Genomic DNA, 141,325 nt, shown 5'->3' on the forward strand with positions numbered 1-141,325 from the left:
GGGAGGGAGGCGACCTAAGATGTACTTATACGTGATAGGTCGTGAAGGGATAAGTAGAACAATATTTTATTTTTCAAAACTTATGTCTAAGTTCAGAAAAAAAAACGAATATAGGAGGTCAAAATGCAAAATATAAGGACAACAGAGCCCAATAGATTGGTGGAAGGGAGTGCTAAAAATTATTGGGTAAAGAGGTGCAAAATACTTGCCCCTGGAAATTGCAGCCCACAATACACCAGTAATTCTTGGCAGGTTCATTACAGAAAAATTAGTAATTAAAAAGTGCCACTAAAATCACTGGGCTGTGTAATACATGAAGGTGCTGAGCCCTCCAGAATGAAAGGTTTTTTTCTTAATTTTCTCTCTGCCATTATATTTCAATGTCCCGGTCAAGACAGACTCAATAATTCCAATTTATACAGTAAAGTCGAAAGCCGACACGTGAGCTACAGAAAATAGAAAGTCTCATCCTGTTACGTCTGCTTTAATGGCCAAAGTGAAATCTGCAATAGTTAAAGGGAATCTGTCAGTAGGATCAACCATCCTAAGCCATCTATATAGGTTATAGGAAGCTGAGTAAAATGATATGTTTTTCTTAATATGTAAATGAGCTGTTAAGATCTATGGGGCGGATATAGATCTCCCTGAGAATCTGCCCGTAAATAAAAGGGGGCATTTCCAGGGGAAACATGTAATGACTGACAGTCTGCTCTCCTGATCTACATGTCTCAGAGTTGGAACACCCTCTTTCATTTAAATAAGCTCTGGAAGAGGATTTTCAGGGAGGTCTGTATGGGGCCCATAGAAATTAACAGCTAATTTACATATTTAAAAACATTGTGGATTTCTCTAGAATAAGACATTGGAACACAGATATCCAAAGACATACCAAAAGGGAATTTAGATTGTGAGCCCCATCGGGGACAGTGATGATAATGTATGTAAAGCGCTGTGGAATATGGCTATACAGTTGTGGCCAAAAGTATTGACACCCCTGCAATTCTGTCAGATAATACTCAGTTTCTTCCTGAAAATGATTGCAAACACATTCTTTGGTATTATTATCTTCATTTAATTTGTCTTAAATAAAAAAAACACAAAAGAGAATGAAGCAAAAAGCAAAACATTGATCATTTCACACAAAACTCCAAAAAAGGGCCAGACAAAAGTATTGGCACCCTCAGCCTAATACTTGGTTGCACAACCTTTAGCCAAAATAACTGCGACCAACCGCTTCCGGTGACCATCAATGAGTTTATTACAATGCTCTGCTGGAATTTTAGACCATTCTTCCTTGGCAAACTGCTCCAGGTCCCTGATATTTGAAGGGTGCCTTCTCCAAACTGCCATTTTTAGATCTCTCCACAGGTGTTCTATGGGATTCAGGTCTGGACTCATTGCTGGTCACCTTTAGAAGTCTCCAGTGCTTTCTCAAACCATTTTCTAGTGCTTTTGGAAGTGTGTTTTGGGTCATTGTCCTGCTGGAAGACCCATGACCTCTGAGGGAGACCCAGCTTTCTCACACTGGGCCCTACATTATGCTGCAAAATTTGTTGGTAGTCTTCTGACTTCATAATGCCATGCACACGATCAAGCAGTCCAGTGCCAGAGGCAGCAAAGCAACCCCAAAACATCAGGGAACCTCCGCCATGTTTGACTGTAGGGACCGTGTTCTTTTCTTTGAATGCCTTTTTTTCTCCTGTAAACTCTATGTTGATGCCTTTGCCCAAAAAGCTCTACTTTTGTCTCTTCTGACCAGAGAACATTCTTCCAAAACGCTTTAGGCTTTTTCAGTTAAGTTTTGGCAAACTCCAGCCTGGCTTTTTTATGTCTCGGGGTAAGAAGTGGGGTCTTCCTGGGTCTCCTACCATACAGTCCCTTTTCATTCAGATGCCGACGGATAGTACGGGTTGACACTGTTGTACCCTCGGACTGCAGGGCAGCTTGAACTTGTTTGGATGTTAGTCGAGGCTCTTTATCCAACATCCGCACAATCTTGCGTTGAAATCTCTTGTCAATTTTTCTTTTCCGTCCACATCTAGGGAGGTTAGCCACAGTGCCATGGGCTTTAAACTTCTTGATGACACTGCGCGCGGTAGACACAGGAACATTCAGGGATTTGGAGATGGACTTGTAGCCTTGAGATTGCTCATGCTTCCTCTCAATTTGGTTTCTCAAGTCCTCAGACAGTTCTTTGGTCTTCTTTCTTTTCTCCATGCTCAATGTGGTACACACAAGGACACAGGACAGAGGTTGAGTCACCTTTAATCCATGTCAACTGGCTGCAAGTGTGATTTAGTTATTGTGACGGCCGTCTGCGAATCTGGGCTGTAGTAGGAACAGCACCCGGAGTAACCCTGAGACCCTTAACCCCTATACAGGGATCTGGAATTGTAGCAAGGCCCAGGGGGTAGCTGTCTAGAGGAGCAGTGGACCAGAGCAGGACGGCCGCCAAGGGGTCAAAACTAAAACCCGTAATCAAGGTCAGGAGGCAGGAGTCGGAGGCCGGAGGGCAGCAGAGGCACGAAATCAGCAGACAGAAGGAGAGTCAAAAGTCCAGGCCAAGGTCAGTAAAAAAAACAGGAGGGCAGCAAAGGTACAAAATCAGCAGGCAGAAGGAGAGTCAGGAATCCAAGCGAAGGTCAGCGTCAAAAAATCAGAAGAGAGGCGGATGTACAAAAATGTCAGGCAATAGAATGGTCAGAAATCCAGGCTGAGGTCAGAGTTTTCACTATAGCAAATTACAAAGTAGCACGCAGGGGAACCAAGAATATATCCGGCGGCTTGCAAGACCAGTCCCAAGGTATTTGAGGGATCAGGTCATCCCTCACAGGCTCCTGGACTGATGATGTAATTAGGGCCGCCCCCAGGACCAGGCCAGATGGAGATGCAGTAAGCCCTACATGACTGACAGAGGGGCAGAGCCTGCGCCCACCAGATGCCTGCGCAGGAGCCTCTTCTCTGTCACCACCCTCACCCTGGAGTGAACCACGGCGCCTCCCAGTGGCTGAGGCAGGAACAGCCGTCCCTGAGTCCGACGGCGACGTGACGGTCCGGCGCCTCCTAGTGGCCGAGACCGGAACCGCAGGCCCTGAGTCTGGCGGTGACGTGTCAGTCCGGCGCCTCCTAGTGGCCAAAGCCGGAACAGCAGGCCCTGAGTCTGGCGACGAGGTATCAGTCCAGCGCCTCCTAGTGGCCGAAGCCGGAACAGCAGGCCCTGAGTCTGGCGGCGACGTGACAGTTATTGTCAACACCTGTTAGGTGGCACAGGTAAGTTACAGGTGCTGTTAATTACACAAATTAGAGAAGCATCACATGATTTTTCGAACAGTGCCAATACTTTTGTCCACCCTCTTTTTTATGTTTGGTGTGGAATTATATCCAATTTGGCTTTAGGACAATTCTTTTTGTGTTTTTTTTATTTAAGACAAATTAAATGAAGATAATAATACCAAAGAATTTGTGTTTGCAATCATTTTCAGGAAGAAACTGAGTATTATCTGACAGAATTGCAGGGGTGTCAATACTTTTGGCCATAACTGTATAGGCAAAAGCATAATAATAGTAATAATAGGTATTTTTTTCAGCTACCTATGACCTACATGTCCATACAGATGGCTTAAAAGAGGTTATCCTACTGACAGATTCCCTTTAAAAACAATACATTTGGGTCATCATTTAAAAAAAAACACTGATTTAGAGAAAATATTTTCTAATAATTACTTAAGAGAAAAGAATTCTCAACATAATCTTTGCCAACTTAAAATCCTTTTTCTGTATGTTAAGCTCTGTGTCCCAAGGCTGAATATTTCAGCTGAGTAAAGGAAAAAGACTGGGCCTTCATTGTAGCTCAATATGTCTGGAAGGGGGAACTATGCGGTCAGTTTCTACAGTAATACCAAAATATTTAAAAAATGCTACAAATATTATAATAGACTTCCTTCATGGAGAAATTACATTACCGAGTTGAAATGCTTCACATAATGAAATAGAAGAGATGAGAATTGCCGTGGATGGAACACAGGGAATGGTACAAGTGGACGGAACACAGAGAATGGAACATGTGGATAGAACATAGAGAAAGGAACAAGTGGACGGAACACAGAGAATGGAACACGTGGACAGAACACAGAGAATGGAACACGTGGCTGGAACAGAGAGAATGGAACATGTGGACGGAACACAGAGAATGGAACATGTGGATAGAACATAGAGAAAGGAACACGTGGACGAAACAAAAAGAATGGAACACGTGGATGGAACACCGAGAATGTAACACGTGGACAAAACACAGAGAATGGTCCACATGGACGGAACACAGAGAATGGACCATGTGGACGGAACAAAGAGAATGGAAAACGTAGATGGAACACCAGAGAATGGAACACGTGGACGGAACACAGAGAATGGAACACATGGACGGAACAAAGAGAATGGAACATGTGGACGGAACACAGAGAAAGGAACATGTGGACAGAACATAGAGAATGGAACACGTGGACGGAACTAAGAGAATGGAACACGTAGATGGAACACCAGAGAATGGAACAAGTGGACGGAACAAAAAGAATGGAACACGTGGACAGAACACAGAGAATGGAACACGTGGATGGAACAAAGAGAATGGAACATGTGAAAGGAACACAGAGAATGGACCACGTGGACAGAACATAGAGAATGGAACACATGGATGGAACAAAAAGAATGGAACACGTGGACTGAACACAGAGAATGGAACACGTGGATGGAACACAGAGAATGGACCACGTGGACAGAACACAGAGAATGGACCATGTGGACGGAACAAAGAGAATGGAACATGTGGATGGAACACAGAGAATGGACCACGTGGACAGAACATAGAGAATGGAACACGTGGACGAAACAAAAAGAATGGAACATGTGGATGGAACACAGAGAATGGAACACGTGGACAGAACACAGAGAATGGACCATGTAGACGGAACACAGAGAATGGACCACATGGACAGAACATAGAGAATGGAAAACGTAGACGGAACACCAGAGAATGGAACACGTGGATGGAACACAGAGAATGGAACATGTGGACGAAACAAAGAGAATGGAACATGTGGACGGAACACAGAGAATGGAACATATGGACAGAACATAGAGAATGGAATACGTGGACGGAACAAAAAGAATGGAACACGTGGATGGAACAAAGAGAATGGAGCACGTGGACGGAACAAAGAGAATGGAACCCGTGGACATAACAAAGAGAATGGAACACGTGGACGGAACACAGAATGGAACACGTGGATGGAACAAAAAGAATGGAACACATAGACGGAACACCAGAGAATGGAACACGTGGACAAACACAGAGAATGGAACACGTGGATGGAACTAAGAGAATGAAACACGTGGACAAAACACAGAGATTGGATCACGTGGCTGGAACACATAGAATGAAACACGTGGACGTAAGACAGAGAATGGAACACGTGGACGGAACACAGAGAATGGAACACGTGGACAGAACACAGAGAATGGAACACGTGGACGGAACAAAGAGAATGGAACATGTGGCTGGAACACAGAGAATACACCACGTGGACAGAACATAGAGAATGGAACACGTGGACGAAACAAAAAGAATGGAACACGTGGACAGAACACAGAGAATGGAACACGTGGACGGAACACAGAGAATGGACCACGTGGACAGAACACAGAGAATGGACCATGTGGACAGAACAAAGAGAATGGAAACGTAGACGGAACACCAGAGAATGGAACACGTGGACGGAACACAGAGAATGGAACACGTGAACAGAACACAGAGAATGGAACACGTGGACGGAACAAAGTGAATGGAACGTGTGGATGGAACACAGATGATGGAACATGTGGACAGAACATAGAGAATGGAACACGTGGACGGAACAAAAAGAATGGAACACATGGATGAACACAAAGAATGGAACACGTGGATGGAACTAAGAGAATGAAACACATGGACAAAACACAGAGATTGGATCACGTGGACGGAACACAGAAAATGGAACACGTGGACGGAACACAGAGAATGGAACACGTGGATGGAACACAGAGAATGGAACACGTGGATGGAACACAGAGAACCGCCTGGAAGTTTTACTGATTTTCTGGTTTACTCTTGAGACTCAATGGGGGATATTCATTAAAAGTAAATTCACCATATTTACAAGCAGAGTTTATTATCCCCTAATTGGGTAGTAAAATGCATGGGAAATTCATTGTGCATGATGAAGGAGACTTCTCTGAAGCTGTGCATTAATCCTCCGCTTTAATGACAACAACAAAAAAAGCTTTTCTTCCAGTATGTATATCAAATAATTTACTCATCAATTAGAAACTGCAGGTTTTAGGCCGGGGTCACACTGGCGAGGAATACGGACGAGTGAGAGGCGCTAAAAGCACGCATTAGACACGGACCAATGATTCTCTATGGGGTCCCTCGCACCAGCCGTATATTTCTCATCCGTATTCTACGCTCCGTGCCAATCGCAGCATGCTGCGATTGTCAGCGTACTACGGCCGTAGTACGCCAATGCAAGTCTATGGGTGCGCAAAAAATACGAATTACACACGGACCACACATGTGACCTGCGAGAAATATGCACCAGGTGTCTTTTAGCAAAGCCGGCAATTCAGTGCGCTATACAGTAAACTCACCCTGACAGGTTTAATAAAGAAACGAAAGAATAGATATAGACACATAGAATACATATATATATATATATATACACGCATTCTATGTGTCTATATCTATTCTTTCATTTCTTTATTAAAACTGTCATAGGGCTCCATTATATGTCCATTTTGCAAGCCTGCAAGAAAATCTCTCCATACGGATTACATACAGATGCTTACATGCGCAAAATACGCAACCACACCTTGATTACGGATGACATACGGAGCACTATTTAGGGGTCTGTCATCCGTATTACGCATGTAAAATACTGACCGTATTTTGCGTCGGTTAGTGTGACCCCGGCCTTATTGTTTTTTTTCCTATGGAAGCTACATAATAAAGTCAAGCAAAAGAAAAAAAGGGCCAGCCATTGTGATCTATTTTTTTCCCCTCAAATAAAATAACAGTAAGTGCCCCATAAAATGGTGCATAGGAGAAGCTCAGTTGATTGCTCCATTTCTGTTAAATTGGCTACAAATATAAATAGCCTTTGAGTAAAATCACAAATCTTAAGTCACAAAGATGTTTTTTTTTTAATCTGTTTGTACATCCTGAGCCTACTGGATCATGTACACAACGTCAGACATAAAATAGACTAACACACATGTATTGCAATGGATCAGGGTAAATTTATATTCCACTCATGGGTAAAATTATGAATTTCATTGTGTAGTGTATTATCAGATTTATTTATCCTGAGCTTAAAGAATTGAGCTTTTACCTCTGGACAAGAAGTGAGGGGTCAGCCGAGCAGAGCTGACTGTGGTACAAGAGGAGGAAAGCAAATAGAAGGGTTTGCAATATAACACAGCTACACATCGATCTTATCCGAAAGGTGTGTCTTCTGTGAGCTATACCCAGCACTGTCTAATCATGCAGGAGGTTAGACCAGGAGATCAGCTCTGTATCCTTACATCTCACACACTGAGAAACCTAGGCTATGGTGAGGCGCAGTCTTTTTCTGCTGTGCTGCTCCCTGGTAATGATTGAGCAACTCATACAGGAAGAAGAAGTACACGCCCCCAGTGAAAAGTAATTGATAACACCCACTTGGACTTACCGTTTTCTTTTTGATTTAATATGTGCCAATACTTTGCTAATATCGCCGTAACTGAGAGGCAAAATTGCATAATGTGTCCAGTTAAAGAAGTTGTCTTCTACTTGGGCAACTTCTCCTCATACCCCATGCTTAGCCCCGATAAAATAAAAAAGCTTATACTCACCTCCCATGCCAGCACCGTTCTCTAGGGTTCCTGTGCTGTTTTGAAACGTGACTCCAGCGCCCAATCAGTGCTGACATCACTGTCTCTGCCTCCTGTTGAATTGAACATGAAGAGCAAGTGAGAAAGCAGCTGGAGTCCCAACTTCCTCTTCATGTTTGATTTGTCCTAAGGCGGGCACAGCGATGCCGGATCAGATTGGGTGCTGGAGGCACGTGTCACAACAACCACAGAAGAACTCCAGGACCGCAAGTGCTGACACCACGGGAAGAGCGCCACCGAGGGAGGTGAGTAAAGTTTTTTTTATTTAATCGGGGCCAAACATCAAGAAGGGGTTGCCCAAGTAGTGGACAGCCCTCTAACCATGACAAATTTTGGGTGCTGGAGGTACGTGTCACAACAATCACAGAAGAACTCCAGGACCGCGAGTGCTGACACAGTGGGAACGGCGCCACTGAGGAAGGCGAGTAAAGTTTTTTTTAATGAATCGGGGGCAAACATCAAGAAAGGGGTTGTCCAAGTAGTGGACAGCCTCCTAACCATGATAAATTTGGTTAAAAGGTCCACTTTAATCCAATAAAAATGTTTTGAAAATATCCAGTCAACCCCTTTTTCCATCTTCAGGGGGACGAGGCAGGGCTGTCCTCTGTCACCTTTGTTGTTCAATATTGCCCTTGATCCCTTACTAAGATATCTGGAGATGATCCCTTCCTTTGGGGGCATAGGGGTCGGTCACAATACACTTAAAACGTTGGCATTTGCTGATGATATCTTACTCATGATATCCAATCCTGAGGAATCCATTTCCTCTATAATGGACGCCTTTAATGAATTTGGAGCAGTTTCGGGATTTCGTATAAACTTTAATAAATCTCATGCTTTAGCTATTTTTAAAATTGCTCAGAAACGGTGGCCGTTCCCTTTTTCTTTTCAGTGGAGGAGAAATTCTTTACCTTATCTTGGCGTTGACCTACCATCAAATCCTCATGATATCTATAAATTAAATGTTCAGCCTCTTATTTCTGTAGTTATACAAGAAATTCAATCCTGGAAATCCCTTAAATTATCCTTTGCAGGTAAAGCCCATCTACTTTATATGATCTCTTTCCCTAAAATACTCTTTCCTTTACAGACGCTCCCGGTTCTACTTTCTAAAGCTGATGATAGGCTACTGACACGAGCCTTCTGCCTATTTATTTGGGGCTCGGAAGGGGGCTCTAGAATTAGTGTTTTTAAGCTACAGCAAACCAAATCTTTGGGTGGACTTAATCTCCCAAATTTACACCTCTACAGTATAGAGGCTGCTTTTCGCCATTCCCTTGATTGGATATACGCCTTTAATCGCTTCACTAATACCCCAATAGATGAGGCCATGTGTAGACCCTTCAGCCTCCCAGCATTAAAGCCTTCTATACATTGGTCAGACTCTTCACCAGGCCCTGGAAAATGGGTTGCTCAATTAACGAACTGTTGGGTAAATGACCTTTTGAAAGCCACTCTGCGTATTAACTCTAAATTACCATATGACAGTTACATAACCATGTCTCTTATGATATTTCATAGAGCATACATCTCCCCGGAGGTCCAGTCTAAAATGTCCCCCTCAGGGGACTATCCCTGCCCTAAATGCTTACACTCTCCAGCTGATATTTTCCATTGCCTTTGGGACTGCCCAAAAATAAGGGAGGTGTGGGATACCCTTCTGCAACATCTCATCTACACTTTTGACATATCTATCTCTCTCTCCCAGGAGTGGGCCATATTTAATATTCTCGCACAGGACCAGTTGGTGAGGCTTTCTGTCCAGCAGCGCCCCATCTTGTTCATATAGGCGGCAGCCACACGTAAAAGCATTCTCCTTTTGTGAGCACAGGATGCAACACCTTCTTTAAGCTTAATTGCTACAAAAGTAACATATCTCTTCAAAATGGATTGGATAGAGGCCTTACTTAATAAAGAGGGACGCTTTTTTTTTTCACATGGTCCTCTTTTATCAATACTCAGACATCTTCCACAAGCCAGGCGATACATAGTTGTTTACAGCTCACCAACTGGTATATGAGAGAGCTGCTTGCCAGTAATATCCCTGTTAGACTGGATTGAAATTGTGTTACGAAGTTATGGAGTTTGCCTGGGTGAGGGGTGGGGGTTTTTATAGTTGAAAAAATGCCGTCTAATGTTAATAATATTGCATAAATGTTCTTCTGTTATGTTACTGGACATTATATGTATATTTTGCATTACACTCAATAAAGATGGTTTAAAAAAAAAAATGTTTGCAAACAGATGGTCGGCCATTATGACATCACTGATGGTCGGCCATTATGACATCACTGATGGTCGGCCATTATGATATCACAGATGGTTGACCATTATGACATCACTGATGGTCGTCCATTATGACATCACAGATGGTCGGCCATTATGATATCACAGATGGTCGACCATTATGACATCACCGCTCGCAGTTACTTATGCTGTGTACACAGGATACCTGCTGCCATTTTGGCTCCCTAGTGACTGAGTGCATTTGCAATTTTTCGCTATGGCTGAATTTCTTCTAGACAAGCTTCAGGTAGAAGGATTATTGGAGATTATTTACACCCATTGCTCTGACATTAAGCTTCTACCACCCGATGGCGTCCTCGGCTTCACTCACCGGCTGGTGGTGGAGCTAGTGCAGGACTGCCTGACCAAATACCACCAAGACCATCTTACCTCAGAGTGTCTGATGGATTTAACCCGGAACATCAGGACATTACTACAGCAGGCTGAAGAAAGATCTCAAGATGGAGATTTGGCTTTTGTTAAAGAACTGGCCGAAAAAGTCCTGTATGTGCTGGAAGGTCCGGCCCGCTCCCCGGAATGCCTGGAGACACCACAAGGCGAGTACAAAGACGGGGAAAATGTCCCCCCAGACCCTAACACGAGTCAGGCGGGGCTGAGCAGCGATCTGACCACAGAAACCCCTGAGCTGCCATATCCTGAGAGTGTGATCTGTGAGATCCTGGAGATCCACGAGCCTGCCACTGAGACACCAGAAGGCGACGGCAAAGACGGGGAAAATGTTCCCCCGGAATCCCCGGACCCTAATACGAGTCATCCGGGGCCAAGCAGCGATCTGACAACAGAAACCCCTGAGCTGCCAGATCCTGAGAGTGTGATCTGTGAGATGCCAGAGATCCACGAGCCTGCCACTAACTTGATGAAATCATTGATCCCGGCGAGAAAGCCGCATATGAGCGACTTCGAGACATCCAAACTGATCAGCGGCGGATGTTTTGGGGCTGTCTACTTAGTGCAGCACAAATACTCACAGCAGATCTTCGCTATGAAGAAAATGGCGAAGAAGAACCTGGAAACTGAAAAACACGTGGAAGCGGCCTTTCTGGAGAGGGACATCATGGCCTTCGCTGATTGTCCCTTTGTGGTCTCCATGCTCTGCTCCTTCCCTACTAGATCTCACCTGTGTATGGTCATGGAGTATGTTGGAGGTGGAGACTGTGGGTCCCTTCTAAGCACCAGGGGCCGTTTATCTATCCCCTTGGCCCGTCTGTACTTTGCAGAAACAGTTCTTGCTGTGGAATACCTGCACAGCTATGGTGTGGTGCACCGAGACCTAAAACCGTACAACCTACTGATTACAACTGCTGGGCACATTAAAGTCGCTGATTTTGGGCTTTCAAAAATTGGTGTCATGATACCAAAAACCAACAACTATAAGCAATCAGTGAAGGACATCTCCAGAGAGTTCAAGGACCTTGAGAATTGTGGTACCCTGAATTACATGGCCCCAGAGGTCATCCTAATGAAAGACTACGGAAGACCTGTTGACTGGTGGTCAATGGGGATCATCCTCTATGAATTTCTGGTGGGATCTTTACCATTTGATACGGATTTCATACCTGAGCTTAAAAGAATGATTGTCATGGGAAAAATACCTTGGAATTACAAACGCTGTCCACCCCGTGAGGCTAAGAACCTCATCACTGACCTGCTCAAAAAAAATCCTGAGCAAAGACTTGGGACAGGTGGAGCATTTGAGATTAAGGATCATCCGTTTATGAAAAAAATAGATTTTGACAATCTTCTAAATCAGAAGCCGATGTATATTCCTCATCTTGTGTCAGATGTGGACACCAGCCTCTTTATCAATCACGCTCATAGAGACATGCTTATGGTCTCAGAGAATGAAGAGGACACAAGTGAGGACAAGGACCTTGACTTCCAAAATTTTACGTCATCCTCTGAAAGGCTTTCTAAACTCTGCACCATCGCTACCATCACGATGAACAATGAGAATTCAAAGTCCCATCCAGAGTGTACCCAAGCATCAGACATCGAGAAAAGAAAATCTGCAATAAATCCAAATGCAGAGCAAGAAAGCCCAGAGAATGTAAAAAAGGAGAAAAAGAGAAGAGGTTCCACCTTCCGCCGGATCTTATCATCCTGCCGGCGTGGATTATCCAGGGCTGCCCGCGTGTTTACATGTTGTTGCCGCTCCACTACAGACATCTAAAAGACGGTAAACCTCCACATCCAGCGCCCTGAGGTCCAGCAGATCCACCATCACTGCTGGAGAAGTATAGAAGTGCAATTCCACAACAGTTTTTTTTATTTTTTTACCATGTTCACCAAATGCTAAATCTGACCTGCCATTATGATTCGCCAGGTCATTATCAGATGACAGATACCAAACTTGTATAGATTGTTTTTTATTTACGTGGTGAAAAAAAATCCAAAGTTTAATAAAAAAAAAAATTGCACCATTTTCTGAGATCCGTATCGTCTCCATTTTTTGGGATCTGGGGCTGGGTCAGGGCTTATATTTTGCGCGCTGAGCTGACGTTTTTAGTGATAGCATTTTAGGGTAGATACGATTTTATCACCCATTGCTATGAACAAAAAAAACCGTAATTTTGCGGTTTGGATTTTTTACTCGTTATGTAGTTTACCAATCAGATTGCCTTTGTATTTGGATAAATTGGGAGTTTCTTAATGCAGCAATATGAAATATATGATCGTTTTTTTGTATTGTTTTATTTTGACTAGGGAAATATGAACTTTAAACTTTTTTTTATATTTTTTAAAACTTTTTTTTTCCACTTTTGACTTGCTTCAATACAGTAGTCTCCATAGAAGACTTGAAGCTGCAATCATCTGATCACTTGTGCTACGTATAGCCTTGCTATGTGTAGCAGAAATCATCATCTCCAGGGGCGTCCGTGGGTGTGGTTTGTGACACGCTTCCGGCACGCATGTATTAAATGCCGCTGTCAGAGATTGACAGTGGCATTTAACATGTTAGCAGCCGCAGGTGGATCGCAATTTCAGCTGTTAGGGGCACATGACAGTTTATCAAACCAGCTATCATGTGTCAGAAAAGATGCGGGCTCAGCGTCGGACTCGGAGCCCGTATCAAAGGGAGGGAGGCGACTTATACGTGATAGGTTGTGAAGGAATAAGTAGAACAATATTTTATTTTTCAAAACTTATGTCTAAGTTCAGAAAAAAAAAGAATATAGGAGGTCAAAATGCAAAATATAAGGACAACAGAGCCCAACAGATTGGTGGATGGGAGTGCTAAAAATTATTGGGTAAGGAGGTGCAAAATACTTGCCCCTGGAAATTGCAGCCCACAATACACCAGTAATTCTTGGCAGGTTCATTACAGAAAAATTATTAATTAAAAAGTGCCACTAAAATCACTGGGCTGTGTAATACATGAAGGTGCCGAGCCCTCCAGAATGAAAGGTTTTTTCTTAATTTTCTCTCTGCCATTATATTTCAATGTCCCAGTCAAGACAGACTCAATTATTCCAATTTATACCGTAAAGCCGAAAGTCGACACGTGAGCTACAGAAAATAGAAAGTCTCATCCTGTTACATCTGCTTTAATGACCAAAGTGAAAATTGCAATAGTTAAAGGGAATTTGTCAGTAGGATCAACCATCCTAAGCCGTCTATATAGGTTATAGGAAGCTGAGTAAAATGATATGTCTTTCTTAATATGTAAATGAGCTGTTAAGATCTATGGGCCGGATATAGATCTCCCTGAGCATCTGCATCCAAGGCTTACTGTAAATAAAAGGGGGCATTTCCAGTGGAGACATGTAATGACAGACAGTCTGCTCTCCTGATCTACATGTCTCAGAGTGGCAACACCCTCTTTCATTTAAATAAGCTCTGGAAGAGGATTTTCAGGGAGGTCTGTATGGGGTCCATAGAAATTAACAGCTAATTTACATATTGAAAAAAATTGTGGATTTCTCTAGAATATGACATCGGAACACAGATATCCAAAGACATACCAAAAGGCAATTTAGATTGTGGGCCCCATCGGGGGCATTGATGATAATGTATGTAAAGCGCTGTGGAATATGGCTATATAGGTAAAAGCATAATAATAATAATAATAATAATAATAGTAATAGGTATTTTTTTCTGCTACCTATGACCTACATGTCCATACAGATGGCTTAAAAGAGGTTATCCTACTGACAGATTCCCTTTAAAAACAATACATTTGTGTCATCATATTTTTAAAAAACACTGATTTAGAGAAAATATTTTCTACTAATTACTTAAGAGAAAAGAATTCTCAACATAATCTTTGCCAACTTAAAATCCTTTTTCTGTATGTTAAGCTCTGTGTCCCAAGGCTGAATATTTCAGCTGAGTAAAGGAAAAAGACTTGGCCTTCATTGTAGCTCAATATGTCTGGAAGGGGGAACTATGCGGTCGGCTTCTACAGTAATACCAAAATATTTAAAAAATGCCACAAATATTATCATTTGCTTCCTTCATGGAGAAATTCCATTAGCGAGTTGAAACTATTCACATAATGAAATATAAGATATGAGAATTGCCGTGGATGGAACACAGAGCATGGAACATGTGGACAGAACATAGAGAATGGAACATGTGGACGGAACAAAAAGAATGGAACACGTGGACGGAACACAGAGAATGGAACACGTGGACGGAACACAGAGAATGGAACACGTGGACGGAACAAAAAGAATGGACCACCTGGACGGAATAAAGAGAATGGAACACGTGGACGGAACAAAAAGAATGGAACACGTGGACGGAACACAGAGAATGGATCACGTGGACGGAACAAAGAGAATGGAACACGTGGACGGAACAAAAAGAATGGAACACGTGGCGGAACAAAGAGAATGGAACACGTGGACGGAACACAGAGAATGGAACACGTGGACGGAACAAAGAGAATGGAACACGTAGACGGAACACCAGATAATGGAACACGTGAACGGAACAAAAAGAATGGAACACATGGACGAACACAAAGAATGGAACACGTGGATGGAACTAAGAGAATTAAACACGTGGACAAAACACAGAGATTGGAACACGTGGACGGAACACAGAGAATGGAACACGTGGACAGAACACAGAGAATGGAACACGTGGACGGAACACAGAGAATGGAACACGTGGATGGAACACAGAGAACCGCCTGGAAGTTTTACTGATTTTCTGGTTTACTTCTCAGACTCTATGGGGGATATTTATTAAAAGTAAATTCACCATATTTACAAGCAGTTTATTATCCCCTAATTGGGTAGTAAAATGCATGGGAAATTCATTGTGCATGATGAAGGAGACTTCTCTGAAGCTGTGCATTAATCCTCCGCTTTAAAGGGGTTGTCCGGGCTTTTCACATATTCTCAGTGCATATCTGGGCTGCAGAATTGTGACAATAAGTAATTTACTTTCTGTCACCAGTTTGCACGGTTTTCTAGATATTCTGAAGAGAACGTCCAAGGGGGGGGTGTTATGGCATTGAAATGAGAACTAGTCATTTCCTCCTACTCTACTAAAAACATGCCGTCTATAGCAACAACCCCACCCTCCATAGCAACAGGCTCTCCCAGTCCACATAAAGAAGCCTAGCCCTCCTCACACAGTAACAAACCCTCCCCCCAACTCAATTCCCCCCCTCCGTGCCGCTCCATTCCCCCCCTCCCTGCTGCTCCATTCCCCCCCCCCGCCGCTCCATCCCCCCTCCTCCACGCCGCTCCGGCCTCACCCGGTCTTCACATTGCCGGTGAAAACTGCAGCCGGGAATGAGAGGGTCATGTGACAGGCGGGCTGAAGTGACGTGCGCAGAGCCTGTCACATGACCCGCTCCTTCCCTGCTGCAGGTTTCATCTGCAATGTGAAGACCGGGTGAGACGGACCAGCGTGGTGGGGGGGAATGGAGTGGCAGGGGGGGGGATGACGCTGGGGGGAAGGGGGGGAATGGAGCGGCAGCGAGGGGGGGTATGGCGCCGGGGGGAAGGGGGGGAATGAAGCGGCGGGGAGGATTTGTTACTGTGTGATGAGGGCTTCTTTATGTGGACGGGGAGGGCCTGTTGCTATGGAGGGTGGGGTTGTTGCTATAGACGGCATGTTTTTAGTAGAGTAGGAGGAAATGACCAGTTCTCATTTTAATGCCATAACACCCCGCCCCCTTGGACGTTCTGTTCAGAATATCTAGAAAACCGAGTAAACTAGTGACAGAAAGTAAATTACTTATTGTCATAATTCTGCAGCCCAGATATGTACTGAGATTATGTGAAAAGCCCGGACAACCCCTTTAACAAAGCCACAGAGTATCACACATTTCAAGGAGAGTGGGACAACTTATTTTTCACCTCTCTCTTGTAGTGATGAGCGAGTATACTCGTTGCTCGGGTGATTGAGTATTTTGCAGTGCTCGGAGATTTGGTTTTCGTCGTCTCAGCTGCATGATTTGCGACTTGTAGACAGGCTGAATACATTTGGGAATTCCCTAACAAACAGGCATTCCACACATGTATTCAGGCTGTCTAGCATTCGCAAATCATGCAGCTGAGACGACGAAAATCAAATCTACGAGCACGCCAAAATACTCGGAGGACACCCGAGCATGCTGGGGAAAACCCGAGCAACGAGTATACTCGCTCATCACTCATTTGTCATCAGTATTAAATTTGTTTTTTTTACTCAGCAGCTATTAATCATTTACAGGATCATTTACAATTGGCTCTCTTACAGAATGGCAATGTATCCTTAAAAATCGGATGCTATCCTGTGGCTCTGTATGAAATCAAATTTTTGTTCTCGCGCTCGCCCGATTTTGGAGTCAAGTTGCAGCATGCTGCAAATGTTATCCTCACTCTGAATACTGCAGAGAAAAAAAAGTAGATCAGCATTGCCTTATTGAATAACATTGGTCAAAGTGCAATACTATTTTTTTTTTCTGAGTGCACTTGTCTGATTTATATGCTCGTGTCAGCGAGACTTTATTCTGTATATTTACATACAACATTGTAGTAACATTTAGGCTATGTGCCCACGTAGCATTTTTCAAGCGTTTTTTTCCTGAGCAGAAATGCATGCCGTTGCCAGGGAAACCGCATGCGCTTTTTGACATGCATTTTTGACGCGATTGTCAAGCGTTTTGACATGCGTTTTCCTATGCGTTTCTGCAATTACAGTGTATGTATGTGGAATCGCACGCGATTCGGCACAATTAATGAACATGCTGCGTTTTTTTCCGCTAAGCGTTTCCGCAGCGGAAAAAAACGCACCATTAGCACAACATGTGCGGATTCCATTCTATTACATTAGATGCTTTTCTTAAGCGTTTCCGCAGAAGAAATGCTTGTCTAAAAGCGCTGTGGAAACGCTTAAAAAACGCAACGTGGGCACACAGCCTAAATCAGAGCAATAAAGTGATCTTCCTACACATCACTCCCCTCTTCTGGGTCTATCTTGAAATGTTGCTCACTTTTTACTGCACATAAAGGATATGTGAAATCAATGAATATCATAGCAATCCCCCGACACCATGAAATGGGAATGTGATAGAAATGTTCAACTGAAATACAGGATATTAATAAGATTTTGTTGTAATTTTACATGCAAAAAATTCTGTATTCCATAAACTGTGTTCAGATTCAGAAGAGGTTACAAAATAATAAAGCACCTTTCTGAGGCCTACCCCTCATCGGTCTTACCGCCGCAGCTCCGCACCCTGTCTACCAGTCTTCAATTCTTTTGGCCTCTATATCTTCATCCAGCCTCCGTTTTTCCGGTCTTCCTGCTCTGACTGAGCCTCACCCATTCATATGGGGTCTGACACACAAGTGACCACATGAGGCCTATACAGCACAGGAAGACTCAAGGAGAAGGCTGGAGACTAGAAGAATATCCACATCAAAAATGAGAGAAGATGGTGGGGAGCTGCGATGGCAGGACAGGTGAGGAGTAGACCTAGGACAATTCAGTATATTATCTCAGTGTAGGAGGAGGAGTCCCCTCTGTATACCCATGCCGGAACCAAGGGGGCCATCACCAAGGTTCCTAGGGAGACTGTTTCTGGGGGACACAATTGGGGGATGGACCGCAGAGACTTCTAGAAAGGTTGGGGGAGGAGCTACTATAAAAGGGGCTGAGGACGCCAGTAGGGGTCAGTCGATGTAGCAGGAGAGAAGAGAGGAAGCTAGAGGGCGCCAGAGAGCCAGAGCGAGAGCCAGAACCAGAGCAAGGAGAGCAGAGCAGTGACAGAAGAGACTGAAGGGAGACTCACCGCTAGCAGAAGAGAGACGGCACCGAGCCGTCCAACGGAGAGACACCGTCCGGCTCTGCCCCCTGGGTGTGGCCTGTCATCTGCCACCCGCAGCTGCCTCCGCCCGACTCCACCCCACGGGTGCGGCCCGACCGCTCCCGCTCGCGACAGCCGACGCCCGACTCCACCCAGTGGGTGCGGCCCGACTGCTCCCGCCCGCGGCAGCCGACGCCCAACTCCACCCCGCGGGTGCAACCCGACCGCTTCCGCCCGTGCCAGCCGATGCCCGTATCCACCCCATGGATGCGACCCATCCTCTCCCGCCCGTGGCAGCCACCGCTCGACTCCAGCCCGCGGGTGCGGCCCGACCGCTTCTGCCCTCGGCAGCCGACGCCTGACTCCACCCCGTGGATGCAGCCCATCTGCTGCCACCCGTGGTCGCCACCGATCCACTCCAGTCCACAGTTGCGGCCTGTCTGCTGCCGCCTGCGGCCCCCGCAGCTGTGGCCTACGCTGTCTGGACCCTGGGCAGAGGAACTCTTCAGGGGCCTGCTGTGCCCCCACTTCTCCGGGGCGTAGGAACGCCCGAAGTCTCCACCAAATCCTCATCGGCTGGGCCCAGCGGCTGATACGCCGAAGCATCATCGACCATCGCTCTGCCGGACGTCAGAGAGGATAAGTGACACGTTGTAGTTAACATTTTTTGCCGGGTTAGTCGTGTTTGTGTTACCAGTGTATTCTTGTGTTGATCCCTGCAAGGATAACTGCTGTTAACTTGTTTGGTTGCTCAAGATAGCCCCTATAGGCATATATATATATATAAGTTGCATCTTAAAGTTCCTCCCGTCTCTCGCCTCGTCACTGCATCCCGTGTACCTGCGATTACTACATCTATATATAAAAATCAGTGTGTGTGTGTGTGTGTGTGTGTGTGTATCACCAACCAATCACGATGCATCTTTCATTTCACCAGAGCTGTTCAAAAGAAGCTCAGCTGTGATTGGTTGCTATGACCAACAGTTTTAATTGCAACCAATCACTAAGCATCTCTCATTTCACCAGAGCTGGTTAAAAGTAGCTGAGCTGTGATTGGTTGCTATGCGCAAGTTTTCCCACTTGACAACACCTCAGCAGACACTGACATGGTGGGAGAAATCTAGCATCCCCAGGAACATAAGCTCCAGCCATCGTCTGTCCCCCAGAAAGGAGCAGTGAGTACATGACAGAAATGAATCCCCCCTCCTGTGTGGTATCATTAAGTGACACACATGAATGTAGGAAAGTGCACATATTAAATGTCATGTGGATTTAATATTTTCTCACACTTTTATGCATTATTGATGTGCTACTGTGCTCTGATGCTGTGAGTTTTTTTTAAAATGCTTCTTTCCCCATAGTTCACCTGAATATACCCATATAACACGCAATGCTTTTCCCATAACAACCCATTAAATATGATACTATACTGCATTCAGATGCTGTACACCCATGAGCAACTCAGCCGGACAAATTACAAGTTGACGGTGCATGAAAATGTGTGTGAAGGTTTCTCAGCTGTACTAATGTATAAGGTTTGTGCCTGTTCATTGGTGAAAAGCATGACTGTGATATTTATGGTGGCAGAAAAGTGAGAATATCAGCCTGATCAGTAGAAAACCTGGGATCTTAGTGAACCATGTTTCTGTGCAATTTCACTATTCTATTTTTACTGGCTCTGATGGGATGATGTGAGATATTAGGGGTAGTAATCCGGTGGCTCTGGCTGACGGGATGATGTGGGATATTAGGGGTAGTAGTCCAGTAGCTCTGGCTGACGAGATGATGTGGGATATTATAGTGAATGTGGCTATGCGAAGTGGGCGGGGCTCTACACTCAGCTTTATATATATATATATATACACACTCACTGGCCACTTTATTAGGTACACCATGCTAGTAACGGGTTGGACCCCCTTTTGCCTTCAGAACTGCCTCAATTCTTCGTGGCAGAGATTCAACAAGGTGCTGGAAGCATTCCTCAGAGATTTTGGACCATATTGACATGATGGCATCACACAGTTGGCGCAGATTTGTCGGCTGCACATCCCTGATGCGAATCTCCCGTTCCACCACATCCCAAAGATGCTCTATTGGATTGAGATCTGGTGACTGAGGAGGCCATTTGAGTACAGTGAACTCATTGTCATGTTCAAGAAACCAATCTGAGATGATTCGAGCTTTATGACATGGCGCATTATCCTGCTGAAAGTAGCCATCAGATGCCTGTTCTTAGCTGAGAGGAGTGGTACCCAGTGTGGTCTTCTGCTGCTGTAGCCCATCTGCCTCAAAGTTCGACGCACTGTGCGTTCAGAGATGCTCTTCTGCCTACCTTGGTTGTAACGGGTGGCAATTTGAGTCACTGTTGCCTTTCTATCAGCTCGAACCAGTATGCCCATTCTCCTCTGACCTCTGGCATCAACAAGGCATTTCCGGCCACAGAACTGCCGCTCACTGGATTTTTTTTCTTTTTCGGACCATTCTCTGTAAACCCTAGAGATGGTTGTGCGTGAAAATCCCAGTAGATCAGCAGTTTCTGAAATACTCAGACCAGCCCTTCTGGCACCAACAATCATGCCACGTTCAAAGGCACTCAAATCACCTTTCTTCCCCATACTGATGCTCGGTTTGAACTGCAGGAGATTGTCTTGACCATGTCTACATGCCTAAATGCACTGAGTTGCCGCCATGTGTTTGGCTGATTAGAAATTAAGTCTTAACACACAGTTGGACAGGTGTACCTAATAAAGTGGCCAGTGAGTGTATATATATATATATATATATATATATATAATATATCATTATAATTTGTTATTACTAACCGTAGTTATGGTAGTTACTATGCCCGGGCAGCGCCGGGCTCTTCAGCTAGTTTTATATAAATGTCTCTTCAGGACACTTTCGATTCAGGATGAATCAATTTGGTCAGAATTTAATTTTCCAGCCAAACTGAATGAATAAACCAAATCAAATTTTCAAAAATGTCTTCATCTCTATTTCTAACACATGTAATTCAGTTAGGTGCAGAAATATTTGTACAGGGACTTAATCTCCATGATTTGGCCTCTAAATGCTGCAATTTTGTAATTGAAAGGAAACAACTGAGATTCAATTGAAATGTAGACTTGCAGGTTTAATTAAAGGGTTAAACAAAAATATGCTGTGAAATATTTAGGAATTGCAACCATTTATTACAAAGCCGCCTCATTTCAGGGATTCAAAAGTAATTAAAGTAAAAGTAAAAATAGATCTTTGAACAAATTATTAAATAGAATGTATGTAAGTACTTGGATAAGAATATAGTAATTAACCAAAGCCAGCATGGGTTTGTAGCAAACAAGTCATGTCAGACAAATCTTATTTCCTTCTATGATGGAATCACTGACTGTGTGGATCAGGGAAAATTACCAATAATAGGATTGACAAGATTAGTTGGATTCATAACTGGCTCAGTGATTGCACTCAAAGAGTGGTAATAAATGGTTGCATGTCCAATTAGAAGAGTGTTTCAACTGGAGTACCACAAGGCTTTGTCTTGACACCAATGTTGTTCAACATTTTTATAAATGATCTAGATAAAGGAACTGAAAGTAAACTAATCAAAGTTGCAGACGATGCAAAGCTAGGAGGGATAGCTATTACTAGAGAAGAAAAGCAGTCTAGATCATGTGAAATAATTATCCCCCTCTACTCATCCTTGGTCAGACCTCATCTGGAATACTGTGTCCAGTTCTGGGCACTACATTTTAAAAAAGACAAAAAAATGAAGCAAGTGCAGAGAAGAGCTACCAGTATAGTGAGCGGACTGCAAAGTATGTCCTATGAGGAACAACTACAGAATCTGGGAATGCTTAGCCTGCAAAAAAGATAAGAGAAGACGTAATAGCTGTCTACAAATATCAGAAGGGATGTCACAGTGTAGCAGGATCATCCTTATTCTCATTTGCACATGGGAAGCAATAGAATTAAACTGAAAGGGATAAGATACAGATCAGATATTATAAAAAAAACTTTGACAGTGAGGGTGATTAATTAGTGGAACAGGCTACCATGAGAGATGGTGAGTTCTCCATCAATGGAAGTCTTCAAACAAAGGCTGGACAGACATCTGCTTGAGATAGTTTAGTGAATCCTGCATTGAGAAGGGGTTTGGACATGATGACCCTGGAGGTCCCTTCCAACTCTAGCATTCCATGATTCTATGATAATTAGATAAATTAACTTTACCATAAATAAAATGTTATTTTTATCTCTGTGTAGAGAATCCTTTGCAGGCAATGACTGCTTGAAGTCTGGAAGCCATGGATGTTAACAAACGCCGGGTTTCCTCCTTTTTGACTTAAGTTATGTCTTAAGCATGTGAAATTCTGATCAATGGGGTTGAGATCTGGTGATTGACTCAGCCATTGCAGAACATTCCACTTCTTTGCCTTAAAAACCTCTTGTGCTGCTTTCAAAGTATGTTTTGAGTCATTGTCCATCAGTACTGTGAAGTGCCATCCAATCACCCTTGCTGCATTTGGTTTAATCTGAGCAGAGTATAGCCCTGTACACTTCAGAATTCATACAGCTGCTTCTGTCTTCAGTCAAATCATCAATAAACACTAGTGACCCAGTGCCATCGGAAGCCATTCATGCCCACGCCATCACACTGCCTCCACCATGTTTTACAGAGGATGTGTTGTGCTTTTGGTCATGAGCTATTATCAAGCTTTCTCCATACTTTCTTCTGCCCATCATTCTGGTACAGGTTGATTTTAGTTTCCTCTGTCCTGTGAATGCTTTTCAAGAACTGGGCTGACTTCTTTAGATTTTTTTGGGCAAAGTTTAATCTGGCCTTTCTATTTTTAAGGCTGATTAACTTCACGACATGCGCCATTCTAGTACTGCGTATGTTGTATCCCTCCCTTTAGTATGGGCTCCAGCACTGAGTCCACATCTTTCCTGGCACATGTCAGCTGTTTTGAACAGCTGACATGTGCCCCTAACAACCGCGGGTGGCATCACGATCCACCTGCAGCTGTTAACTTGTTAAATGCTGCTGTCAATCTGACAGCAGCATTTAATGTGATCGCGCCGGAAGCGCGTCACAAATCCCACCCATCAATGGGCTGGCATGACAACCCGGGGTCTGAAGGAGACACCTCTGGTTGTAATTGCTGGATTGCTATGAGCGCCCCCCAGTGATCGGCGCTCATAGCAAGTGAGCATTTCTGCTACACACAGGCGATCTGATCATCGCCTGTATGTAGCAGAGGCGATCAGACAACTGCAGCTTCTGGTCTCCCATGAAAACTATTGAAGCAGGCAGAAAGTAAAGAAAAAAAAAAAGTTTTTAGAAATATAAAAAAAAAATAAAAATATGAAAGTTCAAATCACCCCCATTCGCCCCATTCAAAATAAAACAATTAAAAAAAATTAAAAATACACATATTTGGTACCGCTGCGTTCAGAATCGCCCCATCTATGAAGCTATAAAAAAATTAATCTGATTGGTAAATGCTTGGTGGAGAAAAAAAGTCAAAACGCCAGAATTATGTTTTTTGGGTTGCCACAACATTGCAATAAAATGCAATAACGGGTGAAAAAAAGATCGTATCCACACCAAAATGGTACCATTAAAAACGTTAGCTCAGCATGCAAAAAATATGCCACCATCCAGTCAGAGATCACGAAAAATGGTGACACGACGGGTCTCGGAAAATGACACAATTATTTTTTAACAAACTTTTTTCACAATTCAAGTAAAAAACAACCTAGACATGTTTGGTGTCTACGAACTCATAATGACCTGGAGAATCATAATGGCAGGTCAATTTTAGCATTTGGTGAACATGGTTAAAAAAAAATCCAAAAAAGTTGTGGAATTGCACTTATTTTGCAATTTCACCGCACTTGGAATTTTTTTCCCTTTTTCAAGTACACGACATGGTAAAACCAATGGTGTCGTTCAAAAGTACAACTCGTCCCCCCAAAAAACAAGCCATCACATGGCCATATTGATGGAAAAATAAAAAAAATTATGGCTTTTGGAAGAATGGGGAGCGAAAAATGAAAATGCAAAACGAAAAAGAGCTGCGGCGTGAAGGGGTTAATGGTTTGCACCTTGTGGTCAACCCTCTATATTTTTTTTCATTAAGTGCTCTCTTTGTGGTAGACTGAAACACCTACTTACTAGAAAAGTGATCTTCACTTAGGTGGATGTTGTGAAGAGGTTTTTCTTCACCATGGAAAAGATTCTGTGATCATCCACCACTATTGTCTTTGATGAACGTCCAGGCCTTTTTGAATTCCCAAGCATTTTTTTTTACATAATGTGCCAAACTGTTGATTTGGTCACTCCTAACATTTCTGCTATAACTCTGATGGATTTCTTTTTTTTTTCAGCTCAATTGTGGTCTGTTTCTCTTCCGTTGAGAGCCCATCTAATTTATATGATCTCTTTCCCTAAAATACTCTTTCCTTTACAGACGCTCCCGGTTCTACTTTCTAAAGCTGATGATAGGCTACTGACACGAGCCTTCTGCCAATTTATTTGGGGCTCAGAAGGGGGCTCTAGAATTAGTGTTTTTAAGCTACAGCAAATCAAATCTTTGGGTGGACTTAATCTCCCAAATTTACGCCTCTACAGTATAGAGGCTGCTTTTCGCCATTCCCTTGATTGGATATACGCCTTTAATCACTTCACTAATACCCCAATAGATGAGGCCATGTGTAGACCCTTCAGCTTCCCAGCATTGCTTCACCTACGAAATGCTGAAATTCCAGTGGAGGTTAGAGATAATCCTCTATTATGGTCGGTAATCTTGGGATGGCGTCAAGCTAGACGAGTTAGCGGTCTTGAGCCCCACATCTCGATGTTTCTTCCCATTCAAGGTAACCCCTCTTTTCTACAAGGCAAGTCACCTCCCATTTACAAGGTGCTTGGAAACAGTGGGTGTAGACTGGTCCGAGATACGTTAACAAATAATCAATGCCTTCTTACCTTAGAGGACATGGCTTTCAAATACCCAATCCTTACAGAAGACAATTTTACTATCTCTCAAATTAGACATTACGTAAGCTCAATATTGCGAGACATAACGGATGATGCTAGAACACACCCTCTAAATTTAATATCCATTAAAGTCCAAATGGGAACTTATTCTATGAGTCTTTTATATAAATCATTAAAGCCTTCTATACATTGGTCAGACTCTTCACCAGGCCCTGGAAAATGGGTTGCTCAATTAACGAACTGTCGGGTAAATGACCTTTTGAAAGCCACTCTGCGTATGAACTCTATATTACCATATGATAGTTACATAACCATGTCTCTTATGATATTTCATAGAGCATACATCTCCCCGGAGGTCAAGTCTAAAATGTCCCCCTCAGGGGACTATCCCTGCCCTAAATGCTTACACTCTCCAGCTGATATTTTCCATTGCCTTTGGGACTGCCCAATAAAAAGCGAGGTGTGGGATACTGGCATATCTATCTCTCTCTCCCCAGAGTGGGCCATATTTAATATTCTCGCACAGGACCAGTTGGTGGGGCTTTCTGTCCAGCAGCGCCGCATCTTGTTCATATGGGCGGCAGCCACACGTAAAAGCATTCTCCGTTTGTTGGCACAGGATGCAACACCTTCTTTAAGCTTAATTACTACAAAAGTAACATATCTCTTCAAAATGGATTGGATAGAGACCTTACTTAATAAAGAAAAAGACACTGACCGCTTTTTTTCACATGGTCCTCTTTTATCAATACTCAGACATCTTCCACAAGCCAGGCGATACATAGTTGTTTCCAGCTCACCAACTGGTATATGAGAGAGCAGCTTGCCTCCTCCTATATTTACCCCCTCACTCTCTATACTGTCTGCTCACACATACCCCGACTGCCCATACTGTGTCTGCACACATCCCATCGCCCTCACTCCCCATACATTAACCTGTTCGCTCCCCATACTGTCTGCACCCATCCCCCATACTGTTTCCTCATACATACTCTTCATTTTGTGTCCTCAAAACTCCCCACACATTAAATCCCCCATCCCTCACACACATTAAATAACCTCCCATCCCCACTCCAAATCCCTCACACATTAAATAACCCCCCATCCCCACTCCAAACCCCTCACACACATAAAATAACCCCCCATCCTCACTCCAAATCCCCCCACACATTAAATAACCCCCCATTCCACTCCAAATCCCCCCACACATTAAATATCCCCCATCCCTACTCTTTAACCCCCACACACATTAACCCCCATCCCCACTCATTAACCCCCCACACAACCCCCATCCCCACTCATTAACCCCTCACACATTAACCCCCATCCCCACTCATTAACCCCCCACACATTAACCCCCATCCCCACACATTAACCCCCATCCCCACACATTAACCCCCACACACATTAACCTCCTCACACACATTAACCCCCCCACACATTAACCCCCATCCTCACAAATTAACCCCCTTCCCCACATTAACACCCCCCATCTTCGGTGTCTTCAGCTCCACAGTGGAGCACTTCGCTCTGGGCGCCGGGGAGTGACGTCAGCAGCGTGATCACATGACCTGATCACGCTGCTGACGTCGCTCTGGCCCGGCGGTCAGAGCTTCAAGTGTACTGGTGTCTGTATAGACCTTCTCTGCTCCAGCTGTCAGCAGAACGCAGCCGCCAGAGAGGACACTGCGGACCGCTGCATTAGGCGGCCCGACTGCGCCCCCTGCCGGCTACGCCCGGGGCAAGTGCCCCGGCTGCTCCCCCTAGATACGCCCCTGCTATTGTAATTATACATCCAGTTATGGGGGCGCACAGTAGATGTTCAGGAGCCGCCTGTGTTTTACAGCCGATGCTCCACTATAATGGGGATAACGAATGACAGATATTTGCATATAACCGTAGGGTGGGCCCCAGACACCCCAGTCCGACCCTGCCTCTGTTTGAAGACTTCTATTGAAGGAGAACTCACTACCTCTCTTGGCAGCCTATTCCACTCATTGATCACTCTGTCAAAAAGTTTTTTCTAATATCTAATCTGTGTCTCCTCCCATTCAGTTTCATCCCATTGCTTCTAGTCTTTCCTTGTGCAAATGAGAATAAAGATGATCCTTCCACAATGTGACAGCCCTTGGGATATTTGTAGACCATTATTGAGTCTCCTCTGTCTTCTCTTTTGCAAGCTAAACATTCCCTTTTCCAAACAATTTTATTAACATTTTACATACATAAATGCAATATCATGAGGCATTCATGACACATGAAAGAAAAAATAAATAAACACAACCAGACTATAAATAATAATAAGAACTCATGGAAACATTTCCAGCCAGCGAGACCATTTCTTTATAAAGGAAGGAAGACAGCCATTCAGCAACGCCAATTTTTGCTCATATGACTTATGTAAAGTCAGCTTTGCAATAATATCGAATGAAGAGGGCACTCGAGTGGATTTCCAATAAAACGCAATTTCATTTTTAGAAACCAAAAGTAAATGAATAACCAATTTCCTAACAGAAGGATTCAAACGACTTGCATCCAATGAGTGCAGGGCGAACTGAGAAGTCAGTGAAAAATCTGATTGATTTAAAATATGAGAAATAAGAGAGGAGATGTCGTCCTAAAAATGCCGAAGACGTGGACAAAACCAAAATAAATAGGAAAGGCTACCATGATGCCCGCAATCCCTCCCACAGAGAGGGGAGGTGGAAGGGTTGATAAAAGCTAGACGAGATGGCGACTAGTACCATCTCGATATGATTTTAAAGTAGGACTCATGGAGAGCCATAGACATGGTAGCAGAATAGGTTAGAGACATGGTCAGTTCCCAAACAGTAACAGAAACATTCAAAACCGATTCCCATTTTTTCGTATATGGGGATTTTAAAAATGCAGAATCGTAGTTGAACCACTGGTAGATATAACGAGTGGACCAAAAAATATTATGGCCTGAGTTGCATAAAATATTGATCGCTGGCTCCGATAGGGGAGGGCAGCGAGTCACCAGTGGAGACAAAAATTCTTTCAACATAGTAAAGTGTAGAAAAGCAGAGGAGGAAACCCCAAACCTATTCTTAAGATGAGAAAAAGATACAAATTTATGACCATCAAAGATGTCATTTAATTTATAAATACCCCAGTCAGCCCAAGTAGAATGTTAATCGAATGAATAAACAGAGGCCAGAAAAGAGAGAGGAAGCCTCAACAGGAGTTGATTCCTAGAAAAACCACTCTTAGGGTACCGTTACACTTAGCGATGCACCAGCGATGCCGACATCGATATGGATCGCTGGTGCATCGCTAAGTGGTTGCTAGTGAGCTGCCACACAGGCAGATCTCACCAGCGACATCGCTGGGGTCGGGGGACGCTACTTACCTGTCAGACGCGGCGATCCTGACGTCCTCCCACTCACGTCCACGCGTCGCTCGTCGGCGCCGCAGGAAGCGCCCGACGAGAAATGGTCCAGGACGTTCTCGCGCGATCAGCGATAACCAGCGGGGGAGCCGGTCGCAGGTAAGTATCAGACATAGCGATATCGCTATTAATATCGCTGCTACGTCACAAAATCGGTGACTTTACAGCGATATTGCTAGCGATATCGCTATGTGTAACGGGGGCTTTACATTTAAAAAACTTCCTCCAAGCCACAATAGCAGCCATAAAAATTGGATGATTAGGCAGAGATAAATGCTTAGATGTCAATAGATTCAAAATAAGAGAACAAGGAGGGGAATTTTTGTTAAAATAAAAGTCCAAGTCCGCCCATGAAGGTATATGGCCAGTTGACCACCAACACAGACTTTGCTTAATAAGATTAGAGTAATAATAAGCTGAGATGTTAGGCAGTCCCATACCTCCACGTAACTAATGTTTGTATAACTGATTCGAAGCAATACGGGCCTTTTTATTTCCCCAAATAAATAAATTAAGGCATGTCTGCAGACTAGTTAAATAAGAAGTGGAAATAAGCAGGGGAAGGGATCTGAAAACATAGAGGATTTTGGGAAGGAATATTGATTTGGCTACTAGACATTTTCCCCACCAGGATAATTCTTTGTCCACGTAAAAATTAAGGCCTTTAGAAATGGAGGTGATTAGGGAATCTAGGTTAGTGGAAATCAGAGATCCAAGGTTTCTAGAAAACCACAGACCTAAATAAACAATTTCCCTCTCCGCCCAACCCCAAGAAGAGACAGCCTTTATACTCCTGATTTGAGAATTGGTGAGATTAAATTGGAAAATTTTGGATTTGGACTCATTAATCTTAAAATAGGAAAGGGAGGAAAATTTTTGAAGAAGGGATTGTAAATGTGAAATAGAGGAGCAGGGATTAGTGAGAGACAGGAGGAAATCATCAGCATATAGACTGATCTTAAACTCCTGACGATCTGTTCGAACACCCTCTATGGAGGAATGATCTCTGATTAATTGGGCTAGCGGTTCTATTGCAAGGGCAAAAAGCAAGAGTGAGGGGACAATCCTGCCGGGTACCATTAGAAATTGGAAATGGGGAGGAAAAGTGATTATTAATGTAAATTTTTGCTTGAGGGTCAGAATATAAGGCCATAATTTTGGTGATAAAGTCTAAATTAAATCCAAATTTTAGTAAGGAGCATCGGAGAAAGGTCCAATTCTAGCGATCAAACGCTTTTTCTGCATCTAATGAAATTAGAGCAGAAGGAAGTTTTTGGGAATTGATTAACTTTATAATATTTATCAGCCGTCTGGTCCCTTCAATGGATTGTCGATGCTTGATAAAGCCAATTTGGTCCGTGGAAATTAATTTAGGCAATATAATATTAAGACGATTAGCTAAAACTTTAGAATAAATTTTGAGGTCAGTATTTATTAATGAAATGGGACGATAATTAAGAATTTGATCAGGATTAGTATCGGGTTTGGGAATTAGTACAATTGTAGCATCTAAATTTTCTCTAGGGAAGGAACCAACAGACGCAGCGGCATTAAAAAGTTTAGTTAAATAGGGACAAGAATGTCGCGGAAAGACTTATAATTGTTACTATAACCATCGGGACCAGGGGCTTTATATGACTTTAATTGACTAATGGTGTCACCAATCTCTTCAGCAGTAAAAGGAGCAGATAAAAAATCTGCGTCCACAGAGTTGACATTTGGACGGTTAACCGAAGATAAAAAAATTATTAATAGGGTCCGCATCTGGAGCGGGAAGAGAGATCAGACCTCAAATTATACAGTTGATTGAAATATTTCGCAAATTCATTTGCAATGTCTTGTGGTTGGGTGAGGGATAATCCTTAGGATAAATAATTTTGTCAATGCGGTTGCGTACTCTAAGCTTCTTTATTCGATTAAACATAAAACGGGTGGGTTTATTAAGGGACATGTAATGATGAAATTTTGATTGCTTTACTGCTGAATCATAGAACGAAAAAATTGTGGCCCTTAATTCATTTAGAAGACGGGATAAATCAGCTAGAGATGTGGCGCTAGAGGGAGGATTCTTAGATAAGGACAATTCCAACTCTTTCTCCTTAATCAAAGCCTGCAAATTTTTAATTTTTTGACGGCTAAAATTTTTTATACGGGAGGAAATACGAATAAGAGTGCCTCGTATAACCGCCTTCTGAGCATTCCACTGGAGGAATGGTTTGGAAGGATCAAATATATTTTCTGAAAAATAAAAATTGAGAGATTTAGATATTTCCTCATGGTAAGTAGGATTTTTAAAAATAGAAGCATTACACTTCCACAACTGCTGATTATTAACAGAGTGCCCCTCAACCAACTTGGCAATAACAGGAGCATGATCTGAAATAGATTTATTTCCAATTGAAACTGAGGAAAATCTAGGGAGAGAAAATACGTCTGACAAAATGAGGTCAATACGAGAGGCAGATAAATGAGTCAGAAAAAAATGTATATTCCTTTGAGGTGGAATTGAGACAATGAAAAACGTCAAAAAATTCATTAGTGAAAAGCCAATTATTTAAAGAAGGGAAATTAAGTCTACTGGAAGAAGAGGCATCAAGCGTATTATCGGGTACCAAGTTAAAATCACCTAAGAGTAAAAGAATGCCTCTCTTTAGCGGTTGAAGTTTTTTTAGTAATTTGTTCAAAAACCTAATTTGACCTTTAGTAGGAGCGTAGATATTGACAATGGTATAAATTTGGGAGTCTATAGAACAGACAAGGACATGAAAATGACCGTTCACATCAACCAATTCCTACAGCAGTTCGAACGACAAGAAGTCCCTGACTAGGGTCATGACACCTGCCTTTTTAGAGGGACCCGAGGCCTCAAAAACATGAGGGTAATTTTTTTTAGGGAAACCGTGGGATGATTATTAATTTTATATTTAGTCTCCTAGAGGCACACGATATCTGCTGCAGATTTATTAATTTCTCTCTGAAAGGAAAAACGCCTATTTGGACTATTAAACCCCTTAACGTTATAAGTAACATAAAAAAAGAGAAAAATTGGCGTTAAAAAACAATCACCAGCTGGAAAGTGTCCAAAAAATAAAAACACTACAAAACTAAATAACCAAAGAATAAGTACAAACTTAAAATTGTACAGTGTTAGAACCCTAAGAGGGAACCACAGAAAATGGTTCTCCTACTTGCGCCGGAGGAAAAGTCCGTGCAGCGCAAGGCTAAGGAAACCCTCATTAACATCTATATCAAATAGACAAATATACAAGCTAAGCACAATATTAAATCATATAATATCAGATAACCCATAGACACACATCACAATAGGCTCAGGTGACATATCCTGGACCAGCAGAAGAAACTGTAGGAACAGAGGACAAGACACCCTGAGATTTCAGAAATTGGAACCCCTCTTCAGGTGAAAGAAAAGTTGCATTCTTCCCTTTGTAATTAAAAAGGAGGCATAGAGGAAAGCCCCACTTATAAGGAAGGCCTCGCTCCCGCAACACGGAGGTCAGTGATTGAAAGGGTTTCCAACCTTCTATAGTTGCTTTAGATAGATCAGAAAACAACTTTAGATGGTGATATGGTTCCGGGAAGCCTCCCTTAATTCTGACCAAATTCTGAATTTTCTCTTTTATGTGGTAGAAATGAATTTTCAAGCTAAACATTCCCAAATCCTGCAACCTTTCCTCATAAGACAGGGTTTGCAGACCGGTCACCGTTCTGGTCACTTTTCTGAACTTGCTCCAGTTTGTTGTCTTTTTCAAAATGTGGCGCCCAAAACTGGACACAGTATTCCAGATGAGGTTTGACCAAAGAGGAGTAGAGGGCAATAATGACTTCACGTGATCTAGACTGTATGCTTCTGTTAATACATCCTAGAATTGCATTTTCCTTTTTTGCTGCTGCATCACTCTGTTGACTCATATTCAGTCTGTGATCTATTAGTATACCCAAGTCTTTTTCACATGTGCTGTTGCTTAGCCCTATTCCTCCCATTCTGTATATGCTTTTTTCATTTTTATTGCCCAAATGTAGTACTTTTCATTTTTCCCTGTTAAAAACCATTCTGTTAGTTGCTGCCCACTGCTCCAGTTTATTTATATCTTTTTGAATCTTCTCTCTCTTCTCTAATATTAGCTATCCCTCCTAGCTTTGTGTCATCAGCAAATTTAATCAGTTTACCCTCAATTCCTTCATCTAAATCATTGATAAAGATGTTGAACAATACAGGGCCCAGGACAGAGCCCTGTGGTACCCCACTTGAGACATTCTTCCAACTGGATGTGCAGCCATTTACAACCACTCTTTGGGTCCGATCACTAATCCAGTTATGAATCCACCTAACAGTTGCCTTGTCCATTCCATACTTAGTAATTTTTTCAATAAGGATTGTGTGAGATACTTTGTCAAATGCTTTGCTGAAGTCAAGATATACTATATCTACAGCACTTCCCTGATACACCCAATCAGTGATTCTGTCATAGAAGGAAATTAAGTTAGTCTGCCATGACTTATTAGTTACAAACCCATGCTGACTCTGTTTAATCACTTCATTCTTATCCAGGTACTTACGTATTGTTTAATAATTTGTTAAAAAATCTTTCCTGGTATAGAAGTCAGACTCAAGGGCCTATAGCTGCCTGGGTCCACCTTCTTCCCCTTTTTGAAGATAGGAACAACATTTGCTCCTCTCCAGTCTTCTGAGACTTCTCCTGTTCTCCACGAATTTTCCAAGATTATGGAGAGCGGTTCAAAAATTTCTTCTGGGGTATAATTCATCTGGACCTGGAGACTTGAATTCATTTAGGTTAGCTAAGTGTTTCCTCACTATATTTCTGTTTATAGATATCCTGGATTCTTCTATTCCCTTAATAGGACAGTGAAGAATAGTTGATGTTACATTTCCTTTCTGAGAGAAAACAGATGCAAGATAAAAATTTAAAAGTTCGGCCTTCTCAACATTCTGTCTTACCATTTCATCATTTTCATCCTGTAAAAATCCTATAGCATCTTTGACTTTTCTTTTACTTTTGACATATCCCCAAAATCCTTTATTATTGCTTTTGACATCTCTTGCAAGCCTCAATTCATTATCAACTTTAGATAATCTGATTCGTGCCCTGCAGGTTCTGCAGACATTCTTCTTTAGATATGCCTCCCTCTTTCCATTTTATAAACATTTCTTTCTTCCTTTTTAGCATGTGCTTAAGTTCTGTGTTCATCCATCCTGGTTTCCTTAAACGCTTCCTATTCTTCCCTCTTTTCGGAATTGTTAACAATTGTGCTTTAAGAATTTCATTTTTCAAGATTTCCCATCCTTCCTGGACATTTTTGTCCTTAAAGATATCCAGCCATTGGATTCCTCTAATTCTCTTTCTGAATCCCTTAAAATCTGCCTTTCTGAAATCTAAGGCTGGTTTCACATTAGCGTTGAAACACTGCGCACTGCGTCGGTAAGCCCCGCCCCGATCCAGCTCCCTGCCCGCCCCATCCGGGATCACCGCCTACTATCGCATTTGCACGCATGCGATCGGCGCACCCTATCTTTAGCGTAGGGTGCGCAGATCATGCGCTGCCAGTGTGAAAGTAGCGTGCTGGGCACTTTTGACGGTGTGCCGTGCGCGCCGAAATGCAACATGTAGTAGGCGGTGATCCCGGATGGGGCGGGCAGGGAGCTGGGGCGGGGCTTACCGACGCAGTGCGCAGCGTTGTTTCAACGCTAATGTGAAACCAGCCTAACCTTGACATCTGAGTCTTCACAGGTCTTCCTCCTCTAGTTATCCAAAAAATAGCATGGTCGCTACCTCCTAGGGTCCCAGCCACTTTTACCTCCTCAACCATTTCCACCCTGTTTATAGGAAATGGTTGAGGAGGTAATGACAGAAGTCAGCACATGGGGAAAGAGAGTGGATAGGTGGGTGAGCACATAGGGGGGATTCTTAACGCTGCAAAGCCTGCCCCCACCGTATCAGGCCTCCATCTAGTCTATTTACATAATTGCCTTGTAATATTTTCATTTCCTGTTCTGTCCAGATGTCACTGTATCCCAGAATTCCAAGCGAAGGAAGTTCACCGACCGCCATATTGGGACACTCAAGTGATGGGTGCCTCAATATGGAAACTGCTGCTGGTACCAACCTATTGCGCGGTATCACCACCAGATCACTGTCGCACCACACACACACACTCTATACACTGTACACACCACACACACGCAGCCTCTTGCACCACCAGCAGAACACCATCGTGAAAACGAGAGAACAGCACAGGAAGGAGAGACAGCAGACAAGTGGGATAGCACATGGGGTAGACAGGTCAAAGAGAGCACAGACGGGAGAAGTCAGCACATGGGGAAAGAGAGAGGATAGGTGGGTGAGCACATGGGGGGGGGGGGGGGAGATTCTCAAAGCTGCAAAGCCTGCCCCCATCGTGACATTACCGCCCTCCCAATGCAATAGCATCGGGCCTCCATCTAGTCTAATATATAATTACCTTGTAATGTCTTCACATCCTGTCCCGTCCAGTTGTGTCCGGATCACAGAATTCCAAGCGGCAGAAGTTCACCGACCGCCGTATTGGGACACCCATGTGCAGGGTGTCTCAATATAGAAACTGCTGGTGGTACCAGCCTCTTGTACAGTACCACCGTCGCACCACACACACACACTGTATATGCCGTACGCACCACACACACTGTATACACCATACGCAGCCTCAACAAACTGGAGCAAGTTCAGAAAAGAGCAACCAGAATGGTGACCGGTCTGCAAACCCTGTCTTATGAGGAAAGGTTGCAGGATTTGGGATTGTTTAGTTTGCAAAAGAGAAGACTGAGAGGAGACTTAATAGCTGTCTACAAATATCTAAAGGGCTGTCACATTGTAGAAGGATCATCTTTATTCTCATTTGCACAAGGAAAGACTAGAAGCAATGGGATGAAACTGAATGGGAGGAGACACAGATTAGATATTAGAAAAAACTTTTTGACAGTTAGAGTGATCAATGAGTGGAACAAGCTGCCACGAGAAGTGGTGAGTTCTCCTTCAATTGATGTCTTCAAACAGAGGCTGGACAGACATCTGACTGGGATGATTTAGCGAATCCTGCTTTGAGCAGGGGGTTGGACCAGATGGCCCAGGAGGTCCCTTCCAACTCTACGATTCTATGATTCTATGATTCTTGTGCAGTACCAGCGGAACACCGTCGCGAACACGCCGCCGCTGGGATCAGCCGAATGATTCATTGATCGCCACCATCTTTGCACAGGAGGAGCGCATGCGCAGTTTTAATGTGACTGCCACTATCTGACTGCACAAAGATGGCGGCGGTCTGATTTACTGCACCTGCGCAAATTCCAGGCAGTGAATCATTCGGCTGATCCCAGAGGCAGATGCGTGATGTATCTACAGGAAGAGGAAGCCGATCACATTAAAGGGGTTTTCCCACGAACGAAAGTTCATTTTAAAAATTGCCTGTGTCTGACTATGTACGGAGCATACCAACATCTCCTGGGCAGGGGAGGAAGTAAAAGACGATATTGACATTACAGCAAGGGATCACAAAGGATTCATTTTGTGAGGTAAAATATTTCACTGTTTTTAAACACTATTTTGCCTCACAAAATGTATCCTCTGCGATCTGCCGTAATGTCAGTATTGTCTTTTGCTTCCTCCCCAACGAGAGAACACATGAGGGAAGAAGACTGCACAGTGGTGGAGAGAGAGCAGACAAGGGGGAGAGCACATGGGGTACACAGGTCAAAGAAGAGATGACATGAGAGAAGACAGCAGATGGGTGAGAGAGCTGAAACGGGACAGCACATGAGGGGAGAACACAGGAAGGAGAGAGCCAGCAGCCAAAGTGGATAGCACAGTGGGTAGACAGGTGAAAGAGAGCACAGACGGGAGAAGTCAGCACATGGGGAGAGTGGATAGGTGGGTGAGCAGATGGGGGAGAGATTCGACGCTGCAAAGCCTGACCCCATCGTGACATTACCGCCTCTATTGGGCCTCCATCTAGTAATTAATAACTAGCAAAGGCTAGGCAAACAGCTGGGTTTTGATATTAAGAGCCTAGGAAGGGGCCATGGCTATTGGCCCCATCCCAAACTAAAAACATCAGCTCTTGGCTGCTCCAGAAATAGTGCATCTATAAGTGGCAAGTGGGGTGATAGTTTTGGGGTTAATGTCACCTTTTCCATAATATTACAGAAAAGTGGCAGCACTCACCGTCCCTTTAAAAGCAATCCTCTATTTTGGTATCACGTACACAGCAGAGGCAGGAGGGAACGATGTGGACATAGTGTCAGGACGACGGCAGTTTCGCACAGGTGTGCGCTTCTACGGGTCCCTACTGACATCATTATATCCATCTATTCTATTGGGTCACGCTGTGATTTTACTGTACATGGCAGATGAAATGTCAGGTTTTCAAGGACATTGGTGCGTAAAAATCAGACTGCACTCACATGGTCTGAGTGCCATGTGATTTTTTTTCTCGTACTCCTTGACGTGCATTGGCGAGTCTTGTCCAAGATACGAGGACAATCATAGCATGATGTGTTTTTTTTCTCTGTCCGATTTCAGCAGAGAACAAAAAAAATAATCATATGAGCAGATCGTAGATTAACATTTCACTGACCTGTTTTCCTTGCAGATGAGTATGAGCCCCAAGATTGATAAGTGGTTCGCACCTTTTAGGGTAAGTTCTCACTGGGCGTTTTTGCAGCTTTTTATATCTGCAGCAAAACCTGATTTCTTTGCAGGAAAGAAGCTGCAGCAAAAACGCAGGTTTAGGCTATGTGCACACGCTGCAGATTTACCAGCGGATTTTTCCGTGCGGATCCGCAGGTAAATTGACCTGCGGTTTTACCTGCGGATTGGCCAGCGGTTTGACACCTTGATAATGGAATATATGGCAAACCGCAGCGGAATCCGCAGAAAGAATTGGCATGTCAATTATTTCTGCGGATTTAAAACCGCAGCATGTGCACTGCGGATTGTAAATCCCACAGACTTACATGGTACTGTACGGTCTGCGGAACTGCTGCGGATCCGCAGCATGTGCACATATCCTTAGGTGCGTTTTGTGTCTCTTTGTCCATGCCTTTTCTGCAGAAAAACCGCTGCAAACCATGATACCTGCATTTTTTTCACAGCGTTTTTTCAACACCCATTCAAGCCAATGGGTGAAAAATGCTACAAAAACGCTGAAAGAAGTGACATGCTCTATGTCCAAAAAAAGCAGCAAAGTGCAAAATCCTGATGACACAAAAAAACAATGTGTGTGCATGAGATTCGTGAAATCTCATAGGCTTTGCTGATACTGTAAAAAGCATCTGAAAAGAGGCATAAAAAAAATGCAGCAAAAACACCCAGTGTGAACATACCCTTATAGTAGGCTTAGATACTGAAACACCTACTTCCTGGCGTGTTCTTGACTAGGGTGGATGTTGTGAAGGGATTTTTCCCTCACCAAGGAAAGGATTCTGGGTCATCCACCATTGTTGTCTTCCTTTGACATCCAGGACTTTTTGAGTTCCCAAGCTCACCAGTACGCTTTTTTTTGCAGATTGTACCAAACTGTTCACTTGACCTTTTCTACCATTTGTGCTCTCTCCCTGATGGATTTCTTTTGTCCCAGATTAATGATGGTCTGAGTCTCTTCCATTCAAAGCTCCTTTGACTGCATGTTGTTGGTTCGCAGTTACAGCTAGCAAATATAAATGCCACACCTGGAATCTGCTCCAGACTTTTTACCTGCTAACTGATGATGGATTAATGAGAGGGTAGGTCCATTAAAGAGCGTTTGGGATAACGGTCCAATTACCTTTGGATCATTGTAATTGGTAAGCCCTTACTCCAATAAGGCTGTGAATAACCTCAACTTAAAGCTGAATCTGCACTTTATGCCCATATTGATTCACTGGGGAACGCAATTTTTTAGGAGTTAGGTCAGACAACTGTTCTTAATTTTTGGATGCTGAATCCAGAAATGATCTCAGTTTTTCTCTATCACGTCAAGTTTTTGAACTATAGGATTTTTGTCTTCTCAAAAATATGTAAACTACTGTACCTAAAAAGTTTTTTTTTTTTTTTTAAATAGTACAAATATGAACAAAAAATGAAATATATAAGAAATAGGCATGACAAATATGTTTAACACTATCATGTTTTTTTTTACAAAGGATATATATATGCAAGTATTTAAGGTAAAAATGTACATTTATAGCTTTTTCTGGAGTGTTTAACTTGAGGACAATCACGTTTGATGCTCCAGCTATAGTCAGCCATCATATGTACATCCCATCTACCCTGGTAACGGTCTTCCATAACCTTCAAATCTTGGTGAAATCGTTCACCTTGCTCATCGCTAACAGCACCAAGATTTTCCGGAAAGTTGGCAAGATGGCAATGCAGAAAATGTAGTTTAATACTCATGTTGCAACCAAGCGCTTTGTAGCTCTCCAATAGTTTCTGAACAATTTCTTTGTAATTACTTGTACGTGTATTTCCAAGAAAGTTCTTGACGTCTTTGAATGATAACCAAGCATTCTTCTCAAGATCTGACATAGTCCCGGTGAAATGTTCATCTTTGATGAGCTGTCGAATTTGTGGACTATCAAACACACCAGCCTTGATTTTTTCAATGGACAGTCCAGGAAGTGCCAACATGATGTACTTAAAACAGTCGCCGTCAGTTGGCAATGCTTTTACAAATTGCTTCATGAGACCTAGTTTTATGTGCAGAGGTGGGAATAGTATATTCTTCCTGTCAACAAGTGGCTGATGTAGAATGTTAGGATCTCCAGGTTTAAGACCAGATCTTGGAGGCCAATTCGACTCAACCCAATGCTTTTCTCGAGCTCTGCTATCCCACATACAGAGAAAGCAGGGATACTTTGTGTACCCACGTTGCTGACCAAGAAGGAAGCAAACCATTTTAAGGTCAACACTGATGATCCAATTGTGTGTGTCATATTTCAATAACTCTCTTTAAATCTCCATGTTCTTCATGAAGAGAGACAGAATGCCCAATAGGGACTGCACCAAATAAATTGCCATTGTGTAGAAGGACACACTTAAGACTCCGCTTTGAGCTATCAATAAACAGTCGCCATTCGTTTGGATTGTACATTGAAAGCCCTAATTCTTGTAGTAAACCAGGAATATTATGGCAAAACACAAAACCGCTGTCACACCGAAAGTACTGCAAAAACGTACTTTCTCTAGTACGAAAGTATGATACCTTCGCTCCTTGTTCAAGTAACTTTCTCATTCAGCCTTGATGCTAGTAATTCTGAAGCTTTTTTTGATAAGCCCAATTCACGTGCTAAATCATTTAACTCGTGCTGATCAAATCCCTTACGAACTGAATCCTTGTGAATTTCAAATTCTGCATCATTGCTGTCACTGTGTTCGTCAACATCACTCAGAACTTCTAGAGATGGTAGCTGTTCGAAAACTGGCACTGGAATTTCAGCTGAATGAGGCATTGGTCTGATAGCTGACGGTAGATTTGGATATTCGATTATACTTTTATTTTTCCTGTTAAATCCTGATGTTTTCACTAAACAGAAGTAACAGTCTGTGGAATGACTTTTTTGCTCTCTCCACACCATGGGGATACCAAATGCCAACTTTTCACGTGTTCCTTTGGTTCACATCCGTAAACTCTCAACACACTGCTTGCACACTATGTGAGGGGCCCATGGCTTATCTTGATCACCGAGTTTTACTTTAAAATATGCAAAATATGCTTGTTTGACAAATGCACTGATGTTTGCCCTTTGAACTGGAATGGTGAAAACACCACAAATATAGCAGAAGGAGTCAGGGTTGTTTAGGCATTTACGATGAGAGGAAGAAGGAGCAGACATGATCTGAAACAAAGGAAATATGTACATAAGTAAATAAAACACAGATGGAAAGTTACAAGCTTTGAAAACTAACAAAGAAAAAAATCATAAAAGATATATAAATTACAACTAAGCGCCCAATGTAAAGAGAAAAGCTATCACAAATCCTATTTATTCCTACTATGATACATTTTTTGTGTAAAGATATTGATAATTATGACGTATTGGGAGCTGTACACACCTCTCACCACACTGTCTCAGTTGTGACTACTCTTACAAGTTGCCACGTAGCTCTATATGAGTCGAATTGTAATAACAAGTCTTATTACAGAAATCAGTGCAATTGTGCTTCTATGGCAGGTAAGTTGAGGAGGAAAAACTTGACGTGATAGAAAAAAACTGACTACATTTTTGGAATCAGCATGCCAATTTTAGTATAAATCAGCTCAAAAACCTAACTCAACAGAAAATTTTTTTCAAATTGTTCCCCAGTGTTATATAACTATCTTGAATGTTTGGATAAACGACAAATTGCAAAAAATTGATGATCAGATCGCCTGTGTGTAGCAGAAATGCTCACTTGCTATGAGCGCCATCCGCTGGGCGGCACTCTTATCAATCTCCTGCAGTCCCTGGGTTGTCATGCGAAACAATTGGCGACCTGCAGTCATGTGACACGGGCGCCGATGAGCGGGATTAGTGATGTGCTTCCGGCATGATCACATTGACAGCCGCATTTAACGGGTTAACAGCCACGGGTGGATCGCGATTCCACCCGAGGCTGTTAGGGGCACTTGTCAGCTGTTCAAAACTGAAACATGACTTGCATTGAAGACTATAAGGGGCAAGATCACCTGCAATCCATAAATAAAATTCAACGATGTTTGACTATTTTTTTTAAATGGAGGTCACAACCAGACCCACTGACCACCATTAGTTGCATCACCACTCTTCTTCATGTTGACATCTGGCGGTCTTCACCACCTACATTGTTCGCCAATTAGGTAGGAGCCATGTTTTATCTATTGACCATTGTGTAACTAGTTTTCAAATCTACCGCATAAAAACAAGAAACTAAGATGTTAATCAAATTGAAAAGTAGATTGTAAATCTTTGTCATGACACCATAAACAATTGCCATGAAAAGTATTTTTATCGGTACGTGTAGAAATTCTTACTAGCATAGTGCAGATTTCTATTTACTTCGTTATTTTCCAATCCTTCTTCTAGGACATCCCAGATTGTGAAGCTGCAGGCTGTGCACTTAGTGGGTGTTCCCCGTCATATCTTTTCAAGGTAGAGGAAAGGGAAAACCTTTATATACTGCATTATGTGAAGTCTAGCATCAAAAATGGCAGTGCTAGACTCTTGCTTTTGAGAGATATATATATTTAATATTATAGTTATATGTAGTTATTTCAGTATTTTCCCCCTCTACATGTGATGGATGCACATGTTAAGTGTGAGTGAAACATGCATCTCTTCATAAACCTGTGGCAGTCTGCATGTATAATATAGCGGATTGTGTCCGGCCCTGGATCAATCATATTAATATCCATATTTATTTCACACACAACACATCCCCTTAATCATGAGGTAGGCTGTATAGTTTTCTGCTGTATAAAGAACAGAAGAGTACACGTGTTAATTTATGAAAGAATACAAGTAGACAATATGCTTCTTAAGCAATCTTTAAGAAAAAAAAAATGCAAGTGATTATGTATAAAAACACATACAAGACCACCACAAAATACAATTGGCAAAAAGTATAAAAATATACTGTAATTTATAAATAGTAGCCAAACGCAACACTAAGTTTTCATATTGAGAAAGCCGCAGGTGGCGGTAATTCTCTGTTACAGAGAGAAGACAGTGTTGAAAAGACCACCAAATCTTAAAAAAAAAAAAATATATATATATATATATATATATATATATATATATATATATATATATATATATATATATATATATATATATATACACACTCACATACACATATATATATATATACACACATACATACATACATATACACATACATACATATATATACACATACATATATATATATATATATATATATATATATATATATACACATACATACATATATATATATATATACACATACATACATACATATACATACATATATATATACATACATACATACACACAGATTTCCAATGTACGGTATACTTTGGTAAACCGCTTCATGTACAGAGTTTTCTAATATAAATTAGTAGCTACACATTTACTGAAAACCATGGTCAGAAATATCTATTGCTTATTACAAGTAGTCTACGGATCGGTCATTGATTTGGCACAGGTTTGCAAATATACAAAGTATGGTATACACCAATCTACTGGAGCTGGGGTGGTCATTTAACATCAGTTATATTCCATTGTGTCCTCCAACTAAAAAAAAAAAAATAAAAAAAAATAATAGGCTGCCATCAACATCATAGTTGTGATATACGGTCTCCTCCCATCGGGGGCAGATGGACGAGATCGAAAAGCAAAATGTGATTCAGACAAGAATGTTGCTGCAGCCTTACCTGTCACTCCATTATTAGGATCTTGTTTATCTTATATTTCAGATTTAGTAATCATTTAAGAGATCAATCATCAGTGTACAAAAAAAAAATAAAAATAAATGCCATTGACATCGTTCTACAGCCAGACTTTGTATATTGACCCAATTTTGATGGCGGTCACTGTTTTAGTCAGAACTGTCACTCAGTCTTTCGTACACGAGCACAGGATTTTTCTTGCGGCCAATCCATTTCTTGCGGATGCTGTGACCTTGAACCAACCTCCTCTTGATTATCGCTGAAAGAAGAAATAGCAAAAAAATTTATAAAAGATAAAAACCAGACTCATTGTGAGGTGTTTAAAGGGAATCCATCAGCAGGACTTCACCCCCAAAAACTATTTATATGCTCATGGAGTTCTTTCAAAGACAAGTCCATCCATACCTTTATATTGACAGTCCGCTCCTCTGGTACCGAGAAATAAGCTTTTGAGTTGATATGCAAATGAGGCTGAAGACATTTGTTGATCTGAAGCCTCTGTCACTCCAGCTCTATTTACCACTGCTTGTCTGACACACTATGGTGTGAAACGTCCCAAAAAGAAGCTGTCATTAAAACAGGAGGTGGCAGCAGTGGCTGGGGCAGAGGCCTATAATAGATCTTCAGCCTCATTTGCATGTAAATTCAAACTGCTATTTCTCAGTAACCGAGGAACAGACCGCCATGTAACAGTATTGTTGGACTTTTTTCAATATCTACATTCACTAATCCCTCTGACATAATACTGACGTCAGGTGGGGTGGCGAGGTGCAGTTTCATCACACAGTGCAATACCAAATTAAATCTTTTAAAGAAAAAAAAAACGTTAAGGCCTCCATACATAGTAGACTGAAGTCAGCCAAAACTGCTAAAATCAGCAGGACCAGCCAACAGTTTAGTGTCCCAGCTCTGATCGATGATGCTGGAAGAGAAGAAATGGCTTTCCAATTACCAATTCTTTTGTTCTCTGAGACATAAGCCACCTCCAGAAGAGTCTAGTAGTGCCTCTCTCAAGACTACACAGAAGCATTCAGCTGACCATGCAATCTTGTGTATAGAGGAGTCGGGGGATATTGTCAGCCAAACAATTTTTTATCCAACACCTATCTATAATGTCTATGGAGGTACTGGAGAAACATATTAGTTTAGAAGTCTCAATCATGAAGCCCGCTGAGCAGCTACTTTCTTTAATGTATTCTTAGGACCTTGGACAAAGGTCTATGAAAAAAAAAAAAAAAAATCACTTTTGAATCTGGTGACAATTGATGCAGCTACAATACAGCACATTTATGGGTACAACTATGGGTGCCACCTCCTCTGAAGGCTGCCAACGTGGATGTAGACTTCCAATTTTTTTTTTCTTTTTTTGTAATGTACAGTGCCTCATGGAGCACCAAAAAGGAGACAACTAAGAAATTATTTGTTGAGAAATTAAGTGAAGTGTGAATATATTTTGGAACACCAAACCCTGGTTTAGAAATCACATTTGCTAACCATGCTCCCAGCACCATTCAGGTTGTGTCGTCTTGTGAGTATATCATAGAATGAAGCATTAAAACTGTAGGACGGGTAATTTTCTTAAAGGGATTGAATATATACACTTATGTAAAGAAAAAAAGCTCTGAATGCTTAAAAACATACATTACAAATCACATTAAGAATCGTGCAGCACTACTTCTACAGCACAGTCTGTGTTCCCCGCCGGTCTCTGTGCATCCTGTTCTGGCCTTATGGACATGTGACCGCTGCAGGCAATCATTGACCATCAGTGCTGATGTGTTTGATACTGCTGTGACCAGTGATAGGCTGCGGAAGCCTGTCTCCCCAGAAGAGAAAGAACAGAGATCTGCAGGTGACCAGGGTAGTATAAAAAGGAGGAGCGGCAAAAGAACAGTCAGAGAAGTCTACTGTAGTCAGGAGTAGACAAACCTTTGGACGACAGACCTATTATATGCGATATTTTTCATTATTGCTTTGTAACACATACAGAAACATCACAACTTACACGCCACTGACTCCTTCTCTTCCGAGTGGCTTCCTGGGGTCCAATACAAACTCTGACCTTTGCGGAATTTCTTATAAATTTGTGTGTACAAGACTGAAAAAATGAGCAAAGCAAAGAGAAAGATGAGAGATGCCGCTGCCCACTTTGCTTCTTCAGTGCGAGGAGTGGAAACAAACACTCCAGCGCTCTTCTTCTGTCCGGCACCCAACCTCCTCTGGGCCTTGGCTGGTAACTGTAAAGTGGTATCTTGTAGACACTTGCAATGTGGTTTCTGCCCTTCGCTATCAGTTGACAACTTCTCAGGGGATACTGCCTGCTTGTCAGTAGATGTACTTTGGTGTTGAGGAGTGGGTGTGGGAAGGAGAATAGGACTTACAGACCCCTCACTTTGATTTGACTTAGGAGAGTCCACATGTTGCATTTCTTCAGAATTTATTAGTTGCTCCTTTTCATAATGGTGGATGACCTCCTGGGTGGTACTCTCTCTAATAGAATGGCTCAGAGTTACTCCAGATAAGCCAAGTGTAATATTTAAAAAAGGGGGAAGACTATGGTTTGCGAGAAGTTCCAACATTTCAGCTTGGTGATTCCCATCCAATTCTCTGCTGTGGATGTCGGCCTTTAAACTTTCAGGGTCTGCATCTTGAGGCACATACACAGGAGGCCTTGGTGTTACAGGATCAGGTGAAGAATGGATGTTGGTAGTCGCAGATACACTTGAGCTTGACGTCCGATTGTTGGCAAATTCTCCAGTTTGTGGATCAGCTAGTGTGGTGTAGACACCGTGAGATACATTATCAACTGGTTCATGGGCATCTGGGGTGACTGGTAACACTAATCTCCTCCACCTCTGCTTCACAGTGCGTTTCTTCAAGCGGGAATGTAGCACCTGAAAGAATTAAGCAATAATTTATATTGTGATATCAAAGTAGTTTTTATTTTTACCAAAAACAGCACCACGCCTGTCCATGGGCAATGTCTGGGATTCCAGCTCTTCTCCATTGTAATTTGGAGTAAAGTGTAAATACCAGACATAGTGCGTTCTGTGATAATAAAAAAAAAAAAAAAAAAATCTAATGTAATAATAAAAAAAAATAATTAATGGTCCAAAGTTTGCTGTTGCCAAAATTCAATTAATATAAAAGTAAAAGAGCAGGTGAGAACTCGGTGGTCTAACAATGGACATGATTCCTTCCCCAGTCTTGGCTCAGTCAAAACCAATTTGGTCTTCAAATTAAAAACTGTACAGGTCACTGGCAACACTGATAAAGCTGCACTGGCATTGTACTGACCACCGGAGGAGAGGCAGCCACCTCATGCCATTCATCTGTGGCGGTGCCAATTTCTGCAGTGATGACGTCCAACAATGAAACATTAAACTGACTGCAGCGGCACATAACTGGCCTCATTAGTCACATTCTATCAATGCAAAGTTACCCAGAGTAATTGGCTGTAGTGGCCCCGTGAATGATGGACAGAGCATCATCGAAGCAGAACCAGTGAAGACCATAGAAGCAGCGGATGCACTGGAAAAGCAGCGATGTAACCAGTTAAGTAATGTTTATTACTTATTGTTAAAATGGTCCCAACTCTTGGACAACTTTTCTAAAATCCCTTTAATCAAATTTTCTAATACTGAATTGTCCCATTTGCAGAAGTCAAAGACCCATCTGTAGACAGTCAAACAGAGCCAGCATCTAACTAAGTGGCATGGCTCTTTCCTATATAATTTTTTTTTTTTTTTTAATTCCATGATCAGTACAATCAACAGTTTTATATCTTAAAAGTTTTCTACTTTTTTTTTCCCCCCGTTTGTTCTAAACTATGGTCTTGAGATTAAAAAAAAATTATAAATGGAAACCAATACAAAAAGAGACAGATGTATCTATGCTATACCTGCAAGTAGATACTGGATTCATCAGTTGCAGTCACAGAGGGTCGGATGAGCAAATGGTGGTAGGAACCTTCTTCATACTGTTGTTCAAAGTGCACATTGTCCAATAACCAACCGATGATTTCTGTCCTATTTATGTGAGACATCTCAAGAGTCGAGCACCAAGCTGCCAGCGCAAGTGGCTAAGAAAAGAAGAAATTAAAATTATTAAACACACAGGTAATTACAATAAAATGCACACCGGACCAGTTTCAAAATTATTGTCTACAAAGTCACAGTGTGTTGGGAATATTGTACAAAATGGTTTGCATTTACTATAAAGCCCTTTGGCCTGGAAAATTCTATGATCATAGACTTCACTCAAGTCTATCTCCACTGTAAGGGGAACCGGTCACCAGGTTTGTCCCATGTGAGGTAAGGCACCGACCCTTCAGCCCTGATAGACAGTATACTAATATGATGTATATATGCCCCCCGACACAGCCTACAAGACAAAAAAAAACATCTTTTATAGTAACCACTTATGGGCCGGTCAGGTCTGCTGGGCGTCGCTGCCTTGGTCCGGTGCCTCCCTCCCCTTGCTTCGTATGTATGACACGTCCTACATTATCCACACAGTGTCCCCGACATTGCGCTCCTGTGTAGGCTTACTTCTCTGCCCCGACTAGAGCAGAGTAAAGTACTGCAGTACGAATGATCATGATCTTTGACCTTTTTCTGCACGAGCACTGCAGTACTTTGCTCTGCCCTCGACAGGGCAGCAAAGTACGCCTGCGCAAGAACACGGTGCAGAGGACACTCTGTGGATGACATAGGATGCGTCATCCATATGAAGCAAGAAGGAGAACGGCATCGCAAAAGAAGGGAGGCGCCGGACTAAGACCAGCAACGCCCATTGGACCTGACAGCCTCTTAGGCGAGTATAAAAAAAAAAAAAAAATTCTTGTCTTGCAGTCCAAATAGGAGGCATATACAGTATATACACAGTATATTAGAATGCTGTATATCAAGGCTGAACGTTACTGGTTTTCTCATAAGGAAAAACCCTGGTGACAGGTTCCATTTAGGCACTTAACCTAGAGCAATCGCCAGTGTGGGATCTCCCATCAAAGATACAGAAGTATTTTTTGTGCTAGTCATATTTAGAGAACACAGTAGTAAAGAGCCTTTTTACAAGTTCATTCCTGATCTTTGCCTAATGTAAAACTGCCTACTGATGGAATGGAAAAAAATATATATATGTATTCTTGTTTAAGGTCAATTGAATCATTTATGCAGGCAGAAGAACATCATTGGTTTACATGAGAGGAAGTGCTGCTGATCAATATTTTTGAGGGTGAGCAAACAAATGTATAAAATGTTATAGAATCATTGGGACATGTAAATGTATGGGAACTTTATCAGCCATCATCAGCTACCATCTTCATTATCAGCTAACAACCCAGCCACCCACAAGCCATGGTCCTGAATGATCACATTTCCACACCATCATCAATGTTACTATACCACTTATATCCTTGCAGGAAAAACAATTCAGGCCTTGATGGATGAGGTGGTGGCACAGGAGGAAGAGGAGCAGAAGAGCCAATTGACACAGTTATCAGGCCTGTTGTCCACACATGGCTAGGAGGGTGGGTTACTGTCCCAACATTGGCCAGGTACCCAACTGTACAGTCAGGGGACAGTTTTGGAGGCTGATGAGAAGGAGGAACAACCGTGTGCACAGCAGGGTGGCACTCAGATCAGATCATCACTGGAGCGTGGCTGTGGTAATACAGAGTTCCCAGATGATATATCTGCCACCGAGGACAGCTTTAGACAGCCTGGCACACGAGCTAATATATGCTGCAGTGTCTGCAGAATGTCCATCGAGTTGCCTGTATTATTACCAGTGCAGATTACTGTGGGGGGGGGGGCACCCTGAAGGATCCCAGCTACAATGACAATGTACCATCACAAAATACGTGAATACAAGCACATGGTTGAAAAATACTACTAGTTTTACCACCTGACAGTGGGAGCTCGGTGGAACAAGGCAGAAGCGGAGGAAGACGTCAACCCAGCTGGGGCAACAACAGCACCTCAGAAGGCAGGGTTAGCAAGGCCAAAATCAGGCAAAACTTTGAGCATGCCACAACAACAAGCACTACCATCTGATACTTCCGTATTATCAAGAGGCAAGGATACAACAAGATGCTGGAAGAGTATTTGTCCGCACGTCTCCACGTACTAACAGATATCTGCCCAATTTAAATTTCTGGGTCTCCAAATTGGACACATGGCCTTGAGCGTGCCCTTTATGCCTTGGAGGTGTTGGCCTGCCCTGCAGAAATTGTACTGTCGGAATGTGTGTTTAGCACGCTAGGGGGTGCCATCACAGACAGGCACATCCACTTTCCCTCAGCCACCGTGGGGAAGCTAACATTCCTTAAAAATGAACCAGGCGTGGGTCCCAGAGAACTTGTACATACATTTGGATGACTAGACAACTATAACAGCCGCATCCAGCCAGTTTTCAGCTCTATTTTCCGTTTCATTTGGGGGCCTCCTCCCCAGATTAAAAACAAAACTGTGTTGGCAACCTCCGCTTCTTCCACCTATATTGTAACGTCCACCTCATCCCCTTGGACCTGTTCTCCTCCTTGTTCAAGATTTTTTTTTTTCTTTTATTTCAATTCTGATTAGCGTATGGAAAGGACACAGTTGTAGTGAAGGGACAGAGTTAGGTTTTACGTGTGCGCAGTTTTACAAAGACATTCGTTTGTACTCTGCACCCGTGTCTGTGATAGTACCAAGAGTACCATGAGTAACCAAAAAAATTTTATAATCTTCAACTGAGTCGGTGGGAGTGTAAACATATTTTTCTACTCTTAGGCAACCATGTCTGATAGCACTGTGCCAAAAGTCACTGTGTGTATTCTTTTACTCATATCTGTGTGAGTAATGTGCCTTTAAGCCACTGTGTGTACTCTGCAACCTTGTCTGTGGAGGTACTGTGGGTCACTGTCCGGGTGTGAAATTTGTCATCAGCTTCTGTGGGATAAATGTGGAAACATGTTCTGTGGGTGAAATTTATTATTAGGTTTTGTGTGCCCAAAAGCTTCTGTGTACTTTTACTCTACTTTTGTGGCCGGGCCTAAAACTAATTGAAGGATTTAACGACTCCTTCCATTTACAGAACTTCTAAATTGTACTGGATGGATATCCTGTCTCGCAATGTCATCTGCTGACTCCATTGAGAAGTGGTTAATTTGCTTGACTGCTACCTTCCTTGGACATCGTACACATTTATCAGGTTGTCTCTCTGGAATAGAAACCGAATTGTCCATTACATGTGTACGCTGCAATCCCACCTGTGGGCGGTGTGATATTGGATGGCTGAGAGTGCTTCCAGTTCCTTCACTTTGTTCGATCTGGGGCCATGATTAAGAGGGAACCCGGTGGAACACAAACAAAAAACTAGAAACTGATTACAATTCCGTTATTCCTAGCTGAAGTATTCAGGCGTGGTTGCCTGCTTTGAACTATCATTTTTTCAAAAGAAAAAGTTTGGGCCCCTGGGTTCCTTAGGCTAGTTTCACACTAGCGTTCTCGGGCGCAGCGCAGGGCCGCCGCTTAGCTCCTCCTAGGATCGCATGACGCTGCATGCGATCAGCGTACCGTATATTTGGCGTTGGGTACGCTGACCGTGTGCTGACCGTGCTCTTGTATGATTTTGCTGGCGCTGCGCCCGCAAAATCATACCAGCGCACGACCAGCACACGGTCAGCGTACCCAACGCCAAATATGCGGTACGCTGATCGCATTCAACATCATGCGATCCTAGGAGGAGCTGACCGGAAGGGGCACGGCCGGGGTCAGAGCCAAGCGGCGGCCCTGCGCCCGAGAACGCTAGTGTGAAACTAGCCTAAGGCAACAGCATTGGAGAGGCGTCCCATGGCAAAGCGGCTAAGACTGAAGGTAGCAGGCCTCACGGTGGACCACCAGCTGTATACAGAATTAAACTACAAGCTTTTTATCTGTGGCTGCTCTATTGTACGCTACTGAAGATAAAGGTTTGGCTCTGTGGGTGAAATTTATAAAGCTGCTTCTGAGGTGGTTTCCCTATTCACATTTGTTTGCAGGGCAATTGTCCTGCTCTTACCCCCCATTTAGCTTCCTTTTGCAGCCCCCTAACCCTGACTATGATCATTTCACAACCATTTTAAAGCACCAAAGTTCGGGTCTCCATTGACTTTTATTGAGTTCGGGTCCAAGTTTGATCCCAAACGTTTTACTGTATGTTTGGCGAACCTGAACATCCACAGGTTCGTTCATCAGTAGCCAAAAAGCAAAGCGGAAAATGGACAGAAAAGTCTTCTACACAAAACAGGAATTGTGAGACTTGTATGAGGCTTAGTGGCCAGTGTGAAAATATACGGTATATATTTTTTTTTTAAATATCGATTATGATATGGAACATTGAACAAACAAAATAATGTAAAAAATACATTTAACAGAAAAACAGGAGGTCATTTTCTGATGACGCAGAATACCAGTTGGTCCAGTGGTGTTAATTTCACACTTCATCTAAACAAATAAATGCAAATCCTACAAAGATTCTTACCCTGTCTCTGGAGAGAGTATGGAGGGGTGTAATTATGTGTTTTGCTATGGAACTTCTAGCCAATGAGGCTATAGCGTCCTTCAGTTTTGGGTGCACACATGGATGGTACAGGAAGGCCACACCGTGGTGCTGGAACACACAGGGAAGAGGCACACATCACTTTCACTGGTGGCACAATACATGAATACGTTTGGTTCGGATTCTGGTAGTAACAATACACATGACAGATGAATTGTAATGTTTTTGGTTTATTATATTTGGTGTGATTGGTGTGGAGCTATCTGGGGGACGAAGCCATCATGTTTTGTAAACCTGAACAACCCCAAAGAATTCGACCTCCGGCCCTACAACCATAAAACAGTCGGCTGTCTCCTCAGTGACCTTTAGTAATCTCATAATTCCCAGATAGGGTAAAATATTCTCTTATCAGGGATTAGAAATGTAAATAAAGACACGCTGAAGACAAAGAGGGGAGGGAACAATAAATAAAGCCGGCATGTCCATTCGGTGAAAACTTTTTTCAATATTTAGGAGTCCCACAAGGTGGTTTGAATATTGCATAGATGTGCATTATCATAGCTTGCATATATTACATTGGTAGGTGGCCTACTACACTTCCCTTCCACAGAAACTAATACTCCTCAGACTATAGCAATCACAATGTAAGGGGAAGTGGGGAAGGGTGTCAATGACAGGGGAGAGTTCTTCTGTCAAACTACTCAAATGACTTTGTTGAGAGTGACAGCAGCATTTGAAGAATTAAATTACTGGGATTTGAGCTAGAGACAATTGCTTGGACAAGGCATCTTCGGATAAATACATATAAAAGAGAACGCGCGTACAGATCTGGTTTAGTAATAACGCATGATTAATAAAAATTTCTCAATCTTTATGCTTTATGACATAACTACTCACCTGGAGATTATGAACCCATTGCTGAGGTGGGCAGTAGATATATTCTCCATACTTGGCCCATGTAGGTCTATGTGCCCCACTGCAAATACAAGAGAAGATAGAAATTATATATTATGGCAAGTCAATAATGTAACTTGGATTTCGTATGGCATACTTAATATTCATATACACATAGTAAGGAGCCTTCCAACTCATTACATCTTCACTGGTAATAAGGCAATTTACTGTATTCAAGAAGTTATCTCAACTTCTTAAATGAGAAGAAATTGCAAAAGGATTGTAAAAAATAAATTATAACTATGCAATTTACTTACAATGAGTGCAAGCAGATTGCTATAAACCTTGTTAGTGCTGCTCGGAAGCTGGACAGACCCTTTAATGCAGCAGAATCAAAGCTTCTCTACCTGCAGCTTGACACCAGCCTGAACTGTTAATCATCAGGGGACCAAGAAGCCTGGCGATGGAGGAGCGGGGTGCATTTAAAGGGATTGTCTCACTTTCAGTCATACTAAATCTTTATGGAAAAAACCTAAGCAGTGGAAGCAGTGGTGTATTTTGTGCTCTGTTGTTGATTCCTGGAGGAATTTTGAGTGGTTATTGTTTCAGAGATACTAATGGCCTAGGTTATCAATATAAGCCAAGTGCGTTAAAAAACACCCCAACAGAACAGCCAGTACAAGCGTCAGCAGCAGTCAGATGTGAGCAGCAGTGTATATAGAGAACAAGACAGCTCTGTCCACTGTGTAGAGGCTGCAAGTGGAACAGCTCCTAGTCTCAAGATTCTTCCATGGTTTCTCTATGTCAAACCCTTTTTTCACAACACAAACTTTCCAACATTCTATACTAGGTAAAGACACATTTCAAATACAAGAGACTGTCACAGAGAAAAGACCCAAATCCCCGGGCTGCCGGTACGCAGCCAGATGTCAACCGGCACCTCATTGTTTGATAACAGCACACACTACTTACCTGTTGGGTATTGTTGCTGTGAAGGCTATGGCAGTGTCCGTGCACACCTGAGGGGAGATCTACAAGAGAACATATAACACAATGACTCAGATGCCCATTCCTAAAGTCACATTACCTCATATATCCTGAGCACAGAGCTGGATTTTATCACAGGTTCCTGAGCTCATGTGAAACCGTGGACACCATATGTTATACCTGCAAAAGCTGGCTAATACTAAACAGTAATTTATTTTGAGAACCTTTGCTTAGAGAAGAGGAAGGTTGTATTAAAATCCGCCTCACAGGGACAATGTGGAGTCACAGTTTGCCATTCTGTAGCCTCATGCTGCACTATACTGGCTGACAAAACCTCGCAGACCCTGTTGAACACCATTGGGGGACGGTTTGTGTCCCAGGTGTGATTTATCTGGCACCAAGTCATGGCTTCCATTTATAGCAAAATCCACCCCACAGATGTAAATAACACAGCCTAAACCTCTATATACCCAGGACCACAATTGTCACCATTGGTGAGCTCCCCCCACCCACACACACCTTCATATCCTTTCTCTGGGGGCCTAATCAATCACTACAACAGGGTCCTGATCCTTTTGTCTTTGCGGTTCAGTTTGGATTGACCGGTACACGATCACACATTACTACTACCCCTGCATTCAATGTATAAAAGAATAAAAGGTCGCAAATGTCAGCCAGGCCACGAGTGGTCGTGATGTCACTGCATGTTGTCCCCCCCCCCCCTTCTTTTTCCAGCCAGCTTTCCCATGTAAAGTTTATAATATTGTGGAGAACCCCTTTAAGGATACATCAAAAATATAGGGATTTTTGTGTACTCACCGTAAAATCCTTTTCTCCGAGCCATTCATTGGGGGACACAGAGACAGTGTGTGTTATGCTGCTGCCACTAGGAGGACACTAAGCAAATCAGAAAAAAAGTTAACGCCTCCCCTGCAGTATACACCCCGCAGCTGGATGAGATATCTCCAGTTCAGTGAAAAAAAAACAGTAGGAGCTTAAACAGTCATGAACTATGTCAAAACCTAAGAATGCTACAAATGAGCCAGTAGGCTAAACAGGGTGGGTGCTGTGTCCCCCAATGAATGGCTCGGAGAAAAGGATTTTGCGGTGAGTACACAAAAATTCCTATTTCTCCTACGCCTCATTGGGGGACACAGATAGGGGGACGTCCTAAAGCAGTCCCTGGGTGGGGAGCATACATCTGCTAATACCCCATGTACCTCTGAGTTACGACTGAGGTACTGCCGATTGCAGAATGCTGCATCTGCAGAGGCCTGAGAATGAATTTGGTAATGTTTTGAAAAGGTATGCAGACTGGACCAAGTCGCAGCCTTGCAGACCTGTTCTGCCGTGGCCTGGTGCCGAATGGCCCAAGAGGCGCCCACTGACCGGGTAGAGTGCGTTTTAATCCCCACTGGGGCAGGCGCGTTCCTGACACGGTAGGATTCCTGAATCGCAGAGCAAATCCACCTGGCTAGCGTTGCTTTGGACGCGGCTAGGCCCTTCCTATGCCCCTCAGGAAGTATGAACAGGGCATCTGACTTGCGGAAGGGAGCCGTCCGAGAGATGTACTGTCTCAGTGTCCTAACCATATCTAGGGTGTGGAGGGCCTTCTCAATGTGATGGACTGGCGCCGGACAAAAGGAAGGCAAAACAATTTCCTCGTTGAGATAGAAAGAGGAAATGACCTTGGCCAGGAAAGACGGGGACGTCCTGAGAACCACCTTGTCCTGATGAAAATTCAGGAATGGAGAACGGCAGGACAGAGCTGCCAATTCCGAAACTCGTCTGACAGATGTAATTGCTACTAGAAAGACCACTTTCCAAGAGAGGATGGTCTATGACACATCCTGCAACGGTTCAAAAGGATCCTCTTGTAAGGCCCCGAGAACCAGGTTAAGGTCCCATGGTTCTAATGGATTCCTATATGGAGGCGCCACATGGGAGACTCCTTGAATAAACGTCTTGACCTGAGGTTTGGTGGCAATTTTTTGTTGGAAAAACACTGAAAGGGCCGAAATTTGGCCCTTGAGTGAGCTAAGCGCGAGGCCGGATTTTAGTCCGGATTGGAGAAACTTCAATATGCTCGGAATGGAGAATACCAGAGGGGAACGACCATGATCCTTGCACCATCCGGCAACACTACTACTCCCCGCGAGTGGAGAATGGCCATGACAGCCGCCATGACCTTGGTAAAAACCCTGGGGGCAGTGGCGAGTCCGAAGGGCAAGGCCACAAACTGGAAGTGTTCATCGTGAATTGCAAAGCGTAGGAATTGCTGGGGAGATGGGCAGATCGGGATGTGAAGGTAAGTGTCCTTGATGTCGATGGATGCTAGGAACTCTCCTTTTTCCATGGAAGCGACCACTGACTGGAGGGATTCCATTCGGAATTGCCGAACCGTGACAAACTGATTTAACAGTTTGAGATCTAGAATGGGACGCATGGAGCCGTCCTTCTTTGGAACCACAAAAAGTTTTGAATAAAATCCTCTGAACCTCTCGTGATGAGGGACCGGAATGATGACGCCATCCCTTAAGAGAGCCTGAACAGCCCGAAGGAAGGCTCTTGTCTTTCCCTTGGGCGGAGAGGAAAGGAAAAAACGAGTTGGAGGGGGAGCGGAGAACTATCTTGTATCCGGAGGACACCAGCTCCCTGACCCACTTGTCATGGACGACCGCGAGCCAGGTGTGGCTGAAGGAAAGTAGGCGGCCGCCGGATACCGCAACAAGTCATTGGGTAGGTATACGAGACCTGGCTCCTTTGGAGCCAGAAGCCCTAGGCCTGGGTTTCCAAGGACGGTTAGGTCTGTACGAGACCTGGGAGACTATCTCCGCGCGGAGATGGACCTGATCCGGAAGATAAGGTAGAGGAGGACCAACCGGAGTTGTTGCGAAAGGAACGAAAGCGCGCCGGTTGTTGGTTGCGAAACGGCCGAGCAGCTTTTTGTTGAGGGAGGAATTTACACTTTTCCCCCCGGTAGCATCAGAAATGAGTTGATCTAGTTTCTCTCCAAAAAGACGACCCGTTTGAAACGGGAGAGAAGTTAAGAATCTTTTAGATGCGGCATCTGCTCGCCAGTCGGAGCCATAGGGCTCTTCTAATGGAGATCGCATTAGCGGCAGTTTGAGCAGCGCAATTGGCGGCGCCAAAAGAGGCATCCACTACGAAGTCCGCTTGCGTGAATTATCTGCCTGGCGACCGCGGTTGCTTCCGGAGGAAGATTGGAGTCCTGGAAGGAGGTAATCAAGACCTCTGCCCAAGCGGCCATCGCTTTTGTGACCCAAATTGCCGCGAAGGATGGAAAAAGCGCTGCTCCTGAAGCTTCAAACACTGAACGGGCAAGGTAGTCAATCTGACGATCGGAGGGGTTTCTGATCGAGGACCCCTCGGATACGGACAAAAGCGTTTTTGAAGCCAGGAGCGATACAGGCGGGTCCACTGGAGGGGACTATTACCAATCTTTCATTAGGTCTGGGTCAAAGGGGTATTTAGCCTGAGTAGACTTGTGCCCTGAGAACCGTTTATGTGGACGATCTCGGTGTTGCTGAACCACTTCCTTAAAATCAGGATGGCTGGTAAATAACCTGCGCGCACACTTGGTTTTCTTAAGAGAAATGGGATGTGTTGGAGCAGGAACATTATCCTCATCCAACTTCAGGATCTTGTTAACTGATTCTATGAGAGAATCAAGTGACTCTTGATCAGATGGGGGATTCTGAGGGGCAGACATGTCAGAATCAAACTCAGTCATGCTTGCTGAGAACTCCAGCGAGAAATAGGAGTCGCAGATGCAGAAGCGCGAACAGGGCTAGAGGAAGCGTCATGAGTCCGCTTTCTAGAGCCCCGAGCATCCCTTGAACGAGTACGGCCCCTGCTAGCGGATGGTTCCCTTTCAACGCCAGAGCATTCCTCGGGAGGCAAGGACGCCTTCTGGCTTGAAGAGCCCTCCCGGAGAGAGAATATAGCCTGAGTCAGACTCCACTGACCGTGACAGGGACGCGGCCCACTCAGGAGTACTAAACGCAGGAGACCTGTCAGCAGCGCGGCAGGGGGCGATTGAGCACAGGCCTGGGCGCAGGCCAGGTCGCAGTCAGTGCAGAACAGATTAGTCTGTGCACTAGGTAGGGCCGCTTCGCAAGAGGTACACACGGTAAAAAATGCGCTCCTGCAAGGGTTAACGGCAGAGTCTGCTGCAGCTGCAGGGAACGTGCCGGGAAGGGGTTAAGCTTTGATCTGGGGCAGATGCAGCTTACCCGGTCCTATTCTGTGTCCCCCGGGAGGAATGGCGTGACCCTGCGGTGTCACCCGGTATCCGGCTGTTCGCCTCACAGCTTGTCTCCAGCTGAGGTAAAAAGGATATGGCCCCCGAGATTAGGATTGCGCGTCTCGTGCAGGCTGAGAGGCACCAAAGCGAGGGGGGCAGAGCCAATAGCGCGGGCGGCGCTATTTAAATTGCGGCCTAGCAGGCCTGAGAAGCCGGGGCCTGGATTTTGAGCCTACCCGAGGTAGGCGTTGGTGGGCGGGCCGGGGCCAGTGGGCGGCGCCATTTAAATTGCAATCTAGCAGGCCTGAAAGCCGGGGACTAAACCTTTCGCGCTACCCGCGGTAGCGCTGCGAGGGGGGGGGCCGCGATGGGGGGGGACTGGTGCACCGCCGCTGATTCTACATCAGCGCTACTCCCGGGGGACAGGACCCGACCCCATACCTCCACTCCAGTGCTCAGCGCTGTCCGGCTCTCTGTGCAGGCTCTTATCCTCCATGTTGGTGAAGTAACAGAGCTGGAGGAGTTATTAAAGGGGCCACGCTCAATCGATCCTCCCTGTGATAGGGGGATGGAGAGCTATGGGGCTGATTCAGGGCCTACGTAAGCGCTGTCCCAAATCTCCGTTACGTGCGCCTGCCCTGGACGGGAACTTCCATTAGGCATCATCGCCAAAGTAGAGGAATCAGCCCCAAAACGTCGCAGGAAAGGTACGTGAAGGGTTACTCCACGTGCTTGCCTGTTGTTGGTTCGGGGGAGAGCGGGCCCTAGAAAGGAACCGTTGCCCCCTTCACTCCGCTAATTGAAAAATAAAAATTTACAGAAAAATTCAAAAATAAAATAAAAACGGTGGGGTCTGAAACCAGACCCAAGTGCCTCCTACAGACACTAAGCATGAACTGGAGATATCTCATCCAGCTGCGGGGTGTATACTGCAGGGGAGGAGTAAACTTTTTTCTGATTTGCTTAGTGTCCTCCTAGTGGCAGCAGCATAACACCCACGGTCTCTGTGTCCCCCAATGAGGCATAGGAGAAAATGAGTTGATCAGGTCAGACTCTTACCTCCTGTTGGTACACAGAAGCAATGCTGGGAAGTACCTGTGTCACAGAAAGAAACAACGTATAAAAGTAAAAAGTGAAAAAAACATTATGGTAGTATAAGTAATAAAAATTTGGATTGTGAGTGCAGAAGAGCGTGAACTGGTAAACTACCCAGCAATACACTGAAATGATAGATAGTGCTGCATAAATAAAAAAATGATGTGACCTTAATGTTACCACAGGGAAAATAAGGTCATAGACGACCATTTAGCCTCACAAACAGCTTCCCTAAGGAAACAATAGTTTGTGTTGTGAGATCAAATATCACTAAGTAGCCCTGGCTTTAAAATTCCTCCAGGTAATTTGGTTTCATCCGACAATTCAAAAACATACTAAGCTATTAATAGTTATTAACCTCTATTGGTGCGATGCTTTGTTAGCGTTTGTTTTTTTAAATCCCTTGTGGTATGTTGCTTTCTTCGACATTCTTCAAAACAGCAGCATGGTGGCTCAGTGGTTAGCACTGCAGCCTTGCAGCGCTGGAGTCCTGGGTACAGATCCCACCAAGAACAACATCTGCAAGGAGTTTGTATGTTCTCCCCGTGTTTGCGTGGGTTTCCTCTGGGTTCTCTGGTTTCCTCCCACATTCCAAAGACATACTGATAGGGAATTTAGATTGTGAGCCCCATTGGGGACAGTGCCAATAATGTGTGTAAAGCGCTGTGGAATTAATGGCGCTATATAAACAAACAGCAAACATTGTTCATGAAGTCTGCCACAAAACAGACATTTTATCATTAAACCGTTCTATGATTTTTACAGTGGATTGCGAAAGTCCCCCCCCCCCCTTGGCTTTTTTACCTATTTTGTTACATTACAACCTGTGTTTATTTTTGTAATCCGATTTGTGTCTGATGCTTCAACACTAAACAGTTCAAGTTAGTGAAGTGAGAAAAATATAGGCAGAAATTAAATTTATGGGATCAAACAACTAAAAATTGGCATGTGCATATGTTATTCACCCCTTTAGCTATGAAGCCCACACGAACTTCTGGTGCAAGCAATTCCCTTCATAAGTCACATGCTTAGCGAAAGGAAGTCCACCTGAGTGCAATCTAAGTGTCACATGGGCTGTCAGTATATACACGTTTTCTGAAAGGCCACAGAGGCTGCAACACCATTAAGAGGTTCCACTAACCAAACACCATGAAGACCAAGGAGATCTCCAAACAAGTCAGGGACAAAGTTGTTGAGAAGTATAAGTCAGGGTTATAAAAAAAAAAAAAAAAAAAAACACCAACATAGAATTAGTCTTACAAGTAATTCGGTTTCTAGGAACCTTCCAAGACAGCCATATCGGAGGATGTCTCCCCGCCCTAATGGGGGACAGGAAATGCACAAGAGGTTAAATAACCCTGCTATATCCAGTGTTTTTTCTGGACACACTAGCATGTATAGTTACCACCAAGGTGTAGTAATCATCCAATAAGAGTATCAGATAGGGAGGGAAATTAGTGCTGTCGTGGAAGGTTCCTAGAAACCGAATTACCAGTAAGACTAATTCTATTTTCTCTAGTCACCTTCCATGACAGCCATATCGGAGAAATACCAACAACTAATTTCTTAGGGAGGGACAACAGCCTGCAGAACATATCTGCCAAACGTTAAATCCCTGTTGAAATTTAGTGTATAGTGTCTGGTGAATGTATGTACAGACGACCAGGTGGCAGCTCTGCATATCTGCTCAGAAGATGCGTTCCCTCTTCCTGCCCATGATGTTGATACTGACGCTAGCAGAGTGGGCTTTCAGAGATGTAGGAGGAGGAACTTTCTGTGACGAGTAGGCGAGGCTGATAGCTTGCCTGATCCAATTCGTGATTGTAATTTTTTGCCGCCTTTTTGCCTTTATTCCGACCGGAAATTTGAATCAATAAAATCTGGTCAATCCTCCAACTCTCCGTCTGCTGGAGGTAGAAGAGAACTACTCTACAGACGTCGAGGGTGTGAAAGGCTTCTTTTGAGTTGGAGGGGTTTGTACAGAGGGACCCTGGAAAACCGCAAACCTGAGGAATTCCCTGTGGTCTGGATGAGTCAGTACATGATAATAAGCATCCCTCAGGTCTATTGTGGCCAACACCCAATTTGTCCTATGAGGGGGATTGCCGACTTAACCGACTCCATCCTGAATCATTTGTACTTTACCACTTGGTTCAAGGGTTTTAAGTTTATTATAACCCTGCTTTCCTGAGGGTTTTACAATTACGCAGAGGCGAGAGTAGTGGCCTCTGCCTACCTCCTGTCGATTTGCCCGCTGGTCTCCCATTCTGGTCCCGGACCTGCTCCAAGCCGCCTAGTGACACCCGACGGGAACAGTCACATACAGCGTGGAACTGGGGAAATCGCCTTGCAGAAGTGTCTATGTCTGACATCAAGGATTTTTGGGAGGTACGCCTGCAAGGACGTCACTCTTAGGCCTTGAGGGGGAGGACTCTCGAACCTCAATCTCAGTCCATCGTGAAAGTTGCAAACAACCCATTGGTTTGAGGTTATGGATTGCAACAATCTATGAAATTCAAGGGTCGGCCCCCGACCAGAGAACCATGAATTCTGGGAGGACTGGTCACGGGAAGGGAGACGAAAAAAATCGTTTCCTAGGTTCCGGAAGAGACTTCTATATAATAATTTCCCTGAAAGGGAAACGTATAGACGTTTGACAAAGTCTCCTCCCCCAGCTTTCAGCCACAGAGTTCCCCTGGCTGGGTTGGAGAGGTAAATGCATGACCCGTGACCTGCGATTGCAGGCTGGTCTCCCATTCGGGTCCCGGCCCAGGCTCAAGCTGCTTAGCAGCCGCCACCTGCCGTACCTAGAAGGGCCGGTTGACACCTCAGATTTTGCTGCTACCCGGACGGACTTAGCGGAAGCATCCGCTAGGAACCCTGTCGCTTTTGTAATAGGGAAAGAAAGTCAAGGGTTTCTTCCCTGGAGGTCCCCTGAGTAAGGCGATTCTCCGGCATACGCCACCAGCAGACAGGGACCCGGCTACACACGTAGAGGCTATATTGGCCTTAAGCAGGGTTGTGGAGGCATCCCAGGATTTCCTGAGCAAGCTTGCCATTGAGAGTTGCCCTTAAATGGAAGAGCCGCTCTCCTGCACGTCCAATTTAGGGACTTCCCATAAGGAGCCATCTCTGTCCAAGGGAAAAAACGATTCCACAATTCTGAGGTGACACCAAGTCTCTCTCGGGAGGGGCCCATTACCAGCCGTGAAGGCTTCAGCCCCTCCAAACATCTCATATAGAGATTTCCACTTCCTCCTCCCGTACTAACTAATCTGATCTCTCATTCCCGTCCCAGCCTCAAGCTGCTTTGCGGCTGTGACGAATGTAGTCATGGTCAGCCTAGAATGGCCGGAGGCACCTTCGGAAGAGAGATAGTATTCCCAGATCTGAGGGTGGAAGTGAAACCCTTGTTTTCCCAAGCATCCTCTGAGTTAGAGGTATCAAATTCACCGAGTCAATCAGATTACACAGGTGCCGATTTCCCCCTAGCAGGAGGGGGCTGTTGCTGGGAAAATGTCGTCATAGAAGATTGGACTTCTTGTCCAATGAGAGTTTTTATACTGTCCAGTAGGGAGGGCTGCTCTGTACGTAATACATCGTCCATGCAGGGCTGGCAAAGCTACCCCTATATGAAGAGGGAGGCCTGGAACCACACCTGGTTTATTATTTTTAGGGTCAGAGGCCTTGTCTCCCTACAAGAGAGAGAAGGCATACTAAGCCACCTCAGACTACTCTGGACAGAAAAGGTGGGACCCACCCCGCTACTTACAGTAGGAGGGTGACGCTGTGCCCGCAGTAGCAGGCAGTAAGGGTTTGTCGCAGTCTATGGTCAGTCTGCCACAGTCACTGTACAGATAATGGCCTTATCTGGACGCACCCGGACCAGGATTAGAATAACCGAGGTCCATTCAGCGTGTTGTGTGCGCCTCCCCTCGGTCCACGGGTGAGGGTCATTTCAATCACCTCTCCCCACAGCTGTATTCCCCAGCTGCTCAGCGGCTGCCCCTGCACACTCGGTGGTGCTCCATCTTCTGACAAGAGCAGCCATGCTCAGCCCAGAAGGGCCGGTGGCTGGGGCCCTGGACTGCGCCCGCAGTCACGCGTGCGTTCCCGCCTGGTACGCAGGTGGAAGGCAAACCGGAAGTTCGGCGCCAGTCCCGACGCCATCTCCGGTGTGCACGTGCGCGCCCGGATCGCATGTCGCATGGGGAGGAGGACGCCGGGGAGCTCCAGGAGGCCGCCGGCCGCACAGCACCGCCCCGCTGAGGGGGCGCAGGAGGGGCGGGCAAGGGTCCCGAGTACCACCAAAGTAGAGACGGGAGCAACCTTCCTTTCTGAGGAGAGCAGAGCCCCCGACCGTTGACTGCCCGTCGTTACAGGTATCTGATGTTGTAGTGCCTCCGGTCGCCGGCCACCGCAGCACTATCAGGACCTCTTCATGCCCCATAGGGGACAGGAAAAACTCTGGATATAGCTGGAAGGGGAGGGTTATTTAACCTATTGTACATTTCCTGTCCCTCATTAGGGCGGGAGACATCCTCCGATATGGCTGTCGTGGAAGGTGACTAGAGAAATAAAAAATAACCCAATCTCTAATGGTGCCCCTGAGCACCATCAAATCCATCATCAAATGGAAAGAACATGGTACCACAACAAACCTGCCAAGAGTGCCAAACACCAAAATTCTCAGCCTGGGCAAAGAGAGCATTAATCAGAGGCAGCACAGAGAACAAAAAGTAGCCCTGAAGAAGCTGCAGTGTTCCCAAACAGAGACCATATGACCACAATAAGCCATACACTCCATTGAGGTGGCCTTTATGGAAGAGTGGGCAGAAAAAAATCCTTTACTTACAAACAACTTGTAAGGCTCGTTTCGAGTTTGCCGAAAGACATATGGGAGACTCCCCAAATGTATGGAGGAAGGTGCTCAGGTCAGGGGAGACCAAAATGTAACTTTTTGGCTACCAAGGTAAATGCTATGTCTGGCACCAAACCAACACAGCTCATCATCCCAAGAACACCATCCCCACAGTAAAATATGGTGGTGGCATGATGCTGCGGGGGGTGTTTTTCGGCAGCAGGGACAGGGAAAATGGTGAGAGTCGAGGGAAAGATGGATCATACGAAATACAGAGATATTCTTGAGCAAAACCTGTTTCAGTCTGTCAGTGATTTGAGACCGGGACGGAGGTTCCTCTACCAGCAACACAACGACCCAATGCAACACTCGAGTGGTTTAAGGGGAAATGTGTAAATGTTTTAGAGTGGCCTAGTAAAACCCAGACCTTAATCCAATTGAAAATCTGTGGTCAGACTTGAAGATCGCTGTTCAACATAAGAAATCATCTTACTTGATGAAACTGAAGAAGTTTTGCCTTGAGGAAAGGGCAAAAATCCAAGTGGCAAGATGTGGAAAGCTCAGAGACTTATCAAAAGCATTTTGCAGCTATAATTGCTGCATAAGAGGATTTGTACCAAGTACTAACTATAGGGGGTGAAAAGCTATGCACACTGAAAGTTTCAGTTATTTTGTCCTATATGTTGTATGCTTCACAATAAAAAGAAAACCAAATGTTCACAGTTATAGGCTTGTTCTTAACATGAGCTGATGCAAACTACAAAAAAAAAAAAGAAAAGAAAAAAAAAAAAAAAAAAAAAAAGGGAAATTCTAGGTTCTGAGGTAGCAAAACACAAAATGACAAGCTGGGCGGGGGAGGGGGGTGTTGAATTGAATATAGTCACAAGCTACTGGAAGCAGTCACACAGGTCAAACATTTAAATACAATACATCGCAAAAATGAGTACACCCCTCACATTTTTTGTAAATATTTTATCTTTCCATGGGACAACACTGAATATATGAAACTTTGATACAATGTAAAGTAGTCAGTGTACAGCTTGTATTGTATAAAAGTGTAAATTTGGTGTGCCCGCTAAATAAGTCACACAGCCATTAATGTCTAAAACTGCTGGCAACAAAAGTGACTGTCACTGTTTTCTGTGGCCACCATTATTTTCAAGCATTGCCTTAATTTTCTTGGGAGTTCCCCAGAGATTCATAAGTTGCCCCTGGAATCCTCTTCCACTCCTCAATGACATCACAGAGCTGGCTGATGTTAGAGACCTTTACGCTCCTCCACTTTCTTTATGAGTAGGCCCCACAGATGATCAATACAGTTTAGGCTTGGAGACATGCTTGTCCAGTACAGCACATTTACCCTCAGTTACTTTAGCCAGGCAGTGGTCGTCTTGGAGGTGTGTTTAGGGTTGTTATGTTAGAATACAGCCCAGTTTCCGAAGAGGGAATTGTGCTTTATTTCTGTATGTCACAGTACATGTTGGTCTTCATGGTTCCCTCAATGAACTATAGCTCTCCACAGCTGGCAGCACTCATGCAAACCCAAACAACGACACTCCCACCACCATGCTTGACTGTAGGCAGGACACACTTGTCTTTGTACACCTCACCTGGCTGCTGCCACATACGCTTGACACCATCTGAACCAAATAAGTTTATCTTGGTCTCATCGAGCCACATAACATGGTTCCAGTAATCTATGTCCTTAGTCTGCTTGTTTCCAGAAAAATGTTTGCGGGCTTTCATGTACAATGTCTTTAGAAGAGGCTTCCTTCTAGGACGACAGCCATGCAGACCAATTTGATGCAGTGTGTCGTGTATGGTCTGAGCACTGACAGGCTGACCCCCATACCCCTTTAACCTCTGCAGGAACACTGGCAGCACTTGTACGTCTATACTGAAAAGACAACCTCTGAATATGACATTAAGCACGTGCACTCAGCTTTTCTTCTTTAGTAGACCAAAGTGAGGCCAGTTCTGAGTGGAATCTGTCTTGAGAAATCGCTGTATGGTCTTGGCCACCGTGCTGCAGCTCAGGTTCAGGGTGTTGGCAATCTTCTTATAGCCTAGGCCATCTTTATGTAGAGAAACAATTCTTTTTTCCAGATCCTCAGAGAGTTCTTTGCCATGAGGCGTCATGTTGAACTTCCACTGATCAGTAAGAGAGTGGTAACACAAAATTTAACACCTGCTCCCATTCACACCGAAGACCTTGTAACATCAATGAGTCTCAATACACCGGTGAGGGGAAAAAAGCTTATTGGGTACAATTTGGTTCTTTTCACTTAGGGGTGTACTCACTTTTGTGATATACTGCACATAAAAAGGTACAAAAAGTAATAATGAAGACGTGTTCATAATTAAATTAATTCTATGACAATGCTATAGAATGAATTGCAAGTGATTCTCACCTGATGGGGCGGAGGCATATAGCCCTGAGGGCAGGTATACACGTCCTCATCCGGCAGGTCCAGCAGTATATCAGACTAGGAGAGTAAAGGACATTTATTGGTGACACCTGTACATGAGGATCCTGCTGGCCACTTTACTATGTGAGCTGGAACATCTGTCAATCACAATAGTTTCCATGACCAAGAACCGTCCATGTGGCTCAGAGCACGAACGTCTGTGGAAACGTACACAGCACCCTGATTAACCTGGAGTACGGAAACATTATCGGTCATGTTTCCAGAGACAAGTTTGTAAAAAATAAATATTAAACCAGATGTCTGTTCACATGTGGTGCTTCTGCTGCATTTTTTTTTTGTTTTTACAGAACTTACCGTAAGCTGTGTTTTCCACCACTACCAGAAAAAGCCATGAGGCTTCAGAAATCTCTTGCACAAGTTTTTTTTTACCCCCTGACTGAATTTGAGAATTACAGCATTTTTTGGACTCCAGCATGTCAATTTCTCAGCTTTTTTTTCCACCCAAAGAAAGCAATGAGAAAGTTAAAAAATGCAACAAAAAACAAAACAAAAAACAGTTTTTGTAAATTAAACTAACTTTATAAAAAATGTACTGTGGGATTCCTTACGGAAATTGCCAGTGTCATCTCAGGATAACCTAATCTGTATACTCAATTAGGCAAAATAGAGTTTGAATAACAAATGTAACCCGTCTCTTCTGTAGGACGCATGGCTCAGGGATCAACTGCAGAGTCTGTGGATAAATGTACACAGTCCAAGATCTATGGGGCTTTATGGATGTAAAGTACCAAAACAGACAACTACACTGTATCCAAGGCCAGTGTTCAGGGTAGGCAAATTAGACATTTGCCTAGGGCCCCAACTCGCCTAAGAGCCCCTCGGTCAATAGCCACTATGGGGCCTGCGAGCAGGGGGGGGGGCCCAATGCCAGCTCCGTCCCCCCGCAGTGCGCTACACTACGTGGAGGTCTACGGGGAGTGCGCTACACTACGTGGAGGTCTACGGGGAGTGCGCTACACTACGTGGAGGTCTACGGGGAGTGCGCTACACTACGTGGAGGTCTACGGGGAGTGCGCTACACTACGTGGAGGTCTACGGGGAGTGCGCTACACTACGTGGAGGTCTACGGGGAGTGCGCTACACTACGTGGAGGTCTACGGGGAGTGCGCTACACTACGTGGAGGTCTACGGGGAGTGCGCTACACTACGTGGAGGGCTATGGCGTAGGATTCAGAAACATTTTTCTACTATCAATACAGCATCAACGGATTCCTGTAAGGGTAAAATGCTCACTACTGTTGCGTCCCACTTTTTGGCATGTCATTCAGGTAAATGCTCTAATACTACGGTTGTGGGATTACAGCACAGCGTGGGTTCTGGTAGGTGTGGTTCATGGCATAAGAGGCTCTTACAGGCTGAATCACTGTGGATTTTTTTGCTTTGTTCCACAGTACCTACCGGACTCAATGAAGACCTATTATTTACAAGCTTTCTTGGATAATCTCCACTGTGAAGTCTCTATTCTCAACGCCACAGCCTGCCATGGGGACATAAACATAGATTTAAGCAGAAAATGTGTCCATACAATTGTATTGGCCTTCATTGTGATTTTCTTTGCTGGATTAGCCTTTCCACCAAGCTTCCTGTGATTTGGACTTCCATAATCCACTTACGGTACCTGTATTGGAATCATTCGACTATATGGATTCTCATCATGATACTCTTCATTGGATCAGTCTTTCCACCAAGCTCCCTTTTGTTCAGACTTCCGTTATCTATTTACCTGTATTGGAGCCGTTCTTCTGGTTTTTGTGGTATTGGTTGATGTTGTTGTGGTTTTGTTATACTCAATTTTTAGGAGGAGAGGGGTTTGGGTTTTTAATTATGTTTTAACTCCATTTTGTCAATAAAGTTTTCCCTTTTCTATATATCACTAGTGGTGTGCACACTCTATAGTGGTCCTCTCTCTTTTTGGCTTGCGTGACGCCACGAGGGGGGCTACGGCCAGCGCGTCACGCCACGAGGGGGGGCTACGGCCAGCGCGTCACGCCACGAGGGGGGGCTACGGCCAGCGCGTCACGCCACGAGGGGGGGCTACGGCCAGCGCGTCACGCCACGAGGGGGGGCTACGGCCAGCGCGTCACGCCACGAGGGTGAAAAAATGCTGCCGTTTACAGTACCAGCAAAATGAACTATTTCCGAAAGCTCATGCAGAAGCTGCTGATTTTTCTTCCTTGCAGATTATAACCATCGAACGGTTTTGTTTTTCTCCTAATCCTGCAGTATGCCACTCCTTTTAGCGGCTTGGTAGCTTTTTCCACTCATTCAAATGAAAAAAAATGTAAAAAAAAAAAAAAGCATACAAAGCGCATATTTCACAGAGCATTTTCCTGTAAAATCGGCATATTTGCAGCAGATTTGGCAGAGATAGTGTGTAAATGCGCACATTACAGATGTGATGGCTTTCTGGATAGGGCTCTGACATACACCCATGTTTCTCGGTTCAGTCACGGAGCGGCCGCCGGTCTCCCGGACACAGTGTGATAATAACTTCATATACTTTTATCAGCCGATTCACCAATTTCATTGTAGATTTTTTCTCCAGTAATGAGTCGTGCAGAGCAGTGACTTCTATGGAATGAGTGCAGGAATGCCGCCCAGTACTCACCGGCTCTCCCTCACATGCCGCGCCGGCCGCTGGAGGTGCCCGGGTCAGGAGCAGAGCGGACACCGCGTACAGCCACCACATCCCGCACTACAACATCCTGGACACTCGGCCGCACACAACGTCAGCGCTCGTCACACACCACAACCTCCAGCTTCTGCGCGTCTTGGCCAATCACAGGGTAAAAGTGCAAAAGGTCACATTCTATTGGTCATATCCAGTTACACCCATGAAAGAATGACACGCCCACCTCTCTCCAGCTCAGTACAATGGCCGTTCTCTCTGCTACTTTTCCTGCTCAGGACGTTCTGCGGCAGCGCGCCACCTTGTGGACACCAGTGCTTACTGAAACTTTCTAACTACTGCAGTTCTGCCGAAGATACTAGGCTGAAGTTGGTTTCTTTTTCGACAATTTTTTCTTTTCTGTTTTTTTTTTTTATAGGTTTAACAACCTATCACAATAATAACATACAATGCAGCGAGGTGCCCTGAAGTGAATACACTTAAAAACAGCTACAAAAACTATAAAACTGGCACAAAAATGGGCATCGAAGTGGGCACCGAAGAGCGTTAATGAAAGGGTTAAATGACTTTGGGCCACTGATCTCACACTAAGAATACACAGTCAGTGATGCCCTGCATCAATCCCGGGTCCCTCTAGCCTGGCCAAAATGGGTTCTGGGCATCAGAACTGGCATCAAAATGGGCAAACAGACAATTTTCACAGATTTGAATAAGTAACTGATGTTTTTAAGGGGTTAAATGACTTTGGGCCACTGATATCACACTAAGAATACACAGATAGCGATGCCCTGCATGAAACCCAGGTCCTGGAGCACAGTGAAATACTTCCGGGACATAGTAAATCCGGCGCATGTGCACTAATGCTTTTTGGCTTTGCTCGCAGTTGGGCAAAGCATACTGCGCATGCGCGGGAGGCAATTTGAATGCGCACGCGCAGGACCTGTTCGTGGACAATGCTATTCACAGAACAGAATGCACGCCAATTTGGGGTGGATAGAGGGACCAGAACCAACGCCCATCGGACCAGACCGAGGATATTACCATACCGCACTGGGGCAATATAAAAGGTTTTTATGGAGGATTCATGGGGAGTTGGGGTTTCACATGTAGTTGGGGAATGTGTACCTCACACTCTATTAGATGATATTTATAGTTGATAGGCCAAAAACAGGGTGATAGATTCCCTTTCAGGAGTTGTCCTCTACTCAGACCAACCCTTCTCAATCACTATGTTTCCACAAAATAAAATAATAGCACCTATACTCCTCCGGTCCTGGCGCCGTTCTAGCTGGATCACTGAGGCGTCCTCCAGGAACTGAGCAGTTAATGTCTTTGAACCCAGCTGTTAACTTTAACTTCGGCTGGTTTCACATTTGCGTTTTTTTGCGCTGGAAAAAAACGCATACGTGCGCATGCGTTTTTTCCCCTATATTTAACATGGGTGCGCATACCTGCGCGCTGGTAAGCGCACGTATGCGATTTTCATGCGCTGCGTTTTTTTGGGGTGTGCGTTTGTATTTTCCAGACGCAGCATGTTGCATTTTTTGGCCCTGCAAAAAAGCGCATGCGCACGTATGCGCACGTTTTGCGCTAAAAATGGCCATTATAGCCTATGGATGCGCATACGTGCGCACTGGCATGCTCATGTATGCGTTTTTTTGCACATGCGTTTTTTTTGTTAACCATGGAATTTAGGGGTTTGGGTTAGAGTTAGGGTTAGTTAAGGGGGGTTAGGGTTAGGGTCAGGGTCAGGGTTAGGGTTAAGTATGGTTTGGTTAAGGGTTAGGGTCAGGGTTAGGGTTAAGTATGGTTTGGTTAAGGGTTAGGGTTAGGGTTAGGGTTAGGGTCAGGGTTAGGGTTAGGGTTAGGGTCAGGGTTAGGGTTAGGGTTAGGGTCAGGGTTAGGGTTAGGGTCAGGGTTAAGGTCAGGGTTAGGGTTAGTTAGGGTTTAGGGTTTGGGTTAGGGTTAATTATGGTTTGGTTAAGGGTTAGGGTCAGGGTTAGGGTTAGGGTCAGGGTTAGGGTTAGGGTTAGGGTCAGGGTTAGGGTTAGGGTTAGGGTCAGGGTTAAGGTCAGGGTTAGGGTTAGTTAGGGTTTAGGGTTTGGGTTAGGATTAAGTATGGTTTGGTTAAGGGTTAGGGTCAGGGTTAGGGTTAAGTATGGTTTGGTTAAGGGTTAGGGTCAGGGTTAGGGTTAGGGTCAGGGTTAGGGTTAGGGTTAGGGTTAGGGTCAGGGTTAGGGTTAGGGTCAGGGTTAGGGTTAGGGTTAGGGTCAGGGTTAAGGTCAGGGTTAGGGTTAGTTAGGGTTTAGGGTTTGGGTTAGGGTTAAGTATGGTTTGGTTAAGGGTTAGGGTCAGGGTTAGGGTTAAGTATGGTTTGGTTAAGGGTTAGGGTCAGGGTTAGGGTTAGGGTTAGGGCTAGGGTCAGGGTTAGGGTTAGGGTTAGGGTCAGGGTTAGGGTTAGGGTTAGGGTCAGGGTTAGGGTCAGGGTTAAGGTCAGGGTTAGGGTTAGTTAGGGTTTAGGGTTTGGGTTAGGGTTAAGTATGGTTTGGTTAAGGGTTAGGGTCAGGGTTAGGGTTAGGGTTAGGGTCAGGGTTAGGGTTAAGGGTTAGGGTCAGGGTTAGGGTTAGTAAAGTCATGGTTTGGGTTAGTGTGAGGGGCCACCTAATGTTGGAAAAAAACGCAAACGCGGTAAAAACGCACTAAAAACGCATACAAACGCATAAAAATGCTGCGTTTTTTCATGCATGCTCATAAAAATGCTTGAAAAAAACGCAGCAGTTGTATGCTTTTGTATGCGTTTTTTCAATGCGTTTTTTTGCGGGAAAAACGCGCTGCAAAAAAAAGCAAGTGTGAAACTAGCCTAACCCCTTTAATGCCTCAACCTATAGTAACAGTGGCATCTAGGCTGTTAAATAAAGGTTGTGGGCTTTCTTAGTCACACAATGATCCCACAGCTGCAGTTGCAGTGAAGCTCAACCAGGTTCAAGGTCTCTAAAGGGACTAAAATGAAAAAAAAAATAAAATAAAATGTTAATAAAACAAAATAACATACGTCCCTAGTCCCGCTCTTTGATGTGGGCTTGGGAACTGAGCTGGCAGATGATGGCTGCGTTATTTAGCGATCGTCTGTCTCTAATAGTGGAGGGAAGCTCTGACCATGGCTGTTAACCCGTTAAATGCCGCTTTCAATTTGTGACGGCGGCATTTACAGCGAGTGCCCCGGCTAAGGACCACACTATTGTAACTGCCCATCAGCGCAATGCTCTCCCTGCTCTGCCACAGAATGTAACTGTATGGGTGTGCTGTGCACGCCAATACAGTTACAGTAGCATAGCTCCAAGTGGGCCCCCTCAGAGCGCAGGGCCTGGGGCGATCGCACCCTCTCTACCCCAGTAGCTACGCTACTGGAGAGTGATCTGTCCACAATGAAGCTATCTCTCATTCTAATCCTATCTGTAGTAATGTCAGATAAGTGAAGCAAACTGATTTGTCCAGACAAAGAAGTGGCGCCAATTATTAAATGTACGAAAACCAGTGCGAAAGCTCCACGATTTTATGGTTTTTATATATAGACACTGACATGTAAAATTAAAAACAACTTCAGCAAAAGCACATTTTTTTCCCTTTTTAGCCCCACACTAATCAACCCCTACACAGCTCTATAGAAAGACAAATAAAGTTATGGATCTTGAGAGGTGGCGATGAAGATTTCTCCCGAATATCCCCCCTCACTCTTCACCATCATTTTCAGCACCCCCTCACTTCATCATATGCAGCCCCCTCCCCCTCACTTCATCATATACAGTCCCCCTCCCCCTCACTTCATCATAGTCCCCCCTCACTTCATTGTTTGTGGTCTCCACATCTCCTTCCCCTCACCCATTTAATAAATTTTATAAAGAAAAAAAAGTTTTTATACATACCTCACTAACGATCCGCTTTTGGTGTCCTGGCAACGGCCAGTGTCGCACTTACATGACGGTGCATATACAATAACATAATTGCTTATGCGCCGTCCCCCTGACCAGACATCCAGAAAAGGTGGAGGGAGCTGGAGCTGCCCAGTTGTTCAGGTTAAAAGTGTCATGATCCCAGTGCAGGTTTTTGAGCTGCACGTCAGGGGTTAATGTCTGGAGCTCAGTGCAGGTTTTGACCTGCGCACCTGGGGTTAATGATTGTGGCCTCTTTTTGGTTCTGGGAGAGCTTCTTAAACCCCTTGGAAGCTCCAATCCCTGCCCGTTATACTTTTGCCTTTGGCCAAGTGTGGTGACATCTGTGTGCCTGTGCGTGTTCGTTGTTATAGCTTGTTTATATGGTTCTGACCCGGTTCTGTTTCCCGTTGTGAGTTTTGTTGTGAGTTCATTTTCCCCTTCGTCACTGAGGTCTGGTGAACTCCCTATTCTGGTAAAGGAAGGTAATGAGCCTGATTATCAGGCACCTGAGCCTAATGATGATGACTGGCTGAGTGGAGTCACTGACTGGATATAAGGCTGCCGACGCCCTTCTGCCCTGCGGGTGATTTCTCTGTGGACTGCTAGGACACCAGTCTGATTCCTGCTCCTCTAAAGCTAAGTTTTCTGCTTTGCCTTTTTGCATTTGTGTTTTGTTTTTTGTTTGCCTTGCTTTTCTGGATTCTGCCATTCCCTGCTGGGGTGAGCTGAATCTCCTTTTGCCTGTTGCTCTGTCTTCAGAATATTCCTGAGTACTGACATAGTCTTTTTGAAGCCTAGCGTCTTCAGGGCCTTTTTTCACTGTCAGTCTGTTGGCTCTTATTTTCATAGGATTTTTCACGGATTGCAGACAGCAGCCTTCCTGTCCTTTCCTATCTAGTTAGCTTGGGCCCCGTCTTTGCTCAGTCTATCTTTCTGTCTGTGTTGTGTTCTTTCTTCTTGCTTCATCGTCCTTATATGTGGGGGCTGCCTTTTGCTTTGGGGTCTGCTCTGGGGCAGTTTAGATTTCCCTTTCTGTCTTTAGGCTATCTAGTCCTCCGGCTGTGATCGAGGGGTCTAGGGCATCGTAGGAACCCCCCACGGCTACTGCTAGTTGTGTTGATAGGTTCAGGGGTCTGCAATCCGATAGCTGCCAACCTCTCTGGTTTTCTGGACTTAGCTTGCATTTCTGTTTTTGCCTCCTACGGTGACTCAATCATAACAGAATCACCCGCCATACCGCAGATCCTAGGGTACTCAATAGCAGGAAAGAATTGTGTTTAAAAAAAAAAAAAAGAGTGTGTATATTCTTTCCTCTATATCTCTGAGGCCGTAGGGGGAATTTTTTTTCTCTCAATGGAGATAAAACAATTGTCTGATCGTGTGGACCAGCTCGCTGCGGAAGTGCGGGGAATTTCTGCCTACCTTGCTCGTTCACATGCTGTTGAACCAAAGATCCCTATACCTGATGTATTTTTTGGGGATCGATCTAAATTTTTGAGTTTTAAAAATAATTGTAAATTATTTTTTGCCTTGAAGCCTAACTTGTCAGGGAACTCCGCGCAGCAGGTTAAAATTGTCATCTCTTTGCTGCGTGGCGATCCCAGGATTGGGCGTTTTCTTTGAAACCAGATGATCCTATTCTGACTAATGTGAACGCATTCTTTCAAGCCTTGGGGTTGTTGTATGACGAACCTAATGCTGTTGATCAGGCTGAAAAGACCCTGTTGGCATTGAACCAGGGTCGAGATTCTGCAGAGTTGTACTGTCAAAAGTTCCGAAAGTGGGCGGTCCTTACTACCTGGAATGATAATGCCTTGGCTGCTCTCTTTCGGAAGGGTTTGTCAGAAGCTGTAAAAGATACTATGGTGGGATTTCCTGTTCCCTCTGGTCTTGACGATTCTATGTCATTAGCCATTCAGGTTGATCGGCGTTTACGTGAACGCAGGATTGCACGAGAGGTGTTGCCACCGGTTGAACAGACGTCTGAACCTATGCAATGTGATAGAGTTTTGTCTAAGGCGCAACGTCAGGAGTTCAGAAGGCGTAATAAGCTGTGCTTTTTCTGTGGAGATGCCTCGCATATTATTTCTGTTTGTCCTAAACGAGAGAAACACTTTGCGCACACGTTTTCTGTTGGTGGTGTTCAACCTAAGTTTCTTCTGGCAATTACTCTGATCTGCTCCCTGTCCACATTTTCCGCCAAGGCTTTTGTGGATTCGGGAGCAGCGCTAAACCTAATGGACTTGGATTTTGCTAAACGCTGTGGATTTCCGATGACACCTCTGCAGACGCCTATCCCTTTGAGGGGGATTGATGCTACTCCTTTGGCGAAAAATAAACCTCAGTTTTGGACCCAGGTGGTCATGCGGGTCGCCCCAGACCATCAAGAAAATTGCAGATTTTTGGTGTTGCATGGTCTGCATGATGCCATTGTTCTGGGGTTTCCCTGGTTGCAAATTTATAATCCAGTTTTGGATTTTAAATCTGTGTCTGTGGTGAGTTGGGGTTGTCGGTGTGCCTTTAGTGAGGCTCCAGTTTTTTCCACCTCTCCTCATTCGCATGATGTTCCTGACTATTTGGCGGACTTTTATGATGTATTTAGTGAGAATGAGTCTGCGTCCTTGCCTCCTCATAGGAGTTATGACTGTGCAATTGAACTGAGCCCGGGGTGTAAATTTCCAAGGGTCGGCTCTTCAATTTATCTGTACCCGAGCAAGAGACTATGCGGTCCTATATTAAGGAGGCGTTGGAGAAGGGTCATATTAGACCATCCTCTTCACCCTTAGGTGCCGGTTTTTTTTTTGTGGCCAAAAAGGATGGTTCTTTAAGGCCTTTGTCATGATCCAGTGTTGGATCTGGCGGTATTAAAAGCACAAAGTGAACTTTTTTTACTTTGGTTGAGTTCAAAGGTGTTTTGACTGTCCCCGGTGGTGGTTAGCGGTATCGCACCATAGGTTTAGGTTAATGTTCACTTAATTAGGGATCAGGTGTGACTCCCTATAAAGGTGTGCTTAGGGGGTTCACTCACCGCTGGTGATATTTCCTTCTGAGTTGTTGGAGAGCCTGGTGGAAGGATGGAGCGGGATAGGAGTCCTGCGCAGTCAGCCAGAGAGGATGAGTGCCAGCTAATGGTGTCTGCAGGAAGGACTGGCATGGCTTGGTGGAGTCGCAGTTTGTGGTGTCGGCGAGAAGTGCGGGCATGGCTTGGAGGAGTGGCGACTTGGAAGAGAGTTGCACTCAGCATGCTCTACTTGGTTGCTGAGAACTGGACTCGAGCATGCTTGGAGTCTTGGCAGGGGCTGGACTCATCTTGGGACTCTGTGTACTGGACTGCTGCAAGTGGTGATGGACTCTGCTCCCAGGCTGCACGATGGTGACGGATCCAGTTATGTGATGGATCAGGGTGGAGGAGAAGATGCACACAGGTGGTGGGCTCTGTTGCTAGGAGCGCACGCAACAGAGCAAAGATAAGTGGTGTTTCCCCTGTATTGTCTCATTCCTCATGTGTGTTGTTAGTGCAGTGGTGGGATTAGTCTCCGCACCGACCTATTCCCTAGTGAGGGTTTAGGCTCAGGGCGAGCAAGGGCGTTAAGGTACGCGTGCGGCGACAGGTGCGGAGCCTGTTTAGGGAATGTGAGGAGTGTAGGGACACTGGCTCAGGGGAGTGCAGGAGGTTTCCATTTTCCCATTCCCTATCACAGGGCCCACCATTGTTAAAGTTTCCCAGGTTCCCCCTTTATTATTTGATTATTGTATGTATAACGTGTAATACCTAAATTCGCCAGGTGGAGGCGGCGTATCCACCTGCACGTTTTATTATTTAAATGCGCCCCACTGGAGGCGGTGTATCCAGGGTCATGTGTGTTATGGGTCTGCCTTGCGGCATCATCTGCGTCCTGACACACGTGATCATGACAATCATGAGATTGGTGCAGGAGCTGTTTTGTCCCAAAAGGATCCTGTAACATCTAAAATGAATCCCTGTGCTTTCTTTTCCCGAAAGTTCTCTCCATCTGAACGTAACTATGATGTGGGGAATCGGGAACTGTTGGCCATGAAATGGGCATTTGAGGAGTGGAGACATTGGTTGGAGGGAGCTAAACATCAAGTTGTGGTCCTCACTGACCACAAGAATTTGATTTATCTAGAGTCGGCTAAACGCTTGAACCCTAGACAGGCTAGGTGGGCCTTGCTTTTTACACGTTTTGATTTTGTGGTCTCTTTTCTTCCTGGAACTAAGAATGTCAAGGCAGACGCCCTCTCTAGGAGCTTCTTTGCTGATTCTCCTGTGGTGACCAAGCCTGCTACCATCTTAGGCGAAGGGGTAGTTCTTTCTGCCATCTCGCCCGATGTGAGACTTGCTCTGCAAGAGTTCCAGGAGGACAAACCTGAGCGTTGTCCCAGTGGGAAGTTGTATGTTCCTGACCAGTGGAAGAAGAGAGTGATGTCTGAAGTTCATTGCTCTGCATTGGCTGGTCATCCAGGTATTTTTGGTACTAGAGATCTGGTGAGTCGCTCTTTTTGGTGGCCCACCTTGTCTCATGATGTCAGGAATTTTGTGCAGTCCTGTGGGACTTGCTCCCGGTCTAAATCTTGTTCTCGCTCTAGTGGGTTGTTGATGCCTTTGCCGGTCCCCAGGAGGCCATGGACCCATATTTCAATGGGTTTCATCTCTGATATGCCAGTCTCTCAAAGAATGACTGTTATTTGGGTGATTTGTGATAGGTTCTCTAAGATGGTTCATCTTGTACCACTCCCTAAGTTGCCGTCTTCCTCTGAGTTGGTGCCCCTGTTTTTGCAACAGGTGGTTCGCTTGCACGGGATTCCTGAGAACATTGTATCTGACAGAGGAGTTCAGTTTGTGTCTAGATTTTGGAGGCTTTCTGTTCCAAGCTGGGAATTCAGTTGTCCTTCTCCTCTGCTTTTCACCCTCAGACCAATGGGCAGACAGAGAGAACAAACCAGACCTTGGAGTCGTATTTGAGATGTTTTATTTCCGCTGATCAGGATGATTGGGTTTCATTTTTGCCTTTGGCCGAATTTGCTTTAAATAATAGAGCTAGTTCTGCCACTTTGATGTCACCTTTTTTTTGTAACTTTGGGTTTCATCCTCGATTTTCTTCAGGGCAGGTGGAGCCTTCTGCCTGCCCAGGTGTTGACACTGTGGTGGAGAGAATGCACCAGATCTGGGACCAAGTGGTGGATAAGTTATCTCTCTCCCAGGAAAAGGCCCAGCGGTTTTCCAATCGACATAGGACCATTGGTCCCCAGTTTAAGATTGGTGATATGGTGTGGTTATCATCAAAAAATATTGCTATGAAGGTGGCTTCTCCTAAGTTTAAGCCTAGATTTATTGGACCTTACAAGATTTTGGAGATTATTAATCCGGTCTCTTTTCGTTTGGCTCTTACTGTCACATTTAAAATCCATAATGTGTTCCATAAGTCCTTGTTGAAGAGGTTTGTTGAACCAGTTGTTCCTGGGGTGGCACCTCCGGACCCTGTATTGGTTGAAGGTAACATGGAATATGAGGTAGAGAAAATACTGGATTCCCGTCTGGCTAGACGGAGACTCCAGTATTTGGTTAAGTGGAAGGGTTATGGTCAGGAGGATAATTCCTGGGTCTCTGCCTCTGATATTCATGCCAAAAGATTGGTGCGTGCCTTTCATCGGGCTCACCCTGATCGCCCTGGTGGCGTAGTTGAGGGTTCGGTGACCCCTCCTCAAGGGGGAGGTACTGTTGTGAGTTCATTTTCCCCTTCGTCACTGAGGTCTGGTGAACTCCCTATTCTGGTAAAGGAAGGTAATGAGCCTGATTATCAGGCACCTGAGCCTAATGATGATGACTGGCTGAGTGGAGTCACTGACTGGATATAAGGCTGCCGACGCCCTTCTGCCCTGCGGGTGATTTCTCTGTGGACTTCTAGGACACCAGTCTGATTCCTGCTCCTCTAAAGCTAAGTTTTCTGCTTTGCCTTTTTGCATTTGTGTTTTGTTTTTTGTTTGCCTTGCTTTTCTGGATTCTGCCATTCCCTGCTGGGGTGAGCTGAATCTCCTTTTGCCTGTTGCTCTGTCTTCAGAATATTCCTGAGTACTGACATAGTCTTTTTGAAGCCTAGCGTCTTCAGGGCCTTTTTTCACTGTCAGTCTGTTGGCTCTTATTTTCATAGGGTTTTTCACGGATTGCAGACAGCAGCCTTCCTTTCCTATCTAGTTAGCTTGGGCCCCGTCTTTGCTCAGTCTATCTTTCTGTCTGTGTTGTGTACTTTCTTCTTGCTTCACCGTCATTATATGTGGGGGGCTGCCTTTTGCTTTGGGGTCTGCTCTGGGGCAGTTTAGATTTCCCTTTCTGTCTTTAGGCTATCTAGTCCTCCGGCTGTGATCGAGGGGTCTAGGGCATCGTAGGAACCCCCCACGGCTACTGCTAGTTGTGTTGATAGGTTCAGGGGTCTGCAATCCGATAGCTGCCAACCTCTCTGGTTTTCTGGACTTAGCTTGCATTTCTGTTTTTGCCTCCTATGGTGACTCAATCATAACAGAGTTTGCCTGTTGATTCTGTACTGTGCTATCCTCTCTGTGTATGACTCATTGCCTGTGATCTGACTACTCTCTGCTCGCCCCTTTTGTACCTTGCAGCTATCTCTGTGTATGACTCATTGGCTATGTCCTGAATAACCTCCCTGTCTATGCCCCTTGGTAACTTTGTCTCGCAGTTACCCTGCTAGGAGTTCTCTTGCAGCTCCTAGATCATTGGAGTTTAGGCCACGCCCCTAGCAGTCACGTGCTTCAGGTCCTGCCGTTCTGAAGTATGCATCTACTCGGCTGCTGCCCGCTCCACAGGTATCTTTGAGCACTGTTCGCTTTACTAAGGACACGCGCACTGGCTCAGTGAGCAAGTTCAGTGCGGTGTTTCTGACAAAAAGGCCATGGAGCTCCTCGAAAACTCCCAGCATCGAGGAGTGCGCCGCGGCACACACTTCATTACACCCTGGAGCACGGTAATCAGAAGCATAAGAGGATGGGCCTGGACTGTACTTCTGCTCACCGGCCCCATATACCAGTAAGGGCAGTAATGCCCTGATGACGACCCTGGTGGGGAGCAGTGGCAGCAGGACAAGGCCTAGGATTGTTGTTTATAAGCTTTCATCATTTTTTAATTTCCTAATAGTCCTCAAAAACATCCAGCAATTTGTGTGATTTGTGGATCTGCAAACTCTGAGCACCCTGGAACAGTGGTACACATGTCTTATCAGTACAGGGTCACTAGCCAGATATTTGGGAGACCTGGCTTGTTGAATTGAAAATTATGTATTCTAGTCTGTTTATTTGGGCTTGGGGATAAGTTATCTGTAAATGCGGCCACACACTTGTTCAAAATGTTACTTTACGAGTAGTGAATAATGTACATACTAAGCATCAGCTTACATACAGCACTGGTAAAAATTAAGGGACCACCACATCAAAACCCTGTCATGGGCAGCCCATTCTCCAGACCTGAACCCCATTGAAAACCTCTGGAATGTAATCAAGAGGATGATGGATAGTCACAAGCTATCAAACAAAGAAGAACTGCTTAAATGTTTGCACCAGCAGCAGTGTGAAAGACTGGTGGAAAGCATGCCAAGACGCATGAAAGTTGTTTTTAAAAATCATGGTTATTCCACAAAATATTGATTTCTGAACTCTTCCTGAGTTAAAACATAAGTATTGTTGTTTCTAAATGATTATGAACTTGTTTTCTTTGCATTATTTGAGGTCTGAAAGCACTGTTTGTTTTTTAATTTTGACCGTTTTTCCTTTTCAGAAAAAAAAATATTGCTTGGAAATTTGGAGACATGTGGTCAGAAGTTTGTAGACTAAAAGAACAATTTACATTTAACTCAAAAATATACCTATAAAGAGAAAAATCAGACAAACTGAACATTTGGAAGTGGTCTCTTAATTTTTTCCAGAGCTGTATATAACAAAGGGACGCCTGGAAACACTTCTTCACATTTGGGGATGTTGGGTTGATGCCCCTGCTGCAAACTCAGGAATGAGTAGTGGTTAAAACCTGCACTATTGATGTATCTACTGATATTGGCCCCGGAACGTGTCTCACGTGAGTAAGGCCAGGTTCACATTCACATTGCGTTTAACCAGCCTGTTCAACGCATAGCGTTGACGGGCTGGTTAAACGGTATAGCATAACGCGATCGCGTTACGCTATACCCGCTAGCACTGATGATTCATCAGCGCTAGCGGTGACGGAGCTCAGACGCTGCAGCCCACGTCTGAGGCTCCGTCACTGAATGATGGCACATTGTGAACGTGTGCGGCTTTACGGCATGCGTCGCGATGCGCCCGACAATGGCAGTGTTAACGGACTGCGTTACACCGCATTATGCCGCGGTATAACGCAGTCAGTCTAACGGACTGCCTAAACGTAATGTGAACCCAGCCTAATTCTATAACTGACCTGTGCCCTCCATGCCACCTCCTCTCTTCATTCCTTATTCCCTGTGTCACTCATGATAATATTTAGCTTCCCCCTGTTGTAGGAAATTAGACCCTCATTAGTGCATGCTGTATATCTAACAAATGATTACTTATTAAATAAGTCAAACAACATAGGCAGACGTGATGCTAAACAGTATGGACTTTTTTATACTGTTGTAAGGGGTGTACTGGGACTGTGTAGTACTCCGCTCCCTTACTTGATGTAGATATTGCCTTGTATGTAAAATGGTGTACATATATATATGTGTGTAAATGTAAATTTCTCTGTTTCTGCTTATATAAAATGTACATAATGTTGTGAACATAGGGAATGCATAGTGTTTTCGTTAAGCCACTAGAGGGGGCACACTCTACACTGTGTTCCAAATTATTATGCAAATTGGATTTAAGTGTCATAAAGATGTAATTTTTTGTTTATCAAATAAACTCATAGATGGTATTGTGTATCAGGGCTCTTTGGATCACTGAAATCAATCTCAAATGCTTGTGATAATTAGTTTACAAGATGAGCTCAATTAAAGGAAAGCTACTTAAGAATGATGTTCCACATTATTAAGCAGGTCACAGGTTTCAAGGAATTTAGGAAATAAAATGGATCTCTCTGCTGCTGAAAAGCATCAAATAGTGCAATGCCTTGGTCAAGAGATGAAAACATTAGATATTTCCCCAAAACTCAAGCATGATTATCATACTGCTAAGAGATTTGTGGCTGATTCTGGGAACAGACGTGTTCGTGCTATTAAAGGCAGAATGAGGAAGGTTTCTGCCAGGCAAGTTCATCGGATTAAGAGAGCAGCTGGTAAAAAGCCCTTACAAACCAGCAAACAGATATTTGAAGCTGCTGGTGCCTCTGGAGTCCCTCGAACCTCAAGGTGTAGGATCCTTCAAAGGCTTGCTGTGGTGCATAAATCTACTATTCGGCCACCCGTAAACAGTGTTTACAAGCAGAAATGGTTGCAGTGGGCCCAGACATACATGAAGACTAATTTTCAAACAGTCTTGTTTACTAATGAGTGTCGAGCAACCCTGGATGGTCCAGATGGATGGAGTAGTGGATGGTTGGTGGATGGCCACTATGTCCCAACAAGGCTGCGACGTCAGCAAGGAGGTGGAGGAGTCATGTTTTGGGCCGGAATCATGGGGAAACAGCTGGTAGGGCCCTTTAAGGTTCCTGAAGGTGTGAAAATGACCTCTGTAAAGTATATAGAGTTTCTGACTGACAGCTGTCTTCCATGGTATAAAAAGCAGAAACGTGCCTTCAGGAGCAAAATCCTCTTCATGCATGACAATGCCCCATCTCATGCTGCAAAGAATACCTCTGAGTCATTGACTGCTATAGGCATAAGAGGAGATAAACTCATGGTGTGGCCACCATCTTCCCCTGACCTCAACCCTATGGAGAACCTTTGGAGTATCATCAAGCAAAAGATCTATGAGGGTGGTAGGCCGGTCACATCAGAACAGCAGCTCTGGGAGGCTATTCTGACTTCATGCAAAGAAATACAAGCAGAAAACTCTCCAAAAACTCCCAAGTTCAATGGATGCAAGAATTGTGAAGGTGATATCAAAGAAGGGTTCCTATGTTAACATGTCACTTGGCCTGTTAAGCTATTTAACTCCAAAATATACTTTTTGTTCAGTGAATGTGACCTCCTAATGCTGCAAATTCCACAAATGAGCATTTTCAGTTCTTTAAAACATCAAATGTTTAGAAATTCTACTGTGCCTAATAAGTTGGAACAGTGCAATTTGAGTTTTTATTCATTTTGGAGATTATACTGTTATTATTGGGAGGTTTCTTCAATAAAATTTGATGTATACTCTAACCGGTGATGATCTTTATTAGACTGACTGTCAATTGTACCGACTACTTAGGAAAATCAGAGAAAAATATCATTTGCATAATAATTTGGAACACAGTGTAGTTTATGAGCAGTAGCCTTGTAGATAGTTTTAATTAGGCGGAGTGAACTGTGGAAAGTGGAGAATGTGGACTGTATGGAACCCTATGCTGATGTTGTATCTAATAAGGATGTGCTGCGAAGAGAAAGAAGTAAAGTTCTTCGTTTTAAGATAAAATTGGACTCTCTCTGTTTATGCGCAAACGTACTGAGAGGGCCTTAAGCAACTCAGAGGAGATCCTGAAGGTGCAGAGAGGCAAGTACACTGACTATAGGACGTTCTTTGTATGCGACGGGTGACCAGGGTGTTAGAGTGTTAGAGTGTTAGCGACTCCTGGAGTGGACCCTCTGGGTCGCGGCACCAACCCTCCCAGGGCGAGCTAGCCTAGTGAGGACCACCCCCTATACAGGGAGTGTCAGGAGCAAGCCCCAGGGGATACGATACCACGACTGCTGGCACCAGGCGGCCGGCTCACAGGAGATAACGCGACTTTGTGACTGGAGGGTGCAGGATACTAGGGAACACAGGAGAATACACGGGAGTGCGCTGAATACAGGATAGTGCAAGACGGGTACATGTGGGCACATAAGGCGTGTAGCGAGTAACACATCCGGAGGTAAACAAAGCAGGACGCGTGCAAGGAGCACGACAGGGTACAGAATGAGACAGCAGTCGTGCAAGGAGGTGTAACAGAACACAGAAATAGAGTGAATGCCAGGAGGCACGACTGAGCAAGAAACAAGGGACAAGATACGAGAGGATGTGCCAGGAGGCACAACTGAGCATGAAGCAACAAGGGTTCAGAGCAAGTGCTAGGAGCACCACAGAATAGCAGACAGAGCAGAGGACCTGAGAACAGCGCACAGCCAGGCTGGGACCCAGCTGACCCAGCCAGGAAGCACAACAATAATCAGGCACCTCCCCTAGGGGGAGGTCGTCTGATATAGCACATGACTACTACTGGTTCCGGGTCAGGACCTAGCCAGAAAGCACATGACTACTACAGGTTCCGGGTCAGTCAGGTCCTCCATTACCATAGAGAGGACCGGCCCTATACAGCACTGACAGGAGCGCGCAAGCGCAAATGTGACATGGAGGAGGAGACCCGGGGACGAGAGCTGCGCGTGCGCACCCGACGGGGACCCCCGAGGGACCACCGTACCGGAGGGAGTGACGTTGGGGCCGAAGCCCCGCCTCCTGGTGAGCGCGGCATAACACAGGGCGCGCAAGACCCGATATTCTCAGCCACGACTATGGCCCTGGCCCTCTCTCACACCGCTATCTGCATACTATTTGAAATTCAGCACTAGTTTTGTACAAGCTGTATAATTCCTGATGTTTCCTTCTGAACTTCATTGTTTCTTGTGTAACTTTTTCAATACAATGTTACTTTAACAAAATGTACTAATAAATACAGTTGAATTTCTATGTAAGTCTATGTTGCAGGATGCAAGGAAACATAAAGGTAAAACAGATAAGACGTCCTCAGTGTAATACTGTATTAGGAAAATATCATTTATGTATCATATCATTTACTGCTTTCTATACAATAAATGCCTACTGTACAACCACAATTTAAGGGACCCTGACACCTCTAAAAATGCTATTTTTCTGCAGATTTACGGTATTTGAAATCTACAGGCAAAAAGCATTTATTCTCCCAGCAGCCGCTGGCTTCCAGTCATCAGGGCAGTGAAGGAACATGTAGAGAGAAAAAAAACACATATCTAGTACAGATGAGATAATTAAGGGGTTATTCCCATCTTCATAAATGGATATTGTCAGATACTGCTTGTAAAAACAAGTATTTTTGCATATTATTGCTCATCAAAATTTGCAGACTTTTTAAAGATTTTAACACTGTTTTTTCTTTTGATTACAGTTCGTTTTCTAGGAGACCGACCAACGCTGCTATCTAATTTATAAGTACTGTGCTGACACTAGCTGAGATTAGGAGACAGTGCGCTCCTGGTCAGCTTCAACTCAGTGATTACAAGCTTAATAGAAAACTGGGAAGCACTTTGCATATTTTGCTTTTTAGTGTTAATAATACCGCTAAATGAGGGACAAATGATACTGCCAGATCATGAGCACTACTGATACTACTATACTGCTAATGAATGAATGGAGCAATGTACTAGGGTCAATGCTACTGTCATACAGTGACCATATAGTGTCAGACTAGCTCTGCAGACTGTATAAGTGACTACAGAAAAAAAACAAAAAACTGTGACTCACTCTCTTTTTGTAGTTATTAATTTCCCCTTCTTCATCTGATCCAGATCACTACGATGATTTTGCCCTACAGAATGTAGCATGCAGAAATGTTTGTCTCATAGCTTTTCCACTATCCACCATTTAACCATTTAGAATAATAATAATAAAAAATTTTATTTCTATACCGCCGACATATTCCGCAGCACTTTACATTTCAGAAGGGATTTGTACAGACAATAGACATTACAGCATAACAATAATCACATAGATTATAACAAGTACCAAGAGGAATGAGGGCCCTGCTCGCAAGCTTACAATCTATGAGGAAAAAGGGAGTCACGAAAGGTGGGTGGTAACAATTGCCCTGATTGTTTAGATCAGCCATAATGTTAAGTGTGTAACAGTACAGACACAGAGGGCTAATGGATGTATAAAACATGTGGGAACATGATGCGGGGAACCTGGTTATGGTAAAAACTTTTGGCTGTGCCACACAGGGATAGATTAGGTTAATGTGTTGAGGCGGTAGGCCATTCTGAATAAATGAGTTTTCAGGGCACGCTTAAAATTGTGGGGATTGGGGACTAATCGTATTGACCTGGGAAGTGCATTCCAAAGAATTGGCGCAGCATGTGTAAAGTCTTGGAGACGGGAGTGGGAGGTTCTGATTATTGAGGATGCTAACCTCAGGTCATCAGCAGAATGGAGGGCACGGGTAGGGTGGTATAGTGAAACGAGGGAGGAGATGTAGGGCGGTGCTGAGCCATGGAGTGCTTAGAAGAAGGAGCACATGCATGTTAATGTCATGTGTTCCTGTCCTAAAGTTCCGGGTCTGCCAATTCCTCTATACATTAATAATGTCCCCTTTGTGTCTCTGTAACACCCCTTTATCGCATTTCTATCATGGTAAAGGAAGCCCCCCGATACCAGGATAGAAAGGGGGTGACATGATAACACAAGTGCTATCTGGTTGTATTGTGGATTTTTTATTTGGTTAAAAAGAGCGTTTTCAATGGTCGCTGTAAATCACTTTGCAAGGTCAACAGGTCACTTAAGCCAGTTGTGAATTTTCACCTTCAAATCTCTTGCAGCTGGTATTTTTGGTGGTCTTTCTTCCAGGTGCTGATTGGTCACTTGAAAAAAAAAGGAGAAAAATTAAGCAGATAAAAGACTGGAGTCTGTGGTTCAACTCAGCTGTGCCAAAGAGTGAAGCTATGGAAAACCTTATGCAACAGCTGGCCCGCAAGGCTGAAGAGGAACGCGGCGCTGAGTAGCTGAAGAATTGCCTTGCCATGAGACCCCCGGCGGCACCAGAGATTGAAAAAAGAATTACCCCCAGAGAGTCAGCAACAGATTGACCGGTCAAAATTTCCTTTCCGGCTTGAAGAAGAACATTAAGGAAGAATCTAAGGACCCGAGTGGTATATTCAGCACCACTGCCCGCTATCAGGAATGAATTGACCAGTAGGAGGTCGGTGCCACCCCTTCGCAAGTCTGATATCCCAGCGCGAGATAGCTGACATCATCACAAAGCGACGATCTCCATAGCAACGAATGGTGCTTCCAGTGATGCGTCTAGCAGCCGGTGCCTGTAGGCCAGGGATCTCAGCAGAGCCGCCACAAGAAAACAATCTTTTTCCTGAGGCAGAAGCAGCTTTGTCCTTCAAGAACACAGTCCAGGAATTTGATGAAGATATGGAGCGGACCCCCATGACGACAGACTGGCCATATTCGCTCCCAAAGTTGGGCTTGAGCGCAGGTAGAAAGGGAGGTTGACACAGACATAATGGAAGGGGTGAGATTTTCAATTTCATACAGCTAGTATTATAATACTAGAAATAGGCCCAATGCTATAGCTTCAGGAGTGCACAGTAACAGCCGCGTCGTTACCGCGCATGCGCGGGTAGAGCACGCGGTTGTGGCTGTTACTGCACATGCGCGGGGATAGCGGTGACGTGATTGTCACTTATGCAGGTGCAGTTCATGGCCACAAGGCCACGAACTGCGCCTGCGCAACTGACACTGCTGCAGTGCCTTATGGGATTCAGGGACAGCGGTCGGAAGTCCCATCTGGCGATTTTATATATATAGATATAGATATAGATACAGCTCGCCTGCTGCAGAACATTATAATATACAGCTCACCTGCTGCAGAATATTATAATATACAGCTCACACGCTGCAGAACATTATAATATACAGCTAACCTGCTGCAGAATATTATAATATACAGCTAACCTGCTGCAGAATATTATAATATACAGCTCAACTGCTGCAGAATATTATAATATACAGCTCACCTGCTGCAGAATATTATAATATACAGCTCACCTGCTGCAGAATATTATAATATACAGCTCACCTGCTGCAGAATATTATAATATACAGCTCACCCGGTGCAGAATATTATAATATACAGCTCACCTGCTGCAGAATATTATAATATACAGCTCACCTGCTGCAGAATATTATAATATACAGCTTACCTGCTGCAGAATATTATAATATACAGCTCAACTGCTGCAGAATATTATAATACACAGCTCACCTGCTGCAGAATATTATACTATACAGCTAACCTGCTGCAGAATATAATATACAGCTCACCTGCTGCAGAATATTATAATATACAGCTCACCTGCTGCAGAATATTATAATATACAGCTCACACGCTGCAGAACATTATAATATACAGCTAACCTGCTGCAGAATATTATAATATACAGCTAACCTGCTGCAGAATATTATAATATACAGCTCAACTGCTGCAGAATATTATAATATACAGCTCACCTGCTGCAGAATATTATAATATACAGCTCACCTGCTGCAGAATATTATAATATACAGCTCACCTGCTGCAGAATATTATAATATACAGCTCACCCGGTGCAGAATATTATAATATACAGCTCACCTGCTGCAGAATATTATAATATACAGCTCACCTGCTGCAGAATATTATAATATACAGCTCACCTGCTGCAGAATATTATAATATACAGCTCAGCTGCTGCAGAATATTATAATACACAGCTCACCTGCTGCAGAATATTATACTATACAGCTAACCTGCTGCAGAATATAATATACAGCTCACCTGCTGCAGAATATTATAATATACAGCTCACCTGCTGCAGAATATTATAATATACAGCTCACCTGCTGCAGAATATTATAATATAAAGCTCTCCTGCTGCAGAATATTATAACATAAAGCTCTCCTGCTGCGGGAAAGCAGCATCCTACTCTATGCCTAAGGCCGGAGTCACACAGGCGAGGAATACGGGTGCGTGAGAGGCGCAAAAAGCACGCATTAGACACGGACCAATGATTCTCTATGGGGTCACTCGCACCAGCCGTATATTTCTCATCCGTATTCTACTGTCCGTGCCACTCGCAGCATGCTGCGATTGTCAGCGTACTACGGCCGTAGTACGCCAATGCAAGTCTATGGGTGCGCAAAAAATACGGAATACACACGGAGCACACATGTGACTTGCGAGAAATACGCACCCGGTGTCTTTTAGCAAAGCCGGCAATTCAGTGCGCGATACAGTAAACTCACACTGACTGTTTTAATAAAGAAATGAAAGAATAGATATAGACACATAGAATACATATATATATATATATATATATATGCATTCTATGTGTCTATATCTATTCTTTCATTTCTTTATTAAAACTGTCATAGGGCTCCATTATATGTCCATTTTGCAAGCCTGCGAGAAAATCTCACCATACGGATGCCATACGGATTACATACGGATGCTGACATGCGCAAAATACGCGACCACACCTTGATTACGGATGACATACGGAGCACTGTTTAGGGGTCTGTCATCCGTATTACGCATGTAAAATACTGACCGTATTTTACGCAGGTTAGTGTGACTCCAGCCTTACTCCACTGTGCACACTGCTTAGGTAATATGTATTTGGCCATTCATTCATCACATTTATTTTCATGCTTTGGGTCATTTTAACCTGCATACATGAGAGGCTGTGGTAGCGCTGCAGCAGCAATGGCTGCATATATTGCATATTGTGGGTGATTAGAATCCACATATGTGTAAGGCTATGGTGGTGTAGCAGCAGCAATAGCTGATTAATGAATAGTTATTTAATGGTGTGAATTGTGTGTTAGATTCTATTCAAATCAAGGCAGTATATTTCATTCACATCTATGCAGGTTTTTGCATGCAATTTTCTACAGCCATTTAGCCCTGTTGTATCTAATTAAAGATACTAAGTATATTGTGGGGCATATTATATGTGTAAAGCTATGGTGGTGTAGCAGCAGCAACAGCTGATTAATGGTGTGAATTATGTGTTAGAGTCTATTCACATTAAGGCAGTAAATTTTATTCACATCTATGCAGGTTTTTGCATGCAATTTTCTGCAGCCATGTGTAAGGCTATGGCGGTGTAGCAGCAGCAACAGCTGATTAATGAATAGTCATTCAATGGTGTTAATTATGTGTTAGATTCTATTCAAATTAAGGCAGTAAATTTTATTCACATCTATGCAGGTTTTTTGCATGCAATTTTTATAGTTTTATTAAAAATGTATCTAATCAATAAATACTAAGTATATTGTTGGGCATATTATATTATTCAGGATACTGTAGTCATTTTCTTTAAATTTTGACTCATTATATAATTGAATTTGTATCCTTTTGCTGTTTCTCCTTCCTATAAGTGTTGGTCTGAGGCAATGGTTTTATGGTTGTTGTCAATTAATGTTTAATAAAACATGTATCTTATGAAATGAGTGACACTCTTGGTTATTGGGTCACCTGACAGTGACATAACCTTTGTGATAGAATAATATAATATACAGCTAACCTGCTGCAGAATATTATCATATACAGCTCACCTGCTGCAGAATATTATAATATACAGCTCACCTGCTGCAGAATATTATAATATACAACTCAACTGCTGCAGAATATTATAATACACAGCTCACCTGCTGCAGAATTCTATACTATACAGCTAACCTGCTGCAGAATTCTATACTATACAGCTAACCTGCTGCAGAATTCTATACTATACAGCTAACCTGCTGCAGAATATTATAATATACAGCTCACCTGCTGCAGAATATTATAATATAAAGCTCTCCTGCTGCAGAATATTAGGCTGTGTTCACACACAGCGTTTTTTTTAGCGGTTTTTACTGCGGTTTTCACTATAAAACTGCTATAAAACCGCTAAAAATAAGCTTCCCATTCATTCCTATGCATTTTGCACTTTCTGTGCACATTGATGCGTTTTTACCGCGAAAAAAACGCATCGCGGTAAAAACCGCAGCATGCACATTAATTTTGCGTTTTTTTCCGCGGTTTAGGCTTCTCCCATGCTTTTAGAAACCGCTGCGGTAAAAAACGCATCAAAAACGCATCAAAACCGCGCAAAAACCGCCGCGGAAAAATAGGTGCGGCTTCTGGGAAGGGATTCAGGTTTTTGTGCAGAAATTTTCTGCAACGTGTGCACATACCCTTATAACATACAGCTCAACTACTGCAGAATATTATAATATACAGCTAACCTGCTGCAGAATATTATAATATACAGCTAACCTGCTGCAGAATATTATAATATACAGCTCAGCTGCTGCAGAATATTATAATATAAAGCTCTCCTGCTGCAGAATATTATAACATACAGCTAAACTACTGCAGAATATTATCACATACAGCTCACCTGCTGCAGAATATTATAATATACAGCTTCCCAGTGCAGCCATCTCCCCAGTGCAGCCATCTCCCCAGTACAGCCATCTCCCTAGAGCAGCCATCTCCTCAGTGCACCTGTTTCCCCAGTGCAGCCAACTCCTCAGTGCAGTCATCTCCTCAGTGCACCCGTTTCCCCAGTGCAACCATCTCCTCAGTGCAGCCATCTCCCTAGTGCAGCCATCTCCCTAGTGCAGCCATCTCCCTAGTGCAGCCATCTCCCTAGTGCAGCCATCTACTCAGTGCACCCATCTCCCTAGTGCAGCCATCTCCTCAGTGCCCTCATCTCCCTAGTGCCCCCATCTCCCTAGTTCAGCCATCTCCTCAGTGCACCCATCTCTCTAGTGCAGCCATCTCCTCAGTGCACCCATCTCCCTACTGCAGCCATCTCCTCAGCGCAGCCGTCTCCCCAGTGCAGCCATCTCCCCAGTGCAGCCATCTCCTCAGTGCACCCGTTTCCCCAGTGTAGCCATCTCCCCAGTGCAGCCGTCATCCCAATGCAGCCATTTCACCAGTGCAGCGATCTCCTCAGTGCACCCATCTCCCTCTTGCACCCATCTCCTCAATGCACCCGTTTCCCCAGTGCAGCCATTTCTACAGTGCACCTGTCTCCCCAGTGCACCTGTCTCCCCAGTGCAGCTGTTTCCCCAGTGCAGCCGTTTCCCCAGTGCAGCCATTTCCCCAGTGCAGTCTTCTCCCCAGTGCAGCCTTTTCCTCTGTGCAGCCATCTCTGTAGTGCAGCGATCTCCTCAGTGCACCTGTTTCCCCAGTGCAGCCATCACCTCAATGCACCTGTTTCCTCAGTGCATGCATCTCAGTGCACCCATCTCCTCAGTGCACCCATCTCCCTAATGCAGCCATCTCCCTAGTGCAGCAATCTACTCAGTATCCCTAGTGCAGCCATCTCCTCAGTGCACCCATATCACTAGTGCACCCATATCCCTAGTGCAGCCATCTCATCAGTGCACACGTCTCCCTAGTGCAGCCATCTTCTCAGTGCACCCATCTCCCTAGTGCAGCCACCTCCTCAGTGCACCCATTTCCTCAGTGCAGCCATCTACTCAGTGCACATTTTTCCCCAGTGCAGCCATCTCCCCAGTGCAGCAGTCTCCCCACTGCAGCTGTCTCCCTAGTGTAGCTGTTTCCCCAGTGCAGCCATCTCCCCAGTGCACCCATCTCCCCAGTGCACCCATCTCCCCAGTGTCAGCCATCTCCCCAGTGTCAACCATCTCACCAGTGCAGCCATCTCCCCAGTGCAGCCATCTCCCCAGTGTAGCCGTCTCCTCAGTGCACCCATCTCCATAGCGCAGCCATCTCCTCAGTGCACCCATCTCCCTAGTGCAGCCAACTCCTCAGTGCACTCATCTCCCCAGTGCAGCCGTCTCCCCAGTGCAGCCATCTCCCCAGTGCAGCCATCTCCTCATTGCACCCATCTCCCCAGTGCAGCCATCTCCTCAGTGCATCCATCTCCCTAGTCCAGACATCTTTTCAGTGCACGCATTTACCTAGTGCAGCCATCTCCTCAGTGCACCCATGATCCCAAGTGCAGCCATCTCCTCAGTGCACCCATCTCCCCAGTGCACCCGTTTCCCCAGTGCACCCGTTTCCTCAGTGCAGCCATTTCCACAGTGCAGCCATCTCCACAGTGCACCCATTTCCTTAGTGCAGTCATCTCCCCAGTGCAGCCATCTCACCTGTGCACTCACCTCCCCAGTGCACTGGGGAGATGGCTGCACAGGGGAAACGGGTGTATTGAGGAGATGGGTGCACTAGGGAGATGGGTGCACTGGGGAGATGGCTGCTCTGGGGAGATGGATGCACTGAGGAAACGACTGCACTGAGGAAACGGGTGCACTGGGTAAACGGGTGCACGGGGGAAACGCTTGCACTGAGGTGATGGAAGCACTGGGGAGGTGGGTGCACAGGGGAGAAGGGTGCACTGGGGAGACGGCTGCACTGGGGAGATGGCTGCACTGGGGAGACGGCTGCACTGGGGAGGCGGCTGCACTGGGGAGGCGGCTGCACTGGGGAGACGGCTGCACTGGGGAGACGGCTGCACTGGGGAGACGGCTGCACTGGGGAGATGACTGCACTGGGGAAACGGGTGCAATGGGGAAATGTCTGCACTGGGGACATGTCTGCACTGGGGACATGTCTGCACTGGGGACATGTCTGCACTGGGGACATGTCTGCACTGGGGAGATGGCTACACTGGGGGAACGGGTGCACTGAGGAGATGGCTGCACTAGGGAGATGGCTGCACTAGGGAGATGGCTGCACTAGGAAAATGGCTGCACTGAGGAGATGGCTGCTCTGAGGAGATGGCAGCACTGAGGAGATGGCTGCACTGAGGAGATGGCTGCACTGAGGAGATGGCTGCACTGAGGAGATGGCTGCATTGAGGAGATAGGTGCACTGGGGAAACGGCTGCACTGAGGAGACTTCTTCACTGGGGAAACGGGTGCACTGGGGAGATGGCTGCATTGGGGAAACGGGTGCACTGAGGAGATGCTGCATTGGGGAGATTGGGGCACTGGGGAAATGGGTACACTGACGAGATGGCTGCACAGGGGAGATGGCTGCACTGGGTAAACTGGTGCACCGGGGGATGGTTGCACTGGGGAAACGCTTGCACTGAGGAGATGGAAACACTAGGGAGGTGGGTGCACTGGTGGGATGGCTGAACTGGGGAGATGGCTGCACTGGGGAAACGGCTGCACTAGGGAGTCGGCTGCACTGGGGAAATGGGTGCACTGGCGAGATGGCTGCCCTGGGGAAACAGGTGCACTGAGGAGATGACTGCACTAGGGAGAAGGGTGCACTGAGGAAATGCCTGCACTAGGGAAATGGGTGCACTGAGGAGATGGCTGCACTATAAAGGTGGATGCACTGAGGAGATGGTTGCACTAGAGAGATGGGTGGACTGAGTAGATGGCTGCACTAAGGAAATGAGTGCACTGAGGAGATGACTGCACTAGGGAGATGGGTGCACTGAGGAGATGGCTGCACTGGGGAGATAGGTGCACTGAGGAGATGGCTGCACTTAGGAGATGGGTGCACTGAGGAGATGGCTATACTGTGGAGATGGCTGCATTGAGGAGATGGCTATACTGTGGAGATGGCTGCATTGAGGAGATGGCTGCACAAGGGAGATGGATGCACTGCGGTGATGGCTGCACTAGGGAGATGGGTGCACTGGGATGATCGCTGCACTAGGGAGATGGGTGCACTGAGGAGATGGCTGCACTGGGGAGATAGGTGCACTGAGGAGATGGCTGCACTTAGGAGATGGGTGCACTGAGGAGATGGCTATACTGTGGAGATGGCTGCATTGAGGAGATGGCTATACTGTGGAGATGGCTGCATTGAGGAGATGGCTGCACAAGGGAGATGGATGCACTGCGGTGATGGCTGCACTAGGGAGATGGGTGCACTGGGGAGATCGCTGCACTAGGGAGATGGGTGCACTGAGGAGATGGCTGCACTGCGGAAATGGGTGCACTGAGAAACAGGTGCACTGGGGAGATGGCTGCTCTGGGCAGATCGCTGCACTGGGGAGATGACTGAAATGGGGAAACGGCTGCACTGAGGAGATGGCTGCACTGGGGAGATGGCTGCACTTGGGAGATGTCTGCACTGGGGAGACTTCTGCACTCTTGAGACTTCTGCACTGGGGAGACGGCTGCACTGGGGAGACGGCTGCACTGGGGAGATGGCTGCACTGGGAAAACCGGTGCACTGAGGAGATGGCTGCACTAAGGAGATGGGTGCACTGTGGAGATAGGTGCACTGAGGAGACTTCTTCTCTGGGGAAACGGTTGCACTGGGGAGATGGCTGCACTGGGGAAGCGGGTGCACTGAGGAGATGCTGCTTTGGGGAAACGGGTGCAATGGGGAAATGTGTACTCTGAGGAGATGTCTGCACTGGGGAGATGTCTGCACTGGGGAGATGTCTGCACTGGGGACATGTCTGCACTGGGGAGATGGCTACACTGGGGGAACAGGTGCACTGAGGAGATGGCTGCTCTAGGGAGATGGCTGCACTAGGGAGATGGCTGCACTGAGGAGATGGCTGCACTGAGGAGATGGCTGCACTGAGGAGATGGCTGCTCTGAGGAGATGGCTGCTCTGAGGAGATGGCTGCACTGAGGAGATAGGTGCACTTGGGAAACGGCTGCACTGAGGAGACTTCTTCACTGGGGAAACGGGTGCACTGGGGAGATGGCTGCACTGAGGAGATGCTGAACTGGGGAGATTGGGGCACTGGGGAGATGGGTGTACTGACGAGATGGCTGCACAGGGGAGATGGCTGCAATGGGGAAACGGCTGCACTGAGGAGACTTCTTCACTGGGGAAATGGGTGCACTGAGGAGATGCTGCACTAGGGAAGCGGGTGCACTGGGGTGATGGCTGAACTGTGGAAATGGCTGCACTGGGGAGATGGGTGGAATGAGGTGATGGCTGCCCTGTGTGATGGCTGCACTGGGGAGATGGCTGCACTGTGGAGAGGGCTACACTGGGGAAATGGCTGCACTTAGGAGATGGCTGCACTGGGGAATTGGGTGCACTGGGGAGATGGCTGCACTGGGAAAATGGTTGCACTGGGGAAACGGGTGCACTTGGGAAACGTTTGCACTGGGGAAACGGGTACACTGGGGAGATGGCTGCACTGGGGCAACGGCTGCACTGGGGAGACGGCTGCACTGGGGAAATGGCTGCACTGGGAGATGTTTGCACTGGGGAGATGGCTGCACTGGGGAGATGGCTGCACTGAGGACATGGCTGACCTGAGGAGATGGCTGCACTAGGAAGATGGCTGCACTAGGGAGATGACGGCACAGGGGTGTTGGCTGCACTGGGGAGATGGCTGCACTGGGGAAATGGGTGCACTAGGAAGATGGCTGCACTAGGGTGATGGGTGCACTGAGGAGATGGGTGCACTTGGGAAATGGCTGCACTGGGGGGATGGCTGCACTGGGGAGATGGCTGCACTGGGGAGATAGCTGCACTGGGGAAATGTCTGCACTGTGGAGATGGCTGCACTAGGGAGATAGGTACACTGAGGACATGGCTGCACTAGGGAGATGGATGCTCTGAGTAGATGGCTGCTCTAGGGAGATGGGTGCACTGAGGAGATGGCTGCACTTGGGAGATGGGTGCACTGAGGACATAGCTGCTCTAGGGAGATGGGTGCACTGACGAGATGGCTGCACTAGTGAGATGGATTCTCTGAGGACATGGCTGCACTGGTTAGATGGGTGCACTTGGGCAATGACTGCACAGGGGAGATGGCTGCGCTGGGGAAATGGGTGCACTGGGGAGATGTCTGTACTGAGGACATGGCTGCCCTGAGGTAATGGCTGCACTAGGGAGATGGATGCACTGAGGAGATGGCTGCACTAAGAAGATGGGTGCACTGAGTTGATGGCTGCACTAGTTAGATGGGTGCACTGAGGAGATGGCTGCACTAGGGAGATGGGTGCACTTTGGAAATGGCTGCACTTGGTAAATGGGTGCACTGGGGAGATAGCTGCACTAGGGAGATGGGTGCACTGAGGAGATGGCTGCACTGGGGAGATGGATGCACTGAGGAGATGGCTGCACTAAGAAGATGGGTGCACTGAGTTGATGGCTGCACTAGTTAGATGGGTGCACTGAGGAGATGGCTGCACTGGGGAGATGGGTGCACTTTGGAAATGGCTGCACTTGGTAAATGGGTGCACTGGGGAGATAGCTGCACTAGGGAGATGGGTGCACTGAGGAGATGGCTGCACTGGGGAGATGGCTACACTGGGGACATGGCTGCACTGAGGAGATGGCTGCACTGTTGAAATGGATGCAACGAGGATCTGACTACACTTGGGAGATGGCAGCACTGAGGAGATGGGTGCACTGGGGAAACGGCTGGACTGGGGAGACTTCTTCACTTGGGAAATGGGTGCACTGGGGAGATGTCTGCACTGGGGAGCTGGCTGCACTGGGTAGTTGGCTGCACTTGGGAAACGGGTGGACTGAGGAGATGGCTGCACTAGGGAGATAGATGTCCCGAGGATATGGCTGTACTAGGGTGATGGCTGCACTAGGGAGATGGATGCACTGAGGATATGGCTGTACTGAGGAGATGGGTGAACTGAGCAGATGTCTGCACTGGGAAAACGGGTGAACTGAGGAGATGGCTGCACTGATCAAACAATTGCACTGAGCAGATGGCTGCAGTAGGGAGATGGCTGCACTCGGGAGATGGCTGCACTGGGGAGATGGCTGCACTGGGGAGATGGGTGCACTAGGGAAATGGGTGCACTAGGGAAATAACTGCACTGGGGATATTAGTGCACTGGGGAGATGGCTGCACTGGGGAGATGGCTGCACTGAGGAGATGGCTGCACAGGGGAGATTGCTGCCCTTGGGGAATGTGTACATTGGGGAAACGGGTGCACTGGGGAAACATTTGCACAAAGGAAACGGGTGCACTGAGGGCATGGCTGCCCGGAGGAGATGGCTGCACTAGGGAGATGGGTGCACTGAGGAGATGGCTGCACTAGGAAGATGGGTGCACAGAGGAGATGGCTGCACTAGGGAGATGGGTGCACTGAGGAGATGGCTGCACTAGGAAGATGGGTGCACTGAGGAGATGGCTGCACTAGGGAGATGGGTGCACTGAGGAGATGGCTACACTGGGGAGATGGGTGCACTGAGGAAATGGCTGCACTGGGGAGATTGGTGCACTTGGAAAATGGCTGCACTGGGGAGATGGCTGTACTGGGGAGATGGCTGCGCTGTGGAAATGGATGCACTGGGGAGATTAATGCAAAAGGAAGATGGGTGCTCTGAGGAGATGGGTGCACTGAGGAGATAGGTGCACTTGGGAAATGGCTGCACTGGGGAGATGGCTGCACTGGGGAGATGACTGCACTGGGGAGATTACTGCACTGGGGAGATGGGTGCACTGGGGAAATGGCTGCACTGGGGAGTTTACTGCACTGGGGAGATGGGTGCACTGGGGAGATGGCTGCACTGGGGATATGGGTGCACTGGGGAGACGGCTGCACTGGGGAGACGGCTGCACTGGGGAGACGGCTGCACTGGGGAGACAGCTGCACTGGGGAGACGGCTGCACTCGGAGATGTCTGCACTGGGGAGATGGCTGCACTGAGGAGATGGCTGCACAGGGGAGATGGCTGCACTGGGGAAATGGGTGCATTGGGGAAACGGTGCACTGTGGAAACGTTTGCACTTAGGAAACAGCTGCACTGGGGAGATGCAATCTCCTCAGTGCACCTGTTTCCCCTTTGCAGACATCCCCTCAGTGCACGCATCTCAGTGCACTCATCTCCTCAGTGCACCCATCTCCCTAGTGCGCCCATCTCCCTAGTGCACCCATCTCCCTAGTGCAGCCGTCTCCGCAGTGCACCCATCTCCTCAGTGCACCCATCTCCTCAGTGCACCCATCTCCATAGTTCAGCCATCTCCTCAGTGCACCCATCTCCCTAGTGCAGTCATCTCCTCAGTGCACTTATCTCCCTAGTGCAGCCATCTCAGTGCACCTGTTTCCCCAGTGCAGCCATCTCCCTAGTGCAGCCATCTCCTCATGCAACCATCTCACTATTGCAGCCATCTCCCTAGTGCAGCCATCTCTACAGTGCACTCATCTCCCTAGTGCATCTATCTCCCCAGTGCAACCATCTCCCCAGTGCATCCATCTCCCCAGTGCAGCCATCTCCTCATTGCACCCATCTGCCCAGTGCAGCCATCTTCCTAGTACACCCATCTTCCTAGTGCAGCCATCATCTCAGTGCACCCATCTCCCTAGTGCAGCCATCTCCTCAGTGCATCCATCTCCATAGCTAAGCCATCTTTTCAGTGCACGCATCTCCCTAGTGCAGCCATCTGCTCAGTGCACCCATCTCCATAGTGCACCCATTTCCCCAGAGCACCCATTTCCCCAGTGCACCCATCTCCCCATTGCACCCATTTCCCAAGCAGGCATTTTCACAGTGCAGCCATCTCCACAGTGCACCCTTTTCCTTACTGCAGCCATCTCCCCAGTGCAGTCATCTCCCCAGTGCACTCATCTCCCCAGTGCACTAGGGAGATGGGTGCACTGGGGAGATAGCTGCTCTGGGGAGATGGGTGCACTGGGTAAACTGGTGCACTGGGGAGATGGTTGCACTGGGGAGACGCTTGCACTGAGGAGATGGTAGCAGTAGGGAGGTGGGTGCACTTGTGGGATGGCTGAACTGGGAAGATGGCTGCACTGGGGAAACGGCTGCACTGGGGAGATGGCTGCACTGGGGAAACGGGTGCACTGGCGAGATGGCTTCACTGGGGAAACGGGTGCACTGAGGAGATGACTGCACTAGGGAGATGGGTGCACTGAGGAGATGGCTGCACTAGGGAGATAGGTGCACTGAAGAGATGGAGGCACTAGGTAGATGGGTGCACTGAGGTGATGGCTGCACTGGGGAGATGGCTGCACTGGGGAAATGGCTGCACTGGGGAGATGGCTGCACTAGGGAGATGGTGCAATGTGGAGATGGCAGTACTGGGGAGATGGGTGCATTTGGGAAATGGCTGCACTAGGGGGTTGGCTGCACTGGGGAAATGTGTGCACTGGAGAGATGGCTGCACTAGGAAGATGGGTGCACTGAGGACATGCCTGCGCTAGGGAGATGGGTGCACTGAGGACATGCTTGCCCTAGGGAGATGGGTGCACTGAGGAGATGGCTGTACTAGGGAGTTGGGTGCACTGTGGAGATGGCTGCACTGAGCAGGTGGCTGCACTGAGGAGATGGGTGCGCTGTGGAGATGGCTGCATTGAGGAGATGGCTGCATAGGGAGATGGATGCACTGCAGTGATGGCTGCACTGGGGAGATGGCTGCACTAGAGAGATGGGTGGACTGAGTAGATGAGTGCACTGAGGAGATGACTGCACTAGAGAGTTGGGTGCACTGAGGAGATGGCTGCACTGTGGAGATGGCTGCACTGAGCAGATTGCTGCAATGAGGAGATGGGTGCACTGAGGAGATGGCTACACTGTGGAGATGGCTGCATTGAGGAGATGGCTGCATAGGGAGATGGATGCACTGCAGTGATGACTGCACTAGGGAGATGGCTGCACTGTGGAAATGGCTGCACTAGGGAGATGGGTGCACTGAGAAGATGGCTGCTCTGGGGAAACGGGTGCACTGAGAAACAGGTGCACTGGGGAGATGACTACTCTGGGCAGATCGCTGCACTGGGGAGATGACTGCAATGGGTAAACGGCTGCACTGGGGAGATGGCTGCACTGGGGAGACGGCTGTACTTGGGAGACGGCTACACTGGGGAGACGTCTGCACTGGGGAGACGTCTGCACTGGGGAGATGGCTGCACTGGGAAAACCGGTGCACTGAAGAGATGGCTACACTAAGAAGATGGGTGCACTGTGGAGATAGTTGCACTGAGGAGACTTCTTCACTGGGGAAACGGGTTCACTGGGGAGATGGCTGCACTGGGGAAACAGGTGCACTGAGGGTATGCTGCACTGGGGAAACAGATGCACTGGGGAAATGGGTACACTGAGGAGATGGCTGCACTGGGGAGATGGCTGCACTGGGGAAATGGGTGCACTGAGGAGATGGCTGCAATAGGGAGATGGGTGCACTGAGGCGATGGCTGCACTAAGGAGATGGGTGCACTGAGGAGATGGCTGCACTAGGGAGATGGCTGCACTAGGGAGATGGCTGCTCTGAGGAGATGGCTGCTCTGAGGAGATGGCAGCACTGAGGAGATGGCTGCACTGAGGAGATGGGTGCACTGGGGAAACGGTTGCACTGAGGAGACTTCTTCACTGGGGAAACAGGTGCACTGGGGAGATGGCTGCACTGGGGAAACGGGTGCACTGAGGAGATGCTGCACTGGGGAAGCGGGAGCACTGGGGAAACGGGTGCACTGAGGAGATGCTGCACTGGGGAGATTGGGGCACTGGGGAGATGGCTGTACCGGTGAGATGGCTGCACTGGGGAGATGGGTGCACTGTGGAGATGAGTGCACTGGGGAGATGGGTGCACTGAGGAGATGCTGCACTGGGGAGATTGGGGCACTGTGGAGATGGCTGCACTGGGGAGATGGCTGCACTGGGGAGATGGCTGCACTGCGGAGAGGGCTACACTGGGGAAATAGGTGCACTGGGCAGATGGCTGCACTGGGGAAACGGTTGCACTGGGAAACGGGTGCACTTGGGAAATGTTTGCACTGGGGAAAGGGGTCCACTGGGGAGATGGCTGCACTGGGGCAACGGCTGCACTGGGGAGACTGCTGCACTGGGGAAATGGGTGCACTGGGGAGATGGTTGCATGGTGGAGATGGTTGCACTGGGGAGATGGCTGCACTGGGGAGATGGCTGCACTGAGGACATGGCTGCCCTGAGGAGATGGCTGCACTAGGAAGATGGGTGCACTGAGAAGATGGCTACACAAGGGAGATGGGTGCACTTAGGCGACGGCTGTACTAGGGAGATGGGTGCGCTGAGGAGATGGCTGCACTGGGGAGATGGGTGCACTAGGGAGATGACGGCACTGGGGAGATGGCTGCACTGGGGAGAAGGCTGCACTGGGGAGATGGCTGCACTGGGGAGATGGCTGCACTGGGGTGATGGCTGCACTGGGGTGATGGCTGCACTAGGGTGATGGCTGCACTGGGGAGATGGCTGCTCTGGGGAGATGGGTGCACTTGGGAAATGGCTGCACTAGGGGGATGGCTGCAGTGGGGAGATGGCTGCACTGGGGAGATGGCTGCAGTGGGGAGATGGCTGCACTGGGGAGATAGCTGCACTGGGGAAATGGGTGCAGTGTGGAGATGGCTGCACTAAGGAGATGGCTGCACTAGGGAGATAGGTGCACTGATGACATGGCTGCACTAGTGAGATGGATGCTCTGAGTGTCATGATCCCAGTGCAGGTTTTTGAGCTGCACGTCAGGGGTTAATGTCTGGAGCTCAGTGCATGTTTTGACCTGCACACATGAGGTCAATGATGGTGGCCTCTTTCTGGTTCTGGGAGAGCTTCTTAAACCCCTGGGAAGCTTCAATCCATGCCAGTTATACTTTTGCCTTGGGCCTAGTGTGCTGACTCCTGTGTGTCTGTGCCTGTTTGTTGTTATAGCTTGTTTATATGGTTCTGACCTGGTTCTGTTTCCCGTTGTGAGTTTGCCTGTTGATTCTGTACTGCGTTATTATCTCTGTGTATAACTCATTGCCTGTGACCTCACTACTCTCTGCTCGCCCCTCTTGTACCTTGCAGCTATCTCTGTGTGTGACTCATTGGCTACGTCCTGACTATTCTCCCTGTCTATGCCCCTTGTTAACTTTGTCACGTCGTTACCCTGCTAGGAGTTCTTTTGCTGCTCCTAGCTCCCTGGAGTTTAGGCCACGCCCCTAGCAGTCACGTGCTTCAGGTCCTGCGGCTCAGAGGTACGCATCTACTCAGCTGCTGCCCGCTCCACAGGCATAGTTGAGCACAGTTCGCTTTACTCAGGACACGCGCACTGGCTCAGTGAGCAAGTTCAGTGCGGTGTTCCTGACATTATAACTGGCCTGCAATTTTTTTTTCTCTCCTCACTTCTGCAGCATAGACCCAATGTGTGCTCTATCTGAGCAGGTGAAATGCTTGACTCAGTCACTGCGGAAGCTTAGTTTGGAACACCAAGCTCTGGCCCAGTCTCAACGGCGGGTTGAGGACTCAGTTCAGCAGGTGGGGAATAGAGATGTCATTTTGGTCCCACCCGAATCCCCGGTTAAATTGCCAGATACGTTTTCTGGTAACAAAAATCATTTCAGGGCATTTAAGGAGGGCTGTAAGCTCTTTTTCTCTTTGAGACCCCGCTCCTCTGGGGATGAGAAACAGAGGGTGGGGGTAGTTATGTCCCTGCTTAGGGGGTCCCCACAAGCCTGGGAATTTTTGCTTTCCTCTTCTGCCCCTGAGAGAATGTCTGTGGATGCGTTTTTTGAAGCCTTAGGGCTTATTTATGATGAGCCTGATAGAGTGCGGTTGGCTGAGGACAAGGTGGTGAGTGTCTGTCAGGGGGAGCACTCGGCCAAATGGTTCTGTACTGAATTCAGAGGTTGGGCAGTCGAGATTTCCTGGAGTGATGCCGCCCTTCGGGGGCTGTTCCACAGAGGCCTGTGTGAATGTCTGAAGGATGCTTTGGCACTCCATCCTCCACCTGACTCCCTGGAGGATGCCATGACCCAAGCGGTTCGCATGGATCGCAGACTGCGGGCTAGAGGCGTTATGCAATGGGAAACACCATTATTCTTCAGTGGAGATGAGACCCAGACTCTTCCTGTGGCTATGGAGGTGAGCGCTGTCACCTGTGAGGAAAAAGAAAGAAGACGCCGCCAGGAGAAGTAGTTGTGCTTCTATTGTGGGGAATCCGGACACTGGAAGAAGGACTGCCCCTCCTGTCCGTCATCCTCCAAGATGGCGGGAAACGACTAGGTCTAGGTAGTAGTTGAGGAGGCTACCCAGACCTTCAGGTACAATTTTCCTCATGTGCAAAAATGGTGCTGCAGGTGGAACTGGATCTTGGTTATGGTCCTGTTCAGACTACTGCTTTTGTTGACTGTGGTTCTGCTGTGAATCTGATTGATACCAAAGTTATGACTCTCAATAAGATAGGGACAGTCAGGCTTCAGGATCTTGTTAAATTTGTGGCAATTGACTCATCTCCTCTTACCCAGGGCAGTATCTGTTGCAGGTCTGAACTTTTTTCTCTAAAAGTGGGTTCCACTCATGTGGAAAAACTAAGTTGTCTTGTGCTAGATAACTTGCCTGCAGGACTGGTACTGGGGATGCCTTGGCTTCAACGCCATAATCCTACCATTGATTGGGTTACAGGGGAAATCACTCAATGGGGATGCAATGATAAATGTGGTAACCTGGGACATCTTGTTAACACTGTTAAATCCGTGTCTGTGTCGTCTGTCGGTCTGGAAGATATTCCGGAGTACCTGAAGGATTTCGAAGATGTTTTTTCTGAAAGTGAGGCTGAGGCGCTGCGACCACATAGACCCTATTATTGTACCATTGATTTAGTACCCGGAGCCAAGTTACCTAAGGCTCAATTGTTCAATTTGTCTGGGCCTGAGCACCAAGCCATGAAGGAGTACATAGCTGAGAGTCTCCGGAAAGGGCATATCAGGCCTTCTGTGTCACCTTCGGCAGCAGGATTCTTCTTTGTGAAGAAGAAAGATGGTGGTTTGCGGCCGTGCCTCGACTTTCGAGAACTTAACAAGATAACGGTTAGGAACACTTCCCCTCATCCCAGACTTATGTAACCAGTTAGCGGGGGCCCAATGGTTCTCCAAGTTAGATCTGCGGGGGGCCTACAATCTGATAAGGGTTTGGGAAGGGGACGAGTGGAAAACTGCATTCCTCACATCAGAAGGACTCTTTGAGAACCTGGTTATGCCGTTTGGGTTAACTAATGCACCCGCTATTTTCCAGAATTTCATCAATGTGGTGTTTTCTGAACTGATAGGCCGTTTTGTTATTATTTATTTGGATGACATTTTGGTGTATTTCCCGGACAGTCAATCTCACTTGCAACATCTAAGTACAGTTCTCCAGAGACTCAGGGAGAACCGATTGCTTGCTAAATTGGAAAAATGTTCGTTTTTTGTACAGGAACTGTCTTTTTTGGGGTTGATTGTGTCCTGTGAGGGGTTTCGTATGGATCCTAAGAAGGTGCTGGCGATCGCTGACTGGGTTCAGCCTCAAGATCTCAAGGGGCTCCAGCGCTTCTTAGGATTTGCGAACTATTATCGAAGATTCATTAAAGGTTTCTCACAAGTGGTTAAACCACTCACGGATCTTACCCAGAAGGGCGCTGATGTAAAAAATTGGTCTGTACTCGCTAAGGAGTTCTTTTCAGCGATTAAGAAATGTTTCATGTCTGCCCCGGTGTTGGTACAACCAGACCCGTCCAAACCATTCATTGTGAAGGTGGATGCTTCTGAAGTGGGGGTGGGGGCTGTGCTGTCCCAGGGTCCGGCCACCCTTACCAATCTCAAACCCTGTGCCTTCTTCTCCAAGAAGTTCTCCTCAGCTGAGAAAAACTATGATGTAGGCAATAGAGAACTTCTTGCGGTCAAGCTGGCGTTTGAGGAATGGAGGCACTTTTTGGAAGGGGCGGCTCACCCTATCACGGTTGTCACGGATCACAAAAATTTGGCATACCTTGAATCTGCTAAGAGGCTTACTCCTAGACAAGCCCGTTGGTCACTTTTTTTTTCACGATTTCAGTTCTCCATTACTTTTCGACCAGGGTCCAAAAATGTTAAAGCGGATGCCTTGTCCAGAAGTTTTGATCCAGTTTCTCCCCCTGAGCCGCCGTCCTCCATTCTTCCCCCAGGGGTGGTAGTAGCGGGGGTCTCAACTGAGTTGGAACAAGAAATTCTAAGGGCTCAGGCCCTAGCTCCGGCAACCAGGCCAGGGGATAAACTGTTTGTTCCAGATTCGTTGCGGCCTAGACTTCTGCAGGAGTTTCATGAGTCTAGGCTGAATGCTCATCCAGGTATCATGGCCACTAGAGAGGCAGTAGCCAGGGGTTTTTGGTGGCCTTCACTACGGTCCGATGTCAAGGATTTTGTTTCTGCTTGTAGCATGTGTGCCCGTTCCAAAAGCTCGCATAACCGACCAGCTGGGGAACTCATACCTTTACCAGTTCCTGATAGGCCATGGACACACCTTTCCATGGATTTTATTACCGACCTTCCACCTTCCAGGGGTAATACCGTGATCTGGGTGGTGGTAGATAGGTTTTCTAAACAGGCCCATTTAATTCCCTTGGCAGCATTATCCTCAGCAGAAACATTGTCAAGGTTGTTTGTGCAGCATGTGGTCCGATTGCATGGGGTACCCCTGAATGTTGTGTCTGACAGACGTGTGCAGTTTGTGGCCAAATTTTGGAGGGCGTTCTGTATGAAATTGGGCATCTCACTCTCCTTCTTGTCGGCATATCACCCGGAGAGTAATGGTCAGACAGAACGCACCAATCAATCTCTGGAACAAATTCTCAGGTGTCTGACCTCCGCCAGACAGGAAGATTGGTGTGATGCGTTACCGTTGGTGGAATTCGCTTTTAACAATCGGGTAAGTCAGTCCACCAACATGTCCCCATTCCTGATTAACTATGGGTTTAATCCGCATTTTGGGGAGTTTTCACGGGTGGATTCCGGTTGTCCAGGGGCAGAGGGGTCCGTTCAACGGTTAAAAAACCTCTGGGCAGAAGTCCGGCGTAATATCTCTCGGGCCCAGGGGAGATACAAATATTTTGCTGACAAAAAGAGAACTTCGGGAGACATGTTTCAGGTAGGAGAGAAGGTCTGGCTCTCCACACGTAACATCAATTTAAAGGTACCATCAGCGAAGTTGGGACCAAAGTTCATTGGTCCATACGAGATTATGGAGATAGTCAACCCAGTGGCATATAGGTTGCGTCTCCCCGCCTCTTTAAAAATATCCAATGTGTTCCATAAATCTCTGTTGAAACCCGCAGGGTCTGTCAAAGAGTACTCCGAGTCTGTTGTTCCTCCAGTGCTGGTGGAGGGTCAATTGGAGTATGAGGTCGGACCTATTGTGGACTCTCGGCGGGTGCGCCGCTCTTTGCAGTACCTGGTCCACTGGAAGGGATATGGACCAGAGGAGCGCTCATGGGTCCCTGCTCGCTCTGCACATACAGATCGTCTCGTTCGGGCTTTCCATGCCAAGTACCCGGGGAAGCCTGGGGGTCCAGAGGCCCCCCGTTGAGAGGGGGGTACTGTCATGATCACAGTGCAGGTTTTTGAGCTGCACATCAGGGGTTAATGTCTGGAGCTCAGTGCAGGTTTTGACATGCACACATGGGGTTAATGATGGTGGCCTCTTTCTGATTCTGGGAGAGCTTCTTAAACCCCTGGGAAGCTTCAATCCATGCCAGTTATACTTTTGACTTGGGCCTAGTGTGCTGACCCCTGTGTGCCTGTGCCTGTTTGTTAATATAGCTTGTTTTTATGGTTCTGACCCGGTTCTGTTTCCCGTTGTGAGTTTGCCTGTTGATTCTGTACTGCATTATTATCTCAGTGTATGACTCATTGCCTGTGACCTGACTACTCTTTGCTCGCCCATCTTGTACCTTGCAGCTATCTCTGTGTGTGACTCATTGGCTACGTCCTGACTATTCTCCATGTCTATGCCCCTTGTTAACTTTGTCTCGCCGTTACCCTGTTAGGAGTTCTCTTGCTGCTCCTAGCTCCCTGGAGTTTAGGCCACGCCCCTAGCAGTCACGTGGCTGCATTAGAGAGGTCGGTGCACTGAGGAGATGGCTGCACTAGTGAGATGGGTGCACTGAGGAGATGGCTGTACTAGGGAGATGGGTGCACTGAGGAGATGGCTGCACTTGGGGGGAGATGGGTGCACTGGGAAAATGGCTGCACTGGGGAGATGTCTGCACTGGGGAGATTGCTGCACTGGGGAAATGGGTGCACGGGAAAATGGCTGCACTATGGAGATGGCTGCACTGTGGAGATGGCTGCACTGTGGAGATGGCTGCACTGGGGAAATGTCTGCACTGGGGAAATGTCTGCACTTAGGAGATGGCTGCAATGGGGAAATAGCTGCACTGAGGAGATGGCTGCACTGAGGAAATGGCTGCAATGAGGCGATGGCTTCACTGGGGAAATGCGTGCACTGGGGAAACATGTGCACTGGGGAGATGGCTGCACTGAGGAGATGGCTGCACTGTTGAAATAGGTGCAACGAGTATCTCACTGCACTTGGAAGATGGCTGCACTGAGGAGATGGATGCACTGAGGAGATGGGTGCACTGGGAACATGAGTGCACTAGGGAGATGGGCGCACTGAGGACATGGCTGCACTAGGGAGATGGCTGCACTGGGGAGATGGCTGCACTGGGGAGATGGCTGCACTGGGAAAATGGGTGCACTGGGGAAACGGGTGCACTGGGGAGATGACTGCAGCCATCTCCCCACTGCAGCCATCTCCCTAGTGCAGTCAGGTCCTCATGCACCCATCTCCCTAGTGTAGTGCAGCCATCTCCTGAGTGCAGCCATCTCCCCAGTGCAGCCGTCTCCCCAGTGCAGCCGCCTCCCCAGTGCAGCCATCTCCCCAGTGCAGCCGTCTCCCAAGTGCACCCGTCTCCCCAGTGCACCCGTCTCCCCAGTGCACCCATCTCCTCAGTGCAGCCATCTCCTCAGTACAGCCATCTCCCCAGTGTAGCCATCTCCATAGTGCACCCATCTCCCCAGCGCAGCCATCTCCTCAGTGCACCCATCTCCCTAGTGCAGCCATCTCCTCAGTGCACCTGTCTCCTCAGTGCACTCATCTCCCTAGTGCACTCAACTCCCCAGTGCAGCCATCTCCCCAGTGCAGCCATCTCCTCATTGCACCCATCTCCCTAGTGCAGCCATCTTCCCATTGCACCCATCTACCTAGTGCAGCCATCATCTCAGTGCACCCATCTCCCTAGTGCAACCATCTCCTTAGTGCATCCATCTCCCTAGTCCAGCCATCCTTTCAGTGCACGCATCTCCCTAGTGCAGTCATCTCCTCAGTGCACCCATCTCCCTAGTGCAGCCATCTCCTCAGTGCAGCCATCACCCTAGTGCAGCCATCTCCTCAGTGCACCCATCTCCCTAGTGCAACCATCTCCTCAGTGCACCCATTTCCCCAGTGCAGCCATCTCCACAGTGCACCCATTTCCCCAGTGCAGCGGTCTCCCCAGTGAAGCCATCTTCCAAGTGCACCCGTTTCCTTAGTGTAGCCATCTCCCCAGTGCAGTCATCTCCCCAGTGCTGCCATCTCCCAGTGCACTCATCTCCCTAGTGCACTGAGGAGATGGCTGCACTGGGGAAACAGGTGTATTGAGGAGACGGGTGCACTAGGGAGATGGGTGCACTGGGGAGATGGCTGCTCTGGGCAGATGGGTGCACTGGGGAAACGCCTGTACTGACGAAACAGGTGCCCTGGGTAAACGGGTGAATTGGGGAGATGGTTGCACTGGGGAAATGCTTGCACTGAGGAGATGAAAGCACTAGGGAGGTGGGTGCACTGGTGGGATGGCTGTACTGGGGAGACGGCTGCACTTGGGAGACAGCTGCACTTGGGAGACGGCTAAACTGGTGAGACGTCTGCACTGGGGAGATGGCTGCACTGGGAAAACCGGTGCACTGAGGAGATGGCTGCACTAAGAAGATGGGTGCACTGTGCAGATAGGTGCACTGAGGAGACTTCTTTACTGGGGAAACGGGTTCACTGGGGAGATCGCTGCACTGGGGTAACGGGTGCACTGAGCAGATGCTGCTCTGGGGAAACAGGTGCACTGGGGAAATGGGTGAACTGGGGACATGTCTGCACTGGGGACATGTCTGCACTGGGGAGATGACTGCACTGGGGAGATGGCTGCACTGGGGAGATGGCTGCACTGGGGAGATGGCTGCACTGGGGAAACGGGTGCACTGAGGAGATGGCTGCAATAGGGAGATGGGTGCACTGAGGAGATGGCTGCACTAAGGAGATGGGTGCACTGAGGAGATGGCTGCACTAGGGAGATGGGTGCACTGAGGAGATGGCTGCACTGAGGAGACTTCTTCACTGGGGAAACGGGTGCACTGGGGAGATGGCTGCACTAGGGAAACGGGTGCACTGAGGAGATGCTGCACTGGGGAAGCAGGTGCACTGGGGAAACGGGTGCACTGAGGAGATGCTGCACGGGGAGATTGGGGCACTAGCGAGATGACTGTACTGGCGAGATGGCTGCACTGGGGAAATGGGTGCACTGTGGAAATGGCTGCACTGAGGAGATGGGTGCACTGAGGTGATGGCTGCACTGGGGAGATGGCTGCACTGTGGAGAGGGCTACACTGGAGAAATGGCTGCACTTAGGAGATGGCTGCACTGGGGAAATGGGTGCACTGGGGAGATGGTTGCACTGGGGAAATGGTTGCACTGGGGAAACGGGTGCACTTGGGAAACGTTTGCACAGGGGAAGCGGGTACACTGGGGAGATGACTGCACTGGGGAGACGGCTGCACTGGGGAAATGGTTGCACTCGTGAGAGGGCTGCACTGGGAGATGGTTGCACTGGGGAAATGGCTGCACTGGGGAGATGGCTGCACTGAGGACATGGCTGCCCTGAGGAGATGGCTGCACTAGGAAGATTGCTGCACTGAGAAGATGGCTGCACTAGGGAGATGGGTGCACTGAGGAGACGGCTGCACTAGGGAGATGGGTGCACTGAGGAGATGGGTGCACTGGGGAGATGGGTGCACTTGGGAAATGGCTGCACTAGGGAGATGGCTGCACTGGGGAGATGGGTGCACATGGGAAAAAGCTGCACTAGGGAGATGACGGCACTGTGGAGATGGCTGCACTGTGGAGATGGCTGCACTGTGGAGATGGCTGCACTGGGGGTGATGGCTGCACTAGGGTGATGGCTACACTGGGGAGATGGCTGCACTGGGGAGATGGGTGCACTTGGGAAATGGCTGCACTAGGGGGATGGCTGCACTGGGGAGATGGCTGCATTGGGGAGATGGCTGCATTGGGGAGATGGCTGCACTGGGGAGATTGCTGCACTGGGGAGATGGGTGCACTTGGGAAATGGCTGCACTTGGGAAATGGCTGCACTAGGGGGATGGCTGCACTGGGGAGATGGCTGCACTGGGGAGATGGCTGCACTGGGGAGATGGCTGCACTGGGGCGATTGCTGTACGGGGGAGATGGGTGAACTTGGGAAATGGCTGCACTTGGGAAATGGCTGCACTTGGGAGATGGCTGCATTAGGGGGATGGCTGCACTGGGGAGATGCCTGCACTGGGGAGATGCCTGCACTGGGGAGATGGCTGCACTGGGGAGATGGCTGCACTGGGGAGATGGGAGCACTTGGGAAATGGCTGCACTAGGGGGATGGCTGCACTGGGGAGATGGCTGCACTGGGGAGATGGCTGCACTTGGGAAATGGGTGCACTTGGGAAATGGCTGCACTAGGGGGATGGCTGCACTGGGGAGATGGCTGCACAGGGGAGATGGCTGCACTTGGGAAATGGGTGCACTTGGGAAATGGCTGCACTAGGGGGATGGCTGCACTGGGGAGATGGCTGCACTGGGGAGATAGCTGCACTGGGGAAATGGGTGCACTGTGGAGATGGCTGCACTAGGGAGATAGGTGCACTGAGGACTTGGCTGCACTAGGGAGATGGATGCTCTGAGGAGATGGCTGCTCTAGGGAGATGGGTGCACTGAGGAGATGGCTGCACTTGGGAGATGGGTGCACTGAGGACATTGCTGCACTAGGGAGATGGGTGCACTGAGGAGATGGCTGCTCTAGGGAGATCGGTGCACTGAGGAGATGGCTGCACTAGTGAGATGGATGCTCTGAGGAGATGGCTGCACTGGTTTGATGGGTGCATTTGGGAAATGGCTGCACTGAGGAGATGGCTGCACTGGGGAGATGGCTGCACTGGGGAGATGGCTGCACTGGGGAAATGTCTGCACTAGGGAGATGGGTGCACTATGGAGATGGCTGCACTGGGGAGATGGGTGCACTTGGGAAATGGCTGCACTGGGGGGATGGCTGCACTGGGGAGATGCCTGCACTGAGGAGATGGCTGTACTGGGGAGATGGCTGCACTGGGGAGATGGCTGCACTGGGGAGATGGGTGCACTTGGGAAATGGCTGCACTAGGGGGATGGCTGCACTGGGGGGATGGCTGCACTGGGGAGATGGCTGCACTGGGGAGATGGCTGCACAGGGGAGATGGCTGCACTTGGGAAATGGGTGCACTTGGGAAATGGCTGCACTAGGGGGATGGCTGCACTGGGGAGATGGCTGCACTGGGGAGATGGCTGCACAGGGGAGATGGCTGCACTTGGGAAATGGGTGCACTTGGGAAATGGCTGCACTAGGGGGATGGCTGCACTGGGGAGATGGCTGCACTGGGGAGATGGGTGCACTGTGGAGATGGCTGCACTAGGGAGATAGGTGCACTGAGGACTTGGCTGCACTAGGGAGATAGGTGCACTGAGGACTTGTCTGCACTAGGGAGATGGATGCTCTGAGGAGATGGCTGCTCTAGGGAGATGGGTGCACTGAGGAGATGGCTGCACTTGGGAGATGGGTGCACTGAGGACATTGCTGCACTAGGGAGATGGGTGCACTGAGGAGATGGCTGCACTAGTGAGATGGATGCTCTGAGGAGATGGCTGCACTGGTTTGATGGGTGCATTTGGGAAATGGCTGCACTGGGGAGATGGCTGCACTGGGGAGATGGCTGCACTGGGGAAATGTCTGCACTAGGGAGATGGGTGCACTATGGAGATGGCTGCACTGGGGAGATGGGTGCACTTGGGAAATGGCTGCACTAGAGGGATGGCTGCACTGGGGAGATGGCTGCACTGGGGAAATGGGTGCACAGGGAAGATGGCCGCATTAGAGAGGTGGGTGCACTGAGGAGATGGCTGCATTAGGGAGATGGGTGTATTGAGGAGATGGCTGCACTAGTGCGATGGGTGCACTGAGGAGATGGCTACATTAGGGAGATGGGTGCACTGAGGAGATGGCTGCACTGGGGGGGAGATGGGTGCACTGGGGACATGGCTGCACTAGGGAGATGTTTGCACTGGGGAGATTGCTGCACTGGGGAAATGGGTGCACTGGGGAGATGGCTTCACTATGGAGATGGCTGCACTGGGGAGATGGCTGCACTGTGGAGATGGCTGCACTGGGGAAATGGCTGCACTGAGGAGATGAATGCACTGAGGAAATGGCTGCACTGAGGCAATGGCTTCACCGGGAAAATGCGTGCACTGGGGAAAAGGCTGCTCTGGGGACATGGCTGCACTGTTCAAATGAGTGCAACGAGGATCTGACTGCACTTGGGACATGGCTGCACTGAGGAGATGGATGCACTGGGGAGATGGGTGCACTAGGAAGATGGTTGAACTAGGGAGATGGGAGCACTGAGGACATGGCTGCACTAGGGACATGGCTGCACTGGGGAGGCGGCTGCACTGGGAAAATGGGTGCACTGGGAAAATGGGTGCGCTGGGGAAATGGGTGCACTGGGGAGATGACTGCAGGCCATCTCCTCAGTGCAGCCATCTCCCCAGTGCAGCCATCTCCCCAGTGCACCCATCTTTTCAGTACAGCCATCTCCCCAGTGTAGCCATCTCCGTAGTGCACCTATCTCCCCAGCGCAGCCATCTCCTCAGTGCACCCATCTCTCCAGAGCAGCCATCTCCGCAGTGAAGCCATCTCCGCAGTGCAGCCATCTCCCCAGTGCAGCCATCTCCCCAGTGCAGCCATCTCCCCAGTGCAGCCATCTCCCCAGTGCACCCATCTTCCCAGTGCTGCCATCTCCCAGTGCACTCATCTCCCCAGTGCACTGAGGAGATGGCTGCACTGGGGAAACAGGTGTATTGAGGAGACGGGTGCACTAGGGAGATGGGTGCACTGGGGAGATGGCTGCTCTGGGCAGATGGGTGCACTGGGGAAACGGCTGTACTGACGAAACAGGTGCCCTGGGTAAACGGGTGAATTGGGGAGATGGTTGCACTGGGGAAATGCTTGCACTGAGGAGATGAAAGCACTAGGGAGGTGGGTGCACTGGTGGGATGGCTGTACTGGGGAGACGGCTGCACTTGGGAGACAGCTGCACTTGGGAGACGGCTAAACTGGTGAGACGTCTGCACTGGGGAGATGGCTGCACTGGGAAAACCGGTGCACTGAGGAGATGGCTGCACTAAGAAGATGGGTGCACTGTGCAGATAGGTGCACTGAGGAGACTTCTTCACTGGGGAAACGGGTTCACTGGGGAGATCGCTGCACTGGGGTAACGGGTGCACTGAGCAGATGCTGCTCTGGGGAAACAGGTGCACTGGGGAAATGGGTGAACTGGGGACATGTCTGCACTGGGGACATGTCTGCACTGGGGAGATGACTGCACTGGGGAGATGGCTGCACTGGGGAGATGGCTGCACTGGGGAAACGGGTGCACTGAGGAGATGGCTGCAATAGGGAGATGGGTGCACTGAGGAGATGGCTGCACTAAGGAGATGGCTGCACTAAGGAGATGGGTGCACTGAGGAGATGGCTGCACTAGGGAGATGGGTGCACTGAGGAGATGGCTGCACTGAGGAGATGGGTGCACTGGGGAAACGGCTGCACTGAGGAGACTTCTTCACTGGGGAAACGGGTGCACTGGGGAGATGGCTGCACTAGGGAAACGGGTGCACTGAGGAGATGCTGCACTGGGGAAGCAGGTGCACTGGGGAAATGGGTGCACTGAGGAGATGCTGCACGGGGAGATTGGGGCACTAGCGAGATGACTGTACTGGCGAGATGGCTGCACTGGGGAAATGGGTGCACTGTGGAAATGGCTGCACTGAGGAGATGGGTGCACTGAGGTGATGGCTGCACTGGGGAGATGGCTGCACTGTGGAGAGGGCTACACTGGAGAAATGGCTGCACTTAGGAGATGGCTGCACTGGGGAAATGGGTGCACTGGGGAGATGGTTGCACTGGGGAAATGGTTGCACTGGGGAAACGGGTGCACTTGGGAAACGTTTGCACAGGGGAAGCGGGTACACTGGGGAGATGACTGCACTGGGGAGACGGCTGCACTGGGGAAATGGTTGCACTCGTGAGAGGGCTGCACTGGGAGATGGTTGCACTGGGGAAATGGCTGCACTGGGGAGATGGCTGCACTGAGGACATGGCTGCCCTGAGGAGATGGCTGCACTAGGAAGATTGCTGCACTGAGAAGATGGCTGCACTAGGGAGATGGGTGCACTGAGGAGACGGCTGCACTAGGGAGATGGGTGCACTGAGGAGATGGGTGCACTGGGGAGATGGGTGCACTTGGGAAATGGCTGCACTAGGGAGATGGCTGCACTGGGGAGATGGGTGCACATGGGAAAAAGCTGCACTAGGGAGATGACGGCACTGTGGAGATGGCTGCACTGTGGAGATGGCTGCACTGTGGAGATGGCTGCACTGTGGAGATGGCTGCACTGGGGGTGATGGCTGCACTAGGGTGATGGCTACACTGGGGAGATGGCTGCACTGGGGAGATGGGTGCACTTGGGAAATGGCTGCACTAGGGGGATGGCTGCACTGGGGAGATGGCTGCATTGGGGAGATGGCTGCATTGGGGAGATGGCTGCACTGGGGAGATTGCTGCACTGGGGAGATGGGTGCACTTGGGAAATGGCTGCACTTGGGAAATGGCTGCACTAGGGGGATGGCTGCACTGGGGAGATGGCTGCACTGGGGAGATGGCTGCACTGGGGCGATTGCTGTACGGGGGAGATGGGTGCACTTGGGAAATGGCTGCACTTGGGAAATGGCTGCACTTGGGAGATGGCTGCATTAGGGGGATGGCTGCACTGGGGAGATGCCTGCACTGGGGAGATGCCTGCACTGGGGAGATGGCTGCACTGGGGAGATGGCTGCACTGGGGAGATGGCTGCACTGGGGAGATGGGTGCACTTGGGAAATGGCTGCACTAGGGGGATGGCTGCACTGGGGAGATGGCTGCACTGGGGAGATGGCTGCACAGGGGAGATGGCTGCACTTGGGAAATGGGTGCACTTGGGAAATAGCTGCACTAGGGGATGGCTGCACTGGGGAGATGGCTGCACAGGGGAGATGGCTGCACTTGGGAAATGGGTGCACTTGGGAAATGGCTGCACTAGGGGGATGGCTGCACTGGGGAGATGGCTGCACTGGGGAGATAGCTGCACTGGGGAAATGGGTGCACTGTGGAGATGGCTGCACTAGGGAGATAGGTGCACTGAGGACTTGGCTGCACTAGGGAGATGGATGCTCTGAGGAGATGGCTGCTCTAGGGAGATGGGTGCACTGAGGAGATGGCTGCACTTGGGAGATGGGTGCACTGAGGACATTGCTGCACTAGGGAGATGGGTGCACTGAGAAGATGGCTGCTCTAGGGAGATCGGTGCACTGAGGAGATGGCTGCACTAGTGAGATGGATGCTCTGAGGAGATGGCTGCACTGGTTTGATGGGTGCATTTGGGAAATGGCTGCACTGAGGAGATGGCTGCACTGGGGAGATGGCTGCACTGGGGAGATGGCTGCACTGGGGAAATGTCTGCACTAGGGAGATGGGTGCACTATGGAGATGGCTGCACTGGGGAGATGGGTGCACTTGGGAAATGGCTGCACTAGAGGGATGGCTGCACTGGGGGGATGGCTGCACTGGGGAGATGCCTGCACTGAGGAGATGGCTGTACTGGGGAGATGGCTGCACTGGGGAGATGGCTGCACTGGGGAGATGGCTGCACTTGGGAAATGGCTGCACTAGGGGGATGGCTGCACTGGGGGGATGGCTGCACTGGGGAGATGGCTGCACTGGGGAGATGGCTGCACAGGGGAGATGGCTGCACTTGGGAAATGGGTGCACTTGGGAAATGGCTGCACTAGGGGGATGGCTGCACTGGGGAGATGGCTGCACTGGGGAGATGGCTGCACAGGGGAGATGGCTGCACTTGGGAAATGGGTGCACTTGGGAAATGGCTGCACTAGGGGGATGGCTGCACTGGGGAGATGGCTGCACTGGGGAGATAGCTGCACTGGGGAAATGGGTGCACTGTGGAGATGGCTGCACTAGGGAGATAGGTGCACTGAGGACTTGGCTGCACTAGGGAGATAGGTGCACTGAGGACTTGTCTGCACTAGGGAGATGGATGCTCTGAGGAAATGGCTGCTCTAGGGAGATGGGTGCACTGAGGAGATGGCTGCACTTGGGAGATGGGTGCACTGAGGACATTGCTGCACTAGGGAGATGGGTGCACTGAGGAGATGGCTGCACTAGTGAGATGGATGCTCTGAGGAGATGGCTGCACTGGTTTGATGGGTGCATTTGGGAAATGGCTGCACTGGGGAGATGGCTGCACTGGGGAGATGGCTGCACTGGGGAAATGTCTGCACTAGGGAGATGGGTGCACTATGGAGATGGCTGCACTGGGGAGATGGGTGCACTTGGGAAATGGCTGCACTAGAGGGATGGCTGCACTGGGGAGATGGCTGCACTGGGGAAATGGGTGCACAGGGAAGATGGCCGCATTAGAGAGGTGGGTGCACTGAGGAGATGGCTGCATTAGGGAGATGGGTGTATTGAGGAGATGGCTGCACTAGTGCGATGGGTGCACTGAGGAGATGGCTACACTAGGGAGATGGGTGCACTGAGGAGATGGCTGCACTGGGGGGGAGATGGGTGCACTGGGGACATGGCTGCACTAGGGAGATGTTTGCACTGGGGAGATTGCTGCACTGGGGAAATGGGTGCACTGGGGAGATGGCTTCACTATGGAGATGGCTGCACTGGGGAGATGGCTGCACTGTGGAGATGGCTGCACTGGGGAAATGGCTGCACTGAGGAGATGAATGCACTGAGGAAATGGCTGCACTGAGGCAATGGCTTCACCGGGAAAATGCATGCACTGGGGAAAAGGCTGCTCTGGGGACATGGCTGCACTGTTCAAATGAGTGCAACGAGGATCTGACTGCACTTGGGACATGGCTGCACTGAGGAGATGGATGCACTGGGGAGATGGGTGCACTAGGAAGATGGTTGAACTAGGGAGATGGGAGCACTGAGGACATGGCTGCACTAGGGACATGGCTGCACTGGGGAGGTGGCTGCACTGGGAAAATGGGTGCACTGGGAAAATGGGTGCGCTGGGGAAATGGGTGCACTGGGGAGATGACTGCAGGCCATCTCCTCAGTGCAGCCATCTCCCCAGTGCAGCCATCTCCCCAGTGCACCCATCTTTTCAGTACAGCCATCTCCCCAGTGTAGCCATCTCCGTAGTGCACCTATCTCCCCAGCGCAGCCATCTCCTCAGTGCACCCATCTCTCCAGAGCAGCCATCTCCGCAGTGAAGCCATCTCCGCAGTGCAGCCATCTCCCCAGTGCAGCCATCTCCCCAGTGCAGCCATCTCCCCAGTGCAGCCATCTCCCCAGTGCACCCATCTTCCCAGTGCACCCATCCACTTAGTGCAGCCATCATCTCAGTGCACCCATCTCCGTAGTGCAGCCATCACCTTTGTGCATCCATCTCCCTAGTCCAGCCATCTTTTCAGTGCACGCATCTCCCTAGTGCAGTCATCTCCCCAGTGCACCCATCTCCCTAGTGCAACCATCTCCTCAGTGCACCCATCTCCCCAGTGCAGCCATCTCACCAGTGCACCCATTTCCCCAGTGCAGCGGTCTCCCCAGTGCAGCCGTTTCCACATTGCAGCCATCTCCCCAGGGCACTCGTTTCCTTAGTGCAGCCATCTCCCCAGTGCAGCCATCTCCCCAGTGCAGCCATCTCCCCAGTGCACCCATCTTCCCAGTGCACCCATCCACTTAGTGCAGCCATCATCTCAGTGCACCCATCTCCGTAGTGCAGCCATCACCTTTGTGCATCCATCTCCCTAGTCCAGCCATCTTTTCAGTGCACGCATCTCCCTAGTGCAGTCATCTCCCCAGTGCACCCATCTCCCTAGTGCAACCATCTCCTCAGTGCACCCATCTCCCCAGTGCAGCCATCTCACCAGTGCACCCATTTCCCCAGTGCAGCGGTCTCCCCAGTGCAGCCGTTTCCACATTGCAGCCATCTCCCCAGGGCACTCGTTTCCTTAGTGCAGCCATCTCCCCAGTGCAGTCTTCTCCCCAGTGCTGCCATCTCCCCAGTGCACTCATCTCCCCAGTGCACTGGGGAGATGGCTTCACTGGGGAAGCGGGTGTATTATGGAGATGGGTGCACTAGGGAGATGGGTGCACTGGGGAGATGGATGCTCTGGGGAGATGGGTGCACTGGGGAAACGGTTGCACTGAGGAAACGGGTGCACTGGGTAAATGGGTGCACTGGGGAGATGGTTGCACTGTGGAAACGCTTGCACTGAGGAGATGGAAGCATTAGGGAGGTGGGTGCACTGGTGCATGGATGAACTGGGGAGATGGCTGAACGGGGAGATGGCTGCACTGGGGAGATGGCTGCACTGGGGAGATGGCTGCACTGGGGAGATGGCTGCACTGGGGAAACGGCTGCACTGGGGAGACGGGTGCACTGGCGAGATGGCTGCACTGGGGGAACGAGTGCACTGAGGAGATGACTGCACTAGGGAGATGGTGCACTGAGGAGATGACTGCACTAGGGAGATGGGCGCACTGAGGAGATAGCTGCAGCAGGGAGATGGGTGCACTGAGGAAATGGCTGCACTAGGGAGATGGGTGCACTAAGGAGATGGATGCACTAGGGAGTTGAGTGCACTTGGGAAATGGCTGCACTAAGGAAATGGCTGCACTGAGGAGATGGCTGTACTGGGGAGATGGCTGCCCTGAGGAAATGGATGCACTGGGGAGGTGGCTGCAATAGGGAGATGGCGCACTGAGGAGATGGCAGTACTGGGGAGATGGGTGCACTTGGGAAATGGATGCACTGGGGAGATGGCTGCACTGGGGAAAAGGGTGCACTGGGGAGATGGCTGCACTAGGGAGATGGCTGCACTAGGGAGATGGCTGCACTGAGGACATGCCTGCACTAGGGAGATGGGTGCACTGAGGACATGCCTGCACTAGGGAGATGGGTGCACTGAGGAGATGGCTGCACTGGAGAGATGGGTGCACTGAGGAGATGGCTGCACTAAAGAGATGGGTGGACTGAGTAGATGGCTGTACTAAGGAGATGAGTGCACTGAGGAGATGACTGCACTAAGAAGATGGGTGCACTGGGGAGATGGCTGCACTGAGGAGATGGGTGCACTGAGGAGATGGCTGCACTGAGGAGATGGCTGCACTGTGGAGATGGCTGCATTGAGGAGATGGGTGCACTGGGGAGATGGGTGCACTGGGGAGATGGCTGCACTAGGAAGATGGGTGCACTGAGGAGATGACTGCACTGGGGAAATGGGTGCACTGAGAAATGGGTGCACTGGGAAGATCGCTGCTCTGGGCAGATCGCTGCACTGGGGAGATGACTGCACTGAGGAGACGGCTGCACTGGGGAGACGACTGCACTGTGAAGAATGCTGCACTTGGGAGATGGCTGCACTTGGGAGATGGCTACACTGGGGAGACGTCTGCACTGGGCAGATGGCTGCACTGGGAAAACCGGTGCACTGAGGAGGTGGCTGCACTAAGAAGATATGTGCACTGTGGAGATAGGTGCAATGAGGGGATTTCTTAATTGGGGAAATGGGTGCACTGGGGAGATGGGTGCACTGGGGAAACGGGTGGACTGAGGAGATGCTGCACTGGGGAAACGGGTGCACTGGGGAAATGGGTGCACTGGGGAGATAACTGCACTGGGGAGATGTCTGCACTGGGGACATGTCTGCACTGGTGACATGTCTACACTGGAGATATAGCTGCACTGGGGACATGTCTGCATTGGGGAGATGACTGCACTGGGGAGATGGCTGCACTGGGGAAACGGGTGCACTGAGGAGATGGCTGCAACAGGGAGATGGGTGCACTGAGGAGATGGGTGCACTAAGGAGATGGGTGCACTGAGGAGATGGCTGCACTAGGGAGATGGCTGCACTAGGGAGATGGCTGCTCTGAGGAGATGGCAGCACTGAGGAGATGGCTGCACTGAGGAGATGGGTGCACTGGGGAAACGGCTGCACTGAGGAGACTTCTTCACTGGGGAAACGGGTGCACTGGGGAGATGGCTGCTCTGGGGAAATGGGTGAACCGAGGAGATGCTGCTCTGGGGAGATTGGGGCACTGGGGAGATGGGTGCACTGATGAGATGGCTGCTCTGGGGAGATGGCTGCATCGGGGAAACGGCTGCACTGAGGGGACTTCTTCACTGGGGAAACGGGTGCACTGGGGAAACGGGTGCACTTGGGAAACGGGTGCACAGAGGAGATGGCTGCACTAGGGAGATGGCTGCACTGGGGAGATGGCAGCACTGGGGAGATGGCAGCACTGGGGAGATGGCAGCACTGGGGAGATGGCTGCACTGGGGAGATGGGTGCACTGTGGAAATGGCTGCAATGGGGAGATGGCTACACTGGGGAGATGGCTGCACTGTGGCGAGGGCTACACTGGTGAAATTGCTGCTCTTAGGAGATGGCTGCACTGGGGAAATGGCTGCACTGTGGAGATGGCTGCACTGGGGAAATGGTTGCACTGGGAAAATGGGTGCCCTTGGGAAACGTTTGCACTTGGGAGATGGCTGCACTGGGGCAACGGCTGCACTGGGGAGATGGCTGCACTGGGGACACGGCTGCACTGGGGAGACGGCTGCACTGGGAGATGGTTGCACTGGGGAGATGGCTGCATTGGGTAGATGGCTGCACTGATGACATGGCTGCCCTGAGGAGATGGCTGCACTAGGAAGATGAGTGCACTAGGAAGATGAGTGCACTAAGAAGATGAGTGCACTAAGAAGATGTCTGCACTAGGGAGATGGGTGCACTGAGGAGACGGCTGCACTAGGGAGATGGGTGCGCTGAGGAGATGGCTGCACTGGGGAGATGGGTGCACTTGGGAAATGGCTGCACTAGGGAGATGACGGCACTGGGGAGATGGCTGCCCTGGGGAGATGGCTACACTGGGGAGATGGCTGCACTGGGGAAATGGGTGCACTTGGGAAATGGGTGCACTAGGGTGATGATGGGTGCACTGAGGAAATGGCTGCACTGGGGAGATGGCTGCACTGGGGAGATGGCTGCACTGGGGAGATGCCTGCACTGGGGAGATGGCTGCACTGGGGTGATGGGTGCACTGTGGAGATATTTGCACTAGGGAGATAGGTGCACTGAGGATATTGCTGCACTAGGGAGATGGGTGCAATGAGGAGGTGGCTGCTCTAGGGAGATGGGTGCACTGAGGAGATGGCTGCACTAGTGAGATGGATGCTCTGAGGAGATGGCTGCACTGGTTAGATGGCTGCACTGGGGATATGGCTACACTGCGGAGATGGCTGCACTGGGGAAATGGGTGCACTGGGAAGATGGCCGCATTAGAGAGGTGGGTGCACTGAGGAGATGGCTTCACTAGGGAGATGGGTGCATTGAGGAGATAGCTGCACTCTTGAGATGGGTGCACTGAGGAGATGGCTGCACTAGGGAGATGGGTGCACTGAGGAGATGGCTGCACTGGGGGGGAGATGGGTGCACTGGGGAAATAGCTGCACTAGGGAGATGTCTGCACTGGGGAAATGGGTGCACTGGGTAAATGGGTGCACTGGGGAGATGGCTGCACTGTGGAGATGGCTGCACTGTGGAGATGGCTGCACTATGGAGATGGCTGCACTGTGAAGATGGCTGCACTGGGTAAATGGCTGCACTGAGGAGATGGCTGTACTGGGGATATGGCTGCACTGAGGAGATGGCTGCACTGTGTAAATGGCTGCACTGAGGCGATGGCTTCACTGGGGAAATGCGTGCGCTGGGGAAACGGATGCACTGGGGAGATGGCTGCACTGGGGACATGGCTGCACTGAGGACATGGCTGCACTGTTGAATTGGGTGCAATGAGGATCTGACTGCACTTGGGAGATGGCTGCCCTGGGGAGATGGGTGCACTGGGGAGATGGGTGCACTAGGAAGATGGGTGCACTAGGGAGATGGGCGCAGTGACGATATGGCTGCACTAGGGAGATGGCTGCACTGGGGAGATGGCTACACTGGGGAGATGGCTGCACTAGGGAGATGGGTGCACTGAGGAGATGGCTGCACTAAGAAGATGTGTGCACTGAGTAGATGGCTGCACTAAGAAGATGGGTGCACTGAGTAGATGGCTGCACTAGTTAGATGGGGGCACTGAGGAGATGGCTGCACTAGTGAGATGGCTGCACTGAGGAGATGACTGCACTGGGGAGATGGGTGCACTTTGGAAATGGCTGCACTGGGGAGATGGCTGCACTGGGGAGATGGCTGCACTGGGGAGATGCCTGCACTGGGGAGATGCCTGCACTGGGGAGTTGGCTGCACTGGGGTGATGGGAGCACTGGGGTGATGGGTGCACTCTGGAGATATTTGCACTAGGGAGATAGGTGCACTGAGGAGATGGCTGCCCTAGGGAGATGGGTGCACTAAGGAGATGGCTGCACTTGGGAGATGGGTGCACTGAGGATATTGCTGCACTAGGGAGATGGGTGCAATGAGGAGGTGGCTGCTCTAGGGAGATGGGTGCACTGAGTAGATGGCTGCACTAGTGAGATGGATGCTCTGGGGATATGGCTACACTGGGGAGATGGCTGCACTGGGGAAATGGGTGCACTGGGAAGATGGCCGCATTAGAGAGGTGGGTGTACTGAGGAGATGGCTTCACTAGGGAGATGGGTGCATTGAGGAGATGTCTGCACTCTTGAGATGGCTGCACTAGGGAGATGTGTGCACTGAGGAGATGGCTGCACTGGGGAAATGGCTGCATTAGGGAGATGTCTGCACTGGGGAAATGGGTGCACTGTGTAAATGGGTGCACTGTGGAGATGGCTGCACTGTGGAGATGGCTGCACTGTGGAGATGGCTGCACTATGGAGATGGCTGCACGGTGAAGATGGCTGCACTGGGTAAATGGCTGCACTGAGGAGATGGCTGTACTGGGGATATGGCTGCACTGAGGAGATGGCAGCACTGTGTAAATGGCTGCACTGAGGCGATGGCTTCACTGGGGAAATGCGTGCCCTGGGGAAATGCGTGCACTGGGGAGATGGCTGCACTGGGGACATGGCTGCACTGAGGACATGACTGCACTGAGGACATGACTGCACTGTTGAAAAGGGTGCAATGAGGATCTGACTGCACTTGGGAGATGGCTGCACTGGGGAGATGGCTGCACTGGGGAGATGGGTGCACTAGGGAGATGGGTGCACTAGGGAGATGGGTGCACTGAGGAGATGGGTGCACTGAGTAGATGGCTGCACTAGGAAGATGGATGCACTGAGTAGATGGCTGCACTAGTTAGATGGGTGCACTGAGGAGATGGCTGAACTAGTGAGATGGCTGCACTGAGGAGATGGCTGCACTGGGGAGATGGGTGCACTTTGGAAATGGCTGCACTAGGGAGATGGCTGCACTGGGGATATGGCTGCACTGGGGAAATGGGTGCACTGGTGAGATGTCTGCACTAGGGAGATGGGTGCACTGAGGAGATGGCTGCACTGGGGAGATGGGTGCAGTTGGGAAATGGCTGCACTAGGGGGATGGCTGCACTGGGGAGATGGTTGCACTGGGGAAATGGGTGCACTGGGAAGATGGCCGCATTAGAGAGGTGGGTGCATTGAGGAGATGGCTGCACTAGTGAGATGGGTCCACTGAGGAGAGGGCTGCACTAGGGAGATAGGTGCACTGAGGAGATGGCTGCACTGGGGGAGATGGGTGCACTTGGGAGATATCTGCACTGGGGAGATGTCTGCACTGGGGAGATGTCTGCACTGGGAAAATGGGTGCACTGGGGAGATGGCTGCACTATGGAGATGGCTGCACTAGGGAGATGGCTGCACTGTAGAAATGGCTGCACTGTAGAAATGGCTGCACTGAGGAAATGGCTGTACTGGGGAAATGGCTGCAATGAGGAGATGGCTGCACTGAGGAAATGGCTGCACTGAGGCGATGGCTTCACTGGAGAAATGCGTGTGCTGGGGAAACGGGTGCACTGGGGAGATGACTGCGCTGGGGACATGGCTGCACTGAGGAGATGGCTGCACTGTTGAAATGGGTGCAACGAGGATCTGACTGCACTTGGGAGATGGCTGCACTGAGGAGATGGGTGCACTGGGGAGATGGGTGCACTGGGAAGATGGGCGCACTGAGGATATGGCTGCACTAGGGAGATGGCTGCACTGGGGAGATGGCTGCACTGGGGAGATGGCAGCACTGGGAAAATGGCTGCACTGGGGAAACGGCTGCACTGTGGAGATGGCTGCACTGGGGAGATGGCTGCACTGGGGAGATGGCTGCACTGGGGAGATGGCTGCACTGGGAACATGGCTGCCCTAGGGAGATGGGTGCACAGAGGAGATGGCTGCACTAGGGAGAAGGGTTCACTGAGTAGATGGCTGCACTAGGGAAGTGGGTGCACTGAGGACATGGCTGCACTAGGGAGATGGGTGCACAGAGGAGATGGCTGCACTAGGGAGAAGGGTTCACTGAGTAGATGGCTGCACTAGGGAAGTGGGTGCACTGAGGACATGGCTGCACTAGGGAGATGGGTACACTGAGGAGATGGCTGCACCGGGGAGATGGGTGAACTTGAGAAATGTCTGCACTAGGGAGATGGAGAGATGGCTGCACTGGGGAGATGGCTGTACTGGGGAAATGGGTGCATTGGGGAGATGGCTGCACTAGGGAGGTGGCTGCATTGTGGTGATGGTTGCACTGGGGAAATGGCTGCACTTAGCAGATGGCTGCACTGGGGAAATGGCTGCATTGATGAGAGGGCTACACTGGGGAGTTGGCTGAACTAGGGATCATGGCTCCACTGGGGAAATGGGTGCACTGGGGAGATGACTGCACTGGGGAGATGGCTGCATTGAGGAGATGGCTGCACTGGGGAAATGGCTGCACTGAGGAGATGGCTGCACTGGGGAGATGGCTGCACTGGTGAAATTTGTTCACTGTCGGGAGATGGCTGCCCTGGGGAGATGGCTGCCCTGGGGAGATGGCTGCACTGAGGAGATGGCTGCACTGGGGAAATGGCTACTGCCCAGCTGTGGCTCTGCAACTGTAGACGGCCTAGTGAGACCTTGTATGCTTTACATGGTAAAGCTGCATGCGTGCTGGACATGGCACAGCCTGTGTGCCCACAGGCCTGAGAGAGCGAAACTCTACTATGGACATTAAGAACTCGTCTGTCTGATGTAAGACTGTTTGCCTTGTGTTCCTGTGACATTGGTTTATGTATGAAATAAACCACACAGACTGTTACTATAAGCCAAAGTGTTCCTGTGTGCCTCAATATCGCATTCAAGCGAGTTAATCCCCGTCAACTCATTTGATGGATCTCTACATATAATATATAAATTTGATCTCTAAGTTTTGAAGCCACATGAAGCAAACTGGGCTCAATGTATGACATCACAATGGGATGCAATTCTGTGCATGACATCACAATGGGATCCATTTCTGTATGAGCCTCAGCGCTGAGGTCTCTCCTCATTCCTGTAGCAGCTCTACACAGAGCACATTGGTTGTAACCGACTACAGGAAGAACACGACTCAGACCAAGGGTAGATGCCATCATAAGATGTCATAGGCATGCAGGTTTACCTGCGGATTCCTAGAATTTGGCCAGCGGATTTGATGCAGAATGTAGTGCGTCTTGGAAAGAGAGAGAGAATTTTTTATATGTCCCGGAACGAAAACTGCATCTGCGGTTCCGCAAAAAAGAAGTGACATGCTGCGGAAAATAAATCGCAGAAAATCTGTGCGGAAATTTCCGCAGCATGTGAACAGCGGATTTTGATTTCCATAGGTTTGCATGGTAATGTAAACCGCATGGAAACTGCTGCAGATTCGCAGGCCAAATCCGCTGCGGATTTGCAGCAAAAATCGCAACGTGTGCACGCACCCAAAGGCAAAGATTAAAAATAGGAGATTTCTTAAAATTTGAGAAAACAGATTAACTTTGTTTTGCCTAAATTGTCATATAGCATTTTTTTTAGATGAAAGGACAGTTATAGGGGTTATGGAGGAGGCTGATGTTTTTTGATGATTTTGCTATGAGTGTCTGATCTATTTGCTCATAATTTAGGAAAAGTAGCTGAGAGGTAAATACATGTCTTTTAACAAAGTATAGTAATGGGTGAAAATAAAGATTTATAATTTTAGTTATTTAGACTTAAAGACCCAATTATCAAATTAAGTGATTGTTAATTTTAATAATTACCATAAAAATAATCTTCAAGGTAGTGTAAGTAACTTTTTTAAGCTTCTAAGTCTGTTATAGTTCTATAGTAGGTTGTAATCATGAATATCTAAAGCTGATGTGATACCATGTATTTTGCTCATACATTAGTATTGTATTATTGAATGTGTTATGTTTGACAGATGGTCTGTACATAAATTGTAGGTACATTTTTTAACTGTCAAAGTGGTTGCAGATTTTATCCGAACTGATGCGGTTTTCATGCGGAATTGATGCTTATTTTTTGCGGATTGTCATTGCAGAACTGCAAGAAGAATTGACATGCTGTGGAAAAAAATCCGCTGCAAATCTGCGCAGATTTTTCTGCAGCATGTGCATAGCAATTCTTGATTTCACATTGATTTACATTGCCTATGCACTACACTGCGGATTTGATTCAATTTTGCTCTTCCAAAAATGCTGCGGAAACGCATCAAAATCCGCAGCGTCTGCACATATCCAGCCATAAATTTTAAGAAAGCATAGTAAAGGGTGAAAATAATGATTCAGAATTTTAATTATATAGGCTTTAATACCCAATTATCAAAAGTAATGACTGTCAATTTTGATAATTAGGTATAATAATAGAGATGGTAAAAAGTAATCTTTAAGGTAGCGGAAGTAACTTTTTTAAGCTTCTAAGTCTGTTATAGTTCTATAGTATGTTTTAATCATGAACATGTAAAGTTGATGAGTTACCATGTTTCTTACTCATAGATTAGTATTGCGTTATTGTATGTGTTATGTCTGACAGATAGATGTTCTGTGCATGAGCTGTAGGTATATTTTTAAGTGCTTGTCCAAGACTTGTAAAAAAACAATGTACAAGGAGTAGTAAATAACCTACAATTATTACTTCTCTTATAAATCACCTATGATTCCAATGCCACAGCTTCAGTAATGCCATCAGCCTTTGTTAAGTGGCATGCAGTGATTATGTTCTGTGTGTTATCCAAGAAGTATCGTTTCTCCTTTCGGAGATTGACATACTAAGCATGCTGAGATGTGGAGACTTAAAGCCGCAATGCTCCTCTGGGAAATTTGCAAATTTTCTCTTCAGAGAGGAAGAGGACTAGAACTCTAGTGCCACCTATTGGAAGAAGAAGAAATGCAGTACTCACCAGTGAATTGAAAAATTGTGCGTCTTTTATTTCACATAAATTCCCTGGACCCGTAGAAGCGAGTAATCGCGAAACAGACGTCGTCTGGCACTTCCCTCCCCTAGCATTCCTCTAAGTCTTGCTTGTCCATAAACCTGTCAATGGAATTTATGTGAAATAAAAGATGCACAATTTTTCAGTTCAACTGGTGAGTGCTGCATTTCTTCTTCTACTATACATTGAATGATTCATGTTTGTTCATGCAAGCACCTCAGGTTTTTGGCTGAACTGCATACTGCAATACTTCAGATAAATAGCTCCGTCTGTTAATGGCGATTTGTGTGCCCTAGTTTGCCGTTCATCTGTTTGCTTTTCTGCTGGGACTAATTGACCCTCCTATTGGAAGTAGCAATCCTAAAAGTCAATGTCGACCCTTTAACGAGCCTTGTTACATGACTTAGTATAAAAGCCAAACCAGAATCTCAATTTGCAGACACTGTGTTTCGGGGTACTGACTAACAAGGGGCAGTACCCCGAAACAAAGTGTCTGCAAATTGAGATTCTGGTTTGGCTTTTATCCTACATCATGTAACAAGACTTGTTAAAGGGTCGAATCTGTTGGCTTATGGAAAACATGAGTTTGGATAGAATTATCCTCAATAAAAATATTTAGATCTAAAAAATTGATACTGCTAGTACTGGTGGTAGAGGTAAAATTTAAAAAATATTCATTTTTATTGATATCCGTTAAAAACAAATCTAAGGAATCTTGACCACCAGACCAGATAAAAACAACGTCATCAATAAAATGTTTCCAAAGTACCAGGCCTGCGCGTAGGTCGCCAGATGGGTAGATCATATCCTCCTCCCATTTTCCTACATAAAGATTGGCGTAACTGGGCGCGAACCTGGTACCCATTGCGGTCCCCCATTACTGGGTATAGTAGTCTGCCAGGTATTTAAAATAATTGTGAGTTAAAATAAATAACATACATTCCTCTAAAAATTCCACTTGTCTGTCTGGAGCTATTTTATGTTCTTTGGATATCACTTCCTTGTATACAGTGATCAAACATGAAAAAGGCTGCTATGCTGCCACATATTTCCTAAAGAAACATGAAATAGTTCCAGACAGACAAGTGGAATTTTTAGAGGAATGTATGTTATTTATTTTAACTCACAATTATTTTAAATACCTGGCGGACTACTATACCCAGCAATGGGGGACCGCGATGGGTACCAGGTTCATGCCTAGTTACGCCAATCTTTATGTAGGAAAATGGGAGGAGGATATGATCTACCCATCTGGCGACCTACGCGCAGACCTGATACTTTGGAAACGTTTTATTGATGACGTTGTTTTTATCTGGTCTGGTGGTCAAGATTCCTTAGATTTGTTTTTAGTGGATATCAATAAAAATGAATATTTTTTAAATTTTACCTCTACCAGCAGTACTAGCAGTATCAATTTTTTAGACCTAAATATTTTCATTGAGGATAATACTATCCAAACCCGTGTTTTCCATAAGCCAACAGATTCAAACAGCTATATCCCAACAGATAGTCACCATTTGCCAAATTGGTTATTGAATGTACCCAAGAGCCAATATACAAGAATCTGTAGAAACTGCTCTAAAATGCAGGATTATGATTCTGAAGCTTCCCTGCACATCAGTTCCAGGAAAAAGGATATAATAATTCACTTCTAGAGGAAGCTAAGACAGTAGCGAGAAATAAACCTATTACCACTCTGAGAAGGATTAATGATGATAAAAAGAAAAAAACTCTCCCTAATGATTATATCCCTATCATAACTGAGTATAATTCAAATCACCACATTTTGACCAAAATAGTAAAAAAAACTGGGATATATTGAAAGAAGATAAAGTTATAGGATCATTAATTCCATCAGGTCCAAAATTTGCTTACAGGAAGGCCCAGAACATTGGTAATATTATTGCCCCCACTGTATCAAAAAATCGTACTAAGGAACCCAAGTCATTTTTTGTCAATAATTTAAAAGGCTTTTTCCCTGCAGAAAATGCAGGGCATGTCAACAAACTAGGAGCCCCAAACAGCAATGGGCTATGGGGGGTAATAATACAAATAAATTGAGATTTTACCTTTGGAGCATTTGACCTTTTGAGTGTGAAGAGTGCCCTTTAGATTTATAAGATTTTAATGAAACATTAAGGGGTACACTCTTATAGATTTTGATTTTATGATTTATGCATAAACCCATTTTGTACCCCTTTCCCACCCCCTTCTTTTCTTCTTCCCATGAGTATTCTATGCGCACACTTCTCTTTTGATGAAAGTATAGTACTGGTTTGTTTACTGCGGCATAAAGAGGCAGACTCTAGGGTCAGCCTCTGTTCTCACTTATGGACATGTCACTTGCTGGACTTTCCACAATCAGACATACTCATTGAATAATGTGAGTTTGCTGCTGCATAAAGAGGCTCGGTCTCTGTTCTCACTTATGGACAAATCACATACAGTCGTGGCCAAAAGTATTGACACCCCTGCAATTCTGCCAGATAATACTCAGTTTCTTCCTGAAAATGATTGCAAACACAAATTCTTTGGTATTATTATCTTCATTTAATTTGTCTTAAATGAAAAATCACAAAAAGAATTGTCCTAAAGCCAAATTGGATATAATTCCACACCAAACATAAAAAAGAGGGTGGACAAAAGTATTGGCACTATTCGAAAAATCATGTGATGCTTCTCTAATTTGTGTAATTAACAGCACCTGTAACTTACCTGTGGCACCTAACAGGTGTTTGTAATAACTAAATCACACTTGCAGCCAGTTGACATGGATTAAAGTTGACTCAACCTCTGTCCCGTGTCCTTGTGTGTACCACATTGAGCATGGAGAAAAGAAAGAAGACCAAAGAACTGTCTGAGGACTTGAGAAACCAATTTGTGAGGAAGCATGAGCAATCTCAAGGCTACAAGTCCATCTCCAAAGACCTGAATGTTCCTGTGTCTACCGTGCGCAGTGTCATCAAGAAGTTTAAAGCCCATGGCACTGTGGCTAACCTCCCTCGATGTGGGTGGAAAAGAAAAATTGACAAGAGATTTCAACGCAAGATTGTGCGGATGTTGGATAAAGAACCTTGACTAACATCCAAACAAATTCAAGCTGCCCTGCAGTCCGAGGGTACAACAGTGTCAACCCGTACTATCCGTCGGCGTCTGAATGAAAAGGGACCGTATGGTAGGAGACCCAGGAAGACCCCACTTCTTACCCCGAGACATAAAAAAGCCAGGCTGGAGTTTGCCAAAACTTACCTGAAAAAGCCTAAAACGTTTTGGAAGAATGTTCTCTGGTCAGATGAGACAAAAGTAGAGCTTTTTAGGCAAAGTCATCAACATAGAGTTTACAGGAGAAAAAAGAGGCATTCAAAGAAAAGAACACGGTCCCTACACTCCAGCATGGCGGAGGTTCCCTGATGTTTTGGGGTTGCTTTGCTGCCTCTGGCACTGGACTGCTTGACCATGTGCATGGCATTATGAAGTCTGAAGACTATCAACAAATTTTGCAGCATAATGTAGGGCCCAGTGTGAGAAAGTTGGGTCTCCCTCAGAGGTCATGGGTCCTCCAGCAGGACAATGACCCAAAACACACTTCAAAAAGCACTAGAAAATGGTTTGAGAGAAAGCACTGGAGACTTCTAAGGTGGCCAGCAATGAGTCCAGACCTGAATCCCATAGAACACCTGTGGAGAGATCTAAAAATGGCAGTTTGGAGAAGGCACCCTTCTAATATCAGGGACCTGAAGCAGTTTGCCAAAGAAGAATGGTCTAAAATTCCAGCAGAGCATTGTAAGAAACTCATTGATGGTTACCGGAAGCGGTTGGTCGCAGTTATTTTGGCTAAAGGTTTTGCAACCAAGTATTAAGCTGAGGGTGCCAATACTTTTGTCTGGCCCATTTTTGGAGTTTTGTGTGAAATGATCAATGTTTTGCTTTTTGCTTTATTCTCTTTTGTGTTTTTTCATTTAAAACAAATTAAATGAAGATAATAATACCAAAGAATTTGTGTTTGCAATCATTTTCAGGAAGAAACTGAGTATTATCTGACAGAATTGGATGTCAATACTTTTGGCCACAACTGTACTGGACTTTCCGCAGTCAGAAGTACTCACTGAATAATGTGAGTTTCCTCCTGCATAAAGAAAAAGACTCTGGGCTCGGCCTCTGTTCTCACTTATAGACATGTAATTTACTGGACTTTCCTCAGACAGATGTACTCACATAATAATGTGAGATTTCTCCTGCATTAAGAGGCAGATTCCAGGATCGATCTCTGTTCTCACTTATGGACATGTCACTTACTGTATTTTCCGCAGTCAGACGTACTCACTGAATAATTTGAGTTTACTGCTGCATAAAGAGGCAGATTCTGAGCTCGGTCTCAGTTCTCACTTATGGACATGTTACTTACTGGGCTTTCCGCAGTCAGAGGGGTTATGGAAGTGGCTGAGTTTTTTAGATTTTTGCTATGTGTGCCTGTTCTGCTTGCTCATAATATAAGAAAAGTAGCTGGGAAGTAAATGTAAGCCATGTCTATTCAGAAAGTTTGGTAATGGTTGAAAATAATGATTCTTAATTTTAATTATTTAGTCTTTAAGACCCAATTATCAAAAGTAGTGACTGTCAATTTTGATAATTAGGTAAAATAATAGAGATGGTAAAAAGTAATCTTTAAGGCAGTGGAAAGAACTCTTTTTTTAAGCTTCTAGGTTTTTTATAGTTCTATAGTATGTTTTTATCATGAACATGTAATGTTGATGAGTTACCATGTTTCTTAGTCATAGATTGGTATTGGGTTATTGTATGTGTTATGTCTGATAGATAGATGTTCTGTACATGAGCTGTAGGTATATTTTTAAGTGCCTGTCCAGGACTTGTAAAAAAAAGAATGTGCAAGGAGTAGTAAATGACCAACAATTATTACTTCTCTTATAAATCACCTATGAATTGAATGCCGCAGCTCCGGTAAAGCCATTAGCCTTTGTTAAGTGGCATGCAGTGATTATCTTCTGTGTGTAGAAATCATATGTACATTTTAAGCTACGTAGGATTTTAAGATATGGAAACAGAGGAAGGAGTAGTTAAAATTATTCCTTACCTTGTAAGTTCCCAAATAAATTCAAGCATTCCCAGTCCAGTTGTCCTGCTGGTCCTTGTTAAAATGGACTGCAGCAATTTTGTTCCAACAATACCCTCAGGACAGAAATTGCTAGTCAATGGCCAATGCAGTCATGTACCATATTACCATCACCAATGAAGCCAGGGATTGCTGGTAGCTGTAACCTGTGTGTGGTCTTCTCAAAAGTCCTACAAAACAGTTTCCAAAGACCAGTGGAACCATCATATTGTCATGTCCGCCATGTCTGCCATGTCTATTTTGTCTCAAGAACTCCTGGAGCGTTGTGCATGCGCATATCTTGTCTGCTATCTTGCATGTTCCCTAGAGCAGTGTGCACACTCACCTCATGTCTGAGCTGTAGGATGCCTGCGTTTCTGCTCTGCCTTCTGTGATCTTGTCGTCATGTCTAGAGTCCCTGGTCATGTGTCCCTGCCTGGATCCTGCACTGTCTGGTTTGGTAATCATCTCGTCATGTCTAGAACTCTGATCATGTGACCTGTCTAGGTTTCAGCACTGATTCTGCAGTCATCTCGTCATGTCTGGAACTCCAATCATGTGAATACACTCTGTTATCCTGTGGATCTGAACCCGGAAGTGCTCCCCTGGTCCTGACCTGGAAGAGGAGATGCTATGCCCTATATTAGGCCGCCCCTTCCTATGCTCAGGGCCTGAGTATTGTGTGGTGTCCCTGCATGGCTGCTTGGTCTGTGGGGCGCTCCCTCTATTCTGTGCCCTTGCACTCTGCTCTGTCGTGCATCTCTGCACACGCTCTGTGTTCGTATTCCGTCTCTTGTCTTGTGCCATGTCTTGTGTTTGTCCTTCGTGCCATGTTCTGTCCCTGCTCTGCTTAGCCTTGTAGTCCTTGTTTGCTCTGTTTCTATTCCTTGTTTCTGTCCTCATGTCATGTCTCGCTCTGCTTTGTGGCATCAGGTACCCTGCCTCTGTCTCTGTCCCTGGCGTGTCTCTACGCGTGCAGGCCTCCGCTCTGAACCTGTCCCTGGCGTGTCTCTACACGTGCAGGCCTCTGCTCTGAACCTGTCCCTGGTGTGTCTCTACACGTGCAGGCCTCCGCTCTGAACCTTTCCCTGGCGTGTCTCTACACGTGCAGGCCTCCGCTCTGAACCTTTCCCTGGCGTGTCTCTACACGTGCAAGCCTCCGCTCTGAACCTGTCCCTGGCGTGCCTCTCTGCACGCGCAGGACTCTGCCTCGCCTGTCCCTGGCGTGCCCCTCTGCACGCGCAGGACTCTGCCTCGCCTGTCCCTGGCGTGCCTCTCTGCACACGCAGGACTCTGCCTTGCCTGTCCCTGGCGTGCCTCTCTGCACGTGCAGGACTCTGCCTCGCCTGTCCCTGGCGTGTCTCTACACGTGCAGGCCTCGCTCTGTACCCTGTCTAGTCCCAAGGTCCTTCCTTGGCCCGGCTCTGGGCTTCGGCCTACGCTCCGCTGCTAGACTGTCCCTGTCCCTGGCATGCTCTTTGCATGAGCAGGTCTCTGCCTAGTTCTTTGTATTGTCCCTGATGTTTCGTGCGCTCTGGCACATTTCGCACTAGGCTTTGCCATACTGGCTGTACGCGTCTCTGTCCTGTGTCTTTGCCTAGCCCTGCCTTGTGGCTCCGTGCCTCTGTGCAGGTGCCTGGTCGCCTGTGCCTACCTGGTGTGCCTCAGCCGTGCTGCCTCTAGCCCCGTCCAGTGCTATAGTGGTCTGGCTGCGTGGCCCCGCAGCGTGCCGCCTCTAGTCGTGCCCGCTTGCAACTGCCATCATCGGTACCACCTGCCGGTACTCCCAGCCGTGGTCTCTGTGCTCCCTTGCACTCACACTGGTTCTCGCACTGTGCCTTTTTGTGCTACTCTTACACAAAGTCTTTGTCTCCTTTTGCTCCTTTCTGTACCCTAGTTTGCCTGCCGGATTCCATAACCTGCCGACCGCTGCCAGAGGTCCGGACCTAGATGACTGCGGCCTGCTGTCCGGAGCTGATGTCCGTAGCCAGATACCTGGACCCTGTCAGTCGATGCCAGCACCCTGGATTCCGATGCCATTGAACCTGACCCGTCCCTGGCATGCCCCTTGGCATGCACAGGCCACCGTCCTATGAACCTGACCCGTCCCTGGCTTGCCCCTTGGCATGCACAGGCCACCGTCCTGTGAACCTGACCCGTTCCTGGCATGCCCCTTGGCATGCGCAGGTCTCTGTCCTGTGAACCTGATCCTGGCGTGTCCGTTGACACGCACCATGTCTCTAACTCTCTTGTTTCCTTGCATGGAACCCTGGCTAACTTCTGGATGTCCGGATCCTGCCGATCACCCTCTGAGCTACAGAACCTGATGCCATGGTTGATCGTGGACTGTTGTCCGGAGTCCGATGTCCGTGTACCATCTGCACGTTCCATGCCTGGACCTCGGCGTGCCATTGCACGCACCCTGTTTCATGAACTGTGTTCACGTTTGCTGTTGCACCCTGAAGAGTTCCACAAGTCTTGGACCTCGGCGTGCTCTTGCACGCACCCTGCTTTATGTTCTGTGTGTTCACGTTTTGCACCTGTTGTACCTGAAGTCTTCCTTAATGAAGTTCCTTTGAATTAATGACTCGTCTTGCCTTGTCTTGTTTCCCTGAGCCGGCCGTTTGGTCCAGCTGCTGTGGTGGCTCACCCCCTTGGTCTTGCCCCTGACACTCCCTGTATAGGGGGTGGTTCTCACTAGGTCAGCTCGCCCTAGGTGAGTGCCACGGTCCAGAGGTTCCACTCTTTCTAAGAAGAATGACTCAGCGTAAGCTGACACTTCGTCACACATATTAACAGTCTGATAGCAGCTGGGTGTTTTTAGGTAAAATCTACCTTTTTGTGAGTTTAACACATTCCCTGCTTTGTGGCCAGTTTTGAATAATGTTGAAAAAATTCTTTAAAACTAGAGGTTTAACAAATATGCATTATACTAACCAGTTCAAAGGCTAGAGGAGTCCAATGGGTGAAGATAAAATGAGCTTTCCCAAATTATAATCAAATGGACTAACTTTTTCTTTTGCCTCAGTTGGCAGAAAACACACTTCTCTTGGAGATGGAACGAATATCTAGAGGGGTTATGGAGGAGGCTGATGTTTTTTAGATTTTTGCTATGTGTGCCTGATCTATTTGCTCATAACATGAGAAAAGTAACTGGGAAGTGAATGCAAGACATGACTTTTAAGAAAGTATAGTAATGGTTTGTTTACTGCAGCATAAAGTGGCAGACTCTAGGCTCAGCCTCTGCTCTCACTTATGGACATGTCACTTACTGGACTTTGCACAGTCAGACAAACTCACGCAATAATGTGAGATTCCTGCTTCATAAAGAGACCGATTATGGGCTTAGTCTCTGTTCTCACTTATGGACATGTCACTTCCTGGACTTTCCGCAGACAGACGTACTCACATAATAATGTGAGATTCCTGATGCATAAAGAGGCAGATTCTGGGCTCGGTCTCAGTGCTCACTACAGGACATGTCACTTACTGGACTTTCCACAGTCAGAGGGGTTATGGAGGAGGCTGATTTTTTTTTAGATTTTTGCTATGTGTGCCTGATCTATTTGCTAATACTATAAGAAAAGTAGCTCAGAAGTAAATGTAAGACATGTCTTTTAAGAAAGTATAGTAATTGGTGAAAGTAACGCTTCATAATTTTAATTATTTAGGCTTTAAGTCTCAATTATCAGAAGTAGTGACTGTCAATTTTGATAATTAGGTAAAATAATAGAAATGGTAAAAAATAATCTTTAAGGTAGTGGAAGTAACTCTTTTTTCAGCTTCTAAGTCTGTTATAGTTCTATAGTATGTTTCAATCATGAACATGTAAAGCTGATGAGTTACCATGTTTTTTACTCATAGATTAGTATTGGGTTATTGTATGTGTTATGTCTGACAGATTAATGTTCGTACATAAGTTGTAGGTATATTTTTAAAGTGCTTGTCCAGGACTTGTAAAAAAAAGGATGTGCAAGAAGTAGTAAATAACCAATTATTACTTCCATTACTGGACCAGCGCACCACGTTACCGCACCAGCTCTAGATGGCCTGAATTGGAAGCGCGCCTTTGAAGGTGACTCCTATAAGTCGCTACTGAATATGAAGTCTTGTCTGCATAATCTAGGACCAATTTATATACAGATAAATTCTTGATAAAGGCTAGAGAGCCGAAACATTGATATTTAATTATCTGTACTTCACCTTTTTTGGTCCGTCTAAATAAAAGCAGCTATATGAATTCATTTGATATTTAATTATCTGTACTTCACCTTTTTTGGTCAGTCTAAATAAAAGCAGCTATATGAATTCATTTTCAATCATTTGTTTGTGTGCCGAGGTTGTTTTTTTTACTATTTTAAGAAAGTATAGTAATTGGTGAAAATAACGATTCATAATTTTAATTATTTAGGCTTTAAGTCCCAATTATCAGAAGTAGTGACTGTCAATTTTGATAATTAGGTAAAATAATAGAGATGGTAAAAATAATCTTTAAGGTAGTGGCAGTAACTTTTTTAAGCTACTAAGTCTGTTATAGTTCTATAGTGTGTTTTAATCATGAACATGTAAAGCTGATGGGTTACCATGTTTTTTACTCATAGGTTAGTATTGGATTATTGAATGTGTTCTGTCTGACAGATAGATGTTCTGTACATGAGTTGTAGTACATTTTTAAGTGCTTCTCCAGGACTTGTAAAAAAAAAAGAATGTACAAGGAGTAGTAAATAACCAACAATTATTACTTCTCTTATAAATCACGTATGATTCCAATGCCACAGCTCCGGTAATGCCATCAGACTTTGTTAAGTGGCATGCAGTGATTATCCTCTGTGTGTAGAAGTCATATGTACATTTTAAGCTAAGTAGGATTTTAAGATATGGAAACAGAGGAAGGAGTAGTTAAAATTATTCCTTACCTTGTAAATTCCCAAATAAATTCCAGCATCACCAGTCCAGTTGTCCTGCTGATCCTTGTGAAAATGGACTGCAGCAATTTTGTTCTAACAATTCCCTTGGGAAAGACTGTGCTAGTCAATGGCCAATGCAGTCATGTACCATATTACCATCACGGTGAAGCCGGGGATTGCTGGTAGCTGTAACTTGTGTATGGTCAGCTCAAAAGTCTTGCAAAACAGTTTCCAAAGACCAGTGAGACCATCACATCAACAGTCTGCTAGCGGCAGGGAGTTTTTAGGTAAAATCTAGCTGTTTGTGAGTTTAGCACATTCCCTGCTTTGTGGCCGGTTTTGAAAAATGTTGAACAAATGCTTTAAAAGCTAGATTAAAAACTAGAGGTTTAACAAAAACCCATAATACTACTCAGTTCAAAGTCTAGAGGAGTCCAATGAGTGAAGATTACATTAAAATGAGCTTTCCTAAATTCTAAGCAAATGGACTAACTTTTTGTTCTGCCTCACATGGCAGAAAACACACTTCTCTTGGGGATGGAAAGGACATCTAGAGGGGTTATGGAGGAGGCTGATGTTTTTTAGATTTTTGCTATGTGTGCCTGATCTATTTGCTCAAAATCTAGGAAAAGTAACTGGGAAGTAAATGTAAGACAATCCTTTATGGAAGTCTAGTAATGGATGAAAATATTGATTCATAATTTTAATTATCTAGGCTTTAAGACAAAATTATCAAAAGTAATGACTGTCAATTTTGATAATTAGGTAAAATAATAGATTGTAAAAAGTAATCTTTAGTAACTTTGTTAAGCTTCTAAGTCTGTTATAGTTCTATACTATATTTTAATCATGAACATGTAAAGCTGTTAAGTTAACATGTTTCTTAATCACAGATTAGTATTGGGTTATTGAATGTGTTCTTTCTGACAGACAGATGTTCTGTACATAAGTTGTAGTACATTTTTTAAGTGCTTCTCCAGGATTTGTAAAAAAAAATGTACAAGGAGTAGTAAACAACCAACAATTTTTACTTCTCATATAAAGCACCTACAGTCATGGCCAAAAGTATTGACACCCCTGCAATTCTGTCAGATAATACTCAGTTTCTTCCTGAAAATGATTGCAAACACAAATTCTTTGGTATTATTATCTTCATTTAATTTGTCTTAAATGAAAAAACACAAAAAGAATTGTCCTAAAGCCAAATTGGATATAATTCCACACCAAACATAACAAAGAGGGTGGACAAAAGTATTGGCACTGTTCGAAAAATCATGTGATGCTTCTCTAATTTGTGTAATTAACAGCACCTATAACTTACCTGTGGCACCTAACAGGTGTTGGCAATAACTAAATCACACTTGCAGCCAGTTGACATGGATTAAAGTTGACTCAACCTCTGTCTTGTGTTCTTGTGTGTACCACATTGAACATGGAGAAAAGAAAGAAGACCAAAGAACTGTCTGAGGACTTGAGAAACCAAATTGTGAGGAAGCATGAGCAATCTCAAGGCTACAAGTCCATCTCCAAAGACCTGAATGTTCCTGTGTCTACCGTGCGCAGTGTCATCAAGAAGTTTAAAGCCCATGGCACTGTGGCTAACCTCCCTAGATGTGGACGGAAAAGAAAAATTGACAAGAGATTTCAACGCAAGATTGTGCGGATGTTGGATAAAGAACCTCCACTAACATCCAAACAAGTTCAAGCTGCCCTGCAGTCCGAGGGTACAATGGTGTCAACCCGTACTATCCGTCGGCATCTGAATGAAAAGGGACTGTATGGTAGGAGACCCAGGAAGACTCCACTTCTTACCCCGAGACATAAAAAAGCCAGGCTGGAGTTTGCCAAAACTTACCTGAAAAAGCCTAAAACATTTTGGAAGAATGTTCTTTGGTCAGATGAGACAAAAGTAGAGCTTTTAGGGCAAAAGCATCAACATAGAGTTTACAGGAGAAAAAAGAGGCATTCAAAGAAAAGTACATGGTCCCTACAGTCAAACATGGCGGAGGTTCCCTGATGTTTTGGGGTTGCTTTGCTGCCTCTGGCACTGGACTGCTTGATCGTGTGCATGGCATTATGAAGTCAGAAGACTACCAACAAATTTTGCAGCATAATTTAGGGCCCAGTGTGAGAAAGCTGGGTCTACCTCAGAGGTCATGGGTCTTCCAGCAGGACAATAACCCAAAACACACTTCAAAAAGCACTAGAAAATGGTTTGAGAGAAAGCACTGGAGACTTCTAAGTTGGCCAGCAATGAGTCCAGACCTGAATCCCATAGAACACCTGTGGAGAGATCTAAAAATGGCAGTTTGGAGAAGGCACCCTTCAAATATCAGGGACCTGGAGTAGTTTGCCAAAGAAGAATGGTCTAAAATTCCAGCAGAGCATTGTAAGAAACTCATTGATGGTTACCGGAAGCGGTTGGTCGCAGTTATTTTGGCTAAAGGTTGTGCAACCAAGTATTAGGCTGAGGGTGCCAATACTTTTGTCCGGCCCATTTTTGGAGTTTTGTGAGAACTGATCAATGTTTTGCTTTTTGCTTCATTCTCTTTTGCATTTTTTCATTTAAGACAAATTAAATGAAGATAATAATACCAAAGAATTTGTGTTTGCAATCATTTTCAGGAAGAAACTGAATATTATCTGACAGAATTGCAGGGGTGTCAATACTTTTGGCCATGACTGTATGATTCCAATGCCACAGCTCCAGTAATGCCATCAGCTTTTGTTAAGTGGCATGCAGTGATTATCTTCTGTGTGTAGAAGTCATATGTACATTTTAAGCTGTGTAGGATTTTAAGATGGAAACAGAGGAAGGAGTAGTTAAAATCAATCCTTACTTTGT

At 46.8% G+C, this 141,325-nt stretch overlaps 1 protein-coding gene and 1 pseudogene across 4 annotated transcripts; one reads left to right on the plus strand and one right to left on the minus strand.

Annotated features, from left to right (window-relative positions):
• Nucleotides 1-11,092: 11,092 nt before the first annotated feature.
• Nucleotides 11,093-38,072, plus strand: LOC141078586 (microtubule-associated serine/threonine-protein kinase 3 pseudogene; annotated as a pseudogene).
• A 1,015-nt stretch (nt 38,073-39,087) lies between these two features.
• Nucleotides 39,088-69,270, minus strand: TP53I13 (tumor protein p53 inducible protein 13). 4 transcript variants are annotated; one of them, XR_012228887.1, is made up of 10 exons: nt 69,093-69,269; nt 66,407-66,481; nt 59,099-59,134; nt 53,758-53,816; nt 52,789-52,867; nt 51,874-52,002; nt 47,270-47,449; nt 45,374-46,262; nt 43,354-43,627; nt 39,088-40,816 (listed from the first exon to the last, which is right to left on the minus strand). XR_012228887.1 is itself a non-coding variant. In XM_073565466.1 (9 exons), the coding sequence occupies exons 1-9, from the start codon at nt 69,171-69,173 to the stop codon at nt 43,518-43,520; spliced, it is 1,638 nt and encodes a 545-aa protein (XP_073421567.1). In that variant the 5' UTR covers nt 69,174-69,269; the 3' UTR covers nt 42,332-43,517. The 4 variants fall into 4 exon arrangements, 2 of the variants coding, with proteins under 2 accessions (XP_073421567.1, XP_073421568.1); XR_012228886.1 differs by lacking the exon at nt 39,088-40,816 and adding an exon at nt 42,332-43,213; XM_073565466.1 differs by lacking the exon at nt 39,088-40,816 and having other exon boundaries at nt 42,332-43,627.
• Nucleotides 69,271-141,325: the final 72,055 nt, after the last annotated feature.

The sequence above is a fragment of the Dendrobates tinctorius genome, unplaced genomic scaffold, assembly GCF_039654945.1.
Source record: "Dendrobates tinctorius isolate UK_male_01 unplaced genomic scaffold, ASM3965494v1 ptg000016l, whole genome shotgun sequence".
Taxonomy (NCBI): domain Eukaryota; kingdom Metazoa; phylum Chordata; class Amphibia; order Anura; family Dendrobatidae; genus Dendrobates; species Dendrobates tinctorius.

Excerpts from the sequence above, each read along its gene's own strand:
- TP53I13 (XM_073565466.1), bottom strand. The coding sequence starts at position 69,173 with ATGTGGTGGCTGTACGCGGTGTCCGCTCTGCTCCTGACCCGGGCACCT. Across the intron at positions 53,817-59,098 it reads CTTCTGTGTACCAACAGGAG|ATCTCCCCTCAGGTGTGCAC; the intron begins GTAAGAGTCTGA and ends GTTCTCTTGTAG. Across the intron at positions 46,263-47,269 it reads AATCCAGTATCTACTTGCAG|GTGCTACATTCCCGCTTGAA; the intron begins GTATAGCATAGA and ends TAATTCTTTCAG.